Source organism: Zosterops lateralis, assembly GCF_965231275.1.
Source record: "Zosterops lateralis genome assembly, chromosome: 5".
Taxonomy (NCBI): domain Eukaryota; kingdom Metazoa; phylum Chordata; class Aves; order Passeriformes; family Zosteropidae; genus Zosterops; species Zosterops lateralis.
Window position 1 is genome coordinate 70382890 of NC_139766.1, and position 144179 is coordinate 70527068.

At 42.0% G+C, this 144179-nt stretch overlaps 1 protein-coding gene and 1 long non-coding RNA gene across 5 annotated transcripts; one reads left to right on the forward strand and one right to left on the reverse strand.

The window, feature by feature from the left end:
- Positions 1-16100: 16100 nt before the first annotated feature.
- On the reverse strand, positions 16101-49791 carry UGT8 (UDP glycosyltransferase 8). 4 transcript variants are annotated; one of them, XM_083861772.1, is made up of 6 exons: positions 49679-49791; positions 33818-34641; positions 20517-20659; positions 18982-19058; positions 17641-17860; positions 16101-16679 (listed from the first exon to the last, which is right to left on the reverse strand). In XM_083861772.1, the coding sequence occupies exons 2-6, from the start codon at positions 34637-34639 to the stop codon at positions 16316-16318; spliced, it is 1626 nt and encodes a 541-aa protein (XP_083717898.1). In that variant the 5' UTR covers positions 34640-34641; positions 49679-49791; the 3' UTR covers positions 16101-16315. The 4 variants fall into 4 exon arrangements, with proteins under 4 accessions (XP_083717898.1, XP_083717899.1, XP_083717897.1 ...); XM_083861773.1 differs by lacking the exon at positions 49679-49791 and adding an exon at positions 49479-49620; XM_083861771.1 differs by lacking the exon at positions 49679-49791 and adding an exon at positions 38836-38942.
- Positions 49792-70707: 20916 nt separating this feature from the next.
- LOC310909165 lies at positions 70708-97065 on the forward strand. The gene is made up of 3 exons (XR_014590021.1): positions 70708-70806; positions 71045-71090; positions 96923-97065. It is a non-coding gene; the product is annotated as an uncharacterized lncRNA (long non-coding RNA).
- Positions 97066-144179: the final 47114 nt, after the last annotated feature.

The following is a 144179-nucleotide window of genomic DNA, read 5'->3' on the forward strand; positions in this document are numbered from 1 at the left end:
GTTTCCTCATTTGGGGGGTTTCACAACCCAGACTTGCCTTATCCAAAGGTGCTTTTTGTCCCCAAGGCCTCCATGAGCAGATCCAGCAGCAGGGAAGAACTGCTGACATTCCATGGTAACACTTCAGCACTGGGGAAGTTACAAAGGTCTGAACTGAACAGAACTGTTACCCAGCAAATCAGGGACTGCACCAACAAGCTGAACTCCTGACTCCTCAGGAGTGTGGAGGGTCTGGATCCAAAGCTCTGGCAATTTTGTGAGCATCTGTACAGCAGTGTCTCCATTTCCCTTTCATTCCCAGTGCAAAGGTAACCTGGGACAGCAAGCAGCTGTCCTGAACACCACCATTCCAAGGCAACAGGGAAGAGCCTCCCATCCCTGCAGGACTGCTGCTGAGTGTGTCAATATTCTGAGAGATGAGTAAATTGTTCTCTGAATAAAACCAGCTACCTTGGCTTCTGCTGAGCAGACCCTGGGGAGGTCCCCTGGTACTCCACAGCCTCTGGCTGAGACCAGCTGGGCTTCCAGGTGGAAGTTGCTGCCAAACCATAGAATCCTGGAATGATTTGGATTGGAGGGGACCTTAGACATCATCCAGTGCCAACCCGCCTGCCATGGGCAGGGACACCACCCACTGTCCCAGGCTGCTCCAAGCCCTGTCCAACCTGACCTTGGACACTTGCAGGGATCCAGGGGCAGCCACAGCTTCTCTGGGCACCCTGTGCCAGGGGCCTGCCCACCCTCCCAGGGAGGAATGAAATGATGCCACTCAGGATAGGGTTGGATCTCTGGCTTTCCTTCTTTTCCCTCCTGCAGGGCCAGGCTCCCCACACACTGTCCCGTGGTTCTGCCAGCTCCTAACTGCTCCCCTCGGGCTGCAGATGATTCCCATTCATGGCAACGCGGCAGGGCCAATTTTGGACTCATTTTGGGCACTGTAATACTTTGTTCTGTAAATGTTTACCCGACACACATCAGTCTGTTCGCTCCCAGCACGCCAGGAGAGCAATCTGCATGGGAATGAAAGGGAAATGGAGACAGGCTCTCCTGTACAGATGCTCACAAAATTGCCAGAGCTTTGGATCCAGACGCTCGGAAGACATCGCATCGTTCCCCCTGATTTATCTCGTGTTGTTCCAGACAGAGAAAATAAAACCTTAAATAATTCCATCATTTTTGATGTCCGGCCTTTTATGAATTCCAAGGGACATTTGTGGGAACGCTTCCCACTCAGCTTCTAATTTGATGGAGGTTATTTGAAATATGTTGAATATTTTTTTTTCTCCCTTTACAGATAAAACAGCCCCTCCAGGAGGACGTGGAAATAAATAGCAAGCGAGAGAGATGAACGGGAAACCTTCACTCACAAGGTAAAGATAAGATTTTTGCACACTATCATTTTTTTTCCCTATGGAATGACGAGCTCTGCAGCAGGTATGACCACATGAAGAATATTCCTTGTTTGAATCCCTCTGTTAATTTAAGTCTCAGAGTCAAGGGCTGGCAGATTTAACCTGCTCTGCCCCCTCACTGTGAGTGCAGGGACATAACCACCGGTGGCCTTGGCAGGTGTGAGCTATGCCGGGAACGGGAGGAGGTGGAACAAAGAGGGAGAGGTCCTGGAGGAGGCAAAGCACCGCTCCCGGCCATGAGCACAGAGCCCATTCCAACCCCATTAGCTCCAGCACTCAGCACTTCTCCCCAGGCCACAGGAAGGGAGTTCTGCTCTAAAGGAGACAGACACACTCGGGACCGTGGGAACACAAGTCCAGGCTCTGGAGGGACACAGCTCTTCTAAAACGAGGGAAATGAGGCAGGGACACCTTGCACTAGACCAGGTTGCTCCAGACCCTGTCCAGCCTGGCCTTGGACACTCCCAGGGATGCTCCAGCAATGTAGCAATGATGCCTGTAAAGGACCATGGTGTAGGAAATGCTTGTGTTTCCTTTTTCACTCCTCACTGTTAGGGCACTTCATCCACACAGATGATCATTCCCCAAAAACCTGGAGAAAGCACGTCACAGCTCTTTCCACAGAACAACAGAATCAAACAATTGGTGAAAGGGTTTCAATCCCTAACTCCCACAGAATCACTCAATGACAAGGGACTTTGTTTCTCTAAGCAGATCCATTGTCTATGGATGGTAAGGGCTTTCCTGGCCACCATCTCACCTAATGGCTCCTTCCTGGCTCTGCCATCTCCCACATGGTGGTCTGAGGATGGACAAAGCACAGAACCCCACAGGGACAATCTAAATACTGTATATACTCAGGGGATTTATAGTTAAGGTGCTTCAGGCAATGCATAAACAAGGTCACTTATTCTTTCCACCAAAGTTCAACATTTGGCCAAAACCTGTGGTTTCAGGCACATTTTCTGTAGCACAACCCTCAGCTTACTCAGTATGACACTCCCTTGGGATTGAATTCAAATATCAAGATTGATTCTGGTTTAATTTTCAGGGCACACAGGAAAAGGGAAAAACCAGTAACCTATGTTAAACCCTCCTTATCCCTAGACTTGAATAAGTTCTTGATATATTTAGAGATCAATAGAGGAACATTTTAACTGAATTTTTTCCATCTGCTCTACTGGGAATTAACAGCAATTAATTTTGAAAATATTTATAAATTTTGCTTTGCAATTACTCTGTATTTTGGAATTATTTGTAAGCTACTCATTTCTGTAAATATTTATTCTTAGAGATGGTGATTTGGCTATCCATTAGTAAAAAATAATTACTTTTCCTCATGTGTGCAGCCACTCTTAAAAAGAAAATCTCTTCAGAGAGGGAATCCCAGGATGGTTTGTGTTGGAAAGGACCTTCAAGACCATCCAGTTCCCAGCCCCTGCCATGGGCAGGGACACCTTCCACTATCCCAGGTTGTTCCAAGCTCCATCCAACATGGCCTTGGACACTTTCAGGGATGGAACATAGAGGGAATAACAGAGGCAGCTGCTTCCCTGTTTTTGCCCTGGGTCTCACCAGGCTCTGTCCCATCTGCTCAGCTCAGAAACTGGAAATTCACAGGTTCGCCACACTGCTCCCAGTGCCCTCAGAGACAGGGAAGAAGGGAAAAGCCAAACTTGGAACCATTTGTCCTGTTCTGGCACCTCCAGTAAAGACACCCAGAATTTAGGCAGTGATCTGATGGAGAGTATCCCTGTTGAGCTCAGAGGGAAGATCCCTGATTAATGAGGATAACACCGGGAAGCAGAAGAATTTCTGTTTACCCTAAGTAGACACGTAGGGATATGCAGCCCTGTGGATGCTGAGTGTTCCCTGAGCCACTCTGGGCACTGTTGGGAGTTTCCAGCAGGCTTTTGCCATGGGCAGTGATGTTTGCCATCGCTCCCATCCCATTTATTCAGGACGGATGCTTTGCCAGGTTTCATGGCCCCCGTGGGGCCTCTGCCAAGCAAACAGGCTCTGAAGGGAGAGCAGTGGGAAATATCCCGCAACTCTTTCTCTGCAGTTCCCATTCCCAGGCACGCTGAGCCCCTGGCATAAGGCAGACTGTCATCCTTGTGTCCCTGCTCTGTCAGCTGCCTCTGAGGAATGGGAATGAGCACAGCTCTCACCAGCCAGCCTGGGCACCGCCCTCCTCCTGCCCGACAGCAAATCCCCAGATCTTCCACGCGGGTTCATTATCCCTATGAGTGTCGCTGCCGTGCAGACGCTGATCCAGGGAGCAGGAGGTTTGCGGGGACACTCCAGAGGATGGCGGCAGGCTGGGGAGTGAGCTGTGGGTAAGTGCACGGGGCACGTCTGTCCTCATTTGTACACAAGCTTTGTCTTTGGGTTTTGCCCACTTAATTTCTCTGCAAATAAAGTCACTGACTGGAGGTGCTCTCCAGGTGTCAATCCCAACTGTCAAACAGCTACTACACAGTAACAATCCCAGCAGTGACCAGCGCTATGGGCTTCAAGGCCAGGCTGGATGGGGCTTGGAGCAACCTGGTCTAGTGGAAGGTGTCCCTGACCATGGCAGGGGTTGGAACAAGATGAGCTTTAAAACCCCTTGTAACCCAGACCATTCCAGGATTTTAGGATCTCACAAGATTTTAGGATCTCTCTCCCATTCCAGGGAGAAGAACTGCAAATATGAGTTCAGGCATTTCCCACAAAGGCACGCACCTCCTAATATGTTAACAAATCCTCCCCAAATCCGTCAGGTACTTCATCCCAGACAGTGTGTGAGGCCATCAGACCCCCCTAGAGCAGATGGAATGTGCTAAAGCAACAGGAAAACACCTGCAATATCTGAAATTCCAGCCATCTTGGGAGACCTGCCCAAGCTCTCAGGCTCAGAGCTCCCTCCTCATCCATCATGAAGGCCCTGTCTACAGGGCAGCACCTGTGGCAGATGAAAATCTCTGAAGGCGTTTTACTTTCAAGAGCACCATGCATCCCGAGCAAATGAACCTTTTCCCTACAATCCATCTGCTCCGGCTCCAGGATGTGGCAGAACACTTTGTAAACGGGGACGTGACCAAAACCACCTCCCACAGCAAAACTCCCCCGTTCCCTCAGCCACCAACACCCCCAGGCTCCCCTTCCTCCAGCAGGGTGAGATCTGTGGTCTGTGTCTGGATTTATTTATGTGCCAGCTGCTTTTCCCAGCACACCTTGTGTGGGAGGAAGAGCGATTGGAATGACTGCTGTAATTGAGGAGCACAGTCCTTTCTACTTCTTTGTTATAATGGGGAATTCTGACAAATCATTTTTCCCCCAAGCTTCTGGCTGGTAAAATGACTTAAGACATCAGGATTTCAGTCAAGCAGGGTAAGGAGGGCTTTTTCCCAGCCTGGAGCAATGGCCAGCAGAGACCCTCTGCATTGCTGTTTATTATACACCTCATTTACTCTGATCTACAGCTCATGCTGAACCAAAGCTCAAAGCCTGTGAAAGTCACATTTCCCCACATGGGCAAGGCCAATCTGGCTTGTCAGAAGCACGTCCTTCACCCCTATCCAGTATCATTCCACCTGGACTATCCTTGCCTCCCTTCCTAAAACTTTGCCTCTTGCATTATTTCTTCTCCAACCTACAGATCAAAAGGCTTGGAGCAGGACATTTCATTTATTTATTCTTCTTGAAAATTAAAAAGTGGCACTATTCGCTGTGCCACTTGGATAGCACCTGGATTTCTCCAAGGCTTTTCTCCAGTACTCTTTAACCTCCTCCCTGTAACTTTTCCACAATTTCTGTCTGTGCCACAGGGGATTTCTTACCTCTTTGTGTATCTTCATAAACCGGGCGTGTCCATAGCAGCGGAACTCCAGGGAACACAAGGCAGGATGACAAGGCTGCAAACCCTTGTGCTCAATTTCACAGTCCAGTTCCCCAACATGGAAGACAGCCTTGTCTCCCTCCTTCATCCTCCAGCCCCTCAGGCCCACGCTGTTCGGCAATTTATATTCATCAACCCCCTGACATACATTTTTATGGGTTAAACTTCCAGCCCAGAGCCTATTAAAACATCAACAGACAATGCAAAAGTTATTAAAGGCTCTAAACCCCCCAGCTCTGCCACTGCAGGTAACCAACATCCTCTAACAATGGCTTAATACACACACAGAGAATATCTGCACCCAAAACATTTGGGGTTTGCTTCAGAAGGGTGAGGATTCAGGGAATACCTCCACTGGAAGCAGCTGCAGCAGGAGAATCTGGTCCCCTGTATTTCTTCTACCTTTTCTAATCTCTCTCAGATGCCACCACAGGCCTGTAGCTTTGCAGCTCTTGCCTTTGCAGGGCAGGTTTTTTTAACAAGCTAAATGCTGCTGTGAGTGGAAGCAGTCCCTGGAGCTTCAGGGCACCCCAGGATAAGTTTTCATCTCCGTTGCAATAGTATATCATACATATATATATAAATATATAAATAAATAAATAAGCAGTCAAATAGCACAGCCTGGTAAATACCCCACCATATTAAGGAAGCCTGAAGCAAAAAGCATAGCTAGAACAAAGCCAGGTATTCACAAACAGAATCAGGAGGAAATGGGTCCTGGCGGGAATCACAGGAATCATCCCACAGTATACTGCACTAACATGGCACCATGGATTGTACATGGCTTACAAGGAAATAGGAAGTTGGAACTCAACACCTTCGCTTCTCTGAGGGCCTAGTTCATATCTGCTGATGAAAAAAGACCTGAAGTGCTCAAGCTATAAAACTTGGGAGTGCCTTTCTCCCAATTGGTGGATTGAAATGCATCTGAAATCTCAGAAGAATCATTCCCATGAGGAGCAAGGTCAAGTCAAGCAGAATTCCTTTTCAACCTTTCAAGCACTAACCTGCTTTTTAATTTCTTTTTTAAGCTATTGCAGAATCCATTTGGGTTGAAGATGGATGTCAGAGCAAAGCCATTAAACAATGCCAAGGATGCTCTGAACAACCTCCAGAGTCGCCTTGAGGAGGTCAGGGTGTTAATTCATCAGCAACAACATTATTTATGATATCTGCTGATTTCCATTCTGTGACTCATTCGCACCTTTCCAGAGTTAGGATGTACTGAGGAAAGGAATACACTGAAATCTTAAACTAGCAACTATTCTTCAGTACTCAGTAACTGATTATGTAATTTACTCCATACAATCTACACTAATCTCAACAGGGAAAGTGTGTGTAGAAAATGTGTTCACTTCTCACCCAAGAAGGTGAGAAATCCCTCCATTAAAAAAACAGGTGTTTAAAAACATTCCCAATTCTCAAATTCATCTTTGAGAGAGAGGATGCAGCAGAATCAAGGGGTAAGACACGACCTTGCAGACCTTAAAATTATCCCTGCCTAAGGTCACCTTTGTTTGGCAAGGCTGAGATGGCAGAAACTGGTGCCTTGGGGTTACATGTGCACACACGGATGTTATTCCCACATCCAAAATAAATCCCTGCCTGCCCATTCCGGCTACAATTTTATATCACATTTCCCTGCCATCACTGACTTCTTTCACAGCTGCTTGTACACCCAGATTTTCTTTCCCTCAGATTTAAAGCTGTGGAGCAGCAGCAGATTAGGGAAACAAGGCCCGTCCTCGGCACAGCCCAGGGGCTGCAATTTCATCCTGGGATGGGGCCGCTCCACTTGAATCCTGCCTTTGTGCTGGGGGCACCAACGGGAGCCTCTCCCCAATCCCTGAATCACCCCCTTGTATTCAGTTGCAGACGGCACTCGGCGCTATCCGGCTCCTCACAAATCCGCATCTCAGAAAACACATGGCAGGAAAGCCAGGGCAGGGCTGCAGCAGGATCCACCCCGAGCTGCAGGCACTGTGACTTGGTCCCCCAACTCCCACTTCAGCAGTGGTGGCACTCTTCAAGCCTGCAAGTAGTGTTTGCCAGGGAGATTCCCTGTAAAATGGAGTAACTTCCCCTTCTCCTAAGGAAAAATAAACATTGCCCTTTTCTTTCCCCAGCCTTCAATCCCAAAGCCCGGCATATTCATGGCTGTGACTTTTGCTCCTGACCAGGCAGAGACCTTGTTCTGCCCCCAGAGCCCTGCACAACGCAGAAGATGTAAATATGGGAAATTAGTGGGGAAACACACCTCCTAAACCACAGGGATCCTTTGGGACAAGGGTAACACGTGGAAGACTCCACCTGATTTATTATAGAAATCACAGAACAGGGATAAGGAAAAGGATACTGTAGAAGGGCTCAAATCCCAACTGCATTACCTAATAATAATTTAGAATAAAAACCACATAACATCCAATAAAACCCCTTCCCAGGGAGGCAGCTGCAGCTCTCTAGGAGATGCCAAAAATGTCGCTGTGCTTCCCTTCTTCTGTCGTTTTCTTTTTTTGAGAGAGATATCTGTTTGTTGATGAGGGTTTCCTGAAGGTCGCACAGCCCCAAGAGGCAGCAGAAAAACACTTTTCCCAAGAAGCAGGATGCTCCTTCTCGGCTTGCCGGGATAATGACGCCAGGTGGCAGCACAGCCCAAGCCACGGACTGCAGCGGGAAGAAGGGAGGGATTGGAAAACGGGAGGAAAAAACAAGATGAAAATGGGAAAAAAGCAGTGGATGTCTAACAGGCTGTCTGCAGGGAAAGCAGCTCTGCCGCAGGAATAGCTCCAATGGGATGCTCCAGCTTCCATCCCTAGGAAAAAGCAGCCCAAGATGCCAAAGGGCTGGCACAGAGGACAGGGATACATGGACACGGCTGTAGGATGCTGACACATGTACAGGGATGCACACATTTGTTATTCCTCCTCGACCCCTCAAAAAACAAAAAAGTCACTTTATTTTAAACCAGACACACACATTACTATGAATTTCAACTAATGCCATAAACTGGGATTTGGGATCTCAAAGCATCAGCCAGGCTGAGCAGCAGATTTTGGTTTGGTTAAGGCCTTTTAAAAGCAAAATAACACACTTTCTGAGGGAAGCCATCCTTGGAAACAGACAGTGAGAAGCAAAGATGATGCTGGAAAACACAGAGGTATTTCCCAGCCCAGAAATGCCCAGAAGTTAAGTGGAAAGGGTTTTCCATTCTGCATGTGAGCCAGGAGAGGCTGGCTGCAAGTTTATCAAGCTCCAGGGTGAAACTAAGAGGCATTTTCTTCCTGTGATACAATCAGAAACTACCAGCCTAAACCACAGAATGAATCATGGAATTACTGAATGGTTTGGGTGGGAAGAGACCACAAAGCCCATCCCATTCCAACCCCTGCCATGGGCAGGGACACCTTCCACTAGACCAAGTTCCTCCAAGCCCCATCCAAACCTGGCCTTGGATACTTTCGTACCCTCCTGGCCAACTTTACCTTTTGGTTTTGCCTCACAGAACAATTCTTTGGCTAAAATCCCTTCCCAGGCCCTTTTCCCCACTCCGTTGCTGTGTAACCACAGCTCCTCCCAGCCTTTGTCTGCCCGCGGGACTGAACGAGCTGGGAATTAGCCTTTCCCTCCATGAAATCGATACCTCCGGTGCCAACAAACCCAGGGGGTCAGGGACTCCAGAGAGAGCACTCGAATAACTGAGTGCTGGAGCAGCCTGTCCAAAGAGGAGCTGGGGAGACTCCTTCCCTGGGGATGTTCAGAATCATCTGGGCATTCCTCCCCTGGGGATATTCAAAACCATCTGTACATAATGCTCTGGGGAGGGCAACTCCTGTCGAGCAGGGATTTTTCTGGGAGGTGGTTGTGTCTTCGTATTTCTCACTGAACGAGGCAAAGCATTAGGAGAAAAAATGCAAATAAAGGCAGTGAGGAGAGTGAGGGGGCTTCAGTAGTTACGGAAATACTGGTGTTCAGAGCTCAACTTCCCCGAAAATGTCAATAAGAACTGTACTGGCTTGCATGACTGGTCCCTTGCCATGGATAATAATCTCTCACACCACCCCTGACATACCTTTCCATGGCCCTGCACTGGGCAGGGACTGCTCAGTGCTCTCACACAGCTCCAGCCCTGAGAACCAGTTGCTCTCTACTAGGAAGTTTCTGAACCGTGCAGATTCCAGAGGCTGAAGGAACTCTCCCTTGGCACCCAGTCTGTCCATGGACACTGAAGGGGGGTTACAATCTGGCCTCCATTTTACACAGATCATGGTGGTCCAGCTAATTGAGCCTCAAATGTAGTTCAAACTGAGTTTGTAGGCCAAGGGCTTGAGCAATCAGCCTTCAAAGAGTGACCAGAATTACACATTGCTTAAATCCCTCCACCTGAACACTGATATTTTAACTTGGCCTGAACAGCTGCCCTCTGGTTGCCATCCACACAGCTCCTTTATTCCCCACTCCCATAACTGGGATATAGACCATGTTCCCAGTTGTGGGGTGAGAGAAGGGATCTCTCATCCCAACATCCCCACCTTGAGGGCTCTTGCATGGCCCCGGGCACCTGCCTGCTGCTGCATTCCAGCCAGGAGCACAAGGAAGACGTATGAGAGGGCAGGAGATGATGAGCCCCTACGCAGGATCACCCAAACAGCAAGTGGTGGGAATAGTCCCTCCTGTCCTGGAGCAGAAGAGGGAAACCTCAGAGCCCTGAAGACAACCACTGAAGAGCCTGGCCAGAGGAAGGCCACAGAGGTCACCTTTTGGGCAGGGCAAAGACCTGAAAAAGGTGCAAGGACATGGCAGGAGCATGAGGCAGAGCAGACACCCAGCACCATGGTGGGGACAGCCCCGACATGAGCTCCTGAGAGATTCCACAAATTCCTCATGCCATAGGATGGATAAATAAAGAAGGTCACACATTTGCCCTTCCTTCCCCATCCCTCAATAATTCCCTCTGTGTTTTCTGCCAATACACTGAGGTGTGCCCTAACCAGGTGGACATGTGGTGACTCCTATGGCACAAATAAGAGTGTCCAGCTTTCCCAACTTTTTCTCCCACACCCATGAAAAAGCAGGACTGCCCAGAAACCATCCATAAGAACACATCTGGTGAAATGGTTTGGGTCTGTGGGAGATTCCCTGAAGACATAATCTAAGAAACCAGTGGCAATAAAGTTGGTCACAGGTCTTGGAATGATAACCTGCCCTAAAGTTGTTCTTACATTATTTTATCAGTGATGACAATTTGTTCCTTCGAAAAAGTTGTTTTTCAGGCTCCCATGGATAGATTGGAATGTTTCCTATTGCTACCTTGAGATGCTCTTCTCTTTATATCCACTAAATGCACGCTTCAAACACAAAACCCAAAAAACCTAAAATTAAAGAAGCAGATGACTCTTTCAGGAACCCCAAGTGTCATGCACAGCTGTGGATTCATTTTCCTTTTTGGGAAAAACATGGAGTCACACAGTCCTTTCCCTCACTACGTATCATTCCTCACCCCCAGGTTTCTTCTGCTCTGTCTGCTGTTGTGAGGCTGCTCTGAAAGAGACAAACAAACAGGGAATGACCTTGGATTTAGTCCTGCGGGGTTATTTTTCATCTAGATCTTCTCACCGGGTTTGTTTGTGGTGCAGCTCCACAAAAAGGAGATGTGTCTGCAGAAACAAGGAGCCATTTGCAGTCCACAGCAGGAGGGGTGGCCAGTGGGAACAAGTCCTTAAAAAAAAATGTGTGAAGCTCTTGTACCTGAGTAACCTGAGCAATGGGATCCAGGCAAAAAACTATTCCCCTTGCTGAACCCAACCATCAATCACACTCCAAGTTGTTATCAATTCATCTAAAAACCCAAACTCTAGCATTTTTTTCCAGTAAAAGTGATGCAGATTTTAATTCATGCTTCTCCTTGTCACGCTTTTCTCAACACTTCCAAAAGACTCAACACTGCAGCTTTTCCCAGACCAGAGGCTGTAGAGCCAAAACCAAAAAAAAATAAAAGCTAAATAAACATTTCTTTCATCAAGAAACTCATGAGTAAGGCTTGAAGCATTGAAAGGTCTTATCTGCAGTGAAATCCAACCAGCAAACTTAAATCTTGGCCTTGGAAATGCTCCCTGGGGCGAGGCCACCTCCACCCAACAGAGCCCAGGCAGGACATACAGGATACACAGGAGTTTTCCATACCAGCAGAACTGGGCTGGAGCTATTGGAACAGCTTCTGGCAGAACCACCCTGCTCCCAGGTGAGTTATCCTGGAAAGCAGAAGGGCAGGGAAATGCCAAGGGGGCTTTGGGGAAGTGGCAAATCAACACTTGGCTAGCTCAGAAAACAGACAGTAAAATGCTGCTGAGAAAGGTTCAGCAGAAAGGGAAGAAATAAAAACATTTAGAAAAAAAGATGCATAAAAGCATAAAAAAGCAGGGCACCACAGAGTAGAATCTCTTACAAACACAGGCAAATGGGTTAATTCCTTCCAGAACTCTATTTTCTCTACATATATATTTGCTGTCTCTACTAAGTACTCCTCAGTGGGCATCTCCTGGAGCTGAAAACTCTTATCCTTGCTGTAAATCTCACAGGAGCAGAAAACAGGAATTTATTCAAAGCCTCTATCTGAGATTATCAGGTATCTGCTGCTTCATTTCAAGAAGCAAAGAGCTGTTTGTGTTTAGAATGAGAACAATCTCTTCCCATCAGGCTGTCACTGGAGTTCAGTGAGTTTGTAGTGAGTTTGGAAAATGACCAGGTGAGCTTTGGGGAGCACAAATAACACAAAGACATCCCAGAGGATGCCAAACATCTTTGTGACAACTGCAGCTCATGTCCAACCAGCCTCTTAAGTCCAAGCATCCTCCTGACCTTTGCCCCTTCTAGTTTTGAATACCTGCTCTAATTCTGCATTTTCTTGTAACATCAGCACACACAACTACATAAAATGCTGTTTATATCTCTCCCACGTTAATTATTACACTGCACAGCCCAGCCCGTGCAACACCATGTCAGGAGGAGGAGGATAAGGAATTCTTCCTGATGTGGAAAGAAACATCTCATTGCCACCTCCAGCCCTCTGGAATTTCCCAGTCCCAGCTTCACCCATTGGTTTTCCAGAGTCCAAGACTCTGTATAAAAAGAGAACACTGTCTATATTTATGTATATGTGTATTCAGCTACACTCCTTAAAAGAAACTTCCCCATTCTAGGGGATCTGGCAAGACCTTCTTCCCTAACAAATTAAACTCATCTAAATTAAAATTTTGACTATCAACTTGTTCTAAGTGATTCTTAAGTATGTAGGAATGCAGTAAAACATTTCTAATAGTACCAAGCTCTGGTAAAATTTGATCACTGCACAACAAAATTATGAGGTAAGTAAGATGAACAGATGCACAGTAAAGTAACTCTGTCTCCATTACTATCAGTACAGAAATGTACAAATTAAGATAATTTCAGTCTCTTAATCCAGAATAAGAGTGCTTAGAAGTGTTCCCTGCATTGAGTATTTGGCTGCCAAAAATCTTGGAACTAATCTGCAAAAGTCGAAATCTATGCTGTTTCTTGCCTTAGTAACTATTCCCCACCAGTTCTCACTCTCAGAGCTTACCATTATTTCATTAAAATATAATTATACTGACATTTAACAACTAATGCTCCATGCAGTGCAATTCTGCTAAGTCAGTGCTCCTGTTTTCCACAGACCAGCAGTCCTAAACCTATGGAAGGCTGGTGTTTGTGCCTCAAAAACCTACCTGACATACTTGAACCCTTCAATCCCAGCCCAGGCTGTTCTTTTAAGGAGCAATTCCTGAATCGGCTCAGTAACAACCCAAGGAAGGTTTGGCATTCCTGATCTGTTCACTTCCTTAACTACTGCTTAATACCCAAGTAATACAAGCTCTTGTACCCAAACAATTGGACTACTCTATCCCCAACTCTAATAGTAAAATCCCAGGAGTTTCCAAGATGTCCCTAAATATTATCCAATCTTCCATCCCCTCACTGTATGAGGAACACAATCTTTTCTACCCATTTTTTTGTTTCAGTACAGAGTAACCAGCAATGCCCAACATAGTGTGCGTCATCATTTTACAGTGAAATGAGATTCAGCAGTTGCTGCCTTCTGTTTGAGAAAACACACACATATCTGTAAATAAATCAGGTTTATAACTCTCAAAAGGTGTCACTCTCATTAGGGTAAGTAAGGCCCAACTGTGGCATTTTCTAATCAGTGGCAGAGCACTGTCTTGGAAGATGAACTCAGTTTCTCTTAAGTGTCTTCTCTGTTCAATGCATAATGACTAATATTAATCAGAGGGGTGACTGAAGCCTCAGTCCTGATACTGTGATGCAGTCTGGAGAGCCATATGTATTTTTAAACTTTTTTGTTTAACATTCCTTCAGCCATCTGGCTGATTTCAATGCTGGCTGGGCAGCAACAGCAATCACTGTTCGATTCTGTCTGAAACACAGGAACGATTTGCTTGCTGTGGCAGAGGGGATTGAAATAACAACAACAGCAGCTCGTGCTTGAACTTAGAAGAAAGGTGAAACACAACAGGTATTTCTAGAGGTGAGGTGGATCAGACTCATCAGGAATTTGGCAATACAATTGACACAGCAACTGCCTCTTCTTGCAAAAGAATTGCAGCATGCTTGTATGTACAGGGACTACTCAAGAAATCCATCATCTCATCTAAGATCACTGTGAAAAACCTCTCAGCCCTGCTTTTGAAGTGATGAGTCTACCATGCACAGGAAAACATCAAAACAGAAACCACTGTGCCAGGTATGTCCACCAACCTCAAAAAATTTAAATTGCTTTTAAGAAACATCATTGACCATTTTCTCTTTCAATTCAAAGCTCCTACAGGAAATTGATCTGTAATCACAAAAACCAGGATTATTTTTGATTTCAAATACATACCATGCACCACAGTAAATACTGAGAAGAAGTTTTGTGTATCCCAATAAGCATCCACATTTATGTACACACGACAAGTACTTTGAGACAATCAGCAGGCAACTGAATAAAAAATATACTTCCAACAACAGAATTTCTCTATTAAATCCATGTTTATTGCTTAAGTTTTATCACAGTGGAGATTAAATTACGCTTAATCATCCGGTCAGTGCTTTTGTACCTTCTTTAATGCCAAAAAACCCCCACATTCTAAACCAAGTCATTCATACACTCGAAGTCTTCTCACCATCCCACCATTCATCGCCTCTGTGTGCTCCTGTAGTTGCCACGGGCTGCGAGATTGTAAAAAGGTATAGCTAAGAGGCTTATATTTATAATACCATTTTTTTCTTCAAGTATTCAGAGAGCAGCACAAGTAGCTGCCCTGCATATTAGAAACATGTCTGCACTGTTATTTATTGCTGTAGGACCAAGGCTCCTGATGGAATGGTGATGAAATATTGCATCACTGTGTATGAAGATGAGCTCAGCATCCCGTCATCATCCCAACTCCTCCCATGTTAGTGAGCGACACAAGGCAAAACCGGCTTCCCTCCTTTCTCTTTCAGCCACGGGACCTTGAACTACAAATAAATAAAGCGTACACTCACAACGTGTGTAGTGCAAATTCCAAGTAAACAGAATGACACGGAAATAAAACTCATAGTTGCCAACTTTGGTTGAGCGGGGCAGCGACGATCCCGTGCCTGGCGTTCCCGCCCCTTGGAGCACACACCACCGCCAGCGTCCCGTGTCGGCGACAATGATTGAAGGAGATTGTTGGAGGCAGGGGGGACACGGGGCCACCTCCACCCGCCAGGCGGCCCAGGCTTGGCCCCACACATCCCACCGGCCCCAGGCAGGAAGGCTGGACACTGCCCGTGGCGCGGAATTCCTATTGGCAACTATGTGGAACATGGATTGCGTGGCCCAGACTAATAATAGAAGGTAATATCTCTGTTTTTTTTCCAGATACAACCATGGAAAAGAGAACATCTACAACACTGCGATTCAGAAAGAACTTAATGAGAATTAACAGGAAAGACATTCAACTCTGGGGGTGCGGGGGGAGCGCTGTGTGGGGGTTGTTCCCTTGAAACAAACTCCCCAAGGAGTGGTTTTGAGTCTGCACAGCTCTGGGCCATTACAAAACCTTCTGCACTAAGCACAGGGCTAGGTTTTTATAAGTTCTTGTTTTTTGTTGTTGCTGTTGTTTCACTTATTTTTCTTAATTATGCAAATCTACTTCCCACACAGCTGTATTTGGAACTGAAATAAGACTCCCTAATATTTTCGTGGCATAAATTCTGTATGCAGAGAAAGGCGACAAATAAAATTTTGTCTCAGTTAAAGTTAGGACACACTGTAGACTTGCTCAGAACCCTTTTCTCCAAAGTACTGGTAGCGAGCAGAAGAGTCATGCAGCTTTATCAGTAAAATGAGTACATATTTTTTGCCATTTTTCTTCAGTGCTCATTAGGATTATTTCTCTTTTTTATTTTTTTGTTTTTAATGTCTGTGTTCTCAGTCCACAACTTGCTATTTCTCACATAAAGACTGGGGGAAATCATTTGTGTTTTAAACAGCGTTCTTACACGACAGGTCGAACCTTCCACAAAGGAAACACAGAACTAGCACTAGAGAGTTCTCTCAGGTAAAAGGATGGAGATATTAAATAATAAAAAAATAAAAGGAGAACACCTCTGCAAATAAAAAGAAACCTCTCCTCATTTGGGAAACACACACTGAGCTTTTAAAAGCTGAAAATTCATAAATATGGTCATTGTATAGAATTTTAGAGAATTAAGGCTTCTAAAAACTTCAGTGCCAAAATAACCTCTCTGCATCAGTATTAAGAATAAAATATTTTCCATTTTAGGTTGTGCTTGCCTTTTTTTTTTTTTAAAGACTTCTCTTAGTTCTGTAGAATTTTGTCACATAGTATTACATACTGAAGGGGAGTGTTAGAACTGCTTACTGAGGTTTTAAGTAGTTGTTAGACTAAGTTACAGCGATAAAATTTGATTACTGATCTGATTCATTACTACTTTACATAGGGCTGTTGGCTCATTTCACCTTTTTTTCATGCTTAATGTGGCCATTTCTTCTATACTTGCCATTGGGGATCCCGTTCTGGTAGTGTCCATTAACAGCGCTATGTTTGTCATTGGACCAGAGATGTTTGCTCTGCTTGCAGATTAATTTTGCCATCCTGGCCAAAACATAGTAAAGTAAGGCAGCACCCACTAGTAGGACCAAGGCAATATCCAGTAAGAAATACTGAAAGAGGGAGATGCTGTAAACAGCGGCACGGAGGTGCTGGGCTCCGTTGTGGCGCAGGATGTAGTTGATCCAGTACACAGTCCGGTTCACCGGGTGTCCAGGCTGGTCCCTGTGGATCTCCGAGAGCCTCCGCGCCCGCTGACGGTAGCTGGGGGGGAGGAAAGCAAACAGGGAAGAAAGGAAAAGCTGTCATCTCATGCCATTGTGCAACTGAATCACCAGAGAAATGCAGAGCAGCCAGAAACCCGGGGTTGATTTTGCAATAAACCATTTCCACCTGGGTCCAGAGTTTCGCCCAAAACTTTTGGTTTTTCACCCTGACAGCTGACCCTGCCAGACTCTCCCTCTCCTGTCTATAGGGTTGACAGGTTATTTACACAGGGCTTGCCTTTACTCCAAGGATAATTGCACAAGGGGAAGGTGATGCAACTGATGGTATCAAGGTTGCTATCAGCATTCTCCCTCTCTGCTGCTGCCCTGCTGCTTGTTCCTGACAGCAATATCCTTTCCCAGAAAGGCTCCCTCCCATTAAAGTAAGAAGCATCAACAGCACCATGCTCCAAAACTAGGGTTAGCCCAATACAGTATACTGCCAGCTAAGCCCTCTCTATTTTTAATCTGGATGTGAGAGGTATTATGAGCCAGAACAGGAAAATAACCCTTTAAATATTAATTTTTTAATAGTAAAATCACAGAACTTAGAGTCATTCTGAATACCTCCCCATTTGAGCTACAACCCAAATTGTGTATGTGTATCTTGCTCCAGGCCCTGCAGGCAGCACCACAGCCAGACTGCTCATGTGGAGTAATCAAGACACACAAAGGGACCTTGGTCTGCAATACGGAATAAGTTGGGACAGGTTTGTTTCCATAACCTCTGTGCCCTCCAGATGGCAACTTCTACAAAGAGCAAGTGAGACAATTGGTTTTGGTGCTGAGCAAGGAGCCCAGCACCCACACAGAAAGCTCTGCTGTTGGGTAATCCTGGGAAATGGGACAAACACCCAGACTTGCCTCCACTGTACAAACAAATAACAAAACACGTTTTTTTTCCACTGCACAAAGGTTCCGTTTCCATATTCATGCCCGAACAACTGCTCATTCCATACCTGGGGTCATTAATAACTTTCACTAGGGCTTCATACAGCTCAGTCTCAGTCATGGTCTTCCAGTTGAGCAGTATTCCCATCCCTTTGGCCTGCACACGGGTCATGGTGTCGTAATGGTCTCCAAAGAGGGGAATGCCCACCACTGGGACCCCATGGTACATGGTTTCAAAAATGCTGTTCAAGCCTCCATGACTGAGGAAAGCTTTAATGTTGGAGTGACCTGGAACCACAAGAGGCATGAAGGTTACAAAATGCACTTCCATCTGCTTTATATTAAGTTATTGAAGCACCTGGGTAGGACAAACTTATTACCACATTTCTATGGCTGCAGCTCAGGCAGGTAAAAACTACTGCAACTTGTTCTGAAGTTCTATCTAAACCCACTCTGCTGGAATTCCTCAGGCATTAAATCATTTCCTTAGTCACTGAGAGAGGGAGCAGCCAAAGCAAAGCAAATTGTCATCTATAAATGTAAAAGCATGTAATGATGTAAAATGATTAAAGGAGTAATTAATATGCATTGCCTAGTCCTGAATAGCCTCAGGTGGTGACTCCAGCAGTACACGTGAGGGAAGGGGAGCACAGCTTTGTATGAAACAGAACTTTTTTTAATGGCAGGGCAACTGATGTCAAACTCTCCCTTAAAGCTTTGCATGCCTTGAGGTAAGCAAGACCTGACAATCCCATGTGATGGAAAAAGCAGCCTGCCTTAGAGCAATCCTGTAACCAAAACAAATCTACCTGCTTTAGGAGTAATCTGCCTAATCACTACGTTATGGGAAATTCTCCAGCTCTCACACACACTGTGCTTAATGCACTCATCAGCTCTCAGTGGAGCTGTTTGGGGAACATACAAACATCCAAGGTCTCCCAGAAATAGTCAAATATTTTGTGGCCTCTCAGATCTGCAAGGTGCTTAGGTAAAGGAAGAAAAATAAAAATCAAGTATCAAATTTCACTTTCCCCTGGGAACCTGAGGCACCTCAGTTCAACAGAAAAGTTATCAGCTTGCAACACATGCCCAAGTTCTGGTAGAGCCTTCTTGTATTTATAAAACAGTATTTACAGACTCCTAAAACTTATTCTGATGCTCAGTTTCATGACTCCTCCTTGAACAGTGTTTGAACTTAAGGAAAACATGAAATTCATATCAGGCAAAGACAATGAACAGAGAGGTGCTCAATTCTCTCTTCAGATCCTAATTTAATATTCTTGCTCCATGATTGCCATGACAGAAATTATCCTGGCTTTACAATAACTTCTAATTCAGTCGAGTACTTTTGAAAGAACAAACTGAACTCAAGCGAGAACAAGCAATAAATAATGGAAACAGATACTCACCAAGGAGGTCATTTTGTGGTAACCATTCGATCAGCTTGGTATTGTTGCCTAAATTCCTTGGTTTGTTTCCTGAAAACCTAAACCAGTGGCATGAAATAGAAACAGTTACCAAACCCTACAAAGTAACTACTAAAGGATAGAGCTGTTCTGTTCATTAGAGAGGACTGGAACTGCAGTTTCAGAAAGAATCAGCTACACATGCCCAATTAAGCAAGACATACACCTTTGCAATTGGTTTGTACTTCTGTATATCGAAAAAAACCTAAATTATTTACACTAAGTTATACAAAAGCAATGAATTATGTTACTGGTTTGTCGTCCCTAACCAGAAGGCCATAAAAAACTACAAAAATCCCTTGATATAGCATCATGACATTAAGACCTCTAAGCAGTACTCACTACCTTTCTGTCCAACACACAGGTCCATGATCTGAGGAACAAAACCAAACCCAAAACCCCCAAAACACTCCAAGTTACACCTGGCTGATAAATACTTAAATTTTAATAGAAGGCTTTAAATGAAATTGTTGGGATGGCATTAAAAAAGAGCTATCCTCAAGAAAAATCCTCCCGATTGATTTACTGCAAAAAGGGATGCTTCCTAAACAGACATACTGCAGGGAAAACATAGTAAAAGGACAGAAGAAAAGCAGTAAGATAAATGTGGATTATTAATTAGAAGCCAAGCAGCGTTGTGGCATTCATAAGAAAACAGTGTCTCTACTCCAAACAAAAACTGATGTTATCTTTACTACCACAGATTCTGTGCCACAGCCTGAAAAATTCTGTTCATTAGTGGGATTTGATGCTTGAGCTACACACAGCAGTGAAGATATTCCCTAAAAAAACTGTGGGGAACAGGCCACCAAGTCTGTTAATATAATTCCAAGAGTGTGGTAGGGTCATGAGACACCCACATGAGGTGTAAGACACTGAATATCTGAAAAAAAAAAATTGTTCACATGAACTCCACCAAATTATATCAGCTATGCTTGATGTGAAGCAGAGCTAAGCAGTTTTTGGATTTTTACAGGGAAATGAGAGCACTACTCAAGATGTTTTTAGAACTGAGAATGCTTCTCACTGATTCTGACTCCTGAAAATTTCTCTTCCTTCAACTTCTCACAGAAGAACAAGCAAGTGGGAAAATGAATAATGAAAGCCTGTGTTTACACATAAAAGAGGAGAAGGGGCCTAAAAAAGTGAGGGAAAAGAGGAAGAAGAAAGAAAATGGAGGCTTTTTGTCATCAGGATTCATTTTTGAGCCTCGGGGTAGCTCTGCCATCAAACTAGTGACAGTATATCCAAAATGTTATAACCTTAGCTTGTTTTCACTTGTCCCCAATCCTTCCAAGCATATGAATCCATGCCCTATTCTGCCACAACAATCACTGCTTCTCCTTGTTACCAGGATATTGCACTGTTTTCATGCTACATGCTTTTCAGGAGCGTCACATTGTCTGTGCCACCCTGCAACTCCAGCAGGAACCAAGCATGCTCCAAGCCACCCCAAGTTCCTCCAACACTGCCCTTACCTCCAGATAACCCTCTGGGGCAGCCTTGCCAGGGCCTGTGCCAACTTGTTGGCGATGTCCTCCGACAGGTACTTCACTCCGGCGCCGAAGGAGACGAGGACAAAGCCATTCTCGTGAGCGCCGTTCACCCATGCCTGCAGATCCTGCGGGAAACAGAGTTCACACTGAACACTGCAGGGGAAAAGCAGGGGAACAGGGAGCAAACGTGGCTTAGAAAGGGCAGTTGTTGGTGCCTTTGTGGCTTCAGAAGCCAAGTTTTACAAATCCCTAACATTCTAGACGTCACTGAGAACAATGGCTCAAGATTCCGAATCCAGGGCAGAGGCCACGAACAGCAAAACCCTTCCGTGTTTGTTTTAGCTTCAGTATTAACCACAGGTAGCTAAAAACAATTTGTCCCTCCTTAACTGATCAGTTGACACACATCCACAAGTTACCAGGCTGTGTTTTAACTCAGCAAAGCATAAACGGATCCATCTCATAGTATCAGCTTGGAAGCCCTGCACAGGAGAAGTGTGAATGAAGCCCGGGATTCAGCTGTGTCATTTCCAGCCTTGAGCAAAGTGAGAGTGCTTCAAAAGCCTCGCTTTGCTTTCATTTATCTAAACAGAATAAACACAACTTGAAAGAAGCCAGGGCTTCTAAAGACACTGTCAGTTTCTACAGCTCAAGGAATAAAGAAAATGTACCCTTTACCTTTTGAAGCATAGATTTGAATTCTGGGTTTTTCCTAACATGACTGTTAGCAGTGCAAACAAAGAAAATCCTACCACTGACATATCAGTCAGATGAGGAATATCTGCTGTTTCTCAGGATATGGTTTAATTCTGGTCTCACCAAGTTTAGGCACAAGGCTGCTCAACACCAGTGCAGCAATAGGAAATGAGCAAAGAGAAAATGAAGAGCCATGCTCACAATGTGCCTCTTGTCCTGCTAATAAATAGGAGGGCAGACAGTAATGGAGTAACGCCGTGCTATTGTATCTGAGCACAAAATCCAGCACATTGCACTGGGGGTTGTGCACTGCTCTCTGCCATAAAGCAAAAAAGATTTCTATTCTCTTTAAAATCCACAGTTTATCCTTTTCCAGCGCACTCTTTTCCTTCTTTTATTCATGTGAAGGGAGAGGGAGAAGGCAAAGGAGGGGAAGTGGCTCTGACCTGCCTCGAAGCTGAATCATTTATTAGGGGCTGAACTCCTGACACGAAAGTTTCCAAGTGGTTTTGTGACTTATTTAAAGCTCGTCCTTGAATCTTACTTCACGACCTAAGGCATACTGCAAATGTCATTATATTGTAGTCACTGTAGTGCTTCAGCTAGTTACATCTTGAAGTCTTTCCCATCAGCTGTTTAAAGCTAAAGAGAAAAGAACTTTTTGTGGGTTCTAGGACAAACCATTCTGAAAAGCCCAATATTCACAGTTCCTGGTCTTCACAGGGCACTCACCAAGCCGGAGGAGCAGATTCCTGGAGGTTTCCAAAGTGCCTTCTTGATGACACCTCCCTGACAGAGGTGCTCAGGAAGGCACAAACAAGGTGTTTGTTGGTGCTCAAACACACAAACGTGGCAGACCTTGGGATGCAAAGGTTAGGGCAGCCTTGCCTGCAGTGACCATGAGATGGAACTTAGGACACTGAAGCAACGTGGCAGACAACAGCAGCCTCTCCTGGGCTCCAAGAAAGCCAATTCCAGCCTCTCCAGAAACCTGCTGGGAAGAATCCCATGAGACAAGGACCTAGAAAGACAGGCATGTTGGGAGAGCTTGTTCCAGCACCACTTCCCCCAGGCTCAAGCATGGTTCATGCTGATAAGCAGGAAGCCAGCAAAGGTGGCAGAAAGATAAACAAAGATGTAAAAAGACAAAAAGAAAAACCATCATTTGAGTCAGAAACAGGGACAGGTGGAATATCTTGCTTGAGCTTGCAGGGATGGGGTTTGGAAAGCCAAAGCTGAACAGGACAAGGGACCTGGTGTCAAAAAGTTCAAAGTGCTTCCTCATTTCTTTCTTCATTTTGGCCTTTGGCAATGGCAGGTCTCTCAGACCAGAGGGAAAGTCTAAATACACTGGACACAGACTACTTATATGGGGCCCAATAGGATGCACCCAGAAATGCCAGATGTCTGGAAACTGGTGTGGAATGGGTAGAGAAACAGGATAAATAGCAAGTGTCGCTTGCGTTTTTTATAGAGGAAAATCCATGTAGTGGTCTAAGCCTCAATTTGAACCGTGGAAAGAGATGGAGAATAATCCTGGATCATCCTGGCATCAGAAGCTCCTACCTGTGACTACCTCTCCTTGGCCAGACACAGGATTCCTGCTGCTGGAGATGAGCCTGTTCTAGCTGAGAACTGGCTCCCAATGCCACTGCTCCTCTGTGCTTAATGAGAAATTCTGGGAGACTTCACAGATAGGATGTATTCACACAGTAACAACTATACCTCATTACAGAAGCATAGAGGAGGTAAAATTATTTCCCTGTAATAGAATGTCTAAAATAGCATTTAAAAAATCCCCACGTATAATAAAAAAAAATAGCTGCTAAGTACTTAGAATTTTTATGTTGAAGAAAAATAATTTTTAAAAAAAGGAACTTTACTATGTCACCTACAGACTTTTGTATTTTGTTGTGGATCAGCAAAGCAACATGCTCTGTGTTGTTATGCTGGTTTCATAGCCAAGCCTCTGTAATCCTTCCCTTTGAAGGTAATCCCACTGCCTCAGTGGAACATAACATGGACAAAGGTGAATTTAAAATCTTGACAGGCAAGACAAGATCCTACCATCAGGCTGAAAGCCTGGGATTTGTTCATCACATGAAGCAGGATTACATAAAAAACACCTGGAATACAAAATAAAATAGTTTGTACCAACAGAACCTTAATATCCAGACCAGAGCTGGATGATGCCTGGCCAAAGCAGAAGCTGGAAAAGAGGAACAAAGAGGAACCTGATGCTGCCCTGTGAGTTTCTTTTAGAATGCTAAATTAGAAATAATGTAATTAATTCCTTAGGGTCAAAACTGCCCAGTGCCAACCTCAGGAACACCCAGAGTTTCATCTCAGCATGCTGTACTTTGACATCAACTGAAAGGTTCTTTCCTACCCCAGATTTTATTTATGCTTTAGATGGTGCTGTTAGCAAGAGGAATTGCTTACCTGCCCTCTGACCTGCAGCCCCTTTCCAGCCTGCTTCCCCAAAGGGGTGCTGGGCATCACTACCGTGCCATGGGCTGCAGAAAATCAACTACAGACTTGTCAGGACAAGGGCTCCTCCTGCAAACATCTGTGTCATTCCTGGCACAACACACCCTTCATTCAATGGGATCGCTACAAATGGAGGGAGCTGGGTAAAAATCAGGCAATGGAAAACAGGGAACTTACACTGCATCCTCTTAGAGCTCCCTGAGTTTGTGATCTGGATGAGCCCGGTATTCTCAGGTTCCTTAAACTTCTTATAATTATTTCTGTGACAGCTTCTAGGCACAGAATTTCTAAACAGAGGATCAAGTGAAACTGAATCCAAGTGAATGGCATTCCCAGGCCTTTGGTTTTAAGACATCTGAATGTCCTGGTACAAGTAGCCAGGCCATGGCACAAAGCCTCAGTGTTTTCTTGTATTTTGCCTGTTCTTTGGGTCGTATACAAGGTGTAGCTGTGATACCAGCAGATCACAGACACAGCAGATAAAGAGCAGGCTGTGCTCCTGGCACACCTCTGAAAGGGACTGAATACTTCAGCACCACTATGACTATGGCTATGTATGTCATTTAATTCTTGCATGGGCACTCCTAACGTTCACAAAAGAGAAGCTGGGAGCAATGCTCACAGAACTTGAACACTGGAAAAGCACACATTGATGCCACAGAACAATTTTGTCTGTCTACAATTTCAGCAGCCTTCAGGCATCTTCCTACCTTTCCACTCCTTAGGGCCATGTTAGCCCTAACATCCCCCACAGCAGCCTCGATGAACCCACAAAAAAACCCCTCAGAGACACCCAAGTTCATCCCCCATGAACTCACCCTTTTCTTCCCCTTAATTCCACTTACACTTTTGACCTCCAGCACATTCTGCCCCGGCGATCTAATTACTGTGTATATGAAAAGGCACTGAGTCAGGATGAGTCATTAGAGCTGCCCTCACTAAAAGCAGCATTCCCTGACCGAGCAGCACTTCACTCTTGGCTTGCAGCACAGCGACCTCCTTTTGCCCACTTTAAAGGATTTTCGGGCTTCCTGTAAACTCAGGATGATCTTCTTTTAACACAAGGAAAGGAAATTACCATTTGGGAGGTCTAACCTACAGGAAAAAAAAATCAGGGGAGGGAGTTTGTTACATGATGAGCTGCTTTGAGCCTTCCTCAAACTCTGGTTCAAACTTCAACTGAGCACAGAACTGAGAAGTTAATTCAAACTTAAGATATACATCATCAGAACATGCACTTCTTTAAATGGCTCTCTCTTTCAGCAACTGGAAGAGGACACCTAACCCTCTCCCTCACCCCCAAATACAAGCAATTTTCAGGTCTTCTTTAAACTGAGGCTTTTCTTTGTAAGTCCTAGCACAGCCAAGAGACAACACTGAGACTACACTGCTAACCTGACAAACCCAGCAGCGACTTAAGAACAGGGATCTGGCCTTTCCCTTCCAAACCAGCAATCACACCTTAAGGAATCATAACCCCTAAACCTCAGTGAACTTCACAGCAGAACTTCCAACAGAAATTCTAATAAAGAACCAGAACAGACACTCACAGAGACTGTGTACATCAGGTCCATTACAAGTGTAGGCCTGGCAAGTCTAACACGGCACATTCACATTCTGAACTGAACTGTGAACTGCATTTTCCTGCTCAATTTTGTGTTCCATCCAGTTACAGCTTTTTACACATTAATAATAAAGGATCACCTAATACACATATTATAACCAATTCAAATTTTCACTTAAATGGTTTTAAAAATTATAAATAATGCAAATATCACCTAATACCTATATTAATTACTATTTTCACAAGTTATTTTAAAAAATAATAAAGAATGCATACTAAAGTATAAAAAACTTTAAAGGACCTCTACTTAGAACACTGTGCCCAACCCTACCAGGTCTCTGCTTGTTTTCATGTGAGTTCTGTGCAAATGCATGTCCTTTGGGAGAAATAGTGCAGGACTTGCAAAGGGAGAAGAAGCACTTATTGATCTGTGCTGTACTACAGGAGCGAGGGAGGAGGAATAAAGAAATAAAATCCATCTTTTGACCAATGTGAGACAGGAATGCTATTGTGGCAGCCCCACTGTGTGGGCTTTGTTCTGCCGGGGTCTCTAATTAGCCATTCTCTGCAGGCCCCGGTGCTGAACACACAGCTGTGAGCAGGGAGTGAGGGCCCAGCTGGCAGTAACCAGTGGTGCCTAATACTGAGCTTTGTTTCAGATAAACAAAGTGCACAAATACAAACATAAACGGGTGTAATATCCGAAGCTTTCCCTGTTCAGCTGCTCCATTCAAATGTGCAACAGCACAAACGCCTGTTCTTTGAATATGGTTGCAAACCACCCTTTCCCCAAGGCAGAGCACAGGCATCCTATGCAACTTCTACAAAATGCTGCTTGGAGCAGACAAAACCAGGTCTATTTTAAAATAAGAAGCCATATTAAGCCATCTTTAGAAAGGAGACACTCACTGATAAATAAACAGAAAGGTATATAGACCATTTTTTTGAGCATCAAAACTTTTCTGCCATTGCCTGAATTGTAATTCTCTCACATGCCACACTTAAATTCTGTATTAATACATCTTTATTTAAGATTTTACTAACACAACATATCAGAACAGGTGGTCTAAGGTCATACAGGTGCCCTTATACAACCTTTACTATCACAAAGCAAACAGGATTATATCACATAAGCCAAAAGTTATAACCCCCCACAGTTGTACAGCTAACTCCGAGAAACTATCACCACAGGCAAAGTAAGCTGTTTGTATTTACTTGCCATGAATCTTTAAATCAGTCTAGAACCAAAAATAGGAGTTTTCATTTGCTGGGAGCAGCAAAGGACAGGGAAGATGGCAGTGAACACCGAGGGCATGAGGCAGAGGAGGGAGTCAGCCTCCCTAACTCCACACACCCAGCAGCTTCTGCTGGCTCCGCACTGCCCGGCGCCCTGGTCACACTCCGAAGGGTATTTTCCACTGACTAAATTCCTGCCTTTTAAAAACTGTGGCCACCAGGCAAAAGTGATTCTCCCGTTTTATCAGGACTTGCTCCTTTCCATATCATCCATCTTCTTTAAGTTCTTAGTTCAATTAAGAGCAGACACGCAGCTCCCAGTGAGGACAGGATCCTCCCTAGCCCCCATTTCCCTCTGCATTAATAACAAGTTAATTCTTCTCTTCCCTGGGCTTTATTAATGAGACCTATCACACAAAAAGTGCATGCAGTTAATATTCACACCATTCTTTTCATATTTTGCAATTCTTACTGGCACAGAGTAAGGTAACTCCAAAAATAATACCATGTGCCACTAAAGAAGCATTGTGGCATCAGACTAAATCCCTGGGTTTCTGCTGGCTAAGAAGAAAGAACCAGCTGGAAAACAAACTCTAAAGATCTGAACTGTTTCCTATCAGAACTCCAAGCAGTAATAAGTACAGTCACCACATATTAATCTAACAATGCTGTTAAGTTTTTCAGTATTAGACACAGATTTGAGCCCTGCTGAAACACAGACAACTTTTTCCTTTCACATTTCTTACTAATTACTTGCTGTTTATATATATATATACTCTGTGTATCTGCCTTCTCCAAAAAAAAAAAAAAAAAGTCTTTAAAATCCTACAAAGCTTTCCAATGCCTACAATGTTGTATTTCCTTATCCTGGACCTTTCCTGCCTTTTCCCATTTAGCATCCACCAGGGACAGAGAGTTAGGTCCATGTAACTTTAAAGAGGAATAAAATTCTCACTCCAAACCAGAGGCAGGAGGTGCAGTCCCCCAAGCCTTTGCTGCCGTACCTGAGCCCCCTCTAGAGCTGCAGGAGTATCCAGTGAAGCTCCGGGAACACGCTCTACCCACAGCTAGAGGTCAACCAGGAAAGTGCCACGCAAGGACTTCCCTGATGCAAAAATCCATTACGCACCAGACCTCTGGCAAACACCCTGGGAAAGCAATCTTGCCTTTCAGATGAATGGGAGGAGTGGAAAACGAGGAGCTTGCCCTTCAGGAGAGGTTATTAAAATCACTGCAGAGAGTGGCGGTGGGATCCTCAAACCCAAACTGAAAACGTTGCTGGCAATACCCCACAGGCAACATTCTGTTAAAAAACACCCAAAAAACCACCTTCCTAAGCATGAACAGAAAAGTTGATGATTATCAAATGGAAATACATTGGTTGGGTTTCACCAACCCTCTCAGTTGCTCCATATGGAGCAAAAACTTCTATAGGAGTTAAGAAAAAACAGTATTAAGTATGGAGACTGCTTATACTTTGTCTACAGAACATAAAGTCAAATGAAATTGCTGATAATACAGTTAAGAAGAAAATTGTCAAGAAGCTAAATTTTAAATTCAGACCGCTGTATTACTGATACTGACGTACACCCCACCCATAAATCCACATGATAATCTCATTTAGGTGGGAAATTTTGTCTGTCATTGTTCCAGGACAACACCTGTGCTCTGTATATGGTGGGACATAGAATTCTAACCTGCAGCTTTAAATCCTTTTATCTAATCATTGTGATTTCTTCTTCAGATAAAATAGCTTTTCCTTCTTTCATGGGGTTTACCTCCTCCCTTCTCTTTGCTTAAAGATTAATAAATACACATAAATACAAAGTGTATATGTATGTTCACAATACCCATATATTTTTTATATTTATTTATATAAACAAGCCATCAGTCACCACCATTTCTTTGAAAAGCCTAAGATCAGCTGGCTCCTGAGCCAGTGTAAGACCCACACTCTTCACACAGACTCCCCTTGGTCAGAGTGAGCACAGAACACACTCCCTGCCGAATTCCCCCATGAACAGCCTGGGAAGGCTCAGGAAGGTGTCTCCTCACAAAACCCTTGCTGGAGACACCTCATCCCCCAAAGCAAGGTATTAGCCATAAACAAATTATCCACTTCACCTTTAAAGCAACTAGGACACCTGAAAAGTTGTTTTGATTAAAGATTGTTTTTCTCAAGTCAGTAATGTTAATAATTAGGCTTGCTACTCATAAATGTCAAGTTTTGAGTACATCCCAACTTCCCAAATTATAGGAATATGGTACCCAAACTCAAGGATGTTCCAAATACCCCAAGAAAAAAAGAACATCTTTTGAAATAAGTTCCTCTCCGCTGTTCTACGTTATAAATGGGAGAAATATGGGAAAAACACTGGCTCGTTATTTGTCCTCTGTGGAAGTCATTCCTCAAAATTTCCAAGAGACACTCAGTTAAACCACTGCATGTTACCAAAATGAATAAATCTGGTTAGTTTGTGGGTTCCAATATGAGCATGATAAATTAGAATACTTAAAACCACAAAGCTTGTTTGTAGTAGTAGCTTAATGAAGTGTTGTTTGTTTGGGGGTTTTTTTCTGTATGAATAAAAATAACCAAGTAATATCTCTTGTTTTTAGCTTTCATCATCTGACCTATCCAACATCTAAGGTCTGGAACTTCTATTTACCATTCCCAATACAGACAACTGCTTGAACTCCACAAATAACCACCCTGGACTGTAATCCATGAACCAACTAAATTTGGGATTTAGCAGACAGCACAGGCTTGCTGAAGGTTTGGTGCTCCTTTGTCAGCTCATGGGATGCCAGCTTTATGCCACGTGGACCTGCAGGACCTGCCTTCCCCACAAGTTTAACTGGAGATACTTAACCAAGCTCCAGAATCAGCCCTGAGTCCTTTTCCCTGTGTCTTGTGCTAAACAGACAGATGCTGAGTCACATTTCTTCCCAAATTTAAAATGCAGCAGAACAGACACAGTTCACCAACCCAGTCCTACTGGAGCAGCTGAGACTGGACACTACAATTTTAGGACTGTGGGTGCCTGGAGAGATCACACATTGCTTTCCTGTGGATCAAAACATCAAATTCCGGGGGGAAGAAGCTTTATCTAGAATATATTTCAGAGCCAAAACACATGATCATAGAGTTCAGTACAGAATTTGCACAGTGCTGCATCATCTCTGTCTTCCCTAAAAGACTATTTGCCTCCCCAGCTGACAATCACATGCATTTTAGAACAGCTTTAGAGTTGCTTCACATCACCAGAAATTAACTGTCCAAACAGGTCTGTAAGAACCATTCCCCAGACTTTAAAAACAATGCTGAAATTATGGTGCTATGCCATGCACAAAAATCTACCTCTACAGCCTGCAAGGGCTCATAGATGTGTCCTTAAATCTGAATAAAGGAGAAAAGCCAGGTTTAAGAAATAAAACAGCCCTTGATTCTTCCACCTCTTTCAAGATAAATACCAGTTTCAGCTACCACACCTATTAAACATACAACTGTCAGCAAGGCTCAGGGAGGTAAAAAGAAGACAACAAACAAAAAACTCCTAAATACTTCTAAGTATTTCAAAGCCACCAATTTGCTGCATAGGCTTTGATCTGTATAATAACGAGCTCAGATAAGAGATGTCCATGGAGGAGTGAGGAAGTTCCTGTAATTATCTGTTGACAGCTGGGGCTGTAAGGACAACTTATTACTCCAATATGAGAACACCCTCCTCTGCAGCATAAATTTGGTTCACTCACGGGCTGAGTATTTCCCAAGGCAGCTGCTTGTAGCACCCCTGGGCTTCCTGCCCTGATCAGGCTGATTAATGCCCAGCACACACCAACCTGGTCACAAGGTATAAATGCCAGAGCAGAGGTTCCCCCACTGTTGTTTAAAAGGGTGCCCCTTTAGAAAGCCAGCTTCATTCAGATCCTTCTGCAGAAGTGTAGGGAGGAAGAGGCAGAGGAGCCTGTGATTTTCCTAATGGCCAATGGCAGCTATCTGGAAAATACTGCCAGGGAACGCCATATCCTCAATAGTTTAAGTCACTGATGATCTTAAGGACTTGATAGCCAGCCTGTCTCTAGCTTTTCATCTTTTAACGCTGATTTTGTTCACACTGTCTGTACTCTATATAATCCAGCATACAGTTTTATGAGTTATGTACACAAACCCTGGACTCTGCACCATTCATCCATAAGCAAATAAAATTGCAAGTGCAAGTGGGTTAAGTCACCTTAACCATCTCCTTGCCTTTTAAGTGAGCAGCACAGCACACTCTGTGCAAGAAACACTGTCCAAACCCAGTTTAATCGGTGAAAACGTCACACTGGCTCTCAGAGAAGACACCTACAATCCCCCACGGCAGAGCAGAGGGGCAGGGTGGGCTCGGCTCCATCCACGTGCAGCAGGGATGGGAAGGGGGAATGTGCCATCCCGGGCAGGTGAGGCACTGCCACGCCAAGGAGGGAGCCGCAAGGCGCCGCAGGGAGCCGGGCAGAGCAGTGACCTCCAAAGGACCCGCCGCTCTCGCCGCTGGCTCCCCCTCCTTGGCACGCCGGTCACTGCGACTTCCCGAGGGACACACTGCGCCAAGCGCAGACCGACACCGGGGCTCTCACTGCCCGGCGGGGAGAGCAGGGAGCGGGATCGTAGCCTTCCCCAGGCATCCGGGCGAGCTGCAACCCAAAGATGCGCTCGCAGTTCGTGTGCCACAGCCGGGGGCTGTGGCGTAATTGCTACGGAGCTCGGCAGCAGCTAAAAATCACTCCTGACACAAGCTAACTGCAGGATCAGCAGGGAGGATGTGACCCAGGATCGAAATATTAATGCAGATGGGACAGCAAAGCTGGGTCAGGTTATATATATAAATAAAACATATAATATTAACACAGATGACCAGCAAAGATGACCACCCAAAACCTGGGTCAGATTTGTTTCCCCTCACACACACGCAGTTACATGACATGAATATTCAGTGCCCACTGCTATGTGCTACCTTTAAAGCTGTGCTTTTCTAACTTTTATTTCCAGAAGTTCAAGAAACAGGTGCAGGACCTGAGCAGCCACAAAACAGAGCTATCCCATCCCCTGGAATGAAAGAATGGCCACCCCGTAACACCTTAAAAGATCTTAACCTTTACCTCCTCAGTGACTGCTTAATTGTCACTATGTGCCTCTTATTTTTAAGATGCTGCTTATGAACAGAAAGTTAGAACTTTTAACTTATGTGTAGGCATCCTATTATGGTTAAACAAACTACTTGGCTTTTTTTGGTGAGGTGGGGGGGAAAAAAGGAAAAAACTGTTGACAACACAGTGCCACTACTGGCACCCAGTCATTCTGAGCAGGTATTTTGGACTTGAAATAACACCCCTGATTTTTTCCCCAATACTTCTCTAGCAGACAAAGTAGACTAGGCTACTTATAAGCAGTTTTGGTGAATCCAGGAGAGCCAAAAGACTTGTAGTAACAGCTTTAGTGGGCAAATTTTAGCTACTGTGCCCAGCTACATGCTCCCCTTTACTACTCCTTGTCCATGGACAAGAAAATTACTTGTGAGAGCTGCTAAAGCATCACCAATCCAGTCCAGCACAGAAACATGAACTAGCTCTGCCTCTGGCTCACCTTAATGCACCAAACTAGAAGCTGCAGAAAATAAATTAGCCAAGGCTGCTGCCTTGGAGATGCAGCAAGAGCAGGGAGCAGCCGCAGCACCCGCTGCCTGCACTCGCAGTTTTCATCTGCCAGGAGAGAGGGACAGTTCCCAATTTCATCCAACTGCTGAGCAAACACAAACTGGTTGCCCAGTAATTTACCAACAGTACACACCACAGGGATGTGTGTAACAGCTTAGGCATGGACAAATTACAGGATAAAAGAGGAAGGTGCTCACTTGGTCCCTCTCTCACGTTCACTGAAAACTCATGCTTTGAACACTAAGAATGAATTACCTGATAAAACTGACAAGAAGGTAAATGATGTCTTAGCTTACAAATAACTATGGGTAGTTTCTTTCCCCACTGTAACAAATATTTGCCACCACTTACTTGACCTACAGGTCTGTTTCAAGGTCACTCACTCCTGTTACACTGAACATCAAAAGACACAAAAAGGACAACGTTGACCTACTGCCCAAATTGATTGCACAAATACCTTTTTCCTCCTACAGAAAAAGGAAATATCCGCCTGGAAAATGAAGAAAAAACTCAATCCAGCCAGCACAGTTTTCCTGGAGGAAAAATAGGGGTGAACTTTTAGACAGCACAAGGGAACCTTCAGTCTGCTTTCTCAGGATACCTGACTCATTGATGCATATGTGGAAAGAAACAGTCAGAAGCAGCACAGCCATGGTCATCTCTGATGACACCCTGGAGAACAGACAATAGCACTTTTCACACTAAAAGCAAAGCCTGAAAGAGTCATTTTAAGAAGCAAAATGCTGAGCACTGCGGGTCTGCCTAGCCCTTTTTATCATCCAGCCAAAAGCATCCATTAAAAATCCCCTCCAATTCAAGATCTATTTGTTTATGTACACATAAACAGAAGTGTAAATGACATGGTTTTCTGTGAGATTGCTCTGCCTGTCCCTCACCACTGTATTGCCCAACAGAGGCATTCTTAGGTATAAACGTATCAAAGATCACTGAACTAATCAAACTTAATAATTAATCTGTGCAGCCAGGATTTCTGGAGCCTGTCCAGTCACTATCACTGTTTCAGTCTGAAGTGCAGCACCTGATGTCCTGCACGTGCACAGTAAAAATTCATATCTGATTGCAGCCATAGTGCCATTTATGTCAGCTCTTATCTCCATATCTCTGTACAATCTTTTCATGCTTATGTACACGTAGCCTTACAGTAACTATCAAACCTAAGGGAGGCATAAAACAAATACCATGAAGACAGCCATACCATGAAATTACCAGTATAATCTAGCAGCAGGCTTCTTTAAGCATCAACAGTGTTCATCCATCCTCCCTCGTGTTCCTTTTAAGCCATGTTTGGTTAAAAACTACTGCTGTGATTTCCAAGACAGAGTGCACTGTCTTTCATCTCTAGTGCAGCATTAAGCACCTCACTCAGAAGCAAAATACTTCCTGCATCCAAAAGATTCATTTTGTTGAATTTGTGACCCACACTTCCCCTCACAACCACATGAAGTGACTTCCAGGGAATATTTCACCAAGCAACAACAGAATGGGTCCCATCTGAAAAATCACTGCTCTAAAGCTGCCACTCATTGTGTGAGGTGAAGCAGAACGCACAGAAAAGACCGTAAAACTCAGCAAACCTTACTTCTGGCAGAGGGCTGGCCGGTCTCGTTAGGATTCCTCCCACATAAACAACGTTGGGTAGCGTCGGCCTCGGAAACTCCAGCGCCACGTCAGTGCAAAGCATCCATAGGCTGGATCCATGGACCAAGTCGTACATGGACCGCTCCGGGAGGACCTTGTGTTTCTGCATTATCCTTTCGTATTTTGGCAGAACCAAAAAACTGACTCCAAATCTCGAAATAAGGTAAACAACAGTGTTTTTAATCCTCTCGAATAGGTTCATGTGATCTGTGAGCAGCGAGTTAAATTCCGGGACGTAGGACAGGGGAGCTGGAGCACCTACTTCTGCTGGATACCAGAGGCCGGTGGAAAACACGGCGTATTTAACCCCTAAAAGATGGGCTATAACAAATCCACACATCTCATTGGGATCTACCAGGAGCAGGTCAAATTTTTCCTGCTTGAGGGCACGCATGAGGTTCCGGTTGCCAACGATCAAGTCGCAGTTCTTGGAATAGTGGTCCAGGATATCGAACAGTTCAAGGGCAGTCAGCCTCCCCGAGAAGATACTCCTCATCTTGGACTGCAGGAAATCATCCGAGGTGCTGCTGTTAAAGATCCCTGGGTAGCGCTGAAGTCTGTAGTGATTAGATGGAGGAATCTCTCTGCCCTCAGAGAGGAGAAACACTGTCTGGTGACCTTGGTCGTGCAAGGCGGAGGCCAGAGTCTTGAAAATATAAAGATGGCTTTCAAACATAATTGGCGGCACAACAACAATTTTGGCAGCCCTCGCTATCCCGACAGCACTCCACAGGAGAATGAAGGCTGGAGCGTACGGCTTCATAGCTGAAAGGAGAAACGAGAGCATTAATCACAGACCACAGGACTGCAGCCTGCACTTTAGGTACATCACCCTTATGTCTGCATGGCTGTGAGCACTACCACTGCAAGGCCTTGTCTGACAATTGCCCACCAGCTTCAAGTTGTCCTCCTTCAAGCTGCAACTGTCTATTCTGATTTTAGCATAACGTTTTCTGGGGTTTTGTTTTCACACAAGCTAACAGGATAGAGAAGACAGAGGGCTTTTTTCCTCCCAAAAGGACATGGAAATTCATGCCATGTTTTTCTTTAGTATCAATACTGATCAGACACATAGGCGTGGAAAGCAAAAAAATCATGCAGGAAGATGCTACTGTTGACTAAGAACCAACTCTGAGCTTTCAAAAATTACATTCTGCTTACAAGAACTAGTGTAATAACAGGAGTTAGTACTGCACACATGAACACTGCAACTTCCACTGAAGCACTTTAACAGGTACTTGAGTCTGAACCTACTTAAATCAGCACCCACTTGAACACCAGCTCTACCTAGGCTGAAAAACCCCACTGCCGTCCTAAATGTGCATTTCCTGACAGCAGTATGCTGACTGGGAAAGGGAAAATGCTTTTTACACGTGGGTTGGGTGATTTAAAATTCTGTATGCAGCAGAGGAAAGCAAAGTGCCTTAGAAGCACAATGAGGACATGTCAGAAACTCCTCAGTCACCATCACCCTCCTAGGACAGAGAAACGAGTACAAGCCAAGCCAAACAATCTGCTCTTTCCTCGTGCCAAACCAATGCACGTGGAAGCCTGAGTCTGTTGCAGTGTCCTTTATAAATAAGAACAGATAACACTGCTATTCAGTCCTTCTTATCTCCCTACAGTATAGTCATATAACCCTCCTACAACAGATTGCTCAGGCCTTTTTCTTGGTTAATGTTACATGGGTTACCAGCTAACAAATAGAGCACCTCACATTTTATATAGCTATAAATGACTATATTCTTATACATTTGTTATACAAAAAGTTTAAGGTTGGTTTTTTTGTTGTTGTTGTTGTTGTGTTGTTGTTGTTTGGTTTTTTTGGGTTTTTTTTTGAGTTCTATTACTCTGTAGTAGGTTTTCTGAAGGATGTCCCTTTCAGGTAGTTGTGGACAGTAGTTAGGTTTCCCCTGAGCTTTTCTCCAGGCTAAACATCCCCAGCTCCCCCAGTTACTCCTCACAGGATTTATTCTCCAGACTCTTCACCAGCCTCACTGCCCTTGTCAGAATGTGCTGCAACACCTCCACATTGTTCATGAGGTGAGAGGCCCAGGACTGGACACAGCATTCAAGGTGTGGGCTCAGAGTGCCAAGTACAGAGGGAGAATCACTGCCCTGGCCATGCTCAATTGTCCTGAACAGGACCCTGCTAGAGGATAACACTCCTTAGCTAAGAAAGTTGTTAGAAAAAGAAAGTAAATATGATTCACCAATAAAACATCCAAGAAAAATGATTATTCAAACTCAGAAAAATCTCATTATTGATTCCATCTCCCCATGCTAGAAGCATTCCCACGACATTGAGTTACTGCTCCTGTCAACAAGAGCGATATTACAAAAACCATGAATGGAGGCACAGGACTGGGAAACAGTTATGTTTCTATCAACAGCAGAAATCAAAGGTTACAGGAGCCTAAGGGCTTGTCATGATCCAACACGTTGCCACAGGCTGGCTCTACTTCCATCTCCTGATCCAAGGCCTAGAGCACAGCACAGAAGAGACAATCCTTAGCCCTGAGGTATATTTTCCATGGCCAGGGTGACACATGTGCCACCAAAAGCCATGGAAACTACACCTTCCTTCCCTAGCATGTTGACAGCTCCCCACTGCTTCCTCTCCCCACACTTACCTGGGAGCCAAGTTTTAAACGAGAATCACATTGACCATTTTACTCCTCGTGAAGGTACTGTAGATACTAACACAAAAACCTGCCAATGTAACTAAAACCATTTACCAAACCTTAGTTTTTATCCTCTTGCAGTGTAACTGTGTCAAGAGATGACACAACACACTTGCCTGGTAGTCTGTACCTTGTGGTATCTTCAGAACCAGTAAAACAATAATCACTTCTCAAAAACCTATTATGCAATTCCCCTTTTCAACATAAGCACCTTCCACAGGAGCTGGAAAATATATGTACAGGACCTGCCAAGGCAGAGAGATATTAAACACATGATGCTATTAGAGAAATGCCAATTAAGTGACATTTTTACTGGGAAAAATTGCATCGACCTTCTGTTGAACTTCTGGCAGGAACAGAAGTTGATGATGCAGCCTCATCATTTCATGCCCTGGCCAGACAGAAGCCGGGAGCTCATGTTTGAATTCAGCAGAAGCAAGGGCAATAGGTAACAGCCCTCTGTCAGCCAATTAATCACCAGCCTAATTCCCCTTTGGCAGACTGGGACTGGGGAATAGGTGGGTGCCATCAACAGGGCATCAACACACAACCACCCCAGCTCAGCCCCAGGCTCCCTCCCAGACACTCCAACTGCCCTCAGCAATGAGCTCCCCCAGCACAGCAGGCATTCCCACCAGGACACACTTACCTGTTCCAGTGGGAAATTTCAGATTCCTCAAGCAGCAAGCAGTGCCCAGGCACAGAAGGCTTTACAAGGGTCAGGACAATGCTCAGCCAGAAGCCAGCTAATCACAACTAGAGCTCAGGGATTCTTCCTACTAACTCCCAGAACAAACCACTTGCCAAAATAAATAAAAAGGATCAACGTCCAACGCAACTGCCTTCCGTTTCTGCACACCAGGAGCATGAGAAAGAATTGCCAGGGGTCCTGACAGAAAAGAGGAAAGAAAAGCCCAGAGACAGAGAATGATGCATTTCTCCAGGATGGTTAACAATATAAAACCATTTTGTACCTCTATCTTAAGTTCTTCTTCTTAGGACTTGCCTTCATTAACCAAGACTGTTTTGGTGTCTAAGCTGGCATGCAACATCCTATTATCACAGAGGGCGAAAAAGAAAATCCAAATTTGCTAACATTTAAAAAAAAAAACCCCAAAACATAATGTAACCCCCAACCAAACACCACCCGCAAAATGATCACTGAATTGAAGCCCTTTCTTTCAGCCAAAAAAAGCCCTAAAAACAAGGATATGGAGAAGAACCAGATGCAGAGTGGTTTTATGGTAGTGAAACCAACTGCTGATTGTAAAGGGTTCTCCTACTGGAGCACAGCAAGAGAAAGTTAAAGACACATACCAAGAAGTTAAACATTAACTTTATGAGTAGCTGTTGGAGTAGGTTTAATGACCTGTATGTGGGGGTTTTCAAATGAAAGAGGAAGAGCGAGTTTTAAAGAGTTACAGAAAATCCAGCACACTCCTGACAGTCAGACTGTTGGAGAGGTTTCCAACTGACCAAAACACTTCTAAATCATGACCTATTTCTCTTAAGGAAGTATTTTTAAGGACCAAGCAGGACCTACAACAAGAAGTGTGACTACACAGGAAATAATGACTTTCAGAAGAAAAAAATAGGAGGGAGGATCTTTCCCCCCTTCACAAAGCTGATACTTGAAGGTTGGACAATGTGGAAATGAACTAAATGACATTGAAATAAGTGTAGTGCTAGTTGACTTTCAGAATAATAATAATTTAACCATTAAGACTTAATGTCATTTATATAAACATCAATCTTAAATTATTTTAGATAAATTCCAATTAATAATTGGTGTAACAGTCAATTACAGTCCTGGAACACGTATCCAGGATTACATTTAGATTTGCTGCCAATCTTTAATAATTTGCTAATCACTGCTAATAGAATTTTTTGGCATGTTTGAGGGTTTTTTTTTTCTGCTTTACACCCCTGGCTGCCTACCTGCTATTTCTGAAACTCAGAAATAGCTATTTTCAAGCCAGTAATACCATTTTCCACATTTTCCTCCATCACTGAAAGATCCAGAAGCAGAAGAGCCTCTCACTCACCTGCATCCAGCACAGCCTGAATGCAAATTGCTCCCACATTTATCATTACTCGAAAGATTAAACAGCTCTTAGTCACTTACACATAAAGATATAGGGTCCTTTTTATTCACTAACCGAGAACACTCCTGACTTCAAAAGCAGCAAAGGAAGTTTTACAGAGCTTGAGCTCAGCGATGCAATTTGCTTTTTAAAGCCTTTTGTTTAGATTTGCTAAGGTTTGCTGAGTTTACCTGGGCAGTTTGAGCGGGACCTCTGCCGGGAAAGGTGCCCTTCATCCCAAACAACAGCGCTCCTCTGACAGCAAAGGAGCAATCTCTGAGCTGCTGATCACTCTCACCTTACCCAAAGGGCTCAAATTACTCATTACCATTTTACAGCGACAGCACAGGTTAAAGGAACAGGATGCCACCTCTGCAAGCCCAAATCTGGGAGCTAATCAGCAATGAAATTACCATGCCCAAACGAAAAGCTAATGTGTGCATCCCATGAATATTTTTTTTTTAATAAAGGGAATATGTGAGATTTTCATGTATTTTAGCAAACCGTGTGTACTACAAATTGCCAGTTGTAGTGTTAACATGCAGATATATTCCTTCATCTTGCTCTCAGTATTGAACCCCCCCCCTCTTTACTACACCTCATTACACAAAACTCAGTATTTTAGGAGGAAGAACACAAATTCTGCTTTAGGAGCAGTAAACTCTTCAAAACTTCACATCAGTGTCTGAACCAACTGGAACAAAAAGGCACAAACACAATTTTTAATATTTTTCTCTTCAGAAGAAATATGTATTTAATCAGCAACTAAACTTACATTAAAAGCTGCAGATCTGATGCAGTTTCCACACAGGTAGAAGGACCTCGACCAATTTTCAGTTACATACAGCATCCACCCATGTCAGGCTCCAGAGCCAGATGCTTTTCTCCCACTAAGGCATATTCGACCTCAGTTATCCCACCTGAGGTCAAAAACTGGGACCCATGAGCAGGGCAGTGTCATTCAGGAGCCAATCCCACTCTACTGCGCCCAACTGACCAACACAAGCAGGGTGGTTATTCCTCTTAAGATCAGAGGTACTGTGGTTGTAGGAAGAGACACATGGTTGAAAGCGTAGCAACAGAAATGCTGAGGGAAGCTGAAGAAAAACTGGTCATGGAGAGCACTACAAACTGCCTCTGGGAAAAGGACAAAAAAAACCAACATAAGCAGCTGCTGACTAGGGTTTACTACTGCTCTTAACAGAAAGGAAGCATTAAAACAGGGAAAGAAATGACCACTGATCTCAGATTGTTACCTGACGTTACTTAATTCGCTGCTGCTCCAGCCCTGCCCTGCCCACTCCAAACCCCATCGACAGAACTTACCTCATGTGCAGTTCCGTTTGCTTTAGCTGCTATTAAAACAGTTTTACAGGTAGAACATGGTACCCATCCTCCAGAGGCTTGTTTAACACCTCAGTTATACAAATACGGAGCCAAGCCCTACAACCCAGGCTGCATGACCAAAGGCCCTGTAAGCAAAGCCTTTTATCAAGCCCAAGATAGCCCAGAGTGACTAACAGAAGGCACTTGCAGTTAAGTATAATGCTGAAAGACAAAGAAAATATTTCAAGACAAAGACAAGGTTTCACTAATATTGAGTACAGGACGATTCTATGCTAAAAATACATGTACTCAGCTCAAATCTTAGCTGTGTCAGCCAAATACATACAGTTGATATCAAAGACAAAATATAGATACACATACACAAATATACATGAACTGCACTGATTCCAAACTGGAGGAACGACCAGAGAAAAGAAAAAACTCTTCCCTTCTACACATCCTTCAAGATCTCCATTTTTTCACATTCCCCCCAAACATTTTAAGGTTTAATAGCAGTCAACATCAGCCCTTTTGTGCCAAGCACCCAGAAATGCTACCTGTGTGAGGAAATGCACTGACCAAATTATGTCTGACAGTGAATCTCAGAAAATAATTCTATCATGGAGACAGAAAGGTTTTAGTTAGTGGCAAAACAGATGACAGTAAGGAAGACCATGACCTTCAAGCTACAACTTGCCTCCTAACCATTCCTTTAAGCTGGGAATTGTAAAACATGTTCTTAAGCCATAATAATGTTCGCTGTTTGCTGTTTCCTGTATTCCACAGGAAATCCAAAATACAACTCCCTAATCCTTTGGGAGTGTAACAGTAAAGCAGGCCCACAAACTGACTGCAGGCAGCAAACTGCAGTTTAAGATTCAGAAGCACTTGGTACTAAGTGACCCACGTGCTGAAAAGCAGCAAAAACCCATCAGAAATGCAGAAACGTGCCCAGACTCAGAGCAACAAACCAGGAAATAATCTGGGAAGAGACTCTGGTACCAGGTATTGTACAACCTTTGGATTTATGTCCTTAAATTTTCCCTATCACACATCCTGTTACTAATTGCTGAGGCACAGTGTGTGCTGTGATTGCTACTGTGTGTTGCAATGTTTTAGATGAGTGGTGTGATCTGGCTTTCAACCACAGGCTCCTTTTTCAACTAAATGAATAAATTAAGAAATCAGTAAGACACGTGTATCAAGAGCAAGCTTTTGCATTTACTTTGTACAGTCTCCCAAGCAACATCACCTATTCAATGACTGAAGCATTTCAGTGAATAAAAGAACATCCACAGACAAAAGAGGAAGATTTATGGGCATTACAATGTCACTGCAATCCTCTGTCAGACTTACTGTGCCAGCTATGCAAACAGCAAAGCAGCTATTAAGAGGGAGTCAAAAGGATATGGAATTTATGAAATCCCTTTTAGTAACCACTTATTGCATGTGCAACAGGTTTATCAAACATTCAAGGGTTTTATCTAAGCTTTTGTACTCAACCATGGTAGAAAAAGGATTTCAGAAATCCTCACTTAACAGGTAGCATGGCAGAAGAGGCACTTCTTCAAAATACAGGTTCTACAGTTTATACACAAAATATTTTCAATACAAATGTTAATAGAGGAATCTTTCGGAAGTTACATGTGAATATAACTATTATCCAAGGCATTCTGTCCTATTAAGATGACTTTATAGCAAAATACCCGAAGTATAACACTCCTGGTAGCACTTCACCACTGGCTTTTGGAAAGCAGTGCTCTGTGATTCTTCATGGCTATGGAAAACTGTCCCAAACTTCTGAAAAGACCCATCATATCTAAAAAGATTAAATATTTGCAAATATTATAATTATGAAGTGGTTATATTCTAAATCTACTCAGGATATCCACATCTATTAATATCAATTTGGTCTTTTAATCAAGTCCCTTACAAACTCAAGCAAGGCCTGCATGCTTTGAGGTCATAATGCTGCAGTAGTATCATCCAAAATCTGATTTCCCTGAGAGTAAAGGATTCAAGTCTAATTAAATATTTTCATAACATGAACTAAGTTCCAGCAGGGCAAGGGCATCTTCCACTCCACGTGACCTAGATTCCTTAATACTCTACGCACTAAAACTGAGCAAACAATACACAGTAAAAATTATAAACTTTATTGAAGGTCAATATTTTACGAGTATCCATTTTCCAAGTTCAGCCCAACTAACTGCACGGAATTGAGTTTCATCAAGATTTTGAAACCTGTGAAACATTAACCTCTGCAGACCTACCAGGTAGGGTAGTCAAAACATCTCAAGAGACATTCTTGAGGCATTTTAATAACCCAAATAAAAGCAAATAGGACAAAAAGGACTGGCTGTTCTTTGCTCTGTTTTGCACTGGTCAACTCAAACTGGGCATTTCAAGATCCCTGTAATTTGTAACAGTTTATATTGTGAAGATTAGCAAAGCCAAGCACCCACACGTTGCCCCAAAACCTTCCACCAAGAGCAGCCTGACTCCGCGAGCCGGCGGCTTGGATTTCTCCGCATTGACGCTCTCCATCACGTCCTGGCTGCCCGTGGTTATCCCACCCCCGGCACCTTGAACAGACAACTAACTGCTGACTGCACGCAGCCAAGAGCCATCTGTTTGTGAGTGGGATACGCATATTCCTGCTGGAGGGATTCATCTGCCCCGTCCAACGTGACGCGAGAACCTCTCCTGGCAGGTTACGCCTATTCCTTCGCCATCACCGGGAGCTCGCACGACACGCCGTTTTTTGGCAACAACATTCAAGTCCCCTCCACTCCTGGAGACCTTTCATCCAAGCACCCAGACCTGAAACGTTTCTGTGACATCAGGGCTGGGGGTATTGACAGACAGGAGCAAACAGGTTATTTATTCCACATTTCCAGGGGACACCAGTGCTGGTGAAGATGCTTTTTACCGGCACTGCTCCTGCTGTGTGATCACAGTGCCCTGAAGATACCAGAGGCAGAATAACTTGCCACAGGACTCAGTGCTGAACATAAAAGGAAGCTTTCTACCTGCAGAGAGGACAAGGCATAAGTGCCATGGCAGCTGACAGAGATAAAGATGCCCCTACTGAAGGGTCAAAGCTGCCCGTGAAGTCTTTGCTCTCACGCTGGCATCAAAAGATAGGCTGAAAGAGTGGCTGAATAAAGTGCTAAAAACATGGAAAAAAAGGACAAAACCCGACTCTGATTTTCAACACTTTAATTAGTGACTGGAGCTCCTTTGATATAATGACCCCCTGAAGAAGGGGCTGGAAAAAATTGCAGTGCACTCTGTTGTGAGCCTAATTTGCTGGTGCCTGTAGTTATATACTACCATCACCCAAGCATGAATTTTGCCTCATGAACAAGCCTCAGGACCTGAAACAACATTAGTTTTAAACTTGAACCCATTTTACTGAGATTTTCACTTAACTTCAATAATTATTGGGGGGCTGCTTTGCTTTTCACTCCAGCTGGCTTCAGCTTGGTACAAGCTCTCCCTGGTCACACCATCACATGACACCCAGAAGCACTCAATGAATTTCTTTGTTCCATTTCTGACTTCATCCTATAGCAAATAAGCACATTTTAACAAGCCACACAAACACAACCACAAAGGAAACTATCCCAGGTTTGTTTTGGCAGTGGGAAATTCAACTTGGAATAAAGTAAAACAACTTCGTTTCATCATGTTTTGCTCTTATTCAGCTCAATTAAAATAATTGCAGCAACACCACACATGCCAAAAACATTTAGCTTATTCAGTCTGTTAACTAATAGGTTCTGTTTTGAAATTCACAGGTCAGTTTTCTTCAAATTCAGCTGTTGTCTGTTGCTTTCAGATTTATATTTTGAGTGCCTGCTTTGAACTATCTCCCAGTAGAATCTGGGCCTAGAGTAAGGGTAAAAGCAGTGTAACAGCTTTCCTGTATAGTTTAATCCTGAGATTCTGATTTTAAGAGCAAGACCACATCACCTACCAGAGCTACATAGGGCAGAATTCAATTTGGGAATCTTCTAAAAGGTCCAAAATACACTCCAGTAAGGGCAGTAAGGATTGAGGCGCTTTTTTTTTTTTTTTTTTTTCTGTATAAAAAATTTTAAATACACATAAGCTTCCTGAAAATTTCTAGCACTGGTAGTTGAGTAAGACTAGAGTATAATTCAATAAAGGAACAGTCTAAAGACAGGGTTTGTAGATTTTCAAAGACAGCCTGAGACTTCAGTACAACCTCTTAATTCATGAACATTAGGGAAAAGAGAAAATAAATCCAAACGTTACAAGGGTCAAGACCACAATTCCCAGAATGATCTGGGTGTAAAACCAAAAAAAATGAACAGTCACCCATCCAGGCACACTCCAAGTGCTTCTACCTATGCACATGTCTGTTCCTACCCACCAAAATGGCACTTCCCAGGTATTCCTCCACTTCTGGAAAGCAACTAAAACTTTCTCAACATGAACACTACATAGTAATCAATACCTGATGGTGGTTTAAAACAGAAATAACTTTATAGCCTGTATCTGTAATTACTTCATTAGTAAGAAGTTTAAGGCAAGACTCACTGTCTAATAAAAAGCACAGCCTGAGATAAAATGATTTGGAATACTTCAAGTGTACTTCTATGAAAATAAAGCTCATTGATAAACAAGCAAAATAATTACTGAAGTGTCACAACACACAGTAATTAATGATTTATCATTAGGAGTGGTTAAACAAATATGACAGCTTTACACCCATATTTCACACACTCAGATCTGGTTAAAAAAAACTGATTAAAAAAAAATTCATCAGATAATCATCAGCTGTCCTTGGGCAAGTCTCCACGCAAGTCCTCACAAGATTGACACCACCAGCTCCCATGTACTTTGAGTCCCACGAGTCATGGATGCCCCAAGCACTAGACTGGCCTATCCAGACATGTTAGTGACACACGTGTGGAATTTTCCACTTTGCACTGCTGGGAAGCAAAACGCATGCAGACAAAACTTCACATAAACATTTTAAGCTCCATTACTCAGGATAAAGTTTTGCACCCAGGGACCAAGCGCTGTACACATCACCACACACCCCTCAGAGCTCAGTTTCCAGAAATTATGTTCTTCTAAGGACCAGCAAGGCTTCAGCAGGGGTATAATTCTCCACCAAAGCTTTGCTGGCATTTACAGTGCGCTGATGCACAGGTTTTAACTGAACCACGGTGACTTTGGACTGTGCCAAACCCAGCTCTCCAGTGGCAGCAACCTTCCAGGCAAGAGCACTCCTGAGAAGGATACTGCTACAAGGTCCCTCTCAGCACACCACACTATTAGGAAGAGGTACTTTTGAGCTGATGCTTGCACTAGGATAAACTGGCAGAAGTGGATTCCCAAGCAAACCTATCAAAAAAAAAAAAAAAAAAAAAAAAAAAAAAAACCACCAAAAAACCCATTTAGCTCTTTGCAACCAGTACCTACACTCTCTAACAACTATTTCATTTTAAAAATCCCTGGCATTTAGAAATCTGAAGCAGATACTACCACAGCTGCTGGGGCTGGTCACGGCAGTGGCCTCTGCTGCCACACTTCCCACCTCAGCTCACCAAAAAGCAAGCTGTGCATCTTGTGTTGAAAGCAGCATCCTGGGCTCCTGCTCCTCACCCAGATTTCACTCAGAGAGAGATGCTCCCTTCATCTCTTTGGCAGCATCAGCCAGAAAATCTCACTTTGCAGTGTTAACCAGACCTCACTTGGTCTCCAATTTGAGCACTTCTCAGCTGAAACATTAAATTGGGAAGACAATGATTTCCTGAAAGCAAAGCTAAGAGCAAGTAAGAACACACATGTACTGGCCATGTGTTTTCTTGAGGCCTTCTTGTTTCTCCTTTTGTTTGTATTCTGCCAGGTTTTTTGTGGTTTTGTTTGTTGGGGGTTTTTTTGTTTGTTTGTTTGTTTTTTTAAGCCAGCATTAAATATTGTTGAAAGTTTGTTTCCTCAATACTTCTTAAAATGTCTATTTCATGAACTGGTGCTCTTGGCATTGAAGCACTTCATTCACTAGACTTAAGTCAAATAACTTTTGATTGGATGGGAGCTGCAGAAAAAAAACCCAAAACAAATCAAATACAAAATACACAACTGCACTTTAGTCTAAAATCCTGGGTGTCTAAATTTAGTGTTTGAAGTTTTGGTTACACTTGTGCACTCCATCTTCAGGTATAACAAATAAATAACTTTTTCCAGACTGGTGACAAAAATAATTTCTCTAATGGAATATAGTCTTGAATTAAGAAACTTGGAAGGCCCTCCAACTTCTACATTCACTCTGTTACCTCCCTCTAAATACATTGAGACACAGCCTTAATATTTGAATTTTTTTAAGTGTGCTGCTTCTGCAGGGCATCAAGGCTCACTTCCAGCTCAGAATCAGAAGCTGACTTAAGACTTCCCATTAACTCTCCCTTTAGTTACTGAGTAAGAAGGGAAAATAGTCTTAAGTTGCTTATTTTTTTGTGAAGCTGAACCATCCATTCATGGAAGGAAAGAACAGCACAGAGCAAAGAAGAAAGCTATGCTTGTTTCCCTATACAAATAAAATTATGGGCATGACAACTGTGCTGATTAAGAGAAATGGTCATAACAAACCAGTTTATAGCAACAGTTTGGGCTACAAACCATTTAAATGCTTATGCCTTACAAGGATTATCAGGACCTCACACCCTGAGCATTTTAACATACACACATCCAAGTGTCACAAAAGATCAAAAGTAATTCATCAAAGAGTTCTAGAAACCTTATGTCACAAGTCTTGGAAATTGCCTCCCAACAAAGCTGTCCTGAGGGAAGGACAGGGAATTCTATTAAATGCTTCCAATGTATTTTACTTCCTGGAAAACAGGGAGAAGAGTCCTCTACAACACCTATTCCCAAACACTTGCAGCTGTATCAGAACATCAGTTTTCAGCCCAAAGATGCTTTCTAAAACAACAATAAGAGGTCAATCCACGCTGAAATTTTTCTAAGGACTAGAAATACCAACAAAGGCGGTGAAGGATGTCAAATGTTTCTCATGTATCAGCATTTCTCAAACACAGTTCTGTTCTCTTCACAATTATGACTTTGTAATAATCAAACAGAAATAAAAAAATGTTTGTTGAAAGTCTAGAGCTGGAGAAAAAAAAGAGTTATTTCATCTGCTAATAATCTCACAAATTTGATCTCCCCACAAACAACCCAATAGGCTTTAATACTGCAGTGGGATTTCTCTTGTAAGTAAAAGACAAGGGACTTAAACAATAAGGAATAAACCCAGGTAAATTCCTGTACTGTTCTGAAGTGAGCAACCTGGCTAAAACAGCCATTTGGACAAAAAGGGCTTTAAAGAGCCCAAAGTGGAAAACAGCAGGAAAAATTGGCGTAGGCAATAAACACTCAGCAGTTTAAGTCAGAACAAATGCACCTCATGCTCAAGAGCATCAGAAAATAGATTAATTAGAAAATAACCAAATCAGGACAAACTTTTAATTACTGCAGAACACTTTTCAAGGAGTAGGAAGAGTATTCAAGCAAATCACATCCTCCCTGCAGGTCTCAACAGCTACAGGGAAGGCCACACAAAGCTGTGGAGCAAGGCACAACAGCTGGTGGCCGTGCACAGAGGTGAAACTGCCAACAATCCAATCCTCCAAAACCAGCCCACTGCCCACTTGGCACTTACTCAGCAAGTCACTCCCCTCCCTCCAATCCCCTCACACCAGCGTGGAGGGGACTCAGAGCTCAGGTGACATCAACCTGCACAGAAGAAGGATGCAGGATCATTCCAGATGTCCTCTCCTCCAGCCCTGGTTAACCCCATGGGTCTCTCCACCCAAGTCTTACTTTAGAACAACCCAACTGCTTAGAAGCACCCCAAGAAAATAAAATCTACTGTTTACAAAACAATGACGTGATTCTCACCTCTGAGCCTCAATGTTTAACAGAAACATCACAAAACAAATATTTTCTTTTCTCGTTTTCTATGAAGAGCTTCTGTTAATATGAAACACGCAAAAAAAAAAAAATAAATAAAGAAAAATAAATCACAAACATTTTCTGTTGAATACTTATTTCCCTGTAATTCAACTGAAATATTTTCACAACAGCATGGAAGTTCTCAGAGCACAAGACTCCAGCACAAACTGGCTGGTCTTTGGAAAAAGAAAAGCCACTGCAGTATCCAGTGTTGGGCCTGGATCAATGACTGAAACAAAGGAACAAAAACAAGGAAACGTGAAACAAAGGTTAATTGCATGCTATGGAGTGTCGGTGCTTTAAAACTAGCTCAGCTAAAAATCTAAGTGACCTTGTGTGATAACTGCTTGGAAAAGCAGGCAGGAAGCTTCAGACTGGAAACGTTAACGAGAAAATGTGAAGTCTGGAAATAAGTAATATAATGTGAATTATTCCCAAACCTAAGTCACTTGGTCGTAACATGAAAAAAAAAATTAATTAATTTCAAGGTGTTTGCTTTGGGGGAGGAGACCTTCAAGGATGCCTACTACGAGAGTTGCTCCCTGATATCCATCCCCAGGGAACTCTGATGAGCATGCAAAACGGGCTGCGCAATTCCCAATGATTCCCTGCTGTTCCACGGCCCGCGCTCAAACGAGGAGGTGGACAATGAGAGACAAGATGCCACTTGATCCCCGCTAAAACACCGCACTCTCAGCGATGTGCCGCCCGGAAAGTTCACGCTTCACCGTTTTCCTCCTTTCCGAGCCCAACCGGGAGGCGCAGCAGCAATTACGCAACGCTGTTCCCTCCGAGGCGGATGGGATGGAAACTCGGGGAATATCCAGGGAGGGCACCGCACCCCGGGCGCTCCGGGAGCCATCCCAGGTCTACGAATGTCCCTCACGCCGCCGTCCCCGAGCCGGGTGGCGACCCGACAAGGAGGGGCTCTGCGCCCACACACCGCAGCTGCCCCCGCTGACACCACCGCGGGGCGGCTGTCGGCGACACCGAGTAGTTAACGGGCGGAATTCGGTGTCCGAAAAGCGGCGATTATTCCCGCGTCCTCCCCCCCTCAGCGCCCCGCGCGCCTCCCCCTGAGGGACCCCGCGCCCCCTCAGCCTTCCCGCCGCTCCCTCTTCCCTCACGGCGCCCAAACTTCCTCGAGGAGCAGCGCCGGCACCTGCCGAGCTTCCCCCGCGCTCGCCGCTGCTGCGGCGCCGCACGGCTGCCGCGCCAGAGCCCGCCCGATGAGCGCCCGCCCGCCGCACAGGTACCGTGGGCGCCTCGGCTCCCCCCGCCCGAGTGCCCCTCAGGAAAAAGGCGGGAAGGGCCGTGTCCTTGTGGCGCCCCTCAGGACGCGGCGCTCCCCCGCACCCCTGGGCTCCCTCCTCAGGTCACGCCGTCCCCTCGCCCGGAGACACCGCATCGACGCGGCTCCTTCTCTCGGCTCCCCTGCCGCGACACGGTTCTTCCCCTCAGCCCCCAGTTCTCACCCCCGCTTCCATGGCTCTTCCCCTCAGCCCCCAGTTCTCACCCCCGCCTGGAATGGCTCTCCCTCCTCCCGCTACACCAGACCCTCCGCCGCGGGCTTCCCCTTGCGCTACGGGAGGGAAGAGGGAGAAGGCAGACTAGGACAAGCAGCGAGGTGGAACGACAGCTCCTCTCCACCTCCCCACCCCGACCCTCCGCTCCGCGCCGCAGCCGGGACCGCCCGGCCCCGCCGAGGCCCCTCACCGCTCTCCCTTCAGGGCCGCTCCTCCGCGTCGCTGCCTCTGGTAAGGAGCCGACGGCCGCGGCTCCGCTCGGGGCTCTCGTCCTTCAGCCGGGTCCGCCCGGCCCGGGCTGCGGCGCTGCTGCGGCGCCGAGAGCGCCGGGCCCGCCGGTGCCTCCACCCGGGCTCTGCTGCACCTGCCGCGAGGCTGAGCTGCCCTGCGAGCAGAGGAGGCTCCCTCGCTCCGTCCTCCCTCAACTTCGCATCACTCCGGGCTGCCCCCGCTCCGCCCCGCCGCAAGCACCAGCGCCGCCGCTCGCCCCCGCGTCCGCGGAAAGGCTCGGCTGCCCTCCCGCCCCATGCACTGCCCCGCTGCCGGGACGGCGGGCAGCTCCCGGCACAGGGCAGGGCCCCCGTGCCCGCCCCAAGGGAGGGACCGGGGCGGCCGCCGCCAATCAGCTCCTGTGCCCAGGGGTTTTCGGTGCCAGCACGGGGCCATGGGCTGTTCGATTCCAACCCCGTGCCATGGGCTGTTCGGTGCCAGTCCTGTGCCAGAGCTTCTCCTGGACCGGGGTCTGCGCAGCCAAACCCAGCTGCCTGGGGCTACTTAAGCGCCAACTAAACAGTGTAGTTATTCCATCCTCTCTCACCCATCTTAAATACAAACTCTAGTTACTCAGTTGATTTTGTGTATGTGCGGTTTGGTTGGATGTGTATTTTTGGGGGTTTTTCCTCCGCATGTTATTTGCTTATTTTCTAATAATGATCTAGAAATAAAACTACATTCTTATAGCTGACAGACAGTAAAATTCTTTGAAGCAACAAGATTTCCCCCTCACCTCCCACACGCTAAAATTGAAAGTTTCCCTATTTCTTGTAACTTACGCGTTCACTGGAGTTATTGCAATGAGCTTTAAAGGACAAGGAGTGTCAGATTGTTTTCCTGATTTGACGGATCAAGTTACTCCTTTAATAAAAGTGAAGGTTTAAGTTTCATCGGACAAAACAAAAAAGTTAATGAAATTGGAATGATAGGTTAATGAAGTGGCATGATAAGAAAAATGAACATAAGCTTTAAATTGTTCTTCATTCTAGTCAAGATGACTTGCAAAAGAAAATGAAACTTTACTTTCATTCAGATTAAGCCATTTTAATTGGGACTTTTTTTTTTTTTTTTTTACATTCATTACAGAGCTTTTTAAGAGCTCTTCTGTTTCTCGCATACAGAACAAATAATTAAAGTTTCTCAGACTCACACCCCTTTTGATGCCCAGTTAACGTTAAGCTTTCATGGATGGTACTGAAATCCTACAAGCTAAAGGTAGCCCTTGGCTTAAGGTAAATATTGAGCTCTAAAAATGAACTTCTGAAGTTAAATGTCCCAAAATCAACTACATTCACACTGATGTGTTGAAAGGTTTAGTTGCTTACAACTATTTACCAACAGACCTTGGTAAAAAATCAAAGGTGTCCTCATGGAACGTTGTACTGAAAAAGTCTCACAGTGGTGGTATTGAATTTAATTTAACTTTGAATTTAGTTATTTTGTGCTGTTCAATACTAGCTCAGGAATGAATGCAACTTCTAAAAGTTTTTGTATTGTTCCCCACTCACTCTGCCTTTGCTGTCAGTATGTCAGTCTTGCTTGGTTTTGTCATTGTTCTGCCTTCCCAGTTTCCTATCTTGGACAGATGAAAATAGGTCAGACACAATGTTTTATTGAAAATTAATGTGTTCAAGAGTTAATGATTTTCTCATAACATCCTACATTTGTTGTAATGGCATCTTTCCTTGAGTTTCCATCAACTCTAGGTATACTCCATGCTATCGCCAAATTGATTTTATTTCAAACTCCAGATATGTGTATAATTTCGTATTTAACAATTTTGTATTTCTTTAGAAGTAAATATGAGGCATTCGTTATTAGCTAAGCTATGATTACAACTCTAAGATGTACAAGGTATACAGCAAAATACTGAAATAATTTTTTTTGTTGTTCTCCAGCATATTCCAGACCTTAACAAAGAAACTCTGTGCTGCAAAAGTTTTGGAGTCTTGGAATCTGAAATCCTGATATGGAAATCAGATTCAAATAAAGTAATAGAAATTAATTAAATGCTATAAATATGAAGCATTCTTAATTTTTATTAAAGTTTTACAGAGCTAATAAGCACTTCAAAGCATTTTTGAACAACCTTCTGTTGTTGTCCAAAGGGACACCTTCATATTATTTTTCAAGGGAGAAATTTAATTAATTTGTTTTTTATTTGGACAGGGATGCCATCAAAGTTTATTTTACTGGCTGAGGAACAAGAAATGCCTCTTGACGTGACATATTTCTCTGAGGTTGTAGAGTGCCTTCATCCAACAGAGTGAAGTTAGAACTTGATTGTATTGGAGGAAGACAATGGTTCCCTGTTGCATTTTCATCCTGGTGGAGTTTTTATCATGCTCATAAGAATCAAGAAATACCACACTTTTAATTCCAGATTTGTGATTCTGCAAATCCAGTTAATTGGACTGGACAATATGTCTAAGTTCTATTGAAGATTATGTCCCTTGTGTTTTTCTACTGATTTGAACAGGCCTGGCCAAAGAGGAAGGAATTTCTCCAGTAGAAGATTTATGGATCATGATGATTCACATTGAGTTCTTTAAGTGTTTTTTCCTCAGCCTTGATTGTTTTGGCTATACACGCACATACCTCAGGAGTTTTTACAGAGCAAAGTACAAGTATCACCTTCCTTGTAACTCAAATTTCAAGACAGTGTTAGCTGCTTTTGCTTCCTAAATGATATGCAGTCATTTGTAGGTCTTTAGCCTTTCCAATATGCCAGAAGGAATTAATCATCTGAAATGTGTAGTACTCAATTTAACTGCAGTGTCACCAGACAACCAGCATGTCTAGATCTGCTTTCCACCTCCTTGGAACCTGCTCACAGATCCTCATAAAAGCAAGACAAATGTACAAATGAGTCTGCCTTTGCTGTAGACAACTGTTGGCCTCATTGCCTCACCCAAGTGACACTAACACACAAGTTAATTCTACCTGAATGGGTGAGCCCCATAACTGCGTGTTACAGCTGGAAATGGTTCCCAGCAGAGAACTAAAGTGATCACCCCGGGCTCTGTGGCTCCTGTAGGTGTGAAATGGTCATTTCTAGTCAACTGATGTATCTTTGGGTAGCAGCAGACAGTTCTTCTCCCAGGTGACAAATCTGTGATGTGCCTGCAGTTGTTCTTTCAGTGCAGCCTGTGTAATTACAAAACACAACGTTCTATTTCCTGGGGCAAAAATTTTAACAAGGGAAGAAGGAATCCTTTATGGGCAAATTTAGGTGAGACCTCATGTTTTGTTTATTCCTGGTCTGCCAGTACTGTAAGTTTATGAGGAGGTTTGTTGCCCGTGGGGTCAGGACAGTTTGATGTAGATAAATCCCACTGTGCTGTGCCTCTTTGTGAGGGACATTCTGTGGTCAGAGAAGGCACAGGGAGGAGCACTTAAAGCCTTTGAGCTCTCTTATGAGGAAAGACTGAAGAAGGTGTAACTCTTCTGTGTGGAAAGGGAATAGCTGAGAGAGGATTTGGTCAAGATCTGCAAAACCATGAAGGGGGTAGGGATGACAGCTACACACCTGCTGTTCACTAGAAGCTGTGATTTAGGAACAGGTGACAGTAACCAAAGCAGGTTAAAGAGAGGAGAGGAAGCTTTTAATGAAAGGCAGCAGATCTTGATTTCCTTTATTACCCCAGAAGTTAAAAAGGCAGGCTGGTTGAGCGAGGTTAGTCATGGAGTGAGCACCTTTGTGGGGAAGGGTGCTGTGATTTGGCTCTGAAGGTCAACTTTGACCCCGTTGCGGTGCAAATACAATAACTGAGCATTGTGAGTTAGTAATAAGGGAAGTGGTTCTCAGAAGGGGTTATGTTGTCTCTCAAGGGTCTTTTCCTGCTGTTAGACACTCGGTAGCGGCCTAGAGCAACTTTATTAACCCTTAGAGTATTTCTTGTGTTGAAAACTCTAGAGAGCAGAGACATTCATTAAATTCTTTTTTTTTTCTATTTATTGCTTTAAGCAGAGCTCTGTGTGTGAAAATGTAGTCAGAAAACTGAAAGACTCTTCAGGTGGTTTTCCTGTGTAATAAGTGGAGATAGTAGGTTTTTACATAAGTTACTTCTGGGAGCTTGGGCTGTGTTTATCCCAGAGCATTTTCAAGTTCTAGGGTAGTGTTAAAATACAAGTAGCAGCAAACATTAGGTATGGTGTGAGTGCTTCTTAGTTGTATTGTTCATGTCATTTCTTTGGTGACTTTTTTCACTTTGATTTTTCCTATACTTAATGTAGTTTTAGTGAAGTAGGTTCAAAACCTGTGCAATTCCCTGTTTCATTCCTGCGTTTGAATATTGTTCCTCTCCTCTTGCTTAGGCACTTCATGAATTGTGTGGTAGCATATTCCTCAGTGTGCTTTTAAAAAGAAATATGGAAATAGAAAGATGAATGTTTCTGTCCATGTTTTCACATAAGTTGTTTTCAATTCAATTTCATAAGATTTTAATTAAGTTTGTAAAAAACCTGCGTGTGAACACACTGTCCTCTTAGTTGCAGTGAAAAATGTTTGCACACGTAGTTTGCTATTTTACAAGGCTTTATTACCTTAGCAAATAACACTGTGTACAGCTCTCCTCATCCCTCTTCAAGGAGAAGCACTGGGACTTCATCTCTTTAAATTTGAGGAAAACAACATGAAGCAGGTATTGGTGGTGGTCTTTTTTCAGCCTGAAGTATCAAAAGGTACTCTAAGTCTGTCTCCTGGTGGGGGTTGCTTGTTCTAATTAGTTCATTAGACAGGAAGAAGTAATTGCAAAAGGCTACTACAATAGTTTTATTTTACAAGGCAGAAAAACTTCTGAAACACCCTAGCTTGGAGCTAGTACTAATTTTATACCTAGCTTTTGTAAAAAGCTTTTTCAGACCTCAGTGTCATTGTGGACATATTTTAACAAGCACTGAGTCCAAAACCTGGCTGCAGAGAGCACAAACCAATCCACCAAGATGCTTGTGAGTGGCTTCAGGAAGCATTTCTTAGTTTTGCATTTATGGTTCTAACTTTAATTATCTGTGATAATAAGCTGCACTTTGTGTATCTTTCCTGTGTAAGCAGAAAAGGTTAGTTCATATGTAATAAGTAAAATAATTAAAAGTGCCTGGATACTCTGCCGAAAGGTATTGCTCTTTGACCTAAAGGAAAAAAAAACAGTAAAACAAACAGAAGTATTGCTCCAGCAGTATTGTATTGTATTTAGTTCTTGCATTATTTCTGATTGATAAAAGAGCTCTTGCCACACCTATTAAGAAAACAGCAAATGCCAAAGCTCTGTGCATCTTGTTTGTTCTCCTAAGCCCATCTGAGCAGTAGCTCTAAGGAGCAGAGTGAGTGTGCAGCACCTCAGAAGGGCTTCCAGGACACAGTTAAATGAACTGAGATCTACTGGGTAATTCCATGCTGACACAGCTGGTAGGGGTGTGGTGTGTGTGCATGTTTGGTTTTCTGTTTTATAGATTAGTAAAGGAGAGTCTTCATAGCCTGGGCTGTAGGGTGGTAAAAGCTTGACAAAAGGTTAGTTATGAACCCCTTTAAATCAAGTTCTGCATTTCCTTTGTGCCTCATGCAGTTGGTTCCTTTTCTCTTTTTCCTTTTTTTTTTTTTCCCTGCCTTGTGTTGTCAAGCCCTACTGGGCCTGGCATTTCAAAGTCTTTTTAGTCAAAGATGCCATTAAGCAGTGGTCTGAAAATGTTTGTTAAACAGCATTAAGAGGCTGCTGAAAAGACATCATGTCCTTCTTTCATCTGATGTGCTTTGTCTCCTCAGGTAGTGCTGGGCTCTACCTGGTAAACTAGTTATGACTGTAACCTGTTGTGTTGTTTTCTTTGTTAGAAAGCGACTCTGATTTTAACATTAACTTGATGGGTCTGTAAAAGCTGCTGTGGGACTGGCTTCTATATGAGTTCATAGTCCCAGCCCAGGAGGTCCCTTTCTATCCTGAATTGGTGAACAGATATTTATGATGAGTGAGAGATTAAGAACCAGAACAAGGCTCTCCAGCCTTCTTTTGGGGGTATTTGCAGGGGGTATAAGGCAGAGATCCTGAGTTTTAACTCCAGTGCCAAGTGACTGATAGAAATACACTTACTTATATACAAAGCTGGGTGGGGTGGGGCACAGTGACATCTAGCAAAGGGTAAGAATCAAAACAACCCAGCTCTGGTGAGTCCAGTCTGCTATGGGAATCAAGTATGGCCACAGATGTGAGTCCAGAGAGGGGAGAGAATATGGCATTCCAGCTGCCATAAGCATATCTCAGCTCTGCAGTGCGTTGGGAAGCCAGGAACTTCTAGTGCTGAACTTACTGTGCAGCTGTGGACCCTCACCAGCAGTGCTGGTTCATCTTGTTGTAACTCTGCTGTTGGGTGTGAAGGGGAAGCGTGCCAAAGTCACTTCATGTACCTACCACATGCCAAGAAGTTGTTTCCCAATGTCTGGGTAGCCACTACCACATCTTCATGCCAGATCTTCCAAACAAGTTCCTCACTTGCCTGTCTGTGTGTTTCATTTTGCAAGCCTTATGATAGGCTCTGAGAATGTAGTGATGAAGTAATTGCTTCCAATATCAGAGGACCTCTTTGTGCTTCAGATGGAGAAGCAGGTTCCCAGGAACTTCTTCTGTTTTTCTATTCAATCTTTGCAGTAACAGACTTTTATCTTCATGCATTCCCGTCTGCCTTACAAACTTCTTTCCCTTTTCTGTGCTTTTAAGTAGCCTGTGTAATGCAGGCATTCAGTCATGCTGTTTTCTGAATGCTGCAGGAGCCTTTTTTACTGAGGTGTCACTTCTGCTTGGGTCTAAGAAATGTATCCGTACTGTGCCATTCCACCAACAAAGACACCACAGCCTTGTGCAGCTGAAGTTGTGTCTTGTTTTTATAGCTACACCTTTTACTTTGTCCCTTTTGCAGCTTTATAATTTCTTACTGTTTTATCTGTTTTTAAGGAGTGTGTCCAGTACCATTTCCTACAATGTCAAGTTTTGCCTTGTTGCTGGTTTCAATTATTTCATGCTGTCTTTGTGCTTAAGGCAACCAGAAAGCTTGGAGGCCTGAAGTGTAGAATGAATCATTTAGGGCAGGAGATCGGCTTTGGAAGAGAGAACAAATTGAAAGTCATTTTCTCACCAAACTGCTCTTGTTAATTTAGTTTTCAGCGCAGCCTTTCTTCTTCCCTTTTATTTAGGAGATGAACTGAATACCAAGAGAAGAGTTGGGAAGGCACTTCTAAGAATGTCAGGAACCCATTTCCATTCCTCACAAAACTAAGAAAGAATGGCCTTACCAAATTAGAGCTCCAACAAGCTAAAAAGAAATTTTTAATTATATGTATAGATATTAGAAATCTATTGGTGTGCTGTGTCATGCCCCTGATGACATACTTGTTTCTTTCAGGCCAAAGGTCTCAAATGAGTCATTATATGTGTATTTGTCCAAGTTCTTAATGAGTTTCTTATGTACTAACTTTTGAACTCTTTGTGCATTTAACAATTTTGATGTAATTTTGAATAATGTAATGTTAAAGGCTACATTCAAATAACAGTATTAAATAGAACCAGGGAAATATCTTTAAGCAGGTGGCAAGTCTGTACAGAATATCAGCAGCATGATTTATACAAACTCTGAGAAGTCAGTTTTAAATGATTGCAGGAAAAAGCAACTAATATTTTCTATTATTGAAAATCTGTTCTCTCCTTTTCAAATAAGGAAAAGGAATTTTCTAGTAATATTTTCTTTTCTCCTCTTGGAGAGGAAATTTGCCTTGCATTAATCCTCTGTTTATTTTCTTGTATTGTTTTTTCATTAATACAATGAAATGTATTAATGTGTGGAAATGGAGCTGACTAGCTTGTATCTTGTATCTGTGGATATCTTTGTGATCCCATCTGCACTTATGATGCCCCAGGTACACCAAAGTTGGCTGGGAATGACGCAGTTGCAGACAGATGTGTTGTCCCTGACTCGTGAGCTGGGGGACAGCAGTGGCTGTTTCTCAGTACAGAGCTCTCCCATCCATCTGCAGCCCGGGTTGATATCATCACATAATGATGTGTTTCCTGTGTTTGTCTCCTCCTATCAATGATCTTCCTCTGCAGGACCTTGTCCCTTACTCAGCCCTCAGTGATTTAACTTGGAGCTCTTGTCTCTTGCTGAGTATATCCCTGTTAAAGCCATTCTAGGAACATTGAGGGATACATTGACTGTTTTGCTAAAGGAGCGTGGGTCTTATTTCGTATCAAGGGTGTGTTAAACATATGCAAAATCATGAAGATGTTTGGAGCAGTGAAGTGTTACACTTCCATTTGTCCCATTATCTTATTACTCTAGCTGCAACGACTGAACTGCAGCTGATCAAAGTGTATATTTAGGGAAGAAAAAAATCTGCCATTTCATGATTAAGCTCTCCTCCTACACTCTAGTTTTACCAGCAATTTTGGAAGGTTGGCTCTTTTATTGATAAGGTGTGGTAAAGCTTGATCAGTTTGCAGTTAATTTAATTTTTTCTCTTCGTTGTGGTTGGAAGGGTTGGATATTTTTCTATATGTGATTATTAACCAAGACTTAGTAACTGATTATTGAGATTTTTGATTCTGTGTGCTGTGAATGGAGGCGTGTACTAAAACCCATTCTAGAACTGTCATATGTAGACTGGAATATTTGGGAGCCTTAATCCATCTTCCTGCTGTAGAAGTCTGTTGCTTCATGTTGCCCTTGTAGAAGTTTTGGAACAGAATTTTGGAGATGATTACTGGCTACAGTTACTCCAGATGCAGGCATCCTTGAGCATAGGAATCCTTAAATAATCCAGGCTGGAAGCTCTGTCTGGAGGTCTAATCCCACCACTGCCCAGAAATGATCATAAGAGTTTTGAGTACTTAGAGCCTGGCTACTTCAGTCTGGAACATTTGAGTATCAGGGTTCCACAGCCTATCTGGGCAACTTCTTCAGTGTTTTACCACATTTATTTATATTTTTTCAAGCATCTGGGCAGCTCTTCTTGGCCTTTATGTCCCTCACCTTTCACACTATCACTGAGCACTTCCCAAAAAGCCTTGCTGTTCCTTTAGACAATCCCACTGGACAGCTGAAGGCTGTCATGAGTTCTCCCCTAAGCTCTCTTGAGATATAGGACTCACTGGCATTCCTTCCATCTTGCCAGAGTGTGGATTTGGGGTGTTAGCATGGAAGTATCCCTCTGCACCTACAGGAATCTTGTCTTGTTTTGTAACTCTGGTGCTGTGGGGCTTGTGTGGATCACAAACAGTGATTCCCAGAATAAAAGTGTTCCTGGCTCAGATCAGATGCTGAAATCTGCTGGCTGGAGGGAAGAAAGAATTGGTTCCTCCCTTTGGTTTTGTATCTGTGAAATGTGTGAGAACATACTTGGGAAGGAACTCCATGCAGAGGAGGCAGCTTGAGGCGTAGAGTAAAGCAAAGAAATAAATAGGATTAGTGAGAATGAAGACATTGGTAGCAGCAAAACCAAGAGTTAAATATAGATGGTGAAGATTCAGAGCATATTGGAATTAGTGTGTGGTGGGGAAGGGATGGCAGAAATTACTGCACATGTCTTAATTGGCTCAGGCTTTCTCTTTTTAACTCCACAGTAATGTCTTTGTGGACAAGTTAAGAGTGAAAACATTAATACAAATATTGCAAGAGAGGCATGACAGATACCACGGAGTTTGGTTTTTCTAGAGTGGAGAGGGAAAGATTATTGGTTGAAGGGGGAGGAGTTGTTCTGCTTTTTCAGTCACTGCTTTGAATAATGAAATATTTATTCCCTCAGAGAAGAACAGCTGAAACAGTAGGAGCTGTGTTTATAGAAAAATGGTCATTTGTCCAGATTCTGATTTCTGGTTCATCAATACCTCTTTGTGAGAGGTACTTCCCTCAAATATGCCTTTGTTTCCAATGGAATGCAACCAGGGGCGTATAGTGCAAGGAGTCTCAGTTGGGCTGGCTTAAACAAACAATAAAACAGTGCAGAGACTGAAATTAAAATGTATATATTTGTTCTGTGCCATGTTCTATTTGTTACCTGATTGGAGCATGAGGCAAAACAACACATCTTGGAGCTCCCAGCTGGCTGAGCTCTGTGTCTGTACAGCAATGTTACATGTGTTTTAAAACATGGTTAAGAAGGCAGTTGCCAAGCTTTTCTTACGTGCTGCAACCACACTGCCTAACACTATTGAACAAGCCAAATTTAGTTATGCATTTTTTCACCAAAATGCACAAGCACTCAAACGAGATTTTCACATCACCCTTGAACAAACACAAAATATCGTGCGATCTTGTCCCGATTGTCAGCTTGTTCAGCCTATTCCATCCTCGGGAGCTGCCAATCCAAGAGCGTTGGAAAGCTTGCAAAAATAGCAAACAGATATCACCAAGTACTTCTCTTTTGGAAAACTTAAAAATATCCATGTCTCTGTTGATACATTTTCAAATGCGATTTTTGCCTCTGTACATGTAGGAGAAACAGCTAAACATGTTTGTCAGCATTTTTCACAAGCATTTTCCTATTTAGGGGTCCCCCAAGAAATCAAAACCGATAATGATCCTTCATATGTCTCGCAAGAACTGGCTGTATTTTTAAATGATTGGGGTGTTCGCCATATGTTTGGTATTCCTTACTCTCCCACAAGTCAAGGAATGATTGAAAGAACACATCAAACTTTGAAACGCATTTTAGATCATCAGAAAGGGGAAGAAGTACAGACCACACCTCAAAGAAGGTTAAATAAAGCCTTGTCCGTTCATAATTTTTTTAATAGCTCTGCAGAAGAGCTTAATCCCCCCATTTACAGGCATTTTTTGAACAATAAAAAGGCAAAATTGAAAGAACACCCCCCAGTTTTAATCAAAAATTTAGAATCAGGAAAAATAGAAGGACCATATAGTCTTATAATATGGGGGGAAAGGGTATGTGGGTGTTTCCACAGGAGGAGGACTCAAGTGGATTCCTGTAAAGAACGTGAAACTGTACCACACATCAAAGCCCGTTGATGCCCCCACACCAGTCAGTGACATCACGAGTGGAAGCCAGGAAGCAAGCACCCAGACCTGAACTGAGCAGATTCATCAGGAGAAGATGGCCTGCCGGAAGCAGCTCAAGAAAATACTGAACTTTTATTATTTGCATGAATGCATGTTATTTTTACCATTTTGTTTTAGTTTTTATAGTGAAGCTTTACCTGCAAGTCATCCAAAGACAAATGTCTGGGTTGCTTTAGCCAGGTCTGCAGGCTGTGACACTATTTGCTTATCAAACACGTGCCCTGACAAACCTTTTTCAACCTGTTTACTTGGAGTACCTCTCCCAGAAAGTTTTAACAATGTTACTTTTGAAAAATATTTGCCATATGACGATCATCCTGTATCGCCAACTCCCAGCCAGAAACATCAAACTTATATTGATAATTCTAAAGTCGATAAATCGACCTTCAAGAGTTAGAAATTCTAGGCTCACTAACCATAGACACCTGCTACCTATTCCATTTCATAGGAGAAAATGGTCCTCTTTTAAACATCACCCCATATTACCTCGCTTATAGCAATAGAACTTCTTGGTGTCGTCAGACTAAGCTTCTCACATATGATGAACCTTACGCTGATCATTTCAACAAACTTTCAATTCGATTTCCTAAGAGAATCTGGCTCATTTGTGGAGAAAGAGCCTGTCAAGGTATACCTTCAAAAATAGATGGAGGCCCTTGTGCCATGGGACAACTTACAATAATTGCTCCCCATGTCAAAGAAGTAATCAAAAAGAAAACCAGGAGAATAAGATCCACCTAGGGACATCACTGTGAAAGCAGTTGTGATAGTGATTTTCGCCCTTGGAACTCAGGAAAAATAATTGTTACAAGTATCTTCATGCCTCAGGTCAGTTCTTCAGTTGCATTAGCACAGTTTAACAAATTAGGATGCTGGCTCAGCAAAGAAGTAAATGCCACCTCCACTATGATCAGTGATCTGTTAACAGATGAAGAGGCAGTTAAACACACCTCCCTGCAAAACAGAGCTACTCTCGATTATCTTTTACTGGTACATGGACATGGCTGTGAAGATTTTGAAGAATTATGCTGTATGAATTTATCCGATCATTCCGTTTCTATTCATAAACAGTTACAAGACTTAAGAGATCTGGCTGATCAAATGACAACAGACGATCCATCCTGGTTGAACAATTTTTTTGACAATCCGAGCTTTGCACCTTGGCTAAAGGAACTCTGTAAAATAGATTTGATTATTTTAATAGTAATGATTGTAGTTATAGTAGCAGTACCTTGTATACTCCAGTGTGCGCAAAAATTAATGAGTAAGACAATTTCTAGTATTTTAGTTGTTCAGCAAAACGGGGGAGATGTTGGGAAAGAAGGGACAGGAAGGACTTATGAATATGACTGCATGGTAAGAAATACTACAGATATAAAACCTGTGAGTGAAATAGAAATGAAAGCCAGTTTCGAGATGTGAGCATGGCAGGCAGGAAGACAGTGATTAGCTGAAGACAGGAAAACAAAATAAAACAATGTTGCCTTTCCACCTTGGCAAAGACGTCCGGGAACAAGTGCATAAGAAAGAAGTCTATAGAGTTTAGAATATAAAATGACATGGTAATGTAGTAGTTCTTATAGGCTGCATGCAAAGTTTGTAGGTTTAGTATCTCACGCCGTTTGGTCAATGTAAATTAGAATATTCAATCTATATATCTCTCAAAAAGAGATATAATGTATTGTAACAAGAGGATCGCCCTCTTCTCCTGGCTCTCCTACCTTTTTCCCTTACCTCTCTCTTCTCCTGGCTCTCCTACCCTCTTCTCTGGCCCTCTCACCCCTCTTCCCTTACCTCTCTTCTCTTGGCCCATCCCCTCTCCTATCTCTCACCTTGCTTGCTCCTGTTTTCTCCCCGCGTTTTTCCCTGCTCCTACCCCGTTTTTACCCCTTAGCTCTCTTCTATATCCCTCTCCCCCCATTCTCTCTTTAGGGCTTTGCTTCAGCCGAGGCTGGTGGCTGGAAGCAGGCCCTTTTTACCCACGACCCTTGTAATAACAAAGCCACGTGTTTCTAGAACATCTCAGGTCTGCAAAGTTCCTTGTCCCTGCCATCCACGGAAAAATTTCTACACTTATAGTTTGTCAAATGAGCTTCTGAATGGTGGAAATAACCAGAAAAGTTCTCAATTTGGGCTTATTCATAAAGACAAACACCAACTTTGTTCCTTTTTTCCCCAGACCACTGAGCCCAGTGATCCAATGCTATGCTTGGAGGGACTATGACAGGTGGTGAGATGGCTTCAGGTCAGTTTGAGTGTAATTCATCTCTTTTCTGAAAATGGCAGCTGCTGGCCCAGAGGGTGCTCGAGTCTATTTTCTTCTTTCCATGCCCTGGTATCCTTTTCTGGAAGCAACTGAGAGCTCAGAATATTTATCACCACGTCACTGTTCGTCACGTCCCTGTTGTGATGACAGACTGTGTTAAGGCTCCCTTTCTCTGCCAGGGAACCACAACGTGCCCTAGAATGCAAGTTTAATAACAGCAGGGTATGTTTTTAGTTTGATTTGTTGCACTTTTTTCTCTCCATTCTGGGGTATTGACATTGCCCAGTGCTTTGACTTGAGTTGTTTGGTTCTCTTGAAAGCACCCTCCAGTGATCCAAGCTCATCAAGAGATTAAGGAATAGGTTCTGTTGTTTCTTTCTGGGGTAAATCTGTCTCTTGTTCTGTCTTTGCTAAAAATAAGGCTCAAGAGCATTTCTCCAGATTCCCTTCCAACCTAGCTCACATTTGGAAAAATTTGGCTCCATCCCACCTCTGTGGTGCCTTTTTGAAAACTTTTTTGACAGGAGGTTAATTCAAATGGATTGATCTCCAAGAAGTGATCAATGATAAACATAAAAGGTGATTGCTCTATTAGAGAAACAGGTGGTGCTGCACTAGGGGCAGAGATGAGTCTGCAGGAGGGGTAGGTGGAGGAGAGAGCTGCTCTTCTGCCAACTGTTCAGGGCTCTTTCCCAAGTGCTTCATGCCTACTTTGGATACAGCCAAGTAGGGAGATGTGAGGATATTGCCCTCTCTGCAGCAAGAAGGGTGGCATTCAAGGAACAAGGAATACACATTCAGCAGGATGTGAAATGAGGACAAGGATGGCAGCTGCAGAGGGACAGAGACAGCTTCTGCCACCTATTGTGGAAGCAAGCACCGTGGGATACAGGGATGGAAGTGACCAGGAGCTGGACAGTAAGGAGCTCTAGGAATGATAAATCGTGGAGAATATGAATGTGAAGTCAGTGAATTAAAAGCAGCTCAATACAGCAGTGCTCATGTGTGAAGAGTTGATTGAGAAGTCAGGACAAGTTATCAAAGAATTTGTGAAGTGACTTGTACATGTTGGTGACCAAGGCTGACAGTACTTCCTATATTGTGTCCATATGACAGCCTGGGTTTAACAGGATGAACATCATTGTGCCAATAATTGTTTTGTTCTGGTCACCGAACAGAACATAAATACATGCAGCAGTGCAAAATGAGCAATATTTCATTCTGACTACATTTTAGTGTTCTAGTAGCAAAGCAGAAGAAATGTTCATGAGCAGCTGAATTTCATTACCACTGACAACCACAGTGATGGGCAGATGGTGTCACACCTTGCTGTCTTGCCTGGATCAAATATTTTGTGTGACTGATAATGGGAAAATCTCTTGGAAAACTTCTCTCTCTCTCAGATTAACACTACCTGCCCCCCCTTTTTTTTTTGTCACCATAGAGAGCACAGGAGGCGTCTTTCAATTTCCTTAAAAATATCAAGGAAAAAGTGTTTACTGATGTTCAGTAAATATGCAAATGTGTAAGGGCAGCAAATATGTAAGGGCAGCATCTTGACAGATCCATCATAAAAGATGTGCTGTAGCGTGGGCCAACCTGATTGCATGAGCATTTGGAGGGCAAAATCTGAATTTGATCATCTTCCAGTAGAGAGGGATTTGAAATCATGTGTTTTCTGGCCCACAAAAATGACACATGATTACCAAGATGAAAATAATGCCTTTAATGTTTTTGATTCTAGAAAAATTTTCAGCCTAACCTAGTTCAGTTTTCAACCAACTGATATGAGGTTTGTGGTAAAGTCAACAATCAGAAATGAAAGAAAAAAGAGTCATCAGTGTTATGCTTCCTATGAAGCTCTTGGTCACAACAGAACTGAGGTGGCTTTGAAACACAGCTCAGCTTCAAAGATACACTTAATAAGCAAGAGGGACCAACTGTTTACATTATAGAGGAAATTACTCTAATCTGATAATGAAGGTGAAACAGATGTAATTTTTGTGTGCATGCAATGCATAGCAATGCCACCACTTAAAGCATGGCATTAGCAACATAAATCATGTTGTGTTTTATTCCATATTGTGACAGTCTGTCCAGAACGAAATGCAGCAGGAGAAAATCAACAGACTGAAACGGGGAGGACAGTGGGCAAATTGTGGAAATTCTTCACACCTAGAACATTGCTGAGGTAAGTGAAATTTAAGCATGTCAATCTTGCTAAAATAAAAGTTACCAGCTCCTATTCCAAAATTGCAACATCCTGGTAGATGAAGCGTTTTGTAAATAGTGACACAACTAGAAAGAAATGAATCCTAAAAGATGGGAGATGTGATGGCATTCAGTTTTCATTAAGGAAAGGGTTGTGTAGTGATGCAATATCAGATTATGTGTGAGAAAAGAGACTGATTTAGATATTAACTGTATGAGATGGGAGACTACAGTTCATGCTTGGAACTTCCTGCTGTAGGCAGGTTATATTTACCTGGTCAAGTTTGAGAACATCTGGGGCCTGGAGCAGTGCAGGTTAGCCCTGAAAGCGAAGGACCTCTACTGATATTGTACTGGTGTTCTGTTCTTGGTACACCACACACACACAAAAGCTCCAAACAAAAAACCCCAAGTATTTTGGGTAGTAAATAAACCAAACAACCCACAAGCCAACAAACCCAAACACCACAAAAAAAAAAAAAAATCAACAAAACAAAAAAAAAAACACTACCACCACCACAAAACAAAAAAAAAAAAAAAAAAAAAAAAAAAAAAAAAAAAAAAAAAAAAAAAAAAAAAACACAACAAAAACCACCCTTGCTTTGTAAGGTGGAATTATTAGTTCTAGCTAACACTTGATATACTTGCTGATTCTGACCAGGTTAAAGACTAAATAAAAGCAAAAAAAAATTTTAAGGCCATTTATGCCAGCAAGGTGAATAATCACTCTTTGCAAGTCAATCAATTTATATTTTGATTTGTTATGAAGTCTGAGTTTAATTTCATTTGTGTGGTGGGGTTTTGGGGTTTTCAGTACCTCACTGGCACTTGTGCCATGTTGTTGCAGTTGATGAATAGCTATACTTCCCCAATCATTGTTGTAGTAGTGTTTTGAGTTGTTTTCTTGCCCTTTCTTGGACTGTTCTGTGTAATGGATGTCAAATTATTTTCTTTCCATGATGCTGCTCATCTTCTTTTGGAAGAGAAGATGTGACACGTTCCCCTGAGTCCCATTCTACTCTGTTGCAGCTGGGCTAACAGAAATGTTGACTGTCCACTGATCTGACTACATGAGCTGATGTCTTTTTAGAGTGACTTTATTGGCAAAGAGCTTCCCAAATGTGACTTTGGTGGTGGTTGTGTTCAGGCTGACACAAAAATTGTGTGTTTCAATATTTGAAAGGATAGTCATTCAAAAGTGGCTGAAGGTCCAGAAACAGCTTGGAGCTGTCTGCTGTGTAATGCACTGAAAACACTTGTGTGCCAGGCAAGAAAGCAGCATTTGTGTCATGAGAAGTTAATTGGTAAGTAAGGTATAATTTCTGAGTTGTCAGCTCCAGAAGCACAAGCACTTGCAGTTTCTGTACCCAAAGGCCTCATCAGATAGATAATAACTTGCATGTGTGTCATTGTATGCAATGGGTTTCATTTCCAGCTTCCAGAACATCTACATATAGGAGTCTGTAGTTTTATTGTAATGCTGATGGGACATGAATACTCCTTTTTACATGGCAGAACTCACACGTGGCCCCATTATTAAACTCCACATTAGGCAAGAAGTTTTTGCTTGCTCAGTCATCTTATCCTGGTGTTTTTCAGTCTGTGTGAGTTCACAAAGGTGACCTTTTACTGTCTTCTGTGACTGCATGCCCAAGGGTTTGCCTAACCTGTCCCTACGAGCCTGACCTCTCTTAAATCACCACAGCAATAGAATTACCATCTGAATTTATTGTGAAAATCTTTGATTGGCACAGCTTTTGGGACATGTATCTGCATACCTTGCACCAAAGAGCCTGTTAGCCATTTGAGGCACTGCCTTACAAGTGCATGACAGTTAAGGAAAACACAAAAAGTTAACTTGGAAATTTTATTAGGTTCAACCAAAGGATCTGGGGCAGGATAAGCTGGTTTGGTGTTGAAGGAATGCACTTTGCTCCTCAAAGTAATTTCAGGAACAGAACCCTAAAATGGATTTATTAATGCAGGAGTTTCTAGCATGTAGTTCTCCAGGGAAGCTGTAGTTCCATGGTCATTGTCTTTAGTGTGAGAGGCTCTCATGTGTTTTTAGATGTACAAAAGCTTTGCAAGTTGTGTTTTTCCCTCTTCTTTCTCAGAGTCTCTCTAGTCAGAGTTGTTGACAATATCTTGGTGTAAATGAGAAAAATATCTTTATCTATTCTTGTTCTCCTTAAGGGGGATGCTGTGAAATGTATGAAGCATTATCCATGGAGCTTCTCCATTCCTATGTAATTCTTCTTTTTATATTACTCTGTGATAATAAAGATATCCCTTTGTTATGGGATAAGATCTCTCTGTGCCACTTGCTTTTTTTCTTAGTCTGTTTATTCTTTATTCTTCTTCCAGCTCAACCCACCTTGCTATTGGTTCCATTTTAATTTATTTATGATTTCTCTGTCAGTTACAAATTATGAATGTATTATATGTGTAAGAATCAGTATATCTCTATATTTTAAAAGATAATAAGGACCCAGGTGTTCAGTCTTCCTCTCCCCTTCATTCTGAAACATTGGGGTGAGTGAAATTAGGATGAGAATTTAAACACAGAACCATAAAATTGATAGTGGCTTTTTTTAAGATACTGCAAGGACTTCAGTGAGGGTTAAAGGTGGGCTTAACTCTGGTTTGGCACAGAGGCAATACATTGTTTTAAATATCTCTCAGACTACAGGAGAAGGAAAGGGTTGCTGTGTGATCCTGTGTAAGGAATCCTACAGTAACCAGCTCCTGTGGGCTGTGCTGAGCACAGGGATTGCCTGTACAGTGTTTGAGGACATCAGGCACTGGGTACCACAGACACTTCTCTGGCTTTTCAATAACTGTCACTTAGTCTGCCAGGAAAACTCACTGTGAATCACAAGGAAGTTCTGGACAAATATTTCAGTTTCCTTTATTTATGGTATGGGAACAAAAGCATGCTAAACACAGTTCTCTTCATCTTCATGCTTGACGTGCCTCCTGCCAGGCAAAACTCCTGGATTGTGTCATAGCCTGGCATCTGCCTGGCAATGAACAACAGCCTGAGCCAGTGGCTGGGCTGGTTCCTGCCCCAGACAGGTGTGGGGATGTCCGAGCTCCGATAGGCATCTCTGCTAGACTCCTACCCCAGCTCAGGCACCAGCGGGTTAAGGGTCATTAGTGTTTGCCTGTGCCTGGACCATGGGATTCACAGCAACACCTTGGAATCCATTTGTCCATGTGCCAAAGGGTTGTGAGGACTTAGAGCAGAACCCTGACATGCACTGCTTATTCTTTGCATGATTACTTGGAGAAAAAAAAGCCCAATACATACCTGCACTCCTTCCCAAGTGTTACTGCAATACAATCATGGATTAGGAGAGCATTAATAGATTTCTGGTAAAAGCTATATCATCATGCATAATTCCAATTGCTGACTCTGTGTACTTTCATGTATGGTGCATTTGGTATACAAATGGTAAAACTGACAAGCTTGTTGATTAACAAGCTCAAAAGACTCCAAGTCAGAACTCAGGAAATAAGGTTCTAGTTTCTTCCTTTGCCAAATTTTTGTGACACACTCAGATTACTACTTGATCTTTTACTGTCCCAATTTACTGCCTTGGAAATTAACATAAACCAACTGATTTCTTCCCTAAACCTTTCCTAGCCATTGCAGAGGCATAAGAGATAATGACTAATTTCAGATGTTCTCCTTAGTAGGGTTGGGAAGGAGTGCTATTAAATTTGTGGTGTCATTCAGAAAGGGAGCCAAATGCTGAGGAGACAAATGTCAGCAGTAGAGATTGTATCACCATCTGTATATTGCACAGTGATTCTTCTCGGTGTGTGACAGGAAGAGATCCCCAGACAGTCAAAGGCTGTGTTAACTTTATGGAAAAGACCTTTTGGAGGTCTGCTTTCAACATTAGAAGATTATTCTAGATATGTAATAACTACATAGTTTTGGTGCTAAATGGCATTTATTTGTTTAAAATGTAGAGGTGGCCAAAGTTAAGAATCCAGGGTGATTTTGAAGTTTTTTTTTTATTGGAAAGCAGCTTGATGCTAAAATGTTGTGTCTTGGACTTCCTCTGTTGAACTGTAACATTAAGGACAGATTTTTTATTTAAAATCTGGGTCAGGAATGTGGTCAAAGATGGTAAAGCTAAGTCAGACAGTGGTAATCTTTGGTATTAGGAAACCTTCTGTGTGCTGGTATGCTTTAAGAAAAATTGACTTATCTTTACACACTTCCTGTACAGAGCCATTTGTGACCTTGCAGCAGCTTTTTCCAAGGTGTTAAGTGCTGGTGAGCCATGCCTTGGATACTGTGGGCTCCTCAGCACAGGAGAGACATGGACATACTGGAGAGTGTGCAGCTAAGAGCCAGGAAGGTGTTCAAGGAAAAGCACCATCCTGTCTGCAGGAAATGGCTGGGAGCACTGTGGTTCTTCAGCTCAGAAGAGAAGACTCAGGGGCAGCTCATCAGTGGACAAATAGCTGTAGGGAGGGTACAGAGGAGACAAAATTTGGCTGCCTTTGCTGCCAGAACTGGAGCCACTGGGCACAAAATGAAATGGGAGTTTTCTGCTGAACATCGGGAGCCGTTATTTTGCAGTGAGGGTGATTGAGCACCAGCAGAGGCTGGCCAGAGAAGTGTGGCATCCCCTAAGCCACAGCCAGATCTGAGAGCAAGCCTGGGACAGCACAAAGAACTCTCCAAAGGCATCAGAGCATAACTTCAGGAGTTCCCTTCCAGCCTCAGCCTGTGATAATGTTAATGATTCATGAACAGGGGCATCACAGGACCAAATCAGTTTTATGCTCTGCGGGTTTAAGCTCTGACTCTGCCATAGCTCTACTAAACAGACACATTAGTGTAGAAAATGTGACCTAGCCACTACCACTACTAATGGCTAAAATGGTAGAAATGTCCAGTTAAGTTACCTCATTTCTGTGAGTCTGTCAGCCAGTTACTTTGTATATTTATGGAAATACACTTTTAATGATGCTTATTGGACAAAAAAAAATGAAATTCTTTTGAAGAGGACCGAATCCAAGCAACTTCTGTCTGGGAGTCTGCAAGCTTTTTCATTAACTTGTGAGAATTCCAACTTGTTCTTGCTGATGTAAATTGTATGCAGTCTTTAGGCCTGTCAAGAAGAATTGTGAGAATTTAATAATCCAATATACAATCAAAAGCTAAAATCCCACCCATGTTACACTATTGTATATTTTTCTACTCAATGGGATTTTTTAGATTAGTTTGAAAGGCTTTTGCTGTATCTGTCTTGTCTCTGACTTCACTGTGTTGTTAAACTCTGCACTCCTTACTAGATACCAGGAAGTAGCACTGCTCAAGATTTTCTAAACAACAGATGTGTGTCAATGTCACTCATTAACCAGTCGTATGAGCCATTAAAAGCCCTCTTGCCATTTTCACAGCACTGCTCCTCCTAAGCAGGACTCTGAGAACCCTCGAGTTTACCTTAGCTATGGCTCTGCAGAGCAGTGTGGGGTGTTTGTGCCTGGTAAGGGACAGGTTATTAAGTAAAGACTACAACCTTGAGTATGTTTGTGAATATAGGCAATTATTAATAATGCAGAATTATGTATTAATGTATTATGTATTAATAATGCAGAATAAGAGGAAATAATACATATTAGATATCATGGAAAAAAAGGGGTTTATTTTCTGGATTTTTGACCTTATGAAATGATTAATGAGAAGTCAGTCAGCTGATCTAATAATTTTTTTCTACGGAACAGCTGTGAAGTAGCAGCCCTGAAGATTGCCAAATGGGTGTAAATACAGGTGAGATATTTAGCAGCTTCCTCAAATTTTTTTCAGTTGGAAAGGCACACTTAGTGGGAGGATGACCAATTAAAACAAAGAAATTAAGTACTTGAAATTCTTAGTTTCTCCTTGTTTCTGAGCTTGCCAGGGGGATTCCAGTGAAAAGTGAAGTAAATGATGGTGATAAAAGTCAAGCAATTTAAACCACCGGCTGCTTTGGTAGTGATGACTTGTTAGCTGCACTATGGGGAAATTCTGTTTATCACAGCAAAACTGGGATCATAACCTTCTGAGTCTTTTTTTATCTATTTCCTTATTACAGTGAATTCCCCTTCTTTCAGGACATTTAGTAGCTGCCTACCTGGTTTTAGTTTACTGGTGTTCAGCACACACAAGACCACAAGCACATTAGGTCTAGACACAGATGAAGTGCTGGTTTTAGCAGCAAATCATCAGAGGGAAAGGTGTTAAATCATCTCGAAGATTTAGGTTTCTTTAGACCTATGCTGTGTGGTTTTCAGAGCTGTGTCTCTAGCTGTGCATTAACAATTGTTGTTAATTTTGTGGTAGGGAGAAGCATCTAAGAATGTTGATATTAAGGTTTTTCTGTCTCTCTCTAGATACAGATTTCAGTGCTGTAGTCTCAGATACTCTGGATCCACTAAAGGAAAGTCAGTAAAATCACCTGTGTAACAGAATTACTGTTAAATTTCAAAATATTTGTCAGGCGAGCTTAAAACAAAATAACAAACATCTATTTCTCCCCAGCAAGTTGATTTTTTATGTGAGGTTTTTATTATCAGATCTCCTTGTAATTAAAGTATTAGAGATATTCAGGGAAAAGTTTGGTAACATGCCCATATACCTCTTAAGAGAGCAACAAGCTTGGGGGAAAGTAAGTTGGAAGTAAAAATACCAACATGGGAATATATCTAGATGTGGTGAGGAGCTGTCCGAACAGTTTAAAAAGTCTTATTTAAAAATTACCAAAATATGGCTTAGAATAAAAAGATGCTAAACTTTCTCACTGCTCAAACAACTTGACTGTCTAAGGACACTTAGAGTTCACAACTTCTGACACCTGATGGTGATCTTGATTATTGGGAAAGCTTCTTTCCCCCTCCAAAAAAAGAGAAGCCACATCTGTTTAGCTCAGCAAGGCTTCTAAAACTCTCTGTAAATGTTAAAGTAGTTTTAGGACACCATTTGTTTTAATACAAACCTCTGACTAGCTCAGTGAGCCTTCCCTTCCCAGGACTTAGAACTGTTGGAGAGAAGCAAATCAAACTGGGGTTTCAAAGGTATAACCTGACCTTAGCTATTTATAAGCTGTACTTTCATGGGTGTTGCCCACTACACAGCAGTGTAAGTCCCCAGGGAATGTTCTCTTATCTCTCATTTCATTCTTAAACTGTACTTTGTCTTTTTTGCTGACCCTTTTCAGGTCTAGGTGGGAGTTATCTGAAATAGTGCTATCTCAATATCTGCTTTAAAGATGGGAATGTAGATATTGGTAATAAAAAGGTGGTGTTAGATCCACACACATTGTCAAAAGTTTTGCTTGGCAAAGTTACTGGCACAGAGCTTTCCTGTGCTCCTGCTTTGCTATGAAGTAGCAGATTGTCTTAAATTTCAATATAGTTAAGCAGAAAAGTTTAATTTATTCTTGGCTTGAACTGTTTTGCTGTTATACCTGTAACTACCAGTAATATTTTTAGCTTGTTGTTCTTTGATGCGGTCCTGAAAACATTTAAAAAACAAGCGTTGCTCTGATGAGCAGGGCAGTCACACCGAGTAGAAGCAGCTCCACTTAAACAGGAGATTCTTCTGCATAATGTACCTCCACTTTGCATCTCTTTCCCATGCAAACAAGAAGTACTGTTTATGCAATAGATATAATTTCCTCGTCTCCCACTGCTGTTGGGAAGTATGAGTATGTCCCCTCTAGCAATCGTCCCTCGGTGGCCAAGGAAGTGCTAATGGCTTCTGAGAGGCCCAGACTGTTGGGAAGTACTCCTTTTAGGCATCTCTTCGTGGGAAAGAGATGCAGAATTAAATAAGAAATTAAGCAGGGATGACAATCATCTACCTTTCCCTGTCCATGGAGGGCTATCGGATTTGGGTTTACCTCCTCTGTTTTTAAAACGGTGGTGACCGCAGCTGGGACCGCAAGCTGCTTTTAAATCTAAGTGTCAGAATATTGTGGCATGAAGCTCAGCTTTCCCTGTCACTCTAAATGTTATTTTGCCGTTGCTGTTTATAAGAGACAAGCCAGGGCATGGCTGATTCCAGAGGTACGGCAGTGCAGAAGGTGAGGCTGAAAAAAAAAACCAACAACCCAGCTTCATTTCTTATGCGTGAGCAAATGGGACTTGTAATGCCCTCCGCTGTCTGTGTGGAGCAGCGTTACCCGGGGCTCCAAGGCACAGAGACTGCAGCCTGGGGAGTTCCTGCATCCGCCTGAGCTGCCGCCACCGCTGAGGGCACGCTGCTAGCCCCGGGCAAGCTGAGCTGCCTCTGGGCTGCTCTGGGAGTTCCACAGCCAGGGGGAAATGGGCATGAGACCCTAGAGATGTCTGGGGGCACTGCTGCTGCATCTCTGCTCTTGGCACATCAAAGACAGCCCCTCGCTGAAAGGCAGCTTTCTTCCACAAGGGAAATCATGTATTTAGCTTAGTTGCGGCCAAATTTTATGATCGTAAGGGGAAAAAAATCAAGGTTATAACCAGAGGGCACCAAGTGCTGGATTTTAGTGATACATTGCTTCAGGCAGGTGAGCTGTACAGCTCTAGCAAGGCATTTGATCTGTTCGATGAACTGCATAGATTTAACTAAACTTTTTCCTTGGGGCTTGGGCAATTGAATGGGGTGTTTTTGGGAAGTGATGTGTAAGGGTAAGAAAAAGGCCGAGATAACCCAAAAAGTGACTCATTGTGACAAAACTAAACTGTTTCTACTTTGTTAGTTTTATGTTGGATTTTTTTTTTTCAGGTACTTGCTGAGTTTGGGATGTTTGCATTCCCAGTTATGTTAGTGCTTAGAAATTGAGTACAGATGTTGTTATACCTGAGATGTAAGATGTCATTTTAATGAGTAACTTATTGTACACTTTACAGTTATTAGCAGAGATTCATCTATCAGTTAAAAGCCAAAGTACAGCTCCTGGTTTTCTATACGGCAGCTCTGAGTCTCTGATCTGATACTAAACTTGTCATTTTATTGATTGGCTTAGTTATTTCTCTGTATTCATCCAAAACAGGTTTCCGAATGGCAAAATAATTGTGCAGAAGTGTTATATTCTTTATTTCTACAATCACAGGTGTCTAGCATGTTCAGTTTTGGGGAACCTCAGTCTCCAACTAGAATTCAGTTCATAGTGACAGAGGTAACTGTTCATTTACTTGTGTTGGTATAAGGGGAGGCAGGTGTTAGCTCTTATTTGGATGAGTAGCCTGGTGAACATCACAGATCTAGGTGATTGCATCACAGGATGTATGCCCTGTGTGTGGTGTACTATATTTTATTATGGGTTAATTTGGGGAAATAGAGAAGAGCTTTATGTGGAATATATTAAATATCATATGTGAGAAATTGCTGTCTGATTCCAGATAGGAATACTTAAAGATGCCTTATTTTCCCTCTGTTGTGAGTTGGTCAACTTCTGAGCTGTGATCATTAAATTAAGGTCCAGAAAATTTTTCTTACTATTGCAGAGTTAGTATAAAGGCAGTGTAGGTTAAGTTACCAGGAAATTATAGATACAGCTGCACTCTGGTTCCAAGCACCAATGGCAATTGTGCAGGATAGTGAAAAAATGAGGCATTTTGGATTCTGAAGTCCTGGTTGTTTCCAAAGGGTCCACACTGAAACAACAAATACATCCCTTCTGAAAGCTCAGTCAGGCATGCACCGGGAACTGCTGTCACAGCAAGAAGAGCCTAATTTGAACAGCCTGAGTAGCACAATTGCTCACAGCATTGCAGCAGCCTCGAGGTCACTCCTCAAGGTCTCACAGCAGCACCATTTGGTGTACTTGGGCTTTTTCTATCAAGGGGTTATGATGTGTATGCAGGTTTGTCTGTATTAATAGTATTTGGAAAACTTACTAGTTTTCAGAAAAACTTTGCACAGAAAATGGGTTTCTTCCTTCTTTCTTGGGGAGTGTATGTCAGTGCTTTCAGTGCAGAGAGAGGCTGGCTGTGGGAATGGGGAGGAGGAACAATGGTTTTAAACTGATAAGAGGATAGTTTTAGATGGGATATGAGGAAGAACATTTTTTATTATGAAGGGAATGAGACAGGTTGCCTAGAGAAGCTGTCCATATCCCATTCCTGGAAGTGTTCAAGGCCATGTTGGATGGGGCAGCCTGATCTAGTGAAAGATGTCCCTGCACACAACAGGGAGGTTGGAATGAGATGATCTTTAAAGGTCCCTTCCAACCCAAACCATTCTGTGATTCCAAGGACCTCAAGTTATTCTATCCAGCCTCTGGGCTGCCTTTCTGCAATTGGGTTTTCTCTATTGTAATTACAAACTTCATAATGGTGTCCAGTGTGAGGTACTTGGGCTAGGTTAAGATCATGATTAATGCATAATTTATATGTATCAGCAACAATCACTGACATAATTGCATTTAATTATTCTGCAATTAGGTGGCATTAAGGACTTACAATGTTGCAAGGTAACAATTAAATGGAAGTTGTTTTCCCCATAATTAGCCAGTATTACATTATTAAGTAGAATTTAGACCCTGAAATAGAGGCATTTCTTCTCAACTGTGTTTTTGTATCTTAGCAAAGCAGTATCTGGCTTCTGGGAGTGTCTGAAAATTCAGACGAGAGCAATAACTCATTAATTTTACTAAATAACTAATTAGTTTTGGAGAAGCAAAGGTATGATGTATGTCCTCATTTCAGTTTTAAGCGAAAGATGTTATTTGATGAATAAGCATACTTAGCTCACATTTAGAGGACTTGAAAGGTTAAGGCAGTATGATCAAGTTGTTGGTATACAAAATACTTGATCAATGTAAGCTTTTAAAAATATTCCTTAATTACTTTTAATACCTTTTTGGGCATGTTTCATAGGCTTGAATCTCATTCATCCATTATTATAATAATGGCAGCTACAGCTCTTCCTGTTTCCTGAAAATATGCTTTCACTGCAGGGCTAATAGTGCTGTATGCTCCCGTGGAAATTGCTTCCATAACTCTGTCCTTATGGGGATGTCCAACTGAAAGTTTGTGGCCTGTGAAATTGAGAAAAAGTGGCATCTTCTCAGCTTTTCTTGCTGTTAAACACATAATGCCCTGATGTGCACAAAGTGCTGTCCTGTATTGTGTCCAATCTGTTCTGGCTGTGGAAGGGGCAAGTAAAGAAGGCCCAAAGAACTTGCTGCACTGTTAGTGCTCCACAGGAAACGTGCATCAGCTACATTTTTAAAATCCAGTCTGTTCCAGCCCAACTCCGATGGAATTGAGGCTGCTGAGGAATAGGAGTTAGCATTGTAGTTAAAAATAACAGCTTGTAATTTTTGCTACTTTTCCCACTTGGATAGGAAAATGACTGATATTCCAAGGGGGCTGTGTTGGTAATATTCTATACACAAGTACTTCTCTGTCTGTGTACACATAGTATTAGAGATAACAATACAGAGTATAGAACATGGGATGTAGGTTCTAAAAGGAAACTAAATGGGAATGAAGATGGGAAGCTTCTATTTCTGTAAGGAAAAGCACAATCTGCTGGACATCACACATTTAAAAAGAGACAACCATAGATAAAATCATGCAATATTTCTTGAACTGATAGGTTACTTGAGTTGTAATGGAAGCCTACTTGTGATCTTCTGACTCATATTCAATCCAAGCTAATTCATGGTCTCTTACTAATTGTGTGGAGGCCATAGCAACAGCTAAAATGATGCAAGTGTCTCTGTCAGCAATGCCATTTTACCATAACCATGTAGTGAACCCAGCTCTGGTGTGCTCAGCATCACCCCAGAATTCCTAACCAGTGTCTCAGCCTGTTGCTGATACAGATGGCCCTGAGTAATGGGGAATTGAATGTTCTTAGCTGTAACCACAGTTCAGGGTGATTTGCCAGTGCTGTTTTTAACTGTGCATTTAAAAATGGTCAGTGGCCAGAACCCAGGAGTTGTTCTTCCGGGTTCATGGTCAGTAAAAGGGAAATTGGGATCCCCAGAAGAAACTTGTGTAGTGAATGGCCCTGGAAAAGGAAACCTGCAGATACAAGTGGGAAGGAAAAGCTGCATGTTTTACCCCATAGAAGTTGGTATTATTTTGAGGTAGGTTTTCTGGTGTGTGGCTTTTCTGGCACACGTGCTGTCTGTCATTCTAATCTGATCTGACAAATAGATTTCTAATCATTCATATCTCAGTAGATTGTCCTTTTTCCTCCATTATTCATATTGTAACTTTGACCAACATAGTCCAAAAATAGCTTATAACTGAAGAACTGTTATGAATAGAATTTTGTACTTAGTCCCTGGAACTTGCAGAATCTATTTTTTACAGCGCTGCTTATGAATACATTTCAAATTACTGATACAAAATCAGTTGGTCTTTTTTCCCTGTTGTATTTATCACAACCATGTGATTATGAAGGAAGAGTTTCATGAAGCGTGGCATGTCAGCAGTATTGCTTTATTAGGAGTAAAAATGTGTCAAGCTCTGAATAATATGAATTAAATAGGAGATGAATTCTGTGAGAGGCTGGTCCATCCTGATATTCTCTGATGCAATTCTCTTACAGTCTAATCATTTGAGTGATGCTTGTGATTCAAGCATAAAGTATAGGCTGGGATTTTGTTTTTGGCTCCTCGGATGATGATGGGAACATCTGTGTAACAGGAGGTGCTGGAAGAACAGGATGATAGTTCTTCATTCCTCCCCCTTGCCATCCCCCAACTACTCCTCCCCAAAAAGGGCTACTCAAAATCCATGTCAAGCGTGGAGGTAGAGGGTGAGGCTATGGAAACAGTGCAATTGACTGACCCTGGAGTATGTTTCTGCTTACCCTGCTGGGTGTCCTTGGGGTGGGCCTTCTTGTTTCCTTTGGGAGTCAATACTCGCTGGAAGTCAGTGTTGCTCCGTGAATCACAGCTGTAGCCATGGGACCCTATAGAGGAAGAGCCGAGCACTCCTTTTTTCACTTCTTTGTGAAAAGCATCACCTGCTAAGGAAGTTTTTTTTATTTCAGAGAGGGTGGTGCCTCTCTCTACCACAGTTTTATTTTGAAACAGAGAAATATTCACAGAAAAAAAAATTGGTTTCAGTTTTGTGAGTTTATTTTAACAAGGTTTTCGGAATAGTCTAGGAGAGAAAAGAATGAATAAACAACTTCATTTACATTAGGAAATATCATAAAACCCATTAATGACAGAAGCAGCCTAAACACTCTTGTGTTTCCTTTTTACTGGGTTTTGCATTGCTTGTATCCAGCATCCTAAATCATAAATATAATTGGTTTCTTTAGTTTTAACACCTTCCTGCTTTAATTCAGGTAGGGAAAAAGAAAGGCAAAAAGCTTCAAAGGTAAGAGGGGAGAAATAAATAAGTGTATTCCTGTTTTGGTTAAATCCACTCCATGTCAGGAGTTCCAGCAAGGCAAATTTGCTCCACGGAGTTGATTTCAGTGTAATTTTTGAGACTTGTGTGTGATGAGTGTTGGGATTCCTTTGTCTGGCAGGGTTAATTCCTCTCTCCAGAAGTTCAAGATTTAAAACCCATGCTGAGTGCAAGTAGCCTAGAACAAAGTGCTTTAGTTCTGTGCTGGTTTTTTTTTCTTGTCTGACAACAAAGAAACACATTCATTTTATGGAATGCATTTCTCTCACAGTTCTGGAAAAGCTCATTGTTTATTCATGAAGGAAGGTCAGTAAGGCCTGGTTAATCCAAGCATTTCTTATTTCTAATTCCTAAAAGGGATGACTCTTGCCTTATCAATTAGGAAAATTCATAGGGAAAACAAATGGGAGATGCAAAGTGGATATGTGTTTAGAGGGATTTTAACTATCAGAGCAAGTTGTATTTTTCAATTGTATTTTCTTGTTCTTTTTCATCACTGACATCAATACTATTTGCATTTTAATTTTCCTAAATGATGACGGATCGAGAGAGAAAAAATACACAGCAGGGGCAATTTGTGTGCTTTACCACTGTCCATTGGGAGAGCAGGTTCTGAACCTTCTCTAGAAATGTGATCCTGAGGTTCCACAAAGCTGCATCCCTTTCAAAAGTGAGGTACTCTGATTCCTCTGTGGAGGAGGGAAGAGGTGGATGGAGGAGATGCCCTGGCCTCCAAGCTGCTTGGCACGCTGCACTCTGCTGTTTCCTGAGCTGTGACTCTGATGGATGCACACATTGCCTTTGGATTTGTCCCTGATGTAATTTATGTGGCAACTGACTTGGCCTTTTTTTAAACAAGTTGCTTCTTACCTTGTGCATTGCCCTTAAAAAATTAAAAAGCCTATTAGATAGTTTAAATAATTCAATTAGAAGAAACTAAAGTGCCAGAATTCTCTCATTCTAAAATAAAACACCAAACTAAAGCAAATTTTGGCTCCCCAGCGCTTCATCCTGACAAGGTTCTAGTACACAGTGATAAAATTTTCCATTCTCAATTATTAAAACGCAGTTAAGCAGCAATTCACTAACATTGCAGAACACCATCTACTGCTAATAACTTGTTTATAAGAGAATGCTTAAGGCTTCAAGGTTAATGGAAATGTTGCTGATAAATGCTGATTTATTTGATTGTAATTTTTTAAGGCAGCACTAAAGCAGTTTTCTTATTGACATTGTTAGTGCAGATGCCTCTGTTTTGATTTGGAGTTATTGTTCAGTGTAGCTGAGAGAGTGAACTGAGACACTGACAGTGTGGGAGTGTGCTCAGCGACAGAGATATCAAGTGAGCTATTTGAGCTGCTTATCAATTGTTAATTGTCTACTGATCCTTAAACCAGATACCTAAACTGAAAGGACCACTTTCAGCAACAGATGCAAATTATATGGACCCTGTAGGTGTGCAGGCCCTACAACATAAGTGGGGTGCTAAATTTTTTATTATGTATTGTAAATTTCGTATCTGGGCAGTTCTAGTGTGGGTCTCCAAACCTAAAGTTGCTCTGAATTCATTTGTAATGAGAAGGTAACACCTGAACTGAAGCTGGATTAACAGCTGCATGTTGACCAGTTGTCCATAAATATATTTATTTGGATTGCCCATGTCAAATGCACTTCTTCTAGAATAAGGCAAGAGCTGGAGATCTCATATGTCTTTTCCATAGACAGGGGATTTTAGGTGCATTTTCAGCCATTTTGCTATTAATGCTTCAAAGCAACACAAGGCAAGTGTTGTTCAGGGTTACCAGTAATGTGGTTGAGGATTTTTGGTGAAGGAGTTATTTGAATTAAACATGATACAGATGATGTATTTCATGTTCAAACTCCTTGGAACATCACCTGTTTGCTTTCAGTGCTATGGGATAATGTGCTTGTGTTGGGAGTCTGCTGCGCCAAGTTGGAGCAGTCCTTGATTTATGTCCCTGCATTCTTTCCAGAGTTATTGTGTATGCCAGAGGAGAAGCACTGCTGGGAACAAGTTACATGATTTGTGTGTGTGTGTGTGTGACAAAATGAGCCTGTGTGACTTTTTATATTTAATTTTAAGTGTTCATATTTGGCAACTTGTGCATCAGATTTATTTTGTTTTTGACAGAACTGGCAGTTTGGTAGAAGAATGGGAATAAAGAGAACAGCAGCTTGAAGGCTGTGATCTTTCAAGCCACCTGGGTAGTCAGAATCAGTCTCAGACATCAATGACTGGGCCCTTTTCTACCCTTGCATGTGATTCTCTTGCTGCAAAGGCTGCTGGCCATTCCTAAGGTAAAGACATCAAAATAAACATCCTCTCTATTTTTTCCTTTTCCCTTCCCACAAGTGATCCCTTAATCAAAGTCAAACAACCTGGCCCTGGCCCCTCACCTGTCCCACAGTAGGTAGTCTGTTGTGTGAGCCCCTGGTTTGGTGTTGGTGCTGCTCTTTGCATTACACAGATAATCTGGGAGCACAGTGTTAGACCTGTCATCCTTTTGGATGCAGCAGTGCCTTTTGTCAAGTCACAGCACAAGCTGCTCTGCCCTGGTGACCTGACTAAAAAGCTGCCTTTCTTCAGGGTACATTAAAAGTCTATACAAATAAATAAGGAAGGACTATGCCCTGATTAACAACTTCATGGACAAAATAGAAATGTGCCTTGAAATTGGACTGATTTTCTTTTTGTTGGCTTGGGGCTTTTTTTTGGAGTGAATTCTGGTGCTGAGTAGCTAGTTGGATTTTTGGAATGTGTGAATTGGAATTTTTCGACGGTTAGGGATTTCTTTTGAGAAGCTCTGGATAAAACACTTGCAGTGCACATCTCCCACAGCCATTGGGATCTGCTTTTTTTTGAGCTTTAGTTATAAAGGAATTTGTTACTTTGAAAGTTAGGAGCTGACATCTATCAACTCCAGCTTTGTGTTGATAACATTTTTCAGGAGTCAGTAGTATCCTCTATCCCACATAATATCATAAATTCTACTATCTGTTTTTCTGTTACATAGTTTTGTGTTTAACTGAAATCCAAAGGTCTTTTCAAATATGTGATGTTTTTCAGTGCCTGAGATTGCACATCCCAGCTTCATCTTTGTCTTCCACATTGCTTTTTCCATTCCTGTATAATGAATTGCCTATTTTCTTACTATTTTTTGATCCAGTATATCCACAAGTTCCTTCTTGGAGACAGAACTCAAAAGGTTAATTAGGAACTTCATTTCTGTCCATATATTTGAAGACAGAACATTTGGCTAGTAAGGGGTAGTTGCATTTCTGCTTCCGTTTGCATATTGTCTCACAGAATCAGCTGTATTTTAGCTTGGCTGAATACATTCTTGAATCCTTTGAGTGTAGCCCAAAACTCAGCCAAAATTTCCTCCTGGCTGTGGTGTCATTCATCTGATGGTGCTGAGGAGAGAGGGCAGAAACAGCACAAGCTGCAGCTGTCCTGTCCCCAGTCAGCTGGGGTTTCATGCACTCAGAAAACTTCCCTGTGGGGTACCCAGTAATGCCTTGACTTGCTTTATCACCCAGTACACCCTGGGCACAACTTGGTGCTTGACATCCCACACAAGACTTTTGTATCAGCTGTTTCTGGTTGTGCATCTTCTCCTGGTTTATCACTCTGTAATACCTGTCTTTAGTCAGTCCACACCTTTGCAGATCTTCTCTTTTCCAATGACCACTGGAAAGCTTTTGCTGCTTTATTGAATGTACAAAATCAGGTAAGCCCTCCTTGTCTGCCTCATTACCATTTGCATCTTCAGTCATAAGTGGGACAATATCAAACTTATTTATCTGTACTGCAGACAAGGTGGACTGGGTACAGGATTCACTATATTTGGTTTTCTTGGGTTTCACTGAAAAGTCGCAGTCAATGCCAAATGTCCTTTGTTTAGTCTCAGCTTTCCAAACTTACTCTGTGCAGACTGTGCTGTCCCCTCTTTGATGTTTTTGCATTATCTCTGTTCATTAGAATATTGAGTTTCTTGCCTCACTGTAATAGGCAAATATTTCCCACAAATTCAGGTTTTAGAGTAAGCAGAAGCCTTTCACAAGCCTCAAACTGATGTCCCTGTGATTTGCAGTGGTTTCCTAAGAGCCCCTCAAAATATGGCTGTCGCTTGTTCTTATCAGCAAAAGCTGGGAAACTGGCACTTATCCCTCTTCAAAGGAAACAATCTGCTAATTGCCTTCCCTTCTCCTTTGATCTTCATGACCAGTTTTTCTTAACATTGCAGGACTTCTCTGAGTTCTGAAATGAAAGGCGGTGTCTCATAATCGGTCTTAATGCTCTGAATAATTCTTGTTCCCCAAAGAAACCAGTTCATAGCTCAGCTGAGCAAATGTGCTTAAAAACACGATCTGGGTCATCTAAACAATAAAGCAGCTGGAAGTCAGCCTCTAGTTTTCCTTCAAAAGCAAAATTTAGCAAGTTGAAGCAGACTTCAGCTTGTGAATTTGGGTATGAGAGCTTTTTAGCTTGTTTAATAGTGTATCCTCTTCTGGTTGTACCCTCAGTAGCGAAGATATGGGCTGTCCATGGGTCCCACTCAGATGCTGTTGACCTCCTTGCTTTGGCAGTATAGATGAAGTCACAGAGCTGCTGACAGATGGATTTCCTATCACTCACCTGAGCTGAGGAGACACTGGGGGCTACCTCGCTGCAAAAAGCTGCATCTTCCAGAATGACACCTTTGTCCTTCAGTGTTCATTCAAGTGCTTTTGGAAAATGGTAGCTGAGCATTAAAACAGCACAAAGATCCAAGCCCTCCACAGAAGGGGAAAAACAGATAGAACATAAAATGAGACTGCATTGTTTCCTTCATTTATTCTTTTTCCTTTCAAACTTACCTGTTTTTATTGACACAGCTGCATTGTTGTTTGCATTGTATGCTCTGCTTGGTGTGTTGTATATAAAATTTAAAGCTATGTGTGAGCAGGTCCCTTCCCTGTGGCCACTGCAGCAGTACACAATCCAGTTCAGATGTCATTCATCACTGCAAATAAAAGCATGACAGCTTACATCTCAGAAGGTGACCCTCTTAAATCTCTTTCTGGTGTGAGCCCATGCGTTGAGTTTCACCTAGAGCTGTTTTCCAGATGAGTTTGATTGAAAGCCTTTTCGCTCATAACCTACTGCAAATCCCACATTACAGATGTGAGCCTAAATATAGGAAGAAAAAGATGGAAGCTGACCAAGTATTTCATGGAAGCACTTTGTTACAGGTGAAGGGCAGTTCTGGGATTCAAGTGTTTTGCAATACAATGAGAAGTAACACTGCTATGTGGTGCTTCTGTAGGAGCTCAGAGTGCAAGTTGGACAGGTAAACACATATTTTTTTTCACTCAGGACAGTTCCTAAGTGACAGGCAGTGAATGTGCACAACACAGTGGAGCAGAAGTGGATGCAACTTCCTTTGTGAATGACGATCACCTGTCTCTCAGTGAGCTGTGGTGAGTAAGCACAACAGCAGTTTCTGCTAAGTGGGTACTGCTGAGCGAGAAGTAGCAATGGCATTCTTTTGTGCTTGTGTCATCTGTGTGCTTCATGTGTGAAATCAATGCCGTAAGAAACACTTCAGTTTGTCTCACGTGGGGTTTACCGGTGTGCCGTTGGTTATAAATGGGAAAAGGAGCACTCCTGAGATGGGAAGTGGGGAATGCAGCACTGTAGATCAGTGAGGTGTGTAGCCAACCCTGCAGATGGATGAACTTCTTGTGCTGTTCCCCTGCACCAAGCACATTTTCTTGTTAATTGTTAAAAACAGTGCAGCTCATCTCCAAAAAGAGTTCTTTTCTTATAGCCCCTTCCTCTGTAATCCTTTAAGGCACTGAATATTGTGGAATACATAGGATACTGTAATTAAAATAAACTTGTGTATTGATAGTATTTACCTAAACAATTTGAAATAGCTGGACATGTCCCCTTCTAGTGGAATTACTGCATCCCCTCTGGTGTGAGCACTAGCACGGCTTTGTGGCACTGAGTAGCTTTTTTCCCCATGACAGTCTGCATTTGTTAGCTACTCTTTTCCTAATGGGATTCAGTCTGTAAATCAGCCTTGAAGCAGTGGAGTTGATGCAAGGAGAATGAAAGTGTTATTTGTTATTTGCTTTAGGCATCAGTCACACAAGTTATGAGTTACTTAAGTCCATATTGCCTTAGTACATACTTCATTTTTGTGTGTATCCATGAGAGGCAGAGAAAATTGTGAACGAAGATTAAAGTATTGCTTTACTCTTGTAATATATTATGCTGCTAATGGACACAAATTGTGAGTGTGATGTGTATGACTGAAGCCTGGTTTCTATTGTGAAATGAGCCAATGGAAGAGATGAGATGCTGGTGTTTGTTGCTGCTGTTCTGCTCTCTTAGGGTAACACATCTTTTAAGTTTCCCAGCCAATAACTACATTTACTTTAATGGGCAAAGGTTAAATTTAGGCTGGATCTGAATTCAAGGACTAGGTAATGCAATTTTTTTTTTTTAATTCTTGAAGAGCTCTAAGATTACTTTGAGGTTTCTTCCCTTTATTTTATTACACTGTCTTGAGGTGTTTCTTTTGCTACATATCCACGCATTTCTGTGCATCCCCTAAGTAATTTTACAGAATTCTAAGCCAACTGTCACAGGGAACCAGTGTGGCTTGTATGGCTTTGTGGTTGTTTTTTTTTTTAATTCTTTTTCTTCTGCAGTGAGGCACAGTAAGAGGCTCTAGTAATTAGGCCACCAAACTTCCACGGTTGTCTTGCATTTTGTCTGGCTTGCTTACAAATGATATTTGGCACAGGTGAAGGTGCACAGCTGATGTTTTTTCCAGCTGTGAGTGCAGACAAAAAGCAGGTTTGAACTTGCAGCTGGTAGGCTCAGTGCTGCCATGGTATGGAGCTTTTGATACCTAGTAATAGGAAAAAAAATCAAGAAGATGATGGGAACTTGCTAGTTCTGTTTGCAGAGTAATTTTCAAGAAACTCTGTGCCTTTTGTGATTTCTGTAGGGTAAGTCAGTGGCGTAGAAATGGGACAACTCCAACTGATGCAACTTTGGGGGTGAATTAGTTCACCTCTCCTGGCTGGTTCCTTTGCTTCTTACTAGGGTTAACTTTTCATTAAGATTATCCACATTCAGTTCAAGATCAAACTGTGTACTAGAGCAGGTTTCCTAGTGCTCTTTTGCCCTGGGAAGTGCAATAAACACATATATGATGTGAGCTTTGGTTTCTTCTGTTTCCATAATGCAAATATTGGGGAAAAGGCTTCAAGAGGCCGGCTGGGGAAGGATGAACAAGATTCAGCTTGTAGAATGAAAGAGGCTGTAGAGTTTAAAGATCACTGATGGGTTTGATTTGAAAGAGCAAGAAAATAAATTTGAAGCTGTGAGCCTCTAGAACCTGTTCTGAGTATTGCAATGATGAGGAAAAGGTGAATGGTAACCACAGTGATGGTGAGGATGCTTTTAACGTGGTGACTGACCTCTGCTATGGCTGACAGAAGAGGTCTCACTCACTTGCCATTGGAAGTAGCTTAGGGACACCTCCCTTTGGTCTCTTGAGCCCTACCTTGGAAACACCTGCATGTGGAGAGTCCTCTGTGCCTGGGACAGAACTGGCAGGGCCCCAGTGAGCGCAGCTGACTTAGGAAATAGTTTTCATTACAAAATGGGAAGAACACGAGAAGAGGAATAGCTTTGGTAGGTAGGCAAAATGCCTGTTGCCTCCCATCTCAGGGCAGTTGGGAGATCCCAAAGCAGCAGGGAAGCATAAATATAAAAAGGCTGATAGGTTTGCTTATAAAGAAATACTGAGTCGATTGGTAGAGGAGTTAGAGGCACTTTGACAGACACTTGGCTTTACAATTCGTGGGGATCTGGGACTTTTTGTCGTGAGCATTTCTTACTTCATGGAATAATGTCTCATCGTTGGATTCCAAGAGCAGTTGTGCTGTGGATGTGGGCTGCTTTCAGGATTGCCAACTAGTTGATGAACTACAGCTTGCCTCTGGAGAGCAAAGGTGCAATGGTATGGCTGTGGTTCTGTAGGAATATAGGTGCATTTAAAAGTCATTCAGAAAGAAGTTATGAAAGTGCTTGTATTCTGATGAAGTGTCTTTTTTTGCTAACACAAACACAGTCACACTTTAAGAGAAAAGAACCCAATGACAAGATACATCAGGTATTGTAAAAAATGCACAAGCAGGAGGAATGCAAGAAATGATCTGTGAAATTGCATCAGGTAAAGTGGGTGAGAATCAGGGTGTTACCCTACGCCTTTAGAGGGGCAACACGTTGCGACGTGGGAGCGGACCTTCACAGAGGACAGCAGGCAGCAGCTTGGTGAAACATGGAAAGCTCTTTATTATCTGACTTCAATAGCATATATACATTTTGTACAGAGGGCCAAGATTGGCCCAAGGAGGTTACAACCTCCTGACTCCATTGGTCAATATGACCATCAGTCAAGTTCTCTCTCAGAGAACAAGAATGCAAAACATACAGATAAATTCTAAGAATATAATATTGTTTACATGAAGCAGCGTGAGAAGCTGCTGCAAAGACTTAAACACTTGAAACCAAGAAATGCAGGAACAACATCAGGGTGGTGGCTTTTTAGGGAATGAGCAGAGTGCTTTATTTTGTTCTTAATGAGCAATGAAAAAAGAAATGTGTTTAAGGGTATTTTAGAATTTTTGATGAATTTGGTGAATTTGGTCTGAAATCAAGCCTGACATGCCTATAACTGCCTGTGTTGTTATAACTGCAACCTGTGACAAACACTGGGTCTCCTCCATACCCTGCAATTCTGTCCTGCCACTGGGCAATGTTCTTGGCAATTTATTTCCCAAAATAACTTCTGCAACTTGCAATTCTTCCCTCGTACTTTAATGTGTCAGTTAGATTTATATTTTTAGGGATGTTCACCAAAGCAATGCCAACTCCTATCTCTAACATCAGCACTGAGGAATGCTCTTCTGGGTGCTGCTTTCAGTAGAACAGGAAATGTGAGTCTTTAATGAGGAGAGGCAAAGCCTTCCAGCTCCATGTCAGGTGGTTCTTCCTTTGGTTTGGGCTTGTGCCAGGAAGGCTGCTTGATCACTTAGGTGAATGCTGTAACTTAAGCTCCTTTTCAGTTCAATGTCAGTCAAACATTAAATGTTTTGACTGTCTTTATGCCTTCCCTGTGCTTTGCTGTTGAAAAACGGTCTGGTGTGTTTTATCTCTGGTGTTGGTTTATACTGTTCAGAACAAGTTTCTTTTCAAAAGAATTAATTGTTTCATAAAATTGTCCAGCTATATTTAAATAAACTCTGTAATCCTCTATCAAAGATGGTGCAGGTGTTTTGTGTAGCAAGGAAAATGCTATAAGTGTATGAAAAATCTAAATATTTTTAACCTGAAAATTGTTATCATGATTATATGTAGATCATAAGTATTAATTACAAAAGAAAGTGATAGTGCCATCTGTTGTTATAATGACTTTGCATCCTAAAATCCTGTCTTAGAACATGTTAAAGTATTTTCTCTTGAGAAAAAATTCTGAGCTTGAATTGAGATTTTTCCATGCTTTTCTGGAGTTGTAGTGATATGGTTTTGGCTATGATGTGTGAGCCACTTGAAAAGGGAAATCAGGAAAAACACCCCACTTTGTCAAAGTGCAAGTATGAAATGTTGAGAATCGGTAAAGCTTTACTACCTGTATTGTCTAACCTGACAGATTTTTGCCCTATAGATGTGAAAGTGCCCATGTTCCCAACTTGGAGAGTTGAAGTTCTGAATTCTGCTGAGGCTGGCTGCTGTATTCAGCACACCCAGGACTGCAGTCACTAAGAAACCCTTTGCTGCAATTGGATCCCCTGACAGGCAGAGGTGATTGTGGCACTGATTGTTTCTGGAACAGAGATCCCCGGAATCAGTTTCTGCCTGTAAATGAAGACTCTGCTGTGCCTTATGCATACGAGGGAGCAAAATTAACTTCACGGCTCTGTTACTCATCTTTGGCTTTGTAAAACACTCCTGTAACAAGTTTGTGGTAATAATACATGTTTGCTCTCAGGTATGCACCTCTTCTGCTCTCTCATTAGTATATTGAGGAAAGTGACTCAAAAAAAATGAGGGAGTTCATGGGAAAAAGAAAAGAAAGACTAACTTGAAGGGGCTGTGATATTTCCCTGTTATTACTGGTGTTGTTCCTATTCCTTTTCTTACTGATAAATTGGCACAGTTATCATCAGGAAACTAGTGCCAAAAGCTTTCTCTTCCAAATGAAAAAACAAGAAGGCAGTTATGGAGTGAGCCTGTCACAGGGGTTTGTCATTGCTTCTGAGAGAGGGTTTTATTGCACAAGGTTTAACTAAGGAAAAGTTTCTCTGTAGGGTGTGTCACAGCATACGATGGCTGACACTTTATGATGATTCTTGTTGCTGCTGTCCTGCCTGCAGCTCTGGTGCTGTTCCCTACAGGCCTGTGTGCTGTGACGTTCCAAATCCCAACTAATCCAATACCAAGTCCAGTTCCTGAATATACAAGGTTTAGGATTTGTCTGTATTAAGTATCTGGGGAATTTCTGTTCTAAAGTTGGTACACTGAACAGAAATTCATTTGCCTTAAAATTGAGGATCCTCCAAACACTTGTCATCAAAGCACAGTAATTGTATCCCACCGTGGTTTCACCAGATTAAACTAGCAGGAATAATCAACTCAGAATGTTAGGAATTCCAAGTATGAATGAAGTGCTATATTTTTAACTGTGGCTGAAGTTTACCACTTATCACTTGCCAAATACACGGAGGGATTTTTTTTCTTCTGAATTTTTGTATAATATATGTTTGAACTACAGAAGTAGTTTGATGTTCTTGTAAGAGATTTTATAGCATTTGGGAGGTTGTATTGCACCTTTGCTTCTGACACATGAATGACAAGTGGAGACAGGAAGAATTTAGAATTAGACTCAAATGCTAAGAATTAAGGAGCATTGGCCACATCCATAACCTAGGTGTGCACTTAGCATGGAAAACTGAGTTTTCAGCTATGGTTATCAGGTGAGAAATTGCAGTGTAGGAAATACGATGTCTTGAGTTACTTTGACTGCCTTTGAATTCAAGACAATTTTATTAAAAGCAAACCAAAAAATGGAGAAGGGACTTGGGCAAATGTAAGCAATGCTGCAAGATGTTCCCAAGGACATGAGAATGAAATCTGTAAGTAAGAATAGTGGAGTAGTGAATGGAGGTAGTGTAGGGCACATCTTTACGTTGTCACTGACAGCATTAGCTTTATGCAGTCATCACCTGGAAACATACAATTTTTAAAAAATATCTTTTTAGCTACCAAAAGAGTTGGAATCGTTCCTCTGTGCAGTATGTGGCTCTTCTGTGTCCGTGTATCGCCACTGTTATGATTAAAATGGGCAGAGATAATACTAATCTTCTTAAAATGCCTTTATTAATTAGCTCTTATAATGGTTGTTCGAGGGGTTTTTGGCCGCCCGTGCGCCATTGAGGAGGAGAGTTTTTTCAGTTCTGCTGCAGGGAGTTGAGCAGAGCTGGAGAACCCACCCCTCGCTGGGAGTGATTCCAGAGTTCTGAGTTCTTTTTGTTTTCTTCAGGGGTCTCATTTCTAGTTTGGCACTTTTAAGTCACAGCCAGTAAGAAAAACTGGAGAAATCAGTTCTTTCAATACTTTAGGGTCTACATGGCTTAGCATTGGTTCCTGTGTGTTTTAATTTTACTTAGTTTTATTTTTATAAGGGGTTTCTGGTGTTAAAAAGAGTCCCGAGATGCACTTCGGGGTCTTTGATTTGCATGCGGGGTCGGCCTGGGCAGCCGGGGCTGCGGGCTCTCATGGCATTCAATATGGCGTTTTGGAGGTTTCAGTGGTGGGCAGCACCAGGGCTGTTAGATGGGGACGGAACGTGGCTGGCGTGGGTTCCCCTTTCTTGGAGCGGGGCGGCGGTCTGGGCGCGTTCGGGGACGAGGCTTTGCGGGCTTATGGACGTGCCATCCAGCAGCGGCGGCTGGCCGCGGGGCGGGCTGAGCCACGTGCGGGCTTTGGGGTTTTTCCGCGACTGGACTCGGGCCGGGCGGGCGGCTGCTTGGTGGCTGGAGCCACGCTGAGGGGGGGCGGCTCCGCGGGCTCCGGGATTCCCCGTGCCGGGCTTGGGGGGGAGCGGCCAGTTCTTTCTCTCTCTCGGTCTCGGCAGCGGCTGGCTGCGGGCAGCCGGGGTCTTTGCGGTGGGCGGGCAGCTCGGCAGTCTCGGGGACACTGGGAGCTAGCTCCGCGGTGGCACGGGGGAACGGCCGGCTCCTCTCTCTTTCACTCCGGCGGCGGCAGGGGTGGGGGGGGAGCCGCGGCTGCCGAGCTTCTTTGAAGGGAACCGGCTTTTCACTTTTGAGGTTTGTTTTTAAGGTGGTCCAAGGGTCTGGGGGTGCAGACTCCCCCTCTTTCAGGGCGGCAGGCAGCCAACTTCTGGGGTCTGGGGGAGGGGCCTGCGGGCGGTTTCCAAGCGACCAGGCAACTCCCCCTTCACTGCCCCCCCTCCCCTCTCTAGGGGGGGGCACGGAGGTGGCTTTTTACAAAATAAAAATTTAAGATATTAATACACTTATTATATGACAATTAAAGGTTTCAGTTTTCTAAATTTCATTTTTTTCAACCATCCTCCGTGATATTCTGTTACACTGTTGTATCCCGTTGGACTTGCTGGAATACATTATGCAAATCTGTGACCACTCCTTGTGTATCTGCAGGAGAGATCTCAGAAACGCAGGAGCTGCTGCCGAGCTGCCGATGAAAGTCAGAGCAGTGGAGCACTGCCACAGTCCACTCCTGGAGAGCAGGGTGTGGAGAACACGGGGCTGGACAGCTGGCCTCCCTTAGCAAGGCACAACACCTCAAGTGTGCTGCTTCTAATGGGCTGAATAGCTGCTGTCAGCCACCAAAGGAGGGAATGCTCTCCATGACTGGGAATGCTTAATGTATTGTAATACACATTGGAGGGGTTGTGTGTCAATGGGGAAAGTGGACCAATGCTTGGTGTGAATCTACTGCTTTACAGATCAGAATTCTTCTGTTTGTAACTCTGCACCTAAGCTGATGTGCCTGATCTTGTGTGTGTGTGTGTCACAGCTGGGGATGTGGTAGCTGGGTGTTTCTATAAGCCACAGACTCATTTGGTATTAGGTGAACACGGCTCCTGATTGAGCCATGAGCTTATTGAGCCATGATGTGTCTCTTATCACAGGGTATCACCCTTATCACACTTCAGTTGCTGCTGCGTCTGCCAGATATTCCGGTAATGTCTGAATGCTCTGGCTAGGAGAAGTCAAACCTTGTGGTTGCTGCTGCTGCAGCACATGAGTGTTTAGACTCGACTGTAATCAAGCCCTATTGAAGAGCTGCAGTTGCTGTCCTCATTGATGTCATGATGAGAGAATTTGCAAAGGAGTGGGTTCTGCGTCATGCACCTCCACACAGACCTGTGCCTGTCATGTGGGGTGTGAAATCACAACCCAGCACGGAGGTCTGTGTGAATTCCCAGCCTGGAATGGGGATAAGACATGGAGATAGCCCTCCCTGTTCCTGTGCTGTGACCCAAGTTCTTGGTACTCTATGGTAAAGTCATGCCTGTTAGGAGATGGTAGCTATGGTGTTTGTCTTTGTTGACTCGTCAGCTTTGCAACAAGGATTTGGGGTGATTTCTTGTCTACTGTGTACACTGAAAAGATGATGAAAAGCCCTTACAATGCAGGAGTATGTTGTATAAAAAATTAGTTGCATGTGTGTTCCTTAAACCTTGTGTGTCATTTCGCTAATTTTTAATTATTGTGGGAAATATTTTTTAATTACTTTCTTAGGGCTAGTTAAGCTATAAGAAGCATTGTTTCTTTAAAAAAAAAAAAAAAAAAAAAAAAAAAAAAAAACCTACAAGTTTGTTAGCTGCTTGAATTTAAGTGAAATAACACCCCTGGGTTTTATGAATACACCCTGCTCCAGCCATAAACCATTGACAGGAAGAGTGTAGTTCCTGATGTGCTTGTTCATTGCTCGGCTTGAAATCCTTCTTGCTTCTTGCACCACGTCTTGTTTGCAGAGATTTTTTTGCGAAATGTAAAGTATGGTGCCAGAATTGATGATTATGAAACTCCAGAAGTTTGTATGTCATAAGTTTGTGCGTCAAAACATGGAGGTGACAAAACATTGGACATGGATAAACACTTAAAGATCAATTGGCGAGGCTGCAGCTAAATTGTATTAATGTGCTTAGGCCAAGCAAAAATGTAGGACAATATTCAGTATCCTGTAATTCTATTGTCAGTCTCTGCCTTCAAAGCTGTCTCGGATCCTGAACAAGGTGCTGCGTTCAGCAAAGAGATTTGTTGCAAGTTCTTTTCTCCGCAGCTCATTAACTGTGATCAGCAATTGCGACAAGTGGGTGATTCACACCCCCCGTGATGCTCAGCCAAAACCAGTGCGAGCAGGGGAGCTGAACGCCAAGGCGAGGATACGCTTGATGCCCTCTGTGGATCAGATTCTGTCATTTGCAGCAGTAGTCGGGGCTGCTGCGCCGAGAGGGTGCCTGGGCTTGTGACAAGAGCCTGCCGGAATCTCTCTTGCTTTAGGGGTGTTCCTCTGCGCGGGTCACTGAGCAGCCGTAGTGCCGGAGACCTTGCCCACTCAGGACGGGGGTGGCGTATTTTGTTTCGTTACCGGGTATTCATGGGGTAGCCTAAGCACTGCGGAGTATGCAAATCCTACTGGGATGTAAATTAAGTGCTTGGGAGCTATCACTGTTTTTCTGTTGGTGTGTTATCTATTTCCACCCGTCCTGGGGAAGGTTTGCTGTGTAAAGGACAGAGCTCCGTGGGATTTGCATTGCACCCCTGTCCTCTTTCCGCAGAAAGTGTTTCCTAGAGCACAAAGCAGCGCTTGCACTTGATGTGAGATGACAGGAATTGCCCGTGCTGGGTTCAGGGTATAAACAGCTCTGAGGTCCCACAGCACGTTTGGTTCTGCAGAGCTCACAGGGCTGCCACAGAATGGAAACAGTCACGTGTGGGTCTAGCTCTGGAAGTTGGTTAGTGCTCTCAATAACATCATCATCACGTGAAATACCTTTGGGGAAAGGTGTTGAAATGATTCTTGCTGCAAAGTGGATTTATATTTCTGCAGAAAACCCTTGTCTTTGAATTTAGGCTCCCATGGCCTATTTGAGACTGTAACCAGCCCACTGTGGATGTACAGAAATTATTTTCTTTGCTCTTTCTGCTCCCATGCTATGTATGACTCTATCCCTAGGAAAAAGAAATGGGTCCTGAATATTTTGGGAGCTCTGGGCAGGATGTCCAGTAACATCAGGCTGACCACACTGACTCACACACACACACACACACACACACACACACACACACACACACACACAAGCTTCCACTGAGATGTTTGTCATTCCTCTGCAGTTTATTGCAGGATGCTGCAGATGATGCTGATGCTCAGGAGCCTGAAGAATTTCCTAGCAACACACATTCCCTCTCAGCCCGTGGGAGTGGGCTTTTAGAGGAATGCATATGGACCACCCCTGCTGCCTTACCCTCAAAGAATGCACAATGTCTGTGTTGGAAACAACTTGCATAATCAGGCAGTTTTGCTTTTATGAACGGAGTGAGTTTTCTCTTCAACACTCGATAGTTTCCTTTAAGACCATGAACATATATGCTCTTTGATATCTTGACAGACTTATTGATCCATCAGTCACAAGTGTTGGACAGTGTTCTGTGGTGCAGTTCAAAATGCCCTTTTAGTAGCTTTAGTTGCCAGAAACATCTGCCTATTGCAGCAAATATGCTGAAGGCATTTGTTTTAACTTGGAAATAAAAAAAGGGGTGGAGGGGGGAGAAAGAGAGAGAAAGTATTGACTGTAGTTGTAGAAGGGAAGCTCAATTCTAGTCGGTAGTTACCATTTGTGAAAGGTTTCTTCTGCTTACTAAAACAAATGTTAAATACGGTAGAGGTTGAGCTAATTGTTTAGTTCCACCCTACAAGGAAAAAAAAAAAAAAAAAAAAGAGTGGGTGTCCTGGAAAACAACTCTCTGTCAGTGTCCTGAGTGGAGCAAATGAACTCAGAAAAATGTGTGTAGGCCACATGGTCATCTGAGGATTTGTTTTGATTTTTTTAGTCCCTCTATGTTGCTTTGTTGTCTGCATAATTTGATAAGTTGCTTTTCTGTCAGCAGGATAGAATATTCTGAACCACTGATTTAATGAAGATTTTTATTAGATTCCACTTGTTTCTCAAAGATTAAAGAATTAAGAAATCAAGTGATAAGCAGAGCAAAGGAGCTGAAATGGGTGAATGGCAGGGGAGAGGCAAAGGGGAAGAGATAAATATTCCTGTCTATTTCCCTGGGAAAGTCTTCATCTCGGCAGTCTCTGTGTATCCAGTCCTACAACAAGTGGAAAGGACACCTGCCTCTGCATACCACACTACGGTGAATAGAGCAGTTTGTTTCTGCAGCTGCACAGTTCCTGCATTGCTGGAAATAACCTTTGCTGTCACCCTGGCTGGGTGACATAGAGCTGGTGGTGTCTGTCCTCTGCTTTCTTTTTATGAGCCTGCTCACCAAGTTTATTATTTATGGCCCTTGACCGAGGTTGCCTGCACCTTAAAAAACCACATGAAACAAGGGCAGAAAGAAGAATAAATACTTGACGTTCATTATCTGTTTAGGGACCCTCAGTAGTGACACCAAGGACCTAGTACTGTCATATTGTGGTTTCTGTTCTATTATTCATATTCTGATTTTCTCCTGCATTTTCAAACAAGAGCCAAGGCTTAACTAGTTGGTCTGGGTTCTGAGACAGTTACTCTTAAACTAATTACAACAGGAACAAATACAGTATGAAAACCAGGTATTTGTTCTGATCTTTAGCATCTTCTATCACTTAGCTCACCAGTCAGTAAGATCATCAGCTGCTTCTGCTGCTTCATGAAAAAAAAATGCAGCTTGTGTAGCCAGTCCCATATTAAAATGCATATTAAGAAAATAAATACACGTGTGCTGACACAAGGGCAAGCAGTGGGTTGCAGTAAAACACCAGCTTGTAATTTGGCATGCTGTCTCTCCTGGCTGGGAAGTCAGTTTTACTGCAAACACTCCTGAAAACGCCAAGCAATACCTTTAGATTTAGGACAGGAGTGGCTGAATCAAACCCTGCTATAATCCATGATCAACATCCACGTAAGAATTAAAATCATCATCTAATAGCATTGGTGTTCTCAATCTTTTAATTTCTTTTTTTATGGGCTGCAACCTTCAGTGTTATGAGTGGCTCTTGAAGGAGGTTAGGGTGTATCAGCCTTTGTCCACAGGGGTGCTCTGTGGCAAACCCTTGTGTTCCAGTTCCCTGCTCATCCAGATCACACACTTGCCTCTGAGTGTTGTTTCTTACGTTATCTTACATGTCTGGAGAGCTGTTAATTTGTTTGTTTTGCCCAGCACATAAATTATGAGCTGGGCAGAATAAATTATGAGGTCAGATTACAACACCAAGTCAGGATGCACCAAGTCAGGGTGTGCATCCAGCATTCGGGATCTGCAAGCCCTCCCAAATTCCCTTATCTAAATGGTGTCATGTAAAAGGAATTAGATGCCTAAAAATGTTGTTAAGTCACCAAAACAAATTCCCATGTGTTTAGTGTTATATATGTTATTGACTAAGAGACCTTCCTGTGTACATTTAACTTGGATGTTTTTCCTTTTGGTCGAAAGCTGCTGGAAGTGGCAGGAATGTGTACGTGCCCCATGGGTGTGCTCAGGTGCTGCAGACCCACTGGTCATGGGTGAGGTGTCAGATCTGGGGTGTTTGCAGATGTCAGAGCACAGGACTGTGTGTCACGAAGCAGCCCCAGAGAATGGGGACAGCTCTGTGTCTACCCATGAATAAAGGATCATTTATGTACACGTGGGAGAAGGGTAGAAGGATCCAATGCAGCAACATGATCCACGTGAGTGTTACAAAATTGGTAATAAACCATCCCAAAAGCATTATTATGTAAGAGGAAAGGTTCTGGCCTGCAGCTCTATGTCAGGGAATAGTCATTCCTGAACCCACCACTGGTGATGGCAGAAGATCCTAAACGGCTAATGAAAAATCATAAAAACATGAGGAAGCTGGTTTTATCTACTCTTTTCTTTATCATGTATTTAAGTGCTTATTTTGAATACCTTTTCCTGTATTTCTAGAAAGAAGAATGTATGACTATCATATTAATCTCTAGAAACACTGTTAAATATATCCCAGTTTACACAGTATTGAAGAATAGGCTTGACCAGGACCCTCAGACATCTGTGGATTTGATTGAAGTACAGCTCTGCCTTACATCCAGGAGCATGTGAGTGTTGTCTCAGATGCAAAGGCATTCCTCAGACGTGGCTTTTGCAGTTATAACAAGAGTTGTGTTGATTGAACAGCCTTACTGCTTCCTCTCCTTACTGATTTCACAGTGAAGGAACAAATATAGAAATCTTTGTGTTCTTTAATACATAAATGTGCAATTTCCCAGATTATCTGGGACAATGGGTATAATTATGCCATTCTAGACATGGGATAAGTTCTGGACTAAATGGACTATTAAATCTTGTAAATACTAGACTTTTCCTCACTATAACTTCTACACAGGCTTTTGAATAACACAAGTTTTGATTGGTCAGTTTATCAGGACTGCTTAAATGCTTGACATATGTAAGCTGGTGTTTCAGAGCACTTTATTTTCTCTAGTGGCATTAAAATCCATATGTAAAATCCAAGTCCTCATCTGTAATTAGTGGAAAATCACTTCTAATTGTCCTGTGTCCCTATTATTTTTTACAGTGCTCTCATACAGTCACATTACTCAGGTTACTCATAAAGATCTGGATTCAGCTGCCCTGCCCTGATTGCAGTTTTCAGTTCTGACATGGGATGGCTCCATTTACAGCTCCCTGTGAACAGTCAGGTATGTATGAGTTCTTGCTGAGTAGGCTTGTGTGGTACAAAGTATACATTCTGGTATTTACCAAGTCACAAATGTCAACATCACAAATATTCTACGCCCCCCTGCTATGGAAAGAAATGGTTCTTTGTGAGGAGAACTGGTTCTGTCCTACCATCTGTTTCTTGGAATGTTTTAGATATTCTGTAATTCAGAAATAATCGAGCAAGTCAAAGCACTTGAGGATAACAAAAGACTTCTAGTAAACTAAAGTTTTATTCTTAGAAGTAGTAAGGGATAATTAACTTCAAAGGAACATAGAATAAGGTTCTGGCTCCTTTGTACGCTGATTAGGTAAGAGAGGTGTGTCCTTGAGGTTAACTCTGAGTGCAGGTGAAGCTCTCAGGAGAGCACATGTGAAAAATGGATCAGAATTCTTTGTCAGAGTTGCTTTTAAGTAGCAACTGAATATCCTGGACAGTTAAAAGAGGTTTCCCAGTATTTGTTTAGGGTAAGTAACTCCCAGTAATGTGTTGCTACAGAATACTGCAACTCAGAGCAGTGTGGGCCAGCCAGTTAGAAAACCTTGTTGGAGACAGAACATGAAACATGGCCTTCACACATTGCAGCATTTAAGGGGTCTAATCTTTCAACCTGTCAGTGCTATCATCTGAATAATTGTGCTTTTGCAGGCCTCAGTCAACACTTGGTGTATAAACTCTATAATTTCATTTGAATATACATTGGTGCTCTTGTCAATACAACAGCTTCAGAAAAACACGGGTCAGCTAATTTTTGATCTGGAAGTTAACCAGATGGCAAAGAAAAAGGAAAGAAATCTTGAATGAATGATGTGAAAGCAATCCTGGCTTTTGTTTCTGGAATTGTTTTTGTACTGCGGTGGTGTTCTTCAGGAGGATCCACAAATAGGGAGGGAAGTACTGTTAACACAGGAAAACTGGACTAAGGCTCATAGAGAAGTTTTGTAGTGAGGATGCAATGCAGAATTGAGTCCATGTGGGCATTTTAGTTAAGGCATTTGGCATTTCAGACTATGCTGAACTGTCTGGTAGCAATTGTTCTTATCACTAGGATCTTCCAGTGTAACAGTGGAGGATATATTAGTAATTGACTAGGAAAGGAAACAAGACTTGCAAATAGTTTCTATTACTTGAACATCATTTTATCACTTTCAGTCCTCCACTAAATAGTTTATGTATCCCTTGAAAGTAAAAAGCTGTGAGAATCTGATAGTTATCTGCTTAAAAAAACAAACTTAAGCTCTTTATACCAACATCCAGTAAACAACATTTCATTAACACCTCTTAAGCAGGGGCTGTGTTTTGTAGAGTAATCAGAAGCCAAGGTTATCATTTGTGTGGCAGTGACACCCACAAATGACTCCTGGGCCCTGGTGTGTGGGCTCCTGTACATGAAGGACCCGGTCCCTGCCCTCAGGTACCTCCCAGCTAATTGCACTGGAGGTGAGGAAGGCCAGATGGAGGATAAGGGTAATAATTGACAGCAGCATCATCCAGCTGGGTTACCCTGGTGCCAGGCCTGCAATTATCAGCAGTGCTGGCAGACACAGGCCTGGCAGGGTCTGTCCCACCACCCAGCAAGCAGCCACCAGCTGGCCAAGGAGGAGTTCCTTGCTCCTCTGAGATTCCTGCTGCTCAAGTAGATGTCAGGGAAGAGATCCCGTATCGTTACTCCCTGGTAGGTAGATGGTGTTGTGCTGCTGAACAGGAGCTCTGATGACAGCTCAGAAGTGCCAAAGGTCTGCAGTGGCTCTCCTGCCATGCAGCTGAGAGAGAGGCAAGTCTGTCAGTGAGGAAGGAAAAGCACTTTGAGGTTAGAACTTCAATTAGAACTCCAGAGAATTAGAGTGGAAAATGCTACTTTAAATTAGTACTGTTCAGCAATATCCATATACATAAAGCTTTGCTTTCCCACATTTAATTTTTCTCTCCTCATCTTGTTGGGTGTATGACCTTTTTAAATCAGCAGACATAAGTTAATGGAGCTGCATTTATAATGATTATTCAGTTCTACTTATTTCTACTTAGCTAGTTAGGGGAAGAGGTCTACAACAAAGCCAAGGAAGCTGAAAGAAATGCTGCTGCAGCATGTCCATGGTACTGTTCTGGTCCTTGCGCTTTAGTGGCAGAAAAGGGATTTGTCATCTGCTGATAACCAAATAAGTACAATTATCTGATGATATCTTTGAAGCATTTCCCATATTCTGCTGTACAGTCTTCATTGGGACAATAAATTTCCCTCCTGCACACATTGCCCCTTGTCTTTGTTGCATGTACCCTTAAGTAATCCTGCTGAAATTAATTCAAGAAAACTTCCATTTTGATGTGTTGTTTTCCTCCCTCGGTAGATGTAAGGTGGCATCACAATCTGTATTCAGTGGTTTCCAGGAGCACCCTGGATCTCAGTTGTGCTTTCAAGCTGATACAAGCTGCTTTTTGTTGTCATTGCCAAAAATGAAGATGCATGGCAGGGCCAGAAAGCACCTTTCACTGTTGAAGCCTAATTAACTCCTCTGTATTAGCGACAACTGCTAGTTTGGGACACGCCTGTGACAGTCGCTGCCACCATATTCTTAGAGCTGAGCACAGATTTCCGTGCAGAGCGAGTAGCTGTTTGGGTGAGTGCGGAGAGAGGTGGTGGCTTCGGTATTTAGAGAATCCAAGCTCAGGTCCCGGTGCCGCTCAGCCCCACGGAACCTGCCGCACTTGGAGTTCAGGCATTTACAGCTCGTGGAGGACCTCTAGGGAGCCAAAGCAGTAAATGGTCATTCCTTCTGTCCTGTGTTCCTGCAGCATGCCCAGCGCTGGGCCAGCTCACACACTCGTGTCCCTGCGAGAAATCCATAGGTGCTCAAAGGGTTTGTATTTACACAAGAGTTGAGTCTTCTAGTGTAAACCTGAGGTTTACAGTTCACGCCTTCACACAAACTTTCAGTTTATTTTCTAATTACAGAAATGTCTGAGCATGTAGATAATAATTTTCCTTTGATGCAGCGATTATCCAAGAGTTTGGATGCTAGATAACCTGCACTGGTGTTTGAAATCCATCTTCATATAGGACTAAAATTCAGTATCTTATCAGTAAATACGTGATTTTGGTAAAATTGCAACTCATATTAGTTACAACTCATTCTCATCTAAGTGCAGGTGTGATTTAATGACATGCCAGATTTTCTTGCAGCCTTGGGATTTAGGAAGGAATCATTTGCACAGAATGCCGAGGAGTAGGAATTTTATATTGAAGTTCCTTTTTGGTCTTTAACATGCTTATTTCAACTCCATCATTTTACAGTAGGGGCACTGGTTACATATATGTGCTTTTTATTGGTTTTTATTTTTAATTATTCTGCCAGTTTATTCATTTTCTCTCATTCATGATAAGTGAAGATATGCATTCAAGGTGAACTGATTCCAGATAGGGAGAATATTTAATAATGCTCCTCACTGGCAGCATTCTGTTTAATCAGGCAGCTGCAATATCTGTGTCCTTATGTTCCTGTATTTGGGTTGGGGTGGTTTTATTCAGAGAAATGAGCACTTGCTTGATGAGTTTTTTAATAAAAATTGTTTGTGCTAATACTTTGACTTGGAGATAAACAGATTAAATAGTAAAATGCTTAAAATTGTAAGGACTTTATAAAAGGCTTTGACATGGTAAGGTAATGTCTCAAATAGGTTAACTTGGCTTGAATTACCTGTTACTGAGGCATCTGAGATTCATCACTTACTATCCTATAAAATTATGCCCTTCAAATCCAGAATAAAATTCACCAAAAGCCCTTATTAGGAAAAATCTTTAACAACTCCTGCTTGAAATGTCAATTGAGCATCTGTGTGCTGAGAAGTGCCAAAAGTAGATTAAGTATTGCTTGTATATAATGAAGTTATCAACAGGACCACAAAATTTCAGTACTTTTTGTCATGACTGTAAATTCTGAATTAACCTCTTTACTTGCCTTGAGTCAAACTAATCCAAATATTGAGGGTGCATGTGGTGAAAAAGGGCTGCTAGAAACAAATAGAGAAACTAAAAGAAAGCTGTGTTTTGCTTCCTTGTACCAAGACCATGAATTGATTAGAAATTGTTGGCTTTCCCATAATAAGTACATCATTGGGAAAATATCTCAAGAAAGAGCTGTAATTTTTATTGACACTTAGTGGGGTATTTTGTGAGGAACTCTCCTATCTTTTGACACCTTGCAAGCATTACTCAAATTGTATATTGAAAAGGCTGCAGGTATTTTCATGTCTATGTTAATATTTTGGAAATGTCTCTGGAGCCATGTGTAATTCTTCAAAGACAAAAGAGCCAAATTAGTGAATCTTGGAAGGAAAACCTGTTTCAAGAATTATTTCATATTTGAATGGTTTATATTCATCCTGTCCTATTATTTATGTATTTCAATAGCTCTTCCACCTGAAGATGTCAGTGTTGTACAGTTATTGAGAGAAACCCTAGGGAAACAGATTATTAAAGCCTGCAAATTATTTTTGTCAGAATAAGTACCTAATACTCTTACATTGCCATGAAAGACATCTACTATTTTCAAGTGAGTCTTCTTTGATTGCACTTCTTACATGCTTTTCATAATTATTTAATTTCCTGTAGAAGATTTGAGTTCAGCTCTATAAAGCAGAACTGAGGATATTTTGCATATGTCAAAAATCTGAAATAATATAAAAGCTAAAGAAGAGGAGGATAAAAAGCAAATATGGGCTATCACTTATTTTGTGATAAAATAATTCTAGCAGACCAGCAGCTGCCAAGTACCTTGTCCTTTTACTAGGAATATGTTACAGTTCAGCGGGTGTATTGATGGAAAAATGGGAGAGCAAAGACAATCCAGGTTTCCCTCATTTAATATTCTTTCAAAGGAAATTTATTGAAATCTAGTGATTTAAATACTTTTGGTGCAGGGTGCAAATAATTTAATTTCTGTTCTTGGGCTGTCAGTCTTGTAAAAGATGAAAAAAAACTGTATAATTTGTGTGTAGATGTCACAGAAAAGGCAAAGGTAAGGCCATTGTGGGCAAGTCCTCAGTCAGTCCTGCTAAAATAAAGGAGACCTTTAATTCTCAGGTGCTGTGTGCAGGCTCTTTGGTTTGCTGAAGAGATGTAGCGAAGACTTTGTGTCAATATATGCAGCAGCTTGTTCTGACCAAGCACATAATCTAATTTTCATGTCATAAGGAGATGAAACAGTGAGCCAAGCACGAGCTTTTGTGTCATTGGGGTGAGAGCTGAACATTACTGGTGCAGTCACAGTTGCAAAAGTTGATACAAGATCTCGTTGGGACTCTCACCTTCCCCGTAAAAATTCCCAGTGCCATTTTATTCCCAGGAACAGGAGAAATGAACAGAGTTGGGTGTTCTCCCTCTTTTCCCTTGCTTTGAGTAGTGTAAGCCCTAGAGCTGATCTGGGTGCACTTGCAGGGAGTGTCCACAAGGCGGCACTCGGGACACACGGATTGAGGGAGGCAGCCCTGCCTTCCTTGGTCACCGTGTGGAGAATTGGAGCGCTTCTTACATGGAAAGGGAATGTTAATTGAGAAATTGAGTGTTTAAATCTTATTTGGTCACCAAAATACTATTTCTTCGTGCTAAATAATTTTCTGTTTAGATATATCATGTCATGTAATGATCAACTTTATAAAATACTCTTAACACTATTCCCTTCAGTAGCTGAGGAATTAAGAAAAATGCTAAACTCTGTGGAAGACCCTCAGAATACTTATATTAGAAGATTATTATATTTGTACTTGTACCTGAACTGGCTGTCTGATTTGTCCTTTGAACTCTGATGAAACTTTGTGAAAGTCAAATACAAAATTTCATGTCTTCAATAATTTCAGATTTCCTAATTTCCAGCCTAAACTTATCAAGGATCAGTCTATAATTATTTCCTCTTCCATCTGCATGGTTTTACACACTCTATATGTAGTGAATTGGTGAAAAAGGGGTCTTGTCTCTTCTCAGCTTGACTCTGACAATCAATACCAACTGCAGCCCATTTCAAGTTTCCCTTCATTTAGCTTCCCATGACAGGAAAAAGGTGGGGCCAGCTCCTGTTTTGCTGCTGGAAGAGTTGGCAGAACCACAGTCAATGTATCAGTGACCTCAGAACAGCTCTGTCAGGACAAGAAATTAATTAAAGGTGGCAGCTGTGTAACAGGAATCAAAATTGCCGGGCTGAAAGTGAGAGAAAATAGACATCTGCTCATCAAATACAAGCTGCTTCTGAAATCTGTTGGAGGAAAAGATAGCATCCCCTTCCTCAAGTGCTTCAAGTATGTGGCACTTTGGAGCCTTATGGTTTAGCTGGAATTTCCCAGGATAATAACAGGTATGCTGTGCTTACTTCCCAATATGTAGTTGCTTTAAATCTTGTACAGGGCACAGCCACACTCCCCTGTCAGGAGTAGAAGGTATTTGATTTTTCTCCCTGGTGTTTTATTACCAAATCTCATAAATGTGTGTGATAGGATGGTGAGACTGAGCAAACTTAGCTGGTGGTTTAAGATATTGCTTTGACTTAGCTCATCTTTACTGCTCTGGCCTCTGAAACTAGGCTGTACTGGTACTTCAAGATTTGTGCAATATCTCTGGATTTACACATAAAATACTGAACAAGGCTGTCCAGAATGTGTGTGTGCAGTTGATGGAATAAAAACAGAATATGCAAGTTTGCCAATATCAGTGTGCCTTGATAGAAACTCTGATCCAAGCACATGAAAGAAAATAGGATTTCATTTCCCCTCACCTTCAGTTCAAAGGCTGTTGGAATAACCTTTTAATCCAACGTCTTTTATTCCTCTTCAATTTATATTAAGTAACTGACATGAGAGAAAGTGAACACAATTCAGCCTTTGCGTGAAAAGACCTGAGGAACAACGCCAATGAAGTTGAGTCATGTAAAGCTCATGAGTTGGCTGATTTATTGCTTTATTCTCTTCTCTTTAGTCAGTGCTTATATCCCTAATAATACACAAAGCACTCAAAAGTTGGTGATGTTTCTGGGCAATGCTTTGGGAGAAGAAAGCCTGTTTAGGAAAGGGGGGGAAAAGGGGGACCTGGCAGCTGTTTCCTCGTTTTAGATTATGAGCTTGATTGCTTTGCCTGTTTGTGATAATTGGATCCACATGAGGTTGTACCTGGTGTTGAACTGTTACAGTTTGAAAGAGGGAAAATAATCACAGTTCAAGATGAAAACCAAGTATAGAGTATTTGTAACAACTGCATCCTCGGTGGTATTTTGTTTGACTGCATGAAATCCTTGGGAATCTCAGCAGTTTATCAGAGTGTATGGATTCAGCCCTGTAGGGCTGACCAGTGGTGAGGTAGGAATTATTTCTGAAACTTGAGAAAGCTAGCTCACTTCTGACTTCACTTTGAGGAGGAATGTTCCATCTATTCCTAAAAGAAAGATAGCCATTATGGGTTGTCTCTGGTTTCTCAGTCTGAAGAAACTGAGGGTTTTAATGTCTGGGTAAAAAACAGTGGGACTTCTCACATAAATAAACCTGCCTTTGTATCTATCTCAGGTGTAGAAAGCTCAGAATTGTCATCAGAGAAGACTGTGTGTGTTACCTAAAGCTGTAACTTACCCAGCACCCAAAAACATGACTGGTCTTTCTCCCAGTAAGAGACCTGTGGCCCTGCAGATGAAATAAAATTATTGATATATGTGCCAAAATCCTGCAGCAGTGTAACAGTAGCTCTGAAAAAGAATTATTAGTATTAATTCCTAATTATTTGGATTCAGTTTTTGGAATGCAGAGAGATCTTCTGCCACAGGGAAACTTCATAAATATCATTGCATTATGACGCTTAATTTATTACACTGCTATAGAGTAGCCTTAATTTACCAGCCCTTTTCATCCTAGCACGCAGGATCTGCTTCTAAAAATTACTATTTCTTACACAATGAATTTGTTTTCTCCCAGCTCCCTAGCTGGGCTGGATGCAGTTCCATTCCCTTTGTTTTTCTGGACTGAGAGTTGGTTTCTAAATGCCAATGACACATCTTAGAGCCTTTAATCTTCCCCTGCTACCTCAGTACCTACCAAAGAGTCCATCAGTCTGCAGCCAGCATCACTTGCCTAGTCAGATGTGTCTGGCACAAGGCAGAGTGTGCCAGGAAAGCTCATCAAGAATTTCTGTCTTGTCAAAGCTGAGGGATGAGGTTAGTCTCTGTTAGTTAGCAAAGATTCTGGGAAAATCCATCTTCCTGGAGCATCCCCAAGCCTTAATTAGAGAACAGATTCATTCTCAAACAAGTCAGGATGCTGTCAAGTTCAGGAAAAGTCAAATTCATCTCTTATTTTTGTTTCTCATCTCCTACTTTCAATCTCTATCCCTCATAATCACAAGTTCCATAATGCCTCATCTGAAACTTGATATTCTTCATTAAAACACAAATACTGATTTTACTTAGAGAAGAAATCTGTGTCAAATAGATTGTGCTTAATCATCATCTGGGCTGGAAAAGGCGGGTGGTTCACCTGGAAGCTTTCTTTGCACCAAAGCCTTGGCACAAGACAGGAGACAGAATTAGCCCAACTTCTCAGTGGAGGAAAAAAAAAAAAGATTATGACTTGCTAAAACAAAAATGCAACCAATTATCAGCATGCTGTCCTGGGAAACCTGCTTTTGTGGCTTTCTCAGCACTCTGTGTATAAAAAAATAATTAGGAAACAAGGGTTTTATGGTAGAAGTTGTTCAAAATTGGCCTGGAGTTCTGTTTCTTTAATTTCTGATGATCAGAGTAACCTTCTTGGCAAAGCATTCCTCACGCAATAGAAATGTGTGTGGAGTAGGTCATACATAAAAGTGTATAGGGGCTGTAGGAGTCATCCCCGAGACACATTTGGGTTATGAACAGGAGTAAATTGAAAACACTGATTGGAACATCTGGATACAATGCTTGCAGATGACTCTTTGTAGGAAGGCACAAGCGAGAACTGCTTATGTTGCAATTTTGGGCCTGTTTACAGGCAGGAAGGAGTTTGCCAAGAGCTGAAGCCTCACGAACATTCCTGTCACTATTTGCAGTGCTGAGGTAAAAGAGCAGCCAGCAGAACTGGACACCTCATTGTTAGTCCCAGCCCAGCTCATCTAGTCACCAGCCCACTGAAAGGCTCACAGTTTGCTGGCAAAGTTCTTTTTTATTAGGAATGTTCTTGGTCTACAGCAGAGCCACTTGAAGTTGTTCCTGATGGTGTTACTGTGATGTGTGAAATCGAGGAGGGCTTTTCAATGCTCAGCATGAGGAGAGCTGGCACAATAGTCACAGGCTCAAAAACAACAAGGCTGTGTGCAGGCAGGGCTCTAACACCAGGACTCTGCTGTCCTTGAAGCATATCTGTCTCCTGAAGAAGTCAGCCTGTGGAATTCAAGCATTGTTCCTTTCCCATTCATTTGCTGAAGTGGGAAGAGTTCTTCACAGTCATGCTAATGTAATTTCTTTAATTAGAGAGGCAGACTGAAAAAAGCATAAAGTGTGCACAGCATGAAATAATAGCTGAGGCAAATCTGATAGTTTTATATATACTCTTTTATGAAGGAGTTTGAAGTGTGGGGATTTGGAATGGTTCTTTTCTGTAATGGTTTCAGGCTTGATATGATGATGACCATGTGCTGCTCCAGGGTAAACATGATCCAAAGCAGTTCATATACACTAAACCCATGAAGATAGGCTGTCTTAAAGGGATTTATCACCTTTTATCATTGTATCTGTCTGCAAGATCTGCTCCAACAGATGTGCAGTGAGAACTGAAAGGCACAGTGATGGAGGCAGTGGAGGTGAGAGAAAATTTCATGACTGCATTGGCAGCAATTGGCATTTCCATTGGTGTAGTGGTTTGTACTCTTGATTGGAATGGGAAAGAGCTGTGCTTATAGCTCTGCTGTCATTTAGGCACAGCAGAGTTTTGTATTCAAATGCAACTGAAGTAGTCTAGGAAAGCCCCTTATCAAACATGAATATTTTGTACAAATAGGCAGGTATTGGGGCAGGAAATTAAGGAAAAATGATGCTCTGCAGTCACATATGAAAGAGCTTGACTTGTGTTCTCAGTGTATATTCTGTTTCATGTAACTTTATAGAGTTTTTGTCAGCTTTTCTCCCTTTTCTCAGGGCTTGTTTGGGGACTGAAATGAACTGTCTCAAGTAGTTCTTCCTGATCCCCTACTGCCTTTTGACTCTTCTGTATAGTCCTACCCTTAAGCTGCACACATTAGGCAGCTGTGGAAAAATATTATCTTGCCTGTGTTAGATTTTTTTCCCTCCCAAAAAATGCAGCATCTTTATGAAGGTGATATTTTTAAGTGCCTGAGAAGGTGTTTGTCTGTGAACACTGTAAGAATGAGTGGAAATAGTGGTGGTTTTCAGTGGGGAGAAAGTGAGGATTTTTGTATTTGTTCACTCTCGGTGTTCAGGGCTGCCCACGTATAACACTGATGCCAGTGCCTTTGGCATCTGACTGTTCACTGTCTGCATTACATGGATCTCTGCTAAGCAGTTTTAAGCAGTCCTGTGAAGCCAGTTAATCATTTTCTGAACAGAAACCAAATCAGAAATTTCAAGCCATAGAGTTAATTGGGACACCAAAAAAAATCAGTCTTGTAATTACTGCTTAGAATGTATCTGCTTTCTGAACTGTGGTGGTTTTGTTCCTCAGAGGCTCTTTACAAGTTCCCTTTTCCACAGCGTCATATTCCATGAGTATTTTGTTCATCCTGTCAAAACTGCACCCTTGACTCAGCTTTAAAAATTGCCATTTCTGCTCAAATGCCTTTGAAAGGGCTGAAGTTGATTGTGTTTTGTGTCACTGCCTCTCAGACCTCACTCAACCATGGATATTTATTGGGAATTATGTAAAGGGTGAGGAGGAACTGCTTATTTCTCTAGAGTTTAAAAGCAAAGCACACTAACAACAACCCTTCAAATGACCTATGTGGCAACACAATAGAATAACACAGGTTATAGAGAATAATTAGCCTTATTTTTCTTTTTATTCCATCACATATATTGCTATTATCATATCTTGGTCTGTCAGTAGTTAATCTCATCTTCTGCTGCCAAGAGATTTTGATCCTGGGGTGGATATGGCTAGAAAGAAGGATGGGTTTCCAATGAAATTGTGACAGAAACACTGCAGGTTTAATCTTGACAGATCCCTGGATTCTATCTTTCAAGAACACTTATGCGTCAGCCGTAACTTTTCAAACTTAGCAAATTTATTTGCTGTAATGCTAATAAATCTGAGAAGATATGCCTCAAATGTATCTTAAGGACAGAGGAAAAGGAGTGAGAAACCTTAAGAGAAAATATTTCAGGGTGAAGTCTTCTGGCAGGTATTTCCAGGTAGGTGCATGCAAGATGTTTTGCTGTTTGTCAGCAGGAAAACGATTCTCTTTATAAACTTTTTACATGGCAGCTCCAGTAAAACACCTGGTCATCATTTCAGTGAGTGTTTCCTGGTAGACTTAAGCTCTTCTACCCAGTTCAATATGCTCAGTGTATCCCTGTCACACATACTACACCAGAATGTAGACTGTACGCAGGGTGTTTAATTTGATGTGGTTTTGAAAGATTAATTAAACCTTTCACTTGTTGTTATGCAAACAGTAATTAATTTCAAATCAGCATGCCAGAAAACTGAAACGTGGGGAGAACTGGGTGGTTTGTTTCCATTTATTTCTACTTCTATCTAGATATGTGAGCATCACTCCACTTGAGCATGTATGTAGAGAGCAGATAGGAATTGGGCAGTCTTTTATTTCAAGTTGAATGGCCCCCTACAATAGCAGTGAATCAGCTCTATTTTCCACTGGAATGGCTTCTGAGGGTTAGAGAAAAACAAACTTGAGAGCCACAAGAGTTGAAGGTTGTTAGGTGAAGCTCAGTGATGATATGTCATCTGTAAGGGCCAGTATTGCTCATATCCTTTGCCCAAATGTGCATCTCCTGTGCTTTGTAGAGTAAGATATATACAATGTATACGGGAAAGTTATTTTCCAAGTTCTTGCTTGTTTCTTTTGAAAATTTTGTTTGTTTCTGTGTTCTTCAGCTGTTTATTTTGGGAGCACTGCAAGTCTTCAATTTGCATTTCAGCACTGCAGAACAAGGAGGGCAGGAGGTACCTGCTACCCCAAAAAAGAGGGAAAAAATAAAAAAAAGGACAAGTATACTTGCTTCTTTTTAACCTTTTTTAATATATCAGGGGTCAGATAAAAATAAAAATAAAAAAAACCACACAACAACCCACTGAAGCTAACAGGACTGACTCTACTAATCTTACTGGGTTTTGAACTAGACTTTAGTCTCTGCTCTTGCTTTAACCAGTAGGGAAATAATCTGTGGTTTTTGAATGTGCTGCTAGCAGATGTCTCACACATTTCCTTACAAAAGCAGATTAATGATTTAGCTCGCTTTGATCACACAGCTCCAAGAAACTGAAAGTCCATGAGATGGTTTTCATTATGTTATGGACAAATCTTCAGTAGCTGCAGCATCAATTATTTTTAGACCTTTTCTGAGACAGGGTTTACACAGTAACCAAACCAGAACAAAATTTCAGGGGTTCTTTTGGTGTTTTCATGCTCAATATGAAAACTAATGTACCTAAGAAGTCCAACTCCTCACAGTAAAATTAATTTATATTTCAGATCTTTTTATTTTTTTCTTTTGCCCTTCACACTCCTCATGAAAAGGGACTCTAAAATGGCCTGGAAATCACGATTTATCACAAATGTAAAGAGTTTGGCAGAGTACCACCAATGCAAATGAGGTTGGCTGCATTCTTCCATAATAACTGCTTGCATTAATTATTCCTTCTGGTAGCAAAGGAACACTCTGAATTACACTGTATTTTACACAGCTTGGCATTATAGGAAGATTGCTACTAAAAGCCTCAAAGGGCCAGTTGTGCTGTGCCACATCCCATTTCAGAGTCATTTTCATAGGTTCAGTGCTTTGCTGTGTCTCAGGTCTGTGCAGGCTGCGAGCTGCTGAGTTCTTAGCCCTGGAGCCAAAGAAGGATTAATAATAACATTTGTGCTCCTTGAAAAGTTCTTAGCAGCCTGATTAGTCTGATTGCAGAGCTGAAACGCAGCAGGGGCAATAGACCAGGAAAGCAGAGGTGTTGTGTCTGTCCACTTGAGATACGAGAGTGATTGTATAAAATTGAGAGCTACCTCCATTTTCTATAGAAACAAGAGAGATCTGTACCCAGAAAGAGACAAGGTGCCCTGGTGCTTTTGTGCTCTTGTAGTTGCAGGAGAGTGGCTGCTCTTTCACAGGAATGCTGGTGCCGCAAGAACAGGGATGACCCTGAATATGTTACATTTGCTTGATATTCTGTGTGCAGGGAGAAAATCCATCCCCTGCAGTCTGAGGGGTAGATTTCTAGATAGGCAAGGGGGATGCTTTTGAAGGCATTTCACAGCTGGCTAATCTTTTAGTTGCCTGATTTTGTACATCAAAAATTGAGTCCAGTGTTTCTCAAAATTCAAGGCCTGATCAGGGACAGAAATAAAAGAAGTGAAAAGGGAAATAAAAGCAGGTGTAACAAATATAAGTATGCAACTCCACTGTTTTGCTTGTGTTTTATATGCCCTTCTGTCCATCTTCTGCTGTGTTTATTTACACTGTAAATTCAGTGTATTGAGCTCAATAAGTAGTAGCAATTTAACCCAAAGCAGGTGTTTTGGAGGTGAATGGACTATAGACCATCATTTTCTGCTAAGCACAGTTGCCCTTATAAAGGAATAACAGTCTAACAAGATCACAAAAGCCAAAAGGAGTAGTAATAAAAAAAGTAATAATTGAGACAATGTGTCCCATATTCCTCAAGGGCAACAAAGAGCACTATAAACTGAATATGTTCAATCTTTATCTCTCAGACCTCCACGAAAATCCTGGGGGCTTGTCTCATGCTTGTCTTATAGGGCTAATTTCACATGTGCCACCAATGTAATAAACCAGTGTGATTATATTTTTAGGGCCCAGGACTTTGACATTGAACTTTAAAATCTCAGCCTTTGGTAAATATGGGATTCTGGATGGATGTGTGCTGAGCTGCCTTAAAATGTGAACTTTTGTGGGCATAGCACTATCAACAGTTTGGAAATTAACTGTCCTTGGGTTTATGGAGTGGCTGGATTGAAGCGTTACACAGAGACAGGAATAATATGCAACTCAGAGCCTTTGCTTTATTCTCAGCAATATTGTATGCAAGTGGGAACAGTAGCCTCAAAATGTATTCTAGTCTATTTTCCAAATACTATGGAGTTCTCTTTCCCTACTTCTGTAATTTTACATGATTGTTTAATAAGCAGATTACGTGAAGCTGGGTCTGCTGTATGAACACAAGCAGAGCTCTCCAGTTGTTTCCCCATGGCTGATGCTGTCACAGGATGAGCTGTGGACTCACTGCTGCAGCTCTAAACCAAACCAAAGGAAGTTTGGAGTTTATTGGTGACCCACTATCATCCCTGCAATCATATTTTGCCTTCATGAGAGTTATGAACCTGCATTTTGTGGTTTGACCTCTGGGCCATTCCTGAGGTGCCAGGGAGCTGCTCTCCCCATGGCCACACTGTTCCTTCAGGCGAGGAGAGCGATGCCTCTGGAGCACACACAGAATGTCTTGTGTCCTTGTGTCTGGTGTGATTCCCAATCAGTTCCCTCCAGGAGAAGGACTTTGTCATAAACTTAGACTGAGGCTGAAGTAGAAGTCAAATATTTGACTCGTTCCTACCACTGGTTACCACTCTGCTTGCAGTTGCATGTTTTATTTGGGCTTCAGTGAAACATAAACATTTGGCCTCAAGTAACTTGATCCATTGAAATTTGTTGGAATGCTTACTAACTTTGGAAAAACGTGCTGGAATCTCCCAAGCTGGGAGAAATTCTTATGGCAACATGCAGGATCCAGTGGCAGAATGACCCACAGGCACGAACGCTTCAGCCATGTCTCCAGGAGCTCCGCTTCCCTGAGGAAGTGTTTGACAGTTTGTCGCTGACTGGAATATTTTAGAAGTGATCAGAAAGCCAGATTTATGGACAGTATTTGGCCATGTCAATGAGTATATGACATGAGTATGACTTGGCACACTGCTTTTTCCTTGGACATGAGGCTGTGTTTCTCAGAGGTTTGCTGTTCTCAGACAACCCAGATTTCCCTGAGAAGGGGGTGTCACACCCCTGTGCTGCTCCCTGGTTTCAGATTCCTCCTCCAGGGAACTGAGGTTCTTATTTAAACTGTTGTTTGAGTCAGCCTTTTGGGCAGAGCACTGGAAATCTAGGTAAATGCCATCCAGTTTTAAACCCAGGTAATTTGAAGTTGGATCTTGCCTTGTGAAATGCCATTCCAAAGTAATGCCCCTGTAAACCCAGCAAGGTTCGTTGTTGGAACTGCTGGAGTTGAGGGAGGCCCTGAGGGCTGGAGATTCTCTTCTATGAGGAAAGGCTCAGAGAGCTGGGGAGGTTCAGCCTGGACAAGAGAAGGCTCTGGGGAGTCCTGGGAGCTCCTTCCTGTGCCTGAAGTGTCACAACTGGAAGTGCTGTCCCTGCTTGCCCAACCTTCCTGGCTTTGCTCGGTGCCAGCAGCAGCACATGGCTTTTCCTGCCTCTCAAGGCAGGCAGACAAAACCAGGCAGGCTCCCAATAGATGCTGCAGACAGCCTATGCTATAAATCAAAAGAACTTCAGCAGTTCTGTCAGACAGGATCCCACTCCTGCTAATGATACTTCATTATGTTCTGGAGAAGAGATGGGGCTCTGATAGGTCTAATTAGAAGAAAAGGAAATGTAATTTCTGTGTCTCTCTTTCACTGTATTTTTACACTGATGTTTTCAGGGTGGTTTCCAGGTAACTCCTGATATCACAATAGAATTGTTGGAGATGGATTACGTGTGCTCATTCCATTGGATAATGTGCTCATTATCCATTGTTTATGTACCACCGGGGGCTTGTACTGCCCTACACTGTACTACACAAACACGATTAGAAGATATATGATGGGAGGAGATGAAGTCATATCCCTCACAAAACATAAATAACCTGAACATTTGTCCTTCACGTGAGTATAGATCTTGTCTTTACCTTTCACATCTTTCCAGAGGCGGAGTTCTGTTGTAAAAGTATAGTTTTTATTGAACTACAGTGTCTAAGGCAAATCTTGTACATTGAACTTCCTCAGTATTATGGATTCTTGCACTTCCAGCTCCAATTCAATATCCCCTGCCTGCCTTCATTTGAAAATCTGTAATGGAAATTATTTTACCAAGTGAAATGGAAAGGATTTGAATAATATAATGCTCATAATAAAAATGCACTGAAGAGTTCTGACAACATCTTTATAGGCACACATACTGTTAGGTTGGGAAGGCCATTAATGTAGCACAGTCATAAGCATCTTTTTGGCTTGTGTTTGTTCTGTAGGCTTTCCATTATCTGAGCATATTTTCAGTTCTAAATTGTAATTTTAAAAACACCCAACACTTCAGTTTTGCTATTTCAAATGCTTTCCTTTCTCAGTCTTTTCTGAATGTTTTGTTACTTCAATGACAAGTTCTGTAGAGCTCCTCACTTAGAAAGTTCTACTAAAATATATTTAAAAAAAAAATAAATAAAAAAAAGTAGTAGAGATTTACCTCTGGGGAGTTCTTCCTGCCCATGCCACTGGATGAGCTTTGAGGTCCCTTCTGGACTTTTTGTCTTTCAGCTCTCAGTACAGTCAATGGATGTCAATCCAGCACTGAGCCCTTCATTTCAGTCATGGTAGGAGATGTAGCTGCTCATGCATTTTCTGTCTAGTTGCAATTCTCCTGTATTTCCCTTGTGTGTCACAATTAAAACTAACGACCTTTGAAGTGCAGTAATGTGTCTGTGGGTCACTTTAGAACTGCCTGCTTGTGTTTTAAAATGCCTCTGTTGGGATTGGCATGACTGTATTCTGCTTTATTTCTATAATTAAACTCCAGATATTAGGCAGCACTTATTGACTGAATCATATTTTACCTCTGGTTTTTTCCTGCGGCTTGCAACAGCAACCTTAGAATTTGTGTTGACTATTAAACAAAGAAAGCATTTTATTGTTTGTTCTCATATAACAAACTATGTAAAGCTGTAGCTCTGTGCAATTATTAGCAATGGTTTTCTATATTTGGAATGATGGTGAATGGTAGGTTTAAAAAACTTCTGTTCATTCTGAATTGGCTAAGGCAATAAAAAAATATAAGCCTGCTTTTAAAATCGTTTAGAAATGTTAAAAGCAACTGAATTATTAGAGACCTAGTAATTTTGTCTATAAGTAGGTAAAGTTATGACTAGCAGATTAAAACCACCCAAAATGTTAAAAAAAATTAGATGTTACAAATTAAGTCTCATGTGGCGTAAATATTTTCTGAGTAATTTTTTAAACTTAAAAACATTAATGAAGGTGTGCAAGACCACGGAAGCCCTAACAAGAACCCTATCCCATTAAAACCTATTTTAAATGTCTTTTTCAATTGCTAATAGGCATAGCATTAGTTTGTAGGATATGAGAAGATTTCAGAAGTCTACCTCCAGACTAACAAAGCTGAGAAATGTTTTTCTGCTGCACATGGTCATAATTATTTTTTCAAAGTGTAGCAGAGAGAAATTACTTCACTGACACTTATCAATAAATGCTAACACAGATGTATTTTTAAAATTCCAGAGACCATTAATCTAAGAATTCACTGAAGCCTGAAAAACAAGACTAAAAATGAATCTCCAAGGGTTTTCAGAGAGAAAATGAAGTTCTGGCTACTGGAACATCCTGGTTCAGGTGTGTGGAATGCACATGATTAGGGATGGCCCTGTCAGATGTGCTGCCAGGGAAGAGAATTAGCAGTGAGGAGGTATCTGCCATTATCTCACCCTTTCACACCAGAGTCAGCCTTTCATTTTTTATTATTCATTATTGTTTTTATTCTCACATTTCAAACTATGGTAAGTTAAAAATCTGCAGCAAATACATTCAAAGCATTTTGTGCAACAACTAAGGAGCCACTAAGTGCAATTAACATGGGGACTATTATCTTAAGCAGGAAAGAAAGAGAGGGCAGCATAGGAGGGAAATCACAAACAAGTATGCCTTCTGATCCTCCCTGGGTACATTGTTTTCTTAGAAGAATCCAGGATTTGAATTTATTTGCAGAGTTTTCTAGAATATTTCAAAAGACTAAAATTCAGGTAAAATATTATTTTTCCTTTAATAATAAATAATAATAATTTCCTAATAATTTGGAATTACTGACTTCTTTTTGTTTTGGTGGAAGTATGCTGCCAGCATGCTTGCTGTCTTCCCCCCAGTGAGTCATTTTGGCAGCATGTGCCTTTTTATACCATTTATTTGCAAAATACTTATAGGCTTTGCTCTTGGGCTCCTCAGGTTTTTGTTAGCCATGGGATGTCATGGGACAAATTCAACTGTGCTGGATCCTTCAGCAAATACACAGCTCTCAATTAGTTGTTGAATCTTCAGTTCTTTGGATCAGCTCTTTTGCCTTATCTCTGTTTGGGGCTTTTATGCTGCCATTCACGGGAGAATGACAGGAATTCCTAGGGGATTTCTTAGTATCAGCCAGCTGCTGCTGTGTGCTGCTAATGTTGTGATGTGTCAGGTGCAGTGATTTATTGAATTGTCATGCTTTCTGAGTTTTCAGGGGCTGTCCATAAACATAAAAGTCCAACCTTTGTGATTCCTTAACTGTTTGGTTATTGGACCTTTTAGTAAGGGCATGTGATATCTTTGTGAGACAAGCACAGGAGAGAGGCTGTGGAGGTCTTAGCTCACACTAAGCACAGCCAGATGTACTGCCAGGACTGTGCTGACACCACATCCAGGAGTCTGCACAAATATCTTGCTAAAAATGTAAGCTGTAATCTTGGATGTATTTCTCCCTATCAAACAATATGAAATATCTGTCAGGTAAATCATAGGCTGTTACAGACAGAGCTGTGTGAACGCACCATTCACTCTTCAAAGTGCTTTCTGAAGTGCTGCAGGACGTTTTGTGCTGAAGTTACAATAGTCCACACTAAGAAGTACAATATGCTGCATCTAAAAAATAAAAGTTTTCACAAAACATATATATGTGTGTGTGTATATATATATATCTACAGTGTTAATGGTTTTTAACGAGGATGTGAGAAACTACCAAAGACAACCAAAGCCACATAAACTAAAAATGGATGTTGAGATGTCTGCCCCAATTTGTAATGATGCCTTTTTACAGTCTTTTGGGCAATGGTACAGAAAAAGGGGATACTCTGTATATTTTTACATAGCACAGCCAGTGCAGTTTGACCAGTGAGTTAATGAGCTTGTGGTGAGTATTCTGTGGTGTCTGACATGGCACAGCTCTGGGACATCAAAAGCTTTTGTTGCACAATATAGGTAGAGAGCTAGAAAGAGATCAGGATAAAATAATGGTGAAAGGGTAGGTGCTCCAAGCTTGCCAAAGCAAAGAGAAATCCAGTTGGTTGCTGTTTGTGTTACAAAAAGGAACATTAAGTAAAATAGTACATTAAGAACTCCTCAGCTTATTCCTCAGCAGAAATTTCATTAAGCCAAACAAACTGCTCTTAAAAGCTCTGTGCACAGGATCAGAGGTCTCAAGATACAACAGTTTAAATTAAAGGTACTAAAAATATGGAAGATTTTCTTTTATGGGTTGTTGTGGTGTTCAAAAGCCACCACTTAAAAATTAATATTATTGAAAAGGAAAAGATATTGAAATCCAAGTCTTCCCTGCTGGATCATGCTTTTTAATAGCCTGGGTTAATGTTAAATTCCTAAATGGCACTAAGCAGAAGTTCCAAGTGCTGTGAGTACTGCTTTTATCTGCCCAAAATCAAATGAAATGTGAACTTTTATACTCTATAAAGAAAGGTTGTTCTGAGGCTTGTGCTATGACTTGGGGAAGCTGGGAGAGTTGGATCAGTTATTTGCTCTGATTCCCTGCACAATTAGGCTGTATTTTTGAGGCCTGCAGAGACCCAAGTTTACTCACATGGTGTTTGGGTTTTTGGCTATGCTGTGATTACTGTAAGTAAACTCCAGGTGCTGTGTGCTCTCCAGGTCTGGGGAACTGTTTCATTCCCAGTGTGGAAGTGGTTTATGTCTGGCAGGTTTGTAGCTCAGGAAGACTGAACTCAGTTCCATCTGCAGCAGAGTCTGTACACAGACTCCTGGCTTCTCTGCGTGCCTTGCTCTCCACATACAGCTATTAAAGATAATTATCCTTTCCCACTGCTGAATTTTACAGATAAGCACATTCGTTGGGAAGTACAGGGGAAACCATAAACCTTCATTTATTAATTTGCTAAAACACATCCAAAGAGATTATGCAAAATATATATGCATTTCTGTAAGCTTAAGGGCTTTTTCATTAATTCATCTAATCTAGCAAAAGAGAGCTAATTTATTATTTAGTATTTTTGTGGAACATCTCTGTCTAGTGATGTTACAAACTCAAAGGATGAGGAATGCTTTCTCCATTCGAGAATGCCCATTTGAAAAGAGGTTTTAAAAACACTTCTCTGTTCTTTTCAGCTCAGTAATATCTAAGGTAAGAAACTACAAGGCACAGAAAATCAGGTACTTACACCACAGGGAAATGTTTAACTTCTGGGCCTGATCTTGCTGATGTGAATGGTAATGCCCCTGACTTCAGTGGGAGCAGGTATTTGATCTAAAAGTATCTGTAGCACAGCAGCTTTACGTAAGTGAGGTGTCCTAGTAAACTCAAAACTGTTTTAGATTTATCTGTGAAAAATACTGGGATTTGGCTTACAGGAGGTGGTCTATAGCAGCCATACTCCTGAGGCCATGACTTCCCTGTGTTTCCCAGCAGTAAGCACTCTGCTTGAAGCTGAAGTTGCTGCTAAAAAGTGGAAACTCTTCAAATTGGATCCAGGACAGAAATAGCATTTGTCAATCCTGTTTTTCAAATAAGAGAAGTCATACCTTAAAATAATATTCTGCTAGGCTATGCAGTGATTTTTCTTTGGAGGAAATGCTGCCAGCTCTCACTTTGCTGTCGGTCACCCACAAGTTAGTAGAGAAATTTAATTGCTCTTTCTATTCTTCTCATTCTCTTCTCCAGCCTCCTCCAGCAGATAAGTCCCACCTCTGAACCCAAAAAGTCAAAGTATTTGTTAGAGATTCTGCTTTTTCCCTTTGTTTGTGAGTTATAGGTAACATCTCATGTAAATCTGGGCAGAGAATGAGGCAGTATAGAAAAAAATACTTATGTTCTATTCTGGTTTGCTGTTGCTGCACGTTTTGATCTGCTTCTCTTGGCCTTCAGCTTTATCTTTGCTTTCACAAATGTCAGTTCCATTAGTCTCTCCTCAACGAGTGCACTGTGAGAAGGCTTTTTCAGCATGGCTGGCCTCTTTCTACCAGGGTGATTAGGTCAGTAAGAATTCATCTACAATTTACACCAGGCAGCTGGCTCATGCTGCAATTGGTCTTGGGTGAGTAATACACTCTAAAGTATATGAAGGCATGTCATTTCCACTGGTGTAAGTCTCATCTTCCTGTCAAGTGTTGCAGAAAATACCAGACACATTCACCTGTCAAAATCAAGCCGGAGTAAACCCTGTGTTCCTACCGTAAGTTGTCACTAACTGTGTACTGCAATTGATTCCAAGTTACCAAGATCTGGGAGAATTTTTTGCAGAGACATAATCTGTTCAGATAATGCACAAGAGATGTGCCAGTAAATACCATTCCCACAGCTGGGATATCACCAGTGACACTATCAGATAGGTAAGGCCTGCCTATGAATCCTTCAAATAATTTTCAAGACATGTCTAGAAAAGGTCAAGATATTTTCCCACCACTTTAGATATTCATGTTTGTTTAAGTAGATTTATGGTTATTTTTATGTGCATGTGTGAGATTTCGGTTGAGATAAAATTTGTGGGATGATCTTGTGGTATGTGTAGGATAGCTTTTTTAATTAAAAAGAAGACTTGAAGCTCTTTCTCACCTGAGCATTCCCTTTCATTGGTGCTTGTGTGTAGACAGAGAAACTCCACAGGCTGGAAACTAAAAGGAGTTACCTCTGTAAAATCAAGATTCAAAACTTTGCTGCCCAGTCTTCTAGGCATGAAAGCAGAAACTTTTCTAAAGTACTTTAATCAAGGTGAATAAAAGCAGCCTTTGAAAGCATCACTCTGGATAATTCATAATTCCCCAGCTTAGCTGTCTATGGAATAGTTACTAATAAAAAGAAAAAATCAACTATATTGCACAGTAGTATTTGGAAAAACAACCACTTTCCAGCCACTCTTGGGAAAAAGAAGCAAAGTTTGTGGGTGAAAATACCAGCAAGCCTTAGTTTTAGCAACCAACATGAAATCATCATGCTTATAGTATCCCTTTTATTTTTCACTTAGGTTGAATCATACATAATTGACTGTCTGCAGTCTATAGAAGGTGTTTTCATGTCTGTGTAACATTTTATTGAATAAATTTTGAAGAAGTTTTAAAACTGAAAACATTAGAAAACTTGAGAAATAATCAGAAATATAAAAGCAGAGCTGAAAAGAACAAAGTTGGTGAGATATTTTAGAAGTCCTTTTTAGGAAGTTAATGCTTGTAAAATACTGTCAGTGTAAGTGCAGCAATGTTGTACTGCAGTCTGTAAGAAAGGGTAAGTGTGGTACTGGAGGAATGAGTCCAATGAATCCTTCATTCCCATTTCAGACATGACCAGTGATTCTGTTTGGTTTTGTGTGCTAAAGGGTAGGTCTCAGAGAAACACTCATTTCAGCTGTGATGTAAGGTGTTTCAGCTGGGATACCTATTTTTCACAAAGTCTGTCTCCTCAAGCTGGAAGAAATGCTACTGGGTGGTTTTCTATCCAAGAGACCCAGTTTCATTGGAAGGTTTCAAAACTATACAATAACCAAAGTGAATTTTCCAACACTTAATTTCAGATGCTTTGAAACCTAGGAGGGCCTCATGCCAATGGCATAAATCATTTGCTGCTATAAATTGATAAAACTCCATTAAAACTGAATGATTCATGGACTTACCAAAAATTAATTCAATCCAATGTATATTCTCCTTGTGATAAAAAAATCTAAATTTTAACTTTCAAGTTCTAATGACCTCAGAGAGAATTACAGCTGGCATTTATTGTACTTCTGATAAATTACTCTTCTCAAACATATACAAGTGCTGATGTGTTTTGCTTAGGCTAATATTTCATCCGCTGTCAAAGTGACCAGAGTTCCTGCAGGAAATTTTAGTAGTAAGTGAACCAAGCTGTGGCTTCTGATATTGACCCGACCTTTATTACACTTAACTCCTGAATGCTTGCCGTTAGTTTGCAGATTTAAAACCACGACTCGGTTGTTAACTTCATGTTTGCATGTGGCGGTGGTTATTATATCCAAAATCCACTGCAATAATGTGAAGGATCTGTTAAACTGGCAGGGAAAGGAAATATAGATTGTATCAAAATTTATCTGTGAGATGAGAACCAGCATTGCAGAATCTCAGTGCATTGAGAGCACAATGGGTTGGTTGCTGTTGCAATTGGTTGAAATAAAAACTAAAGCAAAGAGAATGGAATAAGTCAAAAAGTTTTTGCAAGCAGAAGATTTTGAATTTATCAGAAATAGTATTTGCAGTATGAAAGACAATGTGGGATGTTTATTTTATTATTTGATTAAGTCCTAGTTTTGAAATGTTAGGTAATGCTAGCAAAAACAGTGATATGTTTTGCAGTGATTTTATTCAGACTGAAAATTTTCAAATTACTCCATACATGCCTGGGAATTTGGCTTGTGACAGTTCGATATTTCCAACTTTCTGCACACATAAAAAGTGAAAAAAACCAATATTTCCGAAATGTCCAGAGATGACAAATTAGTTTTCCTCCTACTCTAATGTGGTATATAAAAGCCAGGATTCATCTGTGTGGGATCTCCAGCACATCCTGTTTATCACAATAGGAGAAGCAATGGAATTGAGCGCTCAACCTTTCCAGAAATGAACTAAGGGATGTTTTTCAATCTGTTGGCTGCTAAGGGCTAATCTGTTGCTCCTGGATATAAGCAAGTCAAAGTGCATGTTGGAAATGAGAGGAGGCAAATATGGAAGGAGTAAGACATGAAAACATCAGATCTCTGGCAACAAAGCCTGTAGCATAATAGAAGTAACTGAAATTTTGCTAGGCAAACAAATAACAAGTGAGAAACAGCATTATGTTGATTTAGAATATAGGAAAATTAGGCTGCAGGCTTGAATTTAATTTATAGCTGAACTGTTGAATTATATGAGAGTTGGGTGATTTATTAGGATTTCGATTTCAGTTCAGTTCCTTCTCTTGCCATTAGCAGTGTATATTTAGATTTGTACTCAGGAAGAATTGCTTCTTAATACATGTTTTCCTGCAGAGTGACAATTCTAAGGAATCTTGAGCACAGTGTAGGATTTCTGGGGACTCTGGAGGTCCATGGAAAGCAAGACAAGCAACTATAAGACTTCTATTTCTGTGAAGTTTAATTTTTTCTGCAGTTTCACCTTTGATTCCTAAATATTTCAGCCTGTCTCTTCCTGAAACCCATGGTAATCTTAGTTTGCCTGGAAGCTCCTGAGTGAAGGACATTCAGCTGCTCCTGCATCTGATGAAATTGAGAGGATAAAAGATATCTCTACCAAAGTAAAATATAAGTGTAATATTTGTATACATTTATATTTATAGAGAGAGTGACTCTTTTTAAACACTTTTACAGCCAAAACCGATGGGAGCTGAAAATTGAAATACGGCTTGGAAATTGCTCTCACCATGAAGAAAGGCTTTTGAGTTCTCTGGAGAAAATTGGTTTTCATTGGATTGAGTTATGAGCATTCCAAATTGAGTATTGAGAACGCTCTGGGTTTTGCAGGAGCTTTTCAAATGGGCTCATAAATTGAGCAGATAGGGATGGCTGGTGCAAAGAGCTCCTTAAAGGAACTCTTGACTTAGGAAAAGTCTCATTGCTCCAGCAGTTCTGGTGCTGATGTACAAGTCAGTGAATGGAGAGATTTAATTTAGTCGTGGTCAAGCTGTAAGCAGACAGCAACCAGCTAACTCACTCTTAAAAGTGAATTTTCCCCTCTGTTGGAGTATATTTAGTAGAAGATGTTAACTAATGGGTTTTTCAGCTCAATTTGCTTCTTTGATCCAGCTTAATCCTTCAAACAACCATGAGATACTGTAGGCACATGGGCACTGCCCTTTGAATCTCTGGTTTCCATCTCTGTGGGGAGCATTTGAGATTTTTCTGCCTCTGATCTCTTTTGCTGGAGGTCAGAAATGTGTCATAGGAGCCCGAAGGGAAGCTTTTGCCTGTGCTGTAGGGATGGCTGCCTCTGGGGGCAGGAGCCTGGGTTCTGGCTCTGCCATCCCTAGGGAACAGGCAAAAACACCTCTCAGCTCCCTTACACACTTGAAACTTCCTCCCCAGTGCTCTGTCCCTAAAAGCTTTCCTTGACAAGCACAGGGCTTGCCTTTCAAAGGGAAAACATGGAACACTCAGCATTGGAATGAGGAGAGATGTGAAGTTAAGTACACACAAGGACAGGCCAGAAACTGCTAATCCCAAGGGTGTAAGGAAAACCCAACCTTCTGAGCTTGCTCTCCACAGATAAATATCAGTCAGACCTTTTGCTAGACTGAACCCTTTTTTTCCTTTGCTTTCCACCACAGAAACCAATCCTTAATTATTTTATAAAAGATAAGATAAATTCATACTGGCAGCTGTCAGTTCTTTTCTGAGTTACAGACAGGGCAAATTTTTCTTCTCTGTGTCAGCTTTAAGTTTTAAATCTGATATAAACACACCCCAGGATACAGTGAATATAACCAGACTAGAATCAATTTATCTCTGTACTTATTGCTTCTACTTCTTTGAATTCTGATATAAAAGCATTAAGTGAAATCCTGATCGTAATACAGTCACAGGTTAAAATTCTTTAATGACATGAAGCAAATTAGTTATCTGCCATATTAGCAACGTAAGTCAAGGTTATTCATGAGCCAGTAATGAAACAACATAAATTACACTCTCATTAAATCATAGTAATAAGTTACTATTTGGTGTAAATAATTGAGTGGTGTTGATCATTAGCCACTGTGATTTCTTGTCTTAAAAAGGAAAAGCAATTTTGTGGTACAAGTAGGAAAGAAAAAATTCTAAGTATGAGTGACATTTTGATTCTTTTCCTTCTGGATTTCAAGGGATCCAAATAGAAAGATTTTTTTCTTTTTTTGACAAGCAGGTATTCTGTTATTCCAGAAGGCTCACAGGAACAACAAACTTCCTTGTACAACCTTGAATTTGACAAATCTTTCACGACTGTCATTATTATCTGCCAATTTCTTTAGTAGTTTAATACACCCACCTTCAGTGCCTTCTGTTCTACATAAATGTATTCTGTCTGAGGAAGGCAGAATGCCTTCAATCAAAAGAGATCTTCAGATTATTTCAAAGGCAGAATGCAGCTCAAAGAAAAGAGAAACAAATATATTCTGATTTTAAACTCCTGAATAATTTTCTGCTTAAATTAATAAATGGAGAAGTGTGGGATAATCAATATAAAGCACTGTTTAAGCATCGAGAGAAAAGAACCAGTAAAGTGTCTGCTAAAAAACAGAGAGGCTGTCTGCTAAATAAATGTGACTGGAGTACCAGAGTGCTTTGAACTATAGAACCCATTAATAAATAGCAAAATTGATTACCTGTGTCAGAGGACCTATGGGGTGGAAACTACACCTAAGTCCCATGTTTTAGGCCAAGATGCTTCACTTTCCTATTTCACTAAACAACAGTGCTTTATTTATTTAGTGTGCTTTGGTTATTTGGTAGTAACTCATGTAAATGCTAGTGCAGCTCACTTCAAGGGCAGCAAAGAATGGTGCAACAATTAATGCTCAGCTTGCAGTCAGGTTTGCTGTTGTAATTTCAGTATCAACTGAAACTGAAAGTCTTACTCTAGTATTCTTTCAAATGCTCCAAAAATAGATTTTAAAGACTGCTGGAATTTGCAGATTCTTTTCAGCCTTTTTCACTTTTGATTTGTACCAGTGTCTTTGGAGGGTTGGGTTGTTTCTCTTTGCACTTTTCCAATCTCAGGGATATTCTTGTTCTTCAGAATCACAGAACATTCTTTACTGCAATGTGTTTGTCACAGATATGAATCTGCTGCCTTCAACTCAGAAACATGTGGTGAGTAAAGTGCAAATAGAGAAATATTTAGTATTAGAAAAATATCACTGCCTGTTTGAGGTGTGAAAATTACCAGGGAAGTGTCATGTTTTGCCTGCTGAGTTCTCTTTGGAGTGAAATAGCAAAAAAAACTCCACAGGCCAAAAATCAGGGTAGCATTTTTTCACAGGTACCAGCTTAAGAAGATGATGTTGCTGATGCTATAAAAAACCAAGAGTGCAGGGGCTCCCCTTTTCAATAAATGTGAGTTCCTGGCTAGCCGTGGTCCCTGACAAAACAAACTGTTTCATGGCTGTTAGTTCCACAAAAATCTCAGTCTACCTTGTTATCCTGTAGCTGCATTTTTCTCTTGCTCTTCAGCCAGTTGCTGCAGCTCCTTGTGAGACTGATTCATTTCTCCTGACCAGTTCATAACTCCCTGTGCCGGAAGATTGGTGGGTGAACAAATGAGCTTTCTGAAGAAGGTTGCCTCCTAAGGCAATTCCTGGTTTCCCCCTCTGTCATCTGAAGAGTCTGCCCAGCATTTCAGTGTATACCTTAAAATAAAAATACCAAAATGCACAAGATTCCATCCCACAACAACTTTTGTTTATTTTGCAGAGAGAACCAAACATGAAGTTTTGCTGTTGGGCTTCTGGTACTGACATGAATATATGAATGGATTCCAAGGTTTTAGGGCTCATTCTGTGACCTGTGATGCTCAGCTAGCTGTGGAACAGATATTCACCCAGACCTTCAGGCGTAACCATCTCATCTTCTCATGATGATGTAAAAACCCTCGTCCCTACTTAGATATTCTAATTTCATTAAATAACTGTACAAGCCAGCTCACATGGTATCCATTATTCTTACTAACTTCAAACCTCCTCCTTCCTTCATTAGCTCAGTTTTTTTAATTCATAAATTAAATTTATGAATCCTATCCTGCCACTTCATTTAAATTTTCCAGGATCTCAACACCACATTCTTTTCCCCAGCAAAACATCACAGCCATCTTGCAAGCAGTCCAGGCCTGACAGTGATCTTCCAAAAGGTATCATTAGTATTTCTTAGTTATATATTCACTACTCAGCAAGGTGCCACCATGTATATGAGGAAACCACAAAACTATCACAATTATTCCTTTTAACCACAGGGTCTCACCTGAATGTGTCACCTTAGCCTGCTTTACTAAAGGTGTTGAGTGCAAGCAGAAAATGGAAGTTTTAGATGGAGTCAGAGGGTTTTGATGGCAGAAGCCTTTTGGGTATTCTAAACTGATGTCTTGCTTCATTTAGTATGGATGTTGTCCAGTGGTTCCTGGCCTAAATACTGCTTTCTACTGAATGAGGAAGATAGCAGTCATATGCTGCTGGAATTTAAATACTTATGTTATCACTTTAAATCTAGCACCTAAATTCCATTTTCTCTTATTTCTCTTTTTTATATACATGGGAAATAAATCCATTTTTTCAGGTGCAGATAAATGCAGGAAGCCGGTGTTCTAAAAGTAGAAAAGCCTTAGATTTGGCTTCCCATATTTAATTCCAACTGCGTAACATCAGGGAGTTATGCTGCAGGGTGATAGGGATCTGTACAAACCAAGGGTGCTTTGCAGAAAAGCTTTGTGAATTTTTGTCTTCTTGAATGAAATGAAATTGAGTTTCAGTTTCTCTATCTTGCAAGGTGGTACTGCACTGGGTGTGGGGATTTTTTTCTTGTTGCCAACAGGGAAAAATGATTAACTCATCAATCATATAATTTCTATTTAGGACATTGCATATTAATATATTAGAATGAACTAAATTCAGGAGGAAGTTGTGAAGTTGTAATGAATTTTCCTGCACCTACATCTGAATGGCTGGACTGACAGCTAGATAGAAATCTTTGCTGCATCCCAACTTAGAGAATTTCTTGGTGTCTTTCCCACAGAACATGACAAACATTGAAACAATCCCTGTGTCTGCCTGGTACCTCCAGTTCTGTTGAGGTTTTTGGTGCTAACACTAATCTACAGTACCTTGAGGCAAATATGCAAAGCAGGACTTTGAAATGTAGATATTAGGAACAGTTTAGTTAGGTAAAAAATTGCTTATGGGAGCAATTGAGTAGATTAGGAAATTCATCCATTAGTAGTAAAAAAACTTTGAAAGAACAAAAAATGAGAACCACCCTGACTTTTTGTAACCTGTGACAAATCCACTAATTGCTTCAGCAAAATGTTCTTTTGAATGTGCCTCCAAATGAACAGGAAGAGCTGTATATAAAACACTAATTGGGAAGAGTAGGAACACAGTTATGGGAAGTGTGAATTGCCCAGCACGAGTTAATTCCCCCAGCATGATTCCAGGAGAGGCTGATCCTGAGCATTTGCAGCTGGGGCAGACCTTTAGGGACTCACTCCCAGGTCCCTGGCTTCTGATACAAAATACTCAAGACACTAGATCTGACACATATTCAAATCAAGGAGGAGCTCTCCATATGAAGCATATCAAATCCCACCTGATTTATATTAAATGCTTATTTGGCATGTTTTCTCATTTTACCCAAAAGCCATTTCTGGGTGATGGCCAGACAGGAGAGCAGGTTCTGTAGAATGCTGATTAAAGACGAGGGCATCATGCAGAGGCTCCACATCAGGCAAATGCATTTGGGCAGAATTCTCAATAAATCAGTATGGGAGTCAATGGGGAAAGGAAAATTTTGTGTACAGAGCACCTGTATCAGCTGCTTGACATCCCAAGTCTGCACAGACCTTTTCTTATTCATGGTTTGGGCAATATAACTCTTGAGGTTGAACATTATTGCTAACACATGCCATTAAAACGTGTGTATGGTCTGATGGAGTGAAAGGCTGTGCTGCTTGTCTCCCTGCATCCTCAGTACTGCAGGGTTTGTATATAAAAGAAGTGAGGGGTTGCACTGATACTGAATTCTGTGATGTGGTAGCCATGCTGTTAGGGGTGAAAGCCAGCAGAGGCTGCCAGACTGGGACAAGAAATAAGGCGTGAGGCTTTCTGAGAGTCTTTGTTTCTCCTCCATTACTATTGCAGTACACAGGTCATAAAATGCTTTAGGAGCTGGTAATCTAAATTTTGGAGCTGTGCAAAGCCAGAGTGTGGGGGTGCTGGAATTCTTTTATAGGTTTTTAGTTAGAAGTTTAGTATGGTTTGGACTTTAACCCTAGCTAGGTAAGAACCCCTGTCTTAGAATGTTCTTATCAGAAGTTCATAAGAGTTTCCAAGACAACCTAAGCCTCTGCCTGGAGTTTGGTCTTCCCATTGTCTTTTCCCTCATCCCAATGTAACTTCTCCCCCCTCCTGTCCATCAATCTCCCAAGCCCGAGACCTTCTGAGAGGTGTCGGGCAGTGGTTGGTGGATCCCCCAGAGACCCCACCCCAATTTACCTGATTTGTTGATGTTGTGTATTGCATTTGGCATTAGCCACCTTGCTTTGTTTCATTGGTTTTGCAACTTGTACCCACCCCTGAGACTTCTGGTGAACAAAAAACCCCCTGCTGACCAGGTCCTGGGTCACTCTCCTGAGGCAGAGGCCTGGGACCAGGGACTGCCCCTGTGATCCCCGAATAAAACCTTTGTTTCTTCAAGCCTTGAGAGTGTCCCCTCTTTCGAACCACGGCTGTGACAGCCAAGGTAAAGGTACTGCAGAGCCAAAGACCCATGCAAAGGTCCTGTTGAGGCATATCAGAGCTATCAGGGTGGTCCTGCCGAACGCTGGGCTGGCCTGAGAGCCAGATACGCGAAGCAACACCAGAGTTTCTTTCAGGGGAAGGTTTAGAAATTTTGAAGTCTGGTCACACTGGGGAGTGAAACAAAATGCTAGCATTTCAGAATTCTTTATGAAGAAAAAATGTTTGGTATTTTAAACACCAAATCACTTCATTTTTGCAGTGACACGTTTTAACTATTGTTCTGCTTTCTCCTGAAACAACAGAAGACAAAAACCATGCATTCTAAGTTTCGACTTCAATAGATTGCCATATTCAGATGAAACATGCTTCCAGTGCTGTTTTTCCAACAAGCTGTATGGATTGACGTTTCCTTTTCAGATAGTTTCACCCTCCCCAATGACGTGATGCATATCTAAGCATGAATGAGCTTTTATACATCACAACATTTTCCTGTCATGGGCTCGGGGCCCAGGTTTCCTAAGGGGAGATCAGAGTCAGTTTTCCATGGTGAAGACCTGGCAAGTTTGCAAAGCTGGGTTTTCCAGACAGGTCAGAACCTCATCCCCAGAGGGAGGTTGGTGATCCCGCAGTGTCAGACCCAAGAGCCATGGAAAGACTGCAGTGACCTTGGACCGTGTGTGGAAGTGTGACATCTGAGTCTGCATTTCTTGATGGGATTCCAAGCCAGTTCTGGCCAGTCTTGGTGTGAATTCCAGCCCAAGGCACCCAGCAGCAGAGGGGCTGATTTGGCTCCCACCCTTTCCTTTCTCTGATTCTTGCACAAAGCTATGTGTATCTTTGGCTCTGAGCTCTGGTCCCCTTAGAGCAGGCAGCAGCCAGCTGGAAGCACAAGGAGAAACTATAATAGAACTCAACTAGCAGGATTTTATGTTGTTATTAAACAGCTGTCCAAATATCATGTCAGAGTTGCTTAGAAGAATTCTTTCTCTCAGGTTATAATGTACATTTCTTAAGCAGGATGATAATCTCACATCTTTATTTAAGGTGAGATTTATTTTGAAATAGTGTAATTCTTTATACTGGAGAAGGATTTGCATGGGTGTAAATGGCAAGTGAATTTGGGTCATTGTGTGGCTTGTGATGCTTTGTTTGGTAAATATTGGCACAAAAGTTCTAAGTCCTGTAAAAAGTTTACTTCATACCGCTGCAAAATATTAATTGTCCTTTGCAATGGGTTTTTTTGAGAAATGTTTTCTCAAGCATTTGTATGAATCCAGTTTTGTATCGGTGTGTTATAAAATGGAAAAGTTTGCACTTTTGCATTTGATCAAATTATTGATAAAAATTGCCTATTTTCCCTCTTGGAAGTCACAAAAAAAGAACAATAGGTCAGACTCTAGTCATGGCTTGCGTGTATTAAGCATAACATGTCTACTTTATCTTTTCAACTTCTTTCTAAAAAAATACTGAGGAACAATAGGGAGTATGCCAAAAATAGATGAGCAGAAAATTCATACTAGGACAGGTGGATTAATGGTAAATGGTGAGCTGGGCTAAAAAACCCTAGACAAATGAATTGTATTTAGAGTTTCACGTATGGACTTATCTTCAGCAGAGAAGTTAAAAGCAGGAATGTGAAATTCCAAATGGTGAAGAGTAATGGCAAAAATTTACCCACCAGTTACACAAAGCTCTGCATCAATGACTCCTCCCCAGTTTGAACTTCCCCTTTCTCTGATTAAATGTTATTGCCACTGTCAGAGAAAGTGAAAGAGACAATTGCAGTCCGGCAGGAAGGCATTTTGATTTTTCGCTTTTAGTGCAACCTAGACTAAGTCTCTTTTCTGACTATGATGATTTATTTTCATTCTAAGAAGAGAGGGTTCACAAAACAGAAAAAACACAAAACCTCCACAGATGGACAAAGGAACCCAAGGGAATCTGGGGTTACAAATACACACGTAGTTCTCAGAGATATTCTTAACAGGAGCTGGCTTAGTTGGTTACTCTCCAAAAGTTGCACCCAGGATGATATCTGTGGGCATCAGAGCTGGTTTTCTCTTCTTGGTGTTCTGATATTGCCAGAGAGGTTTCACCTCCATGACTGTTTGGAAAGCAAACAGATAAACACCCCTTATTAGGAATGGGCAGGCTGGCACAATTGTTTAGTGTTGTGACATGTGGAAGCCACTAAAATTAGCTGCACAGCTTGGGGAAAGTAGACTTCTAGAGCAAAATCCTTTTTAAACTAAAAGGAAAATCTAATGTGTATTTTTAGCAGGAAGAGAAGCACTTTTTGCAAGGTCTGCTCTTCCCCCTTTTGCTGTTCTGTGTATATTTTTGTCAAGTTTTCATACTTTGGTGTTTGCCAGGAGTAGAAACATTATCAAGAGTATTTGCTAGTATAAATAATTGAGTTCTATGAACTGCTGCCTTTTACACCCACAGAGAATCTGGTCCATTTTTTGAAGATACATGTGGGCACATTAAAGTGACTAATCTTTAAAGAATGTTCTGTACAACCGTTGCCCACCCTTCAACTGCTGGGCTGCCCATTTGCACGTCTAAGCCCAGTTTTCAGTTTATTTTGGAATAATAAATAAACCGAATGTGCAAATCCATTCTATCTTCCTGCCCTCTTCCAGCTGCAAAGATTTTGCTTAGTTCTTTTTGAGCTATGATTTAATTGTTGGGATTTTTTTTTTTAACTCATATCCTTTCTGCTATCCGGTTCCCAGCTGCAAATTCCCAACATTATATTCAGCATTTTCATCATGTGTTTAAAATAAAGAGCCATTCCTTTCCCACCCCTTTGGAGAACAGATCACTCCCAACAAGACTGTGGGGATAGACTTGCTAAATATCACCAGGCACAGAGGGGGAAAAAGCAGCACTCATGAAGATTCTCCTGTTTCTTCTCTCCAGCAGTGCTTCCTCATTGCAGCTGAGCATGGTAGGGAGTTATTCCCACAGGGCTGTGCTTTCAGCAGAGTCAAAATTTACATTCTGCTAGCCCTTCTCCTTCCCACATGTGCACACAGAACGGAGATTATTTTATCTCTTGAATCTTGCAATATAGACATTAGCAACTTGTCTGAACAAGTACAAAGAGGACATTTCTTGGCATGCAATGCTTTTCCATGTTAAAAAAGTGAAAAATCACTGCATTTACTTATAGCTTCCCTCTCCCTTCAGCATATGGACACTACTCAAAGAGCTGGAGTCAAAAATCCCATTTGGAAGGCACTGAAAAAGCTGAGGGATGGCTGATGTCAGTGGGAGAGGTGGTTAATGGCTGCCTCACTGGTAAGTGAGACTCACATGGCTAGGATGGCTAAAATGCTCCCACCCTCATATGTCAGAGCTCCACCAGCTCTGTCCTTTGTACTCCCAAAAGACATCAGATAGCAGGACCTCAGGAGTCAGGGATGGCAGCACCCCCAGGCACCAGAACCTTCTTCCTTCGAAATCTTTGTCCAGGACTATCAGCCAGATCACCACCTCTCCATGGGCCCTGGAGCCCTGGCAGCCCCTTTGGTTTATCTACTGCTATTCTCAGGAATTTAGATTATCTGGTCAGCTCCATGCCTTGCATGGGAACTCCTCCCTTAGCAGAAGAGCACCAGGTTTGCTGGTATATGCAGCAAACTCATGCTGTTGTTCAGGGTCCTGGTTTTGCATGCCAAAATCACAGGATCTTTCCAGCCTGCAAGCATTGCAGAGACACCTCAGGCTTTTAGGCACTGTGTGCTTAATGCTTTTGCAGCCCTTGATTAAGTGAAATAAATGTCATCATTCACCTTTGAAAAGATCTGTCCCACTTTTCTTTCAGAATATGTCCGCTGGCTGCTGACAAATTCCAGACGTAGCAGCTCTGATCCTGAATCAGAGACACCCCTGCTGAATTGCTGTCAAGAGCCACCTGCAGCACTTGCTGTCTTGACATTCCTTGCACTCTTGGCAAACTTTGTTTCTTTCCCAGCTGCACCTGGGGTGATGAAAAAGAATTCCTTGTGTCCACGTCAAAGTCCATAACTCTGGAGCAGAACCAGCCATTCCCCAAGGTTCCAGACTAGTGACACATTGAATGAACTGCCATCACAGTTGTGATCCACAGAGATATTTCATTTAAAATTGGATTGTTGGGAAAGGTTCTCTTGGAAAGGGCCACATACCTTTGGAAGTCCCTTCCTAGTGCTGGGCAATGGTTGGCCAGGTTTATGACTGTCTATCAAAATTTTATTCCTCAGGTATGGGCCGTGAAGCGTGGAGGTGAGCTGAGTTTCTGCAAACACTTTTAAAAGTACAGAGGCTTCAACATCACTTGAGGAAATACTGTAGGTGACTCACTGGCAGTGTCTGTGTGAGGCATATTTTCAGGAGCTTGTCAGAGACATCTATAAGGGGGAACAGGCTTTATTTGCAGCTATAAAGAATAATGGACTTATCAGCAGGACACCAGTATATTTACTTCACAGTAAGTAATATCTGGAAAAAGCTAATCTTCACATGCCATAAAGCAGGAAAGAGCTATAGCTTATTTGTAACACACTCACATTCTTATGCAGAGCTAAAAGATCTATTGTCGAAATAGCATTTTGCAGGTTTTGTGAAATGAGGGCTTAAAATTATTTCAGCAAGTAAAAATGCTTAACTGAGTCTTTCTGTAGCAGGAACAATTCTTCCAAGTCTTTCTGGTTATAGCAATATGTCATCTGGACTGAGAATTAGTATCTCATAAAATAGTAATTAACAAGAAAAGGAGGGCAGATGTGGATTGTTTTGAGCAAGAATACCTGTTATACTTCTCCAGCCTCTCTGCTGTCTCAAATTACGACAGAGCAAATTCAGCCGTGGTGTAAAACCAATGATTTTCGTGAGGCTGAATTAGCATGTGAAGTGAGGAGAGTACAAGTGATCCATTACTCTTTCTCAGCTTAAAGAAAGTGAGAAGTGATGTTTATATAAAAATATGGTAATAGTCTTCTGGGTTTCAAATGTCTGTACTTAACAACTGTAAATCCTAAGCTCTACATCCAGTGTGATGTCCATCTGGGGAACAGTATGCTATTCCTCATCTCCTGTTAAACAGAATACACCAATTTGCGTCTATAGCTTGGTAAAGCAGGGAAAATTCACTGTGAGTTGAGAATCTGGCCCAAAGTGTGCTGAAGAGACCGAAGGGTGTCCCAGACAGCTGGGGTACTGCAGTTGGAATGTGTAGTTAGGTGAAAAGGTGTAACTGCATCTTTACAGCCATATATAAAGTTGTCTGAGTCAGTCGGTTCCTCTGGAAGAGTTAACCAGCCACATGTGGTACTGGTGAGAACACAGATGTTGCCTCTATAATCTGTAATCTATATGTGGGGTGTTTTTCTGAAAGTAATGCAGCAGCAAAATGTGGAAAAAATAACATAGCATTGCCTTCCGCTTTTCCATGAGTTCTCCAAAGAATATACGTCATCACCAGTTGAAGGCTGTCCCAAATATGACACTTTGCCTTGGAGTATAAAGAACACAGGGACTTCAGTGTTTGGTCACCGTCATCCCAAAACCCTGGGCAGCAATTCTGTTCTTCATTATTGGCCATGCATTTGACAATATGGGACATTACATAAAAGGCTGGCAGGACTGAGATTTGCTTTCCCTTGAAGCTCTAGAAAAGGGGAACTAAGTGACAGTTCCCCCTTCACTTCATCATGCCTCAGATTATCCCGTGCTGAAGCTGGATTATTTTCATCTCTGTGCTTTGGGTGTGTTGTCTCAGCAAGTTCTGTCTTGCAAAGGGTAGGGCTCTGCTTTGTCAGTAACCTGGTGAAATATCCAAGGGTATTGCAGAGGAGAGCACAATCCAGGGTGTTAAAGAACATGGAGAGAGACCATTAATGCTCAAGTAGTGGCCATGTGTTATTCAAGGTCAGTGTTACACTGACCCCTGAGCACAGAGATTGGTACACTGGAAAGTGTTCAGTCTTTTTTATAGACCTGTTCCTGTAACCTAAGGAATGAAGGTGTTTGCATTACAGTGAGAGAAAATGGAATTTATATCATGAAAAAGAGAGAGCACAGCACATTCTGAGTAGGTAGTTTGGTGGCTACAAAGGTACATGTGAACCTCATTAAATACTTAGTTTGCAAACTTAGAATTCTACCAAGGTACTCAAGTTTTCTGCCAGTGTCATTTACTGATTTTTTTTATTGAAACAGTTGGAGAATAAATCACTTCCCTAATTTCCCAAAAGCCCAGCTAAAGCAATACTTTCCAGCATGCATGGTTAGTGAAAAGATTTGGGTTATCTGAAAGCAGGACAAGGCAGTTTGAAAGCCAAGGAACAGTCTCAAGAAAATAGCAGCCTCTTGACTCCTGTCAGGGACTCCATCCATCAATGGTGTCAAAAGGGGTAAAAATAGCACATCTTTCCATTCAAGTTCTGCACGGGGGAGGTAAACCAAGGGAACAGGAGCCGTGTCAGGAGCGGAGGCAGCTCTGGCCACTGCAGGGCTCCTGGATTTTGCCGGCTGCCTGGAGGCCAGGCAGGTCCCTGTGCTGGGGCTGTTGGCTCGGGAGGCTCTCACAGAGCTGGCGGGGATGCTGGTGCTGTGTCCTGCCCTGGAGAACAAGTAGCCAGGAAAATAGACCTCGGCTCAGTCGTGTTAACACTTCCTCTACCCGCACTCCAAAACCAGCTTTGTGGTCCTGAAGATTCCTGTTCTCCTTTCTTCAACTTGATTTCCTTTTACTGAAGTGGGAACTTTACCATCCACCGCCTTGCTGCTCCCGCCTTGCTGTGAGGATTGCTCAGCCAGCCTGGGGAAAGGCATCTGGTTTGGGAAACCTTTGTTGTCATGTAAACAGTCAGCCCTGAGAGCATTTCTTCATTCTTTACCAACAAAGATTAGAATTGCTTCCCTGGCTCTACAATGAATAACTGTGTATGAAGGGATTAGCAAAGTGACATTTAAATTCCATGTTTTGGAAACAGGATATGAAGTGAAATGCTGGGAACAGAGGGTTTTCGAGAACTTTGGGCTGCCCCCCCTTTCCCAGTTAGGGCACTTGACATAAAGAGTCCTTGTGTGTGACACTGCCAGGAGCAGATCTGTGCAGACTCAGCAAAAGAGCAGAGCTGTGTGGCAGGAATTCTTAGGGCTGCCTTTCCAGTGCCCCTCACACAATGCCTGGGAAACTCCAGTGGTACTAATGTTTCTTTAAATATCCTTTCCTGGCACATCTTTTAAGGAAAAGCATCAGAGCTGCAGTCTCTGAGCAGAGACATGGCAGGTATGTGGCTAATGAGATACTAGCTGTATACATATAATTAAAGAAATGCACACAGAGGATATTATGGCAGCCTCAGAAGAGCTTTAGTGAGCTCTTTCAATAGGAAACAATTGAATATTGAAATAACGTGCATTTCCTAAATCTGATTGAGACGACCTTCTCTGGTTACAAATTTGCATTACTTGCCCCTAGATGCTCTAGCTCAGGGTCAGTTGTGTCACACAGTGCAGAGAATGACAATAGAAACACATTTACATAGAATTGCACTGTCCACTTAGGAGATAATTAAATATGAAGTTGAGTATGAAGAACCAGTAAGGCAACACTGACTGCTCAGAGAAACAGTATGACACAGAAACATTAGAAACTCCATTACCACAGGCTATCTAAATAAACCTGCACAGGTTTTGACTTGCTGCTTTTGCTTAGTCCTTACAGAATCTGCTAATTGAGGTCTCAGCATTGACTGGATGCTTGTGTATATTTGAGGTTTTCATTTTTAACTCTACATCCTCTTATGGATCTCTTGCTCACATTTTGCAAAGGGCTTGTCAAATGGAATTTGTCAGCACTTTCCCAAAAAGCTGAGGGAAGAATGCGATGTGTTCTGCAATTTATGTCCTTTCTTGACTGTAATCAGGAAGATTATTCTAACAGCATCTTTCTCTGCTGAAGCTGAAGCTGTTCTGTTAGAGGATGACTGTACATGCTCTCTGTAGCCTCTCATCCCTCAGAATGTTATTGTTCTTAATGTTATAAATATCAGGATAATGACTCAATGGTCTATGAGGCTTTCTTAAATGTTCTAAAGCACAGTGCGGTCAGAAGCTGCTTTGAACTTACCACTTCACTGATTTTTAAAAATATACCAGAGTCTTAAATGCCTCATAGAAGCACCAGAGATGTAGCTGATGAAAGTCACAAGATCTAGGTTTACATGGAGATGAGAGAGAGTGAGAACTCTTTTTTCCTGTGGACAGCAAAATGATGGGCTCAGAGAGCATCTCCTGATAGAGGAAACAGGCCAACATCTTCATTGCTTTTCTGCCCAAGTTAATTTTCCAGAATAGACACTGATTTCTTATTGCTCATATGTTCATTTCATCTGGTTTTGGCATTATCCAAATTCTGAACAGACATCTTTGTGTAGAAACACAAAAGGACTTGATTCTGCAAGGAGAGAGAGGATCTTAGGGAAAATGTATAGAAGAACCTGTGCACCTGAGATCTGTCCAATTTTGGACACCAAGTTCTAAAACACACTAAAATACTGCTGCTTTTCTGCTATAGCCCTCTAAGAAAACATGAACTGGCATTTTGTACATAAATGCTCATCTTGAAAACAGGTCTGTAAAAGGCTCCCTCTTTACAGCAAACTATTTGTGCTTCAATTCTGTGTGAGTCCTTAGCCCTGCTGTGATAAAGGATTTAGCATAAAATTCAAGTGATCTTTCCAGGATCTGAAAGAATCCAAATTGGATTTGGAATGAAAGAACATGCTCAAAAAGACCATGGAAAACAGGTACTTCCAGCTCCTTTTAAAGAGACACTGTGCAGTGGTGACTGGTAAAGATTTCTCCTTGAAAACATATTCCAACAATGAAGGAACAGGCAGAGATAAAGTGAACTCAGACATTTAAGCATACATGGAACTTCAGTGAAGGCAAACAACCCCTGCATACAAAATGGCAAATGTTAAAGGATTTGCATCCTAAAGACATTTTGATAATCCTGGGGTGTGTGTTTAGTGAGGAGTGCAGCAGGAAGAGCTGAGTTTAGGCAAAGAGTGGTTAAAACTAAGTGTTCCCACAAGCTGATTCCATAACTCTGAGAAATCACTTACCTCTTCTTGGATTTTTTCTCTTGTCAGTGATCTGTGCCTGGGGAAAAGGAAAAAGCATTGTAAGCCTTCATTCATAAATACCAGTCAAGCACTTTGTGCTCCCTGAACTGTTGATGCTGTAATTACAAAAGGAGAATATTAGAGGACTTTTCCTTTCCCAGCGCTAACTCACAGGTTTCAGGTTGGGCCCGAGACTTTCCATGGTGGAAAGTGGAACTGTGAAGCAGCTCAGAACTGAGGGCAGAGCTACATGCCGAGAGCATTTGGGAGAGATTGATGTTGTGTTATTAAAGCTGTCCAGGCTAGAAAGTGATGGCAATGGCTGGGGGTGACTCAGCACTGGGTGGTGCCTTGGATTTCCAGGAGTGGTGTCACCTGTTCACCTTGCAGCCACTACATCTCACCAAGAATTTTTTTGGGTTTCCATCAACACCCCCAAATGTTGAAACTGCACGTTTTATTGCTGATGGATGTAATGATATTTAATGTGAACTCTGTGACTTTACCCATTTGGCAGAGGAGGCACTTTAACTACTGAGGAGGTGTCAGTAGAAAATTGTGAGGCGTTTATTTGAGCCTCTACCATTAGAGCGTTTCCTGAGCCACAGTTCAGGGTTTGCACTGCTGAGAGGGAAATGGAGTTTGCCTGCTGGAAATAAATTAATGAAATGTATATGAAACTGGAGAAGTCCTCCTGCTATACTTTACCCATTCCACTCCTCTTCTTGCTGTGGGTCATTTATTATTGCTGCCATGCTTTATTGAAGAGGGTATTTCACAGAGGGAAATGTTTAATGAAATAAAAAACTCACTTAGGAGAGTGCAGTGTTGCAATATTTATACTGAATATGAAGTGAATGGACTATAATAAGTGTAAATAATAAAAGAAAATTATATAATTCCTGAGAAAAATGCTCTAAACAGTACAATGTTAAGCATGTAGCTCTGTGGTATAAAGGAACGTACCATGAAATCAGAGAATCACAAAGCTGGAAGCAACTTCAAAAGATCATTTAGTCCATTCCCTTTCCCCCACAACAGTGTACCAAATGTATTTGTCATTCCTGACAGAGCTGTCAGGCTTTTTCTTAATTTTCCAGTGGTGATGTTCCAAAACCTCCTGAATCAATCTTGCTGTTGCAGGGCTTTTTATAATATGAAGATTTTTGTAAATCTTCCTTGATCCAATTCAATCTTTTTTTTCTTTGTCTTATCCAACATATATATGAAGAAAGAGAATCACTCTCTTCCATTTCACAGCACTTACTTCTATTAGGTGGGCAGGAATGCACTAACATTTGCATAATCCTAATCCAGCATTTAGTACTTCCTTTGGGCCATATCTTCCAGACCTGTTACAATTTCTGCTGCTTTCCTTTGAACTTTATCCAATTGTTCCAAGTTTTTACTGAAAGACAGCATCCAAGCTGATCAAAATGTTCTACTGCAAGTTCATTCAGTGTTAACTTGAAAGTTTTTCTATTAGAAAACTTATGTCGTGAATACTGTGATACTATGATAAATTCAAGGATAACTTGTGTTCTCTTTGTGATCCCAGGTATCAGTACTCTACAAATAAATTCAATTGGAATAATTTCTCCCTCACAAATTCATGCTGGCATTTTATTCCTCTCTGTCCCTTGAATATAGTCCCTCCCCATCCATTCCGAGATTTGGGGTTCTTTTCCCTAACAAAGTATGCCATTCATTTTTGTTTGGAAGTTCTGTTTGTTCTGCTTTTTATTTAGCCCTGTATTAAATAGCACTGATGCTCATTTACATCAGTGTAGGGGAAAAAGAAAATGCAGACCTCCTTTGTATGTACCCTGACAGGAATGGTGGGTAGCCTTCCAGAGCTTTCAAATGTGAAACAGAGAATGGTGGAATAAAGTCTGAAAGGATGTAGAGGCTTTTTAAAGGAGAGCTTATTTCTTCTGTGCAGTGAGAATTCAAAATGAGTGGAATCTCAGGTGCTCATGAGAGCCTCATGGCCCACAGAACTGGCACACTGATCCCCAAGAACAGTTTCCCTCTCCTTGCCTATTTCTGAAGAGAACCTCCACGTCCAAATCAGAGATGGTATGGTTGAGATCGAGCAGCCTTATTAGACTGTTATGAAGGACCTTTTTTCTCCTTAGACTACATTGACTTCAACTATTTTTACTGCTTTTGTTCTGTGGTGCTTGTGTTTTGTTTCCTTGCGTTTGGCAGAATTTTCATGACATCCTGATTCCCTGGAGCACGACTTTGGCATTGCACACGTGCTGCTGTTGGCTGATCCGACTTCAGGCTTTAAAGCAACAAAGGTTTTTCCTACGTGGAAATGATAACACAAAATGTGTGTCATCAGATCTCTAAAATCTGCCTCGTTGCTGTGTTGTGCTCATGAAGAGATTTGAAGAAAGTACTTTTCAAATACACCAGCTCATTTGTGAGGGTAACAGGCATAAATGCATGGCTCCCTGAACTGGAGAGGAGGAACATCAAATCAAATGGCTTTTCAGAAAGGGGTTGTGTTGTTCAGCAATGGAAGCTCAGTTTGGGAAGTACAAAACCTTGTTGTAATCACTCTGTAATCACCCAGAAACTGTCACTTGTTTGTGTGCTGGTTCCTCTTGCCAGGTAGGCAGTTCCTGCTCAGTTCTGAGTGACAGAACATCCTGTTCTCTCTGTTCCAGCAGCACAGTACCCACATGCTCATCTGCATTCCTAGATATTCATTATCATTTACAAAACAAGAAAGTTTTCTCTTCTGCACAGATAGTTCTCATCAATACAAACAAAAAAGAGCTAGAGCTGTCAAAATTCATCCTTTTGGCAGCTTCCCACGCTTATGCCAAAGGAAAAAGTAAGGATTAAAAATGCATGAAGGTGATATTATTTCTCATAATAACAATGAGAAATCAGAACTTTCTGAAATATTTATCATTCTTATGAGCAACCAAAAACAAGATAAGTAAATTGATATATTCTGAATAACTTCTTGGTGACTTCAAGCAAGAAAAGGAGAATGTAAAGAGTTGTCACAAAGATCTAATGATGACAGATACAATGAATCTGTACTAACAAACAATTTGAGAATATTTGGGGGTATTTTTCCTACAGTCTTCAAAAGCCATTATCATCTTTTCTTTACCCTTTACCCTTGATCCAAGTTGCTGCCTCAGGCCAGTTATTTGAGCTCTCCATAGCTAGCTAGCCTGGCTAGAGGTGGTAACACAGGAGCAAAATGTTAGCTGTTTTGTGGCCTTCTCCATCTGGCCATGGATGGGGTCACCCCTGGGAAGCCAGACACTGTTCCTAATGGAAATTGCAGCCACTGCCACATCTTACTCTGTTCCTCCTCTCACCTGCTTGTAATGACCTGTACTTTTACAGCCAGAGCCCTTCCTACTGGGGTTTATTTATCCAAAAAGCACATACCTGCTCCCCTGGGTGTGGATTTACTGCAATTACTGATTATTAAAATCCTTGGTGTGTATTTTTGTTGTGTTGTGCTGGCACGGCGAATGCAGCCATAACTGGCTCCCTGCCCTGCTAATTTCCTGAGGAGATCAGGAGTCAGGCTTCCCCAGGAGATACTTTGAACTGAGAGGTTTTGCTCACAAAAGCTGATCAGCAATTTCCAGGGAGCAAGAGGAGAGGTCACTACAGAGCTTCCATTCTTTTACTGAGTAAGATTGAACAGTCATTTCAAATATGCAAAGGCAACAGGTAAACGTTCAGACACAGCTTTATTCACAGAAGTTCTGGTTCCATAGCAGATTTTTGACTTCCAAGCAGTGACAACATTTCCTTGCATGTGGAGAGGAGTGGAAGACGTGTCCCTCTTTAGCTCCTTGGTATGTCTGACCCCTTGCTAAGGCTGTCCCATTGTAACCTGGACACTCAGACTGGACAGCACACACTAGATATGGTGCCAGGTAGCATATGTATCTGTGTCTGCATCCTGCCTTCCTGGGGCTCTGCAGGGGTGTACTGGAATAGAACAGAGCCTGGAAGAAACTTTGTACAGAAGAGCACAGTACCTAACCAGTGCTTTTCCCCCCATAGTGAATCTTTCCTTCCTTCCAAAGAACCTGCAGCATCTGAAGAGCTGCCTCTATCCAGTCCACAGACTGCTGTGCTCCCAGGATGAGTCAGGTAATCTCTTTATATAATCTGTAAATTATTTGGTCATGTTCTGCCAAACCCCATCTGGTAGAAGGTTGGACTTTTTTTATCTTCATGTTTTATAAAACCTCTGCCTTAGCTGCCAAGGATACTTTGCTGCAACATAAATATTTACAATGCAATCAAGAATATTCCCTGGTTTTCCCCCTCATTTGTCTCAACCCTGCAAACACCCTGTGTTTGCACAGTGTGACTGGCCATAGCTACACACCTTCTTCACCCACTCAAGATTTACTTTAACTCTGGCTCTTATTGAGAAGGGTTCTCCTAGGCAGTATCTTGTCTGTTGTAACTACTTATCACAAATACTGCAAAAAAACCCTAGGCTTGAAAGAGAATTTTTTCTTTTATTATATTTATTTAGTCTGTTGTTCTACCTAGCATGCATACTAATATTTTTCACAGTTGGATAACATAAGAAGTGGAAGCAATTTGACCTGACAGTTCTCAAATGAAATGCTCTTCTAACCCACTCAGTGGCCCCAAGCTCTCCCTTCTCCTTGTAAACAGTCCTGTTATCTCCCAGATAATGAGGCCTCACCCAATGGTGCCAGAATTGCACTGTAAGTGGCTTTATAGAGCAGAGTTCTATTTAAAAAAAATCCATCTGGGTAAAAGAACGTGGTACCTTTATAGGCACTCAGTCATTTTCTCCCTTAGGGATTGCTTTCTTGATTGGATTTTATAGGTTTTGGCAGCTTTTAAATCTGTTGATGCAGTCTTCTGTCTTGCAGAGATGCTAATGAAAGCTGGTTCCAATAAACAAACACAATGGCAAGGAAGAGCTTCCAACTCAACTACTCAGGCAGGGTAATTGTGGAAGTGCAGGATGCAAAGTGGGCAGGGACAGCCAGCAGGCCCAGCGATGGTTTGAGAGCAAACACTGAGCCATAGCTGATAAAATGGGACAATGACAAAAACTCTGCAATGGGAAATCATGGTAGGACACAGAAGTTGTGTGGTGCCATCTGGAACTCTGAGCAGCTGGAGCTATGTATATGAAATATGATTTAATGCAGCCACATAAAATGTAGCTCATCCAGCAACAAGAAACCTCACTCATTGTAATTTCTACAAAATATCCTAAATTCTTTTGAAAAGCAGTAGGTAGAACTTTGGAACTGATTTTACCTCACAGCTATCACCCTATTTTTATTTACAGTTAATTTCAGTTTGGTTGTACATATACTCTGGGAGAAGGTACACATGCCCAAAAACACCTCAGACATAAGTTAGAATGGTTGTGTCCAATTCTTTTAGCTGACAGACCAGAGACTGTTAGCTTGAGTCCTTACAGTAGACTAATGCTGAAATAAAATCTACTTTTTATGAGTTTTGTACCTAAGAGTACAAGATGCAAATTGTTTATGCAGAAACCCAGTACATAAATTACAAGCTGATGAAGAGCTATTGTAGAATGATTGATAAGACTTCACTTAAAGATTTTTAATGACTTACTGTTGTACACCAGGCAGTAATCAGTGGGTGGTATAGGACCCAGGCCTAATTAATTAGCAGATAACCATAAGCCATGAATATATGCTTAGAATTAACTGAGTAAAAATCAAATATTCTTTGGTATTTGGTGGTTTAGAGTTTAGTAATGAGATTGTAAATTTGAAATCGATTTTCTGTGATTTATTATCTGAACAAGATGAAGTAACTAAACAACATGAGTGCTTCCAGTAGTTTCAGAAAGGAGCTGGATAGTCCATAATAGAAAACGTCTGACTCTATGTGCCATTCCTGCTGTCACAGAGACTGAGTGCAAAAGGCTTCATAGAGCAGATCACACATTTTAGTGGGGCTGCTGTTTAAAAAAAGGAGGAGCATGGGCACTGGGCTTCTCTGGCAGCTCTCTGTGTCATCCAGTCCCAATGTGTGCTTCAGGTGCTGCATCCCTAAAATGGGAACAGCACTGTCAATGTTGTTAGGATTCCCCATAAAGGACAAGTGGGTGAAATCACCTCACACTGCCCTAGGACTGGGAGCACAGGAATGCACCAGCTCTCCCCAGCAGTCACAGACCTGGCACAGAGCAGCAAAGGCGTGAAAAGGCTGGGGAAGGGAACCCAAAAGCTCCTCAGCATTGCAGCCACATGTGGGCAGCCACAACCATTAACTTCCGGCCAGTGGTTTGCCAGTTTCCTTCATTCTGATGTGTGCAGACCAACTTCCCCAGCGGCCTTAGCCGAGGTTTCCTTCTGCCTGCCACAGGTTCCTTCCAGCCTAAACAGCCATTTCTTCACTGCCCAGGGAACCTGTGGCTGCCCCATGCCTGGAATGGT

Excerpts from the sequence above, each read along its gene's own strand:
- UGT8 (XM_083861772.1), bottom strand. The coding sequence starts at position 34,639 with ATGAAGCCGTACGCTCCAGCCTTCATTCTCCTGTGGAGTGCTGTCGGG. Across the intron at positions 19,059-20,516 it reads CCCCAGAGGGTTATCTGGAG|GTTTTCAGGAAACAAACCAA; the intron begins GTAAGGGCAGTG and ends CCACTGGTTTAG. Across the intron at positions 16,680-17,640 it reads AAAGTTATTAATGACCCCAG|CTACCGTCAGCGGGCGCGGA; the intron begins GTATGGAATGAG and ends CCTCCCCCCCAG.